This window comes from Sorex fumeus, unplaced genomic scaffold, assembly GCF_029834395.1.
Source record: "Sorex fumeus unplaced genomic scaffold, SorFum_2.1 ptg000001l, whole genome shotgun sequence".
Classification (NCBI taxonomy): domain Eukaryota; kingdom Metazoa; phylum Chordata; class Mammalia; order Eulipotyphla; family Soricidae; genus Sorex; species Sorex fumeus.
This window is the reverse complement of record NW_026606058.1, coordinates 1,947,484-2,091,249: the sequence shown is the minus strand read 5'-3', so window position 1 is coordinate 2,091,249 and position 143,766 is coordinate 1,947,484. Positions and strand designations below refer to the sequence as shown.

Genomic DNA, 143,766 nt, shown 5'->3' with positions numbered 1-143,766 from the left:
CAGCCCCTAGTTTTTTTTTTTAATGTAGGAGTACTGCTATTTACTCAGCCATTGGTTAAGCTGATAGAACTGGGCATGGACTCCACAGGGTTCCAGGTTTTGAGGCAACTAGTGGGATTGTTCAGGACTAGACCAGGGAAAAGAAGGTGAATCTGCTCATTGATAGAAAACTTACCTCTCTAAATTATGAAACATGCCCATAAACTTTCTCTGGTGCCTAATAAGCTCATTAACCAGTCATGATCCAGAGACTCATGAATGAACAAAAGAGATCAGTGAGCTACAGACCTGCTTCTAGCCCTCATCAGGTTGAATTTCAGATCCAGGGCACCCTGGCACCCCGAAGGGGGCAGGTAAGTCCCTCCACCCACCCAAGCAGAGCCCTGGAACTGAACACCTACAGAATCCAATTGCTGCCATTCTCATGGCCAGACTCCATGGGCTTGGATGAGCCTCATCCATGAATGAATCTGTTGGAAAACTCAGGTACGCAGGTTTTGTGACTGAAATCTCCAGGCTCCCATGAAGTCGGGGATGCATGACCTTCCCTCATCCACCTGTTTTTCCAGGGACCTGGCAGTCATGCTCAGGAACTGCATGCTGAATAAACTCATTAGAATAAGCTCATTAACCAGCCATGACCTAGAGATTCATAAATGAATCTTGAAAGAGATCAGTGAGCTGCAAAGATGCTTCCGGACTCCAAACTCATTATCCAGCTGTATTTAACCCCAGTTTTATCACCCCATCAAAATTTTGCACCCTGGAGCATGTGGCTGCAAACGTGGCCACTCAACATCTCCTGTTCTGCGTCACTGATATACCAGGAGTAGCATGCCACATTGGATGGGATGTAGAGCAGAAGGCAACCAATCTTGATTAAGAAAATATTAACACACAAGGCTTAACCTGTAACAACAGGTTAGTAGTCTCTTATACAAAAGCTTAATGGTTTGAGGGTGAGAAACAACAATCTCCACACACATTTTTCTAAGGAAATCTTTTTTGATCATTTTTAGCGAATTAATTCATAACAAGCAATACAAAATAAATCATTTTGGGCCGGCTATTGGGGCAGACTTGGGTGGTGGTTGGGAAAATAGGAAATAAGGGTGGTAGGAAGGTGTTATGGTGGTGGGATTGGTGTTGAAATATTAAATGTAATAAATCACTGTGAATAATTTTATACAACTAAAATAAAATTTAAAATACAAATAAAGTATGAAACAGAGCTGATGGTGAATCAGTATGTCACAGGTCTTGTGCAGGAACCCTCCCTGTCACTGTGGGACGTCTTGGTCAAGAATTCTGGAAGCCACAATAACAACTACCACCACTCTGTTCTCATCCCAGGTGTGTCTGAACCCTATCCAGCTCCTTCTTCCGGCGTCAACAGCCAACAGGTTCAGCGAACCTTATGAAACAAGCAACTGATGCATATTTTGGTCTCCCAAAAGAACCCAGCACTACTTCAGCTGTGCGATACTTTCCCTTCCCACAACATGAATGAAGCACTCTGGAATCAATTCACAGACTGTCAACAGATGAAATGGGAAAGCAGTGCAGAATCCCACATGCTTGGTAAGTAAAGAGGATAGTCCTGAAGACTCAATCAGTAGTAACTATCTATACAAACTCTCTGATAAGGACTTTAGAGAGAAAATGTGAAGATGTTTAAGGGGATCAAAGAAATAATAGAATAAGCAGCCAATAAAACACAAGAGGATAAACACAAGAGCAGAAATGAGACAATTACAAGAAGAAATTAAAGAACTAAAGAATTTGGTAGGTGAAATGAAAAACTCACTGGAAGACCTCAGCAGCAGAGTAATAAAGATAGAATACCAAAAGCATCAAGATTAAAAAGAAAATTATATTAAAAAAAAATCCTTAAGATTTATCACCTACCAAATGACACCCTCCAGGCAAAAGACAATAGTATTATTGGGGGAATATAGTAAAAAAAAAAAAGTCGATGAAATTAATTATTCACCAAGAATACTTTGCCCAGTCAGACTTTCACTCAGATTTTATGTTACAATATAGAACTTTATAAAAAAAAAAAGCTCAGTAGGGGGTATGGTGCCACCAACGGATCAGTCTGTACCTGCGGGGTGAGTGCATCAGCAGCCTGATGGTGCCTTCAGGTTTCCTGACACCCCCAAATTGCCACTGAGTCTTTGGCTGGAACCCAACAAATTGGGACCAAGTTTACCAAGAAGTTAAATGGCCAAAAGTTAGGTATGTGGGAGCCATGCTCACAAACCACCTCCGGTTCAGCTATACAAGCTCATTTATTGGCCTTATCTCAGAGACCTATAGATAAATCTCGAAAGAGATCAAAAGCCACAATTAACCTCGAATCTGCTCATGGCTGGACAGACTGGGGTAAATCGAAGGGGCAGGTTGGCCTGTGCCTGCCCAAGCAGAGCCCCCAGGAGCCACTTGCTTCCACAATCCAAAATCGCTACTATCCCCCGGCCTGACTCCACCGTCCCAGGATGGACCTCACCAAGATATAATCTGCTGAAAATTCAGGTATGCGGGTTTTGTGACTGAAATCTCCAGGTTTTCATGGAGTTGGGATGGCCAACCTCTCCCCACTTCCCAATGTACATGGAAGCACTGATAGTCACTCCCACGAACCAACTCCAGCGCCACCCTGTAAACTCTATTACTGGCCTTGCTTCAGAAACCCATAAATAAATCTTGAAAGGAATCAAAAGCCAGAGGCACAGCAGCGAGTCCCAGAAGACACCACAGAGCCGGAGATCTCTTTGGGCCCCATACTGAGCCAATTTCACTGGGGCACCCCAGATGGAGCAGGTGCAGTGTCCCTGCCTACTCCAGATGGAATCCCAGAAACCAAGAGCTTCCATAAGCAAGGCCCAGGTATGTGGGTTCCAGGACTAAATCTTCATGCCATATGGCAGCAGAGGCACGGGCCTGTACCTCCCTGGCTCCCCACCCGCTCATCAGCCTGGCTGTCAGCCCACAATGTGCCTCCAGGTGCCATCTAAGGGCACTAACAGCCCTGGTCTAGAGACACCCAATTGAATCGCAAAATGGATTAGTGCCCTACAGAAATGTCTCTGGAACCCAACCATTTATGATCTAGGTTTCCAGAAGCGAGCGGCCATGGTACCCGGGATATTAAAAAAGAGCAATGGACAATTATCTAGCACCAAACTAGCATCTGTCCCTGGCAGGCAGGCTTGAATGGGGGTGGGAAAATTCGAGCAAAATATAATGCCCAAAAGTAGAAAAGAGAGTATTGGGGAAATTGCCTGTCATGGAAGCAGGGTGAGAACTGGGATGGTGGGGGGTGGGGGGGAGGATATACTGTGGACACTGTTGGTGGGTGGAGGGATGGGTATTGTGTGGCTGAATTTCAAACATGAAAGCTTTGTAACTGTATCTCACAGTGATTAAAAAAAAAAAACAAGTAATGTGAAGTTCATGCCCAATTCAATCAGCTTAATCAATGGCTGAATAAATAGCAGTACTCGTATATTAAAAAAAAGTTAGTATCCAAGATATTAAAATAAAGCACTGATAGCACTTTATAAGAAAAAACATATTCAATGTCATCAAAAAATGGGAGAATAGAAACTTCCTTAAAGAAGAAACAAAATTGCCCAAAAGGACTATGAAAAAACTATCTATATCACTAATTACCAGAGAAATGCAAATCAAACAACAATGAAATGTTACTTCATAACACAGAGACTGGCTTACATCAATAAGAACGATAGCCAGTGTTGTCATAGATATGGGATCAAAAGGGACACTCAAAAGAAAAGAAAAAAAAAAGAGGGCTGGAGCCATAGCACAGCAGGTAGGGTGTTTGCCTTATCGCGGCCAACCCAGGTTCGATTCCCAGCATCCCATATGGTCCCCTGAGCACCGCCAGGGGTAATTCCTGAGCTCAGAGCCAGGAGTAACCCCTGTGCATCGCCGGCTGTGACCCAAAAAGCAAAAAAAAAAAAAAAATAAAATAAAATAAAAAAAGAGGGACACTCATTTACTGCTCATGGGAAGTGTCAACTGGTCCAGCCTTTGGAAGACAAAATGGATATTCCTCAAAAAAGCAGGAAAAGAATTTTCATCAACCCAGCAAATTCCATTCCTGGGAATTTACCTCAAGGTCTCAAAAACAAAGCAGAAAAGACCCCTGCACGCCTGTGTTAATTGCAGCACTACTCACAATTGCTGAATCTGGAAATAGCACAAGTGCCCCCAAACTGATGCCTGGATAAAGAAAAGATACTATGATATATGTAAACCATCAAATACTCTCAGCGCTCCGCCAGGGCTTATAAGGAAAGATGAAGTCATGAAATTTGCTGATGTATGTATGGATCTGAAGAATATCCTGCTAAGTGATATGAGTCAGAGGGAACTGGAGAGACACAGACTGATCTCACGCATATTTGGGATAAAAAGGAACATAGTAGAGAAATAATGACTACCCAAAGGCAATAAGACACGAAGAGCAGGAGAACCGACCCTTAATAGGAAGCTTGATACTGTGTGTGTGGCAGAGAGGATAAGTCAAGAAAGGGACCACTGTGACGATAATAGGGTAAGTTGTTGCTCTAGACAGGACTGGGTGCTCAGAGGAGGAAAAGTGATATGCCTGACACCCTATCAGTAACTGTAGGGTAAACCACAGTGTCTAAAAGGAAAAAAAGAAAAAGTAAAAGAAAAAAGTTTCTGCCATAGAGGTAGACTGGGGGGTGAGAGGGAAACTGAGGACGTTGGTAGAGGGAGGTAGGTGGACACTGGGATTGGTGTTCCAACACTGAAGCTTGAAAATTAATCATGAATAACTTTGTGACTTTGTAATACTCACTGTTTAAAATAAAAAGAGAAAAAAGAAAAAAGCCTTTCCAAATCTGCAGCAAAGTCTACTCCTTTTTTTTTTTTTTTTTACTTTTTGGGTCACACCCAGCAATGCTCAGGGTTTATTCCTAGCTCTGTACTCAGGAATTACTCCTGGTGGTACTTGGGGGACCATATGGGATGCCAGGGATTGAACCCAGGTCGGCCGCGTGCAAGGCAAACGCCCGACCCGCTGGGCTATCACTCCGGCCCTAGTCTACTCCTTTTTCACCTGAGACTTCTCCCCTGCTCCAAGATCCTTGCTTCCTTTCCATGTGTTCCCCTCATACTCTGTTATTTCCTTTTCTAGTGCACTGTATTTCTTAAGAACCAAAAGCAAACAAAAAACAAAATAAAAACAAAGGGACTAGAGAGAAGAAGAGCGAGTAGAGTGCTTGCTTTGTACTCGCTGACCCAGGTTCAATTCCAAATTTCCCTGAGAATTACCAGGAGCGATACCTGAGTGCAGAACTCAGAGCAACCCCTGAGCATCAGTGGGTGTGGTCCCAACAAACAAAACAAAATAACAACAACAACAAAACCAGTTCTCTCTGATGGCATGAGTTCAGTCTGTAGGAAGAAGTGGGTGAAGAAATAGAATTATGCAGCTTTAGTTTTGGGGTCACACCTGGCAGTGCTTAGGGCCTACTTCTGGCTCTGTGCTTGGGAATCACTCCTGGCAGGTCCTGGGGGACCATATGGGGCGCAGGAGATTTAACCTGGGCAGGCCCAATAATAGCGTATTTACTCTAATTCGCAGCACCGCAGACCAACTGAATGGTTGGCTCTCTGGCTAACTGGACCAACAGAGGTCAAGATCACAACCATCCTGCTGTTCATTGATTGCCTCGAGCAAGCCCCAGTAACGTCTCCTTCGTCCTAGCCCTGAGATTTTTTAAAAAGTGCCATATTAAAAGCTCTTCCAGGGTTAGGAGAATGAGACCCATCATTGTTACTGGTATTTGGCATATTGGGTACACCACGGGGAGCTTGCCAGACTCTGCCGTGTGGGCAGGTTGCTTTCGATAGCCTGCCAGTTTGTCCAAAGTAAGGATGAGATAATAAGATGTCGCTTATTATCTCATTAGCTCAGTGCTTCTGGGAGCTGGGTTTTATAGTCTCTGAGTCTTGGCCATTGATGGGATTACACGGCGCCAGGGGGGCAGTTGGTGGGTGTGACCCCCGCCTACTGGAATTTGGAGGATCTGGGTGGAAGATGCTCAGCCCCGATCCAAGTAGGCTTGGAGACCTCAGCCCTGGGATCCGCGTGCCTTTGTTCCTCTGCCGGTACCTTCATGTGTGTGGAGAGTGGTCTCAGCATGGTGGTGGCTGGTTCTGGAGTTCTTCGGCTGCCGGAGCCCTGGTCAGGGTGGGGAGGGAAACTCAATCCGCTCCCCTCCAAGGGCTCCGGTGAGGACAGCTAGGCGCAAGGGCAGGAGACTCTGAGCTGTTCTCTTCTGGGATCTGGATTTTATAGTCTCTGAGTCTTGGCCGCTGATGGGATTACACGGCGCCAGGGGGCCAGTTGGTGGGTGTGACCCCCGCCTACTGGAATTTGGAGGATCTGGGTGGAGGATGCTCAGCCCCGATCCGAGTAGGCTTGGAGATCTCAGCCCCGGGACCCGCTTGCCTTTGTTCCCCTGCCAGTACCTTCATGTGTGCGGAGAGTGGTCTCAGCATGGTGGTGGCTGGTCCTGGAGGTCTTCGGCTGCCGGAGCCCTGATCGGGTTGGGGAGGGAAACTCAACCCGCCCCCCTCCAAGGGGCCCCAGTGAGGAGAGCCAGGCACGGGGGCAGGAGACTGTGCTGTTCTCTTCTGGGAGCTGGGTTTTATAGTCTCTGGGTCTTGGCCATTGATGGGATTACACCCAACAGAGTGCAAACCAACAGAGGCTCCCCTAAAATTGCCTCAAAGTGAAACTATGTCAGATTCCATGAACTGAGAGTTTTGCTCACAGAAGACCAGGTTTGATCCCCAGAACTCACATTGGTTCCCCTTAACAACCATGGCCCCCTCTCCACACTATATCTTAGACATCCCTTTGCCATGAGTTTCATTTTACAAGAAATGCTCTGTAGCACAACGGGTCAGTCGCTTGCCTTGTGCATGACTGATTGACCTGGGTTGGATTCCCAAACTCCCATATGGTCCCCCAAGTCCACCAGAAGTGATTCCAGAGTGCAGAGCCAGGAGTAAGCCCTAAGAACTGCTAGGTATGGTCCCCAAATTAACAACAAAAATCCCAAACAAAAAAACTCAAAACAAAACCAAGTCCTTTTTTTTTTTTTTTTGCGCCAGTCATTCTCCTAGTATTCTGCAAGCTGGAAGGAAGGTGCAATTAAACACAGGCATGGGGAGGGATGGGGGTTGGGGAGTGATTTACCTGTCGCGGCTGCTGCGGCTCTCCCTCACTCAGGATCATCTCTTGGAAGGAGCCATCACCCCATTCATCTGCTCAGAAAAGGGGAGCAGTACACACTTTCTCTTCCCCTCACGCCCACACAGCTCAGCTCATGAATAGTTCAACTCAGTGAGGATCAAGTTTCAGACGCTCCCACAGTGAGAAGAAAATGATCTCTACAGACTAAATCCGAGCCTAGCTCAGCGGAAGAATATTTACACAATCCTGCCAGCACTGGACAGTCAAGGTTAATACCTGGGGCGGGAGCGACAGGACAGCAGGGAGATCTCTGGCCTTGCACGTGGCTGACCCGGGTTTGATTCCCAGCACCACATATAGTCCCTCTGCACCATTGGGAGTGATCCCTGAGCACAGAGGGATCATAGCCCCAAAACATATCACTGTCATTGTCCTCCTGTTGTTCATGGATTTGCTCGAGCGGGCCCAATAACGTCTCCATTGTGAGACTTTGTTGTTACTGTGTTTGGCATATCAAATATGCCACGGGTAGCTTGCCAGGCTCTGCCGTGTAGGCGAGATACTCTCGGTAGCTTGCCGGGCTCTCCGAGAGGGGAGGAGGAATTGAACTCGGGTCGGCCTTGTTGGCTGCATGCAAGGTAAACGCCCTACCCGCTGTGCTATTGCTCCAGCCCCCAAAAACATAAAAAAAAGAAAAAAGATTGTTACCTCAAATAATACCTTAATTCCATGGATGGTAGCAAATATCTCTTAGTTGCCAGCTTTGGGGATTCTGTAGTACTTCTCTGGATCAAATCTGTGGAAGGGGCGGTAGCCTATAGCACAGCCAGGAAGGCTCTTGCCTTGCACTGGGCAGATCTGATTCCTTGGCATCCCATATGGTACTTCCTTCACCTCCAGGAGTGATCTCTGCAGAACCAAGAGAAAGCCTCCATCCAGTACTGCCCAGGTGTACGCTTGAAACAAATAAAAAAAAATCTTTTGTGGGAATTGTTAGAAATGTAAAACTCACCCTCACCCTGGGTAGCTTGAATGAATCAAAAACTTTTGGTCTTTTGTTTAATTAGCTCCTCTGTATGGGTGTAATGTATGTTCAAGTTTAAGAATTTTGCTTCATAAGCTTTTCATAAGCTTTTCCACTCATGAGCCCTTAGAAATTCCTACAACTCCTGGTGTATCAAATAGGTCACTGTCATCCCATTTTTCATCCATTTGCTCGAGCGGGCCCAGCAACGTCTCCATTGTGATACTTGTTACTGAGTTTTGCATATTGAATACATCACGGGAGCTTGTCAGGCTTTGCTCTGCAGGCAAGATACTCTTGGTAGCTTGCCAGGCTCTCTGAGAGGGGCAGAGGAATCGAACCCGGGTCGGCAGCGTGCAAGGCAAACACCCTACCTGCTGTGCTATCGCTCCAACCCATATCAAGTAGGTATATCAATGAAACATTTACTCAGAATTATCTATACATTTAATTTATTTTATTGGTCTTGGACCACACTCAGAAGTGTTTGGGATTATTACCAGGTCAGAGCTCAGGAGTCACTCCTGGTGATGCTTAGGGAACTATATGTGGTGGTAGGGATCGAACCTGGGTATTCCATGTGCAAACATGCTTTTCAGGGCGCAGAGAGATAGCTTGGCAGGCTTTGCCTGCAGGATGCCCAGCTTCAGGCCCTGGTACCATGTATATCCCTCTGAGCACTGCTAGACGTGGCTCCTGTTTTGGTGTGACCCAAAAGAGAGAAAAAAAAAAAAGAAAACACTGATATTCTAGCCTGTTGCACTATCTCTCTAGTCCCATAGTCATTTTTTAAAAATTTGTTTGTTTGTTTTGGGGTCACACCCAGCAATCCTCTACATTTAAAAATCATTCCTGGCAGTGCTCAGGGATGCTGGAGATTGAATCCAGGTTTGCTGCAAGCAGGCAAACACCCTATTCCTTGTACTATTACTTCAGAGCCCTGTAGAGTTTCTTTAAAACAAAATTTTCACCAGTGTACGTTTCACGTCACCAATGTCCCCAGTTTCCTCTATGACAGGCACCTTTCCTTTCTCTCTCTCTCTCTCTCTCTCTCTCTCTCTCTTTCCCCCTCCCCCCTTATCTTTTTCTTCTTCCTCCTCTCCCCTCCCCTCCCCTCCTCTCATCTTTCTATGGTGTTAAGTCTCTGGACTTGTTACTTTATTTCTTGGAAAACTAGCGTCTACTAATTGATAACTACCATTTCTTGCGACTTTTTTTTTTTTCAATTTTGTGTACACACCTGGTGGTGCTCAGGGCTTACTCCTGGCTCTATGCTCAGGGATCACTCCTGGTGGGCATTGAGGAGCTGTATGTGGTGGTGCTGGGGATTAAACGCGGATTCGTCCCATGCATAAAAGGCAAATGCCTTACCTGCTGTCCTATAACTCTAGCCCCCCTTCGGTTGATTCTTTCTATGAATTTACCACTCATTAGACCTGAGATTTTCTTCCATTCCCTCATCTCCTTTAGATTTTCTTCTCCTTATCTTCCAGTAAATGTATTCCTTCTTTAGCTCTTTCATCTTGAATCTGTTTTTGGCCACCATTGCCCTACTTTTTCTGATTGCGTCTTCTTTTCATAATCTGAAACAGGGATTTTTTTTTCTTATTATTTGAAAGCGGGGGTGGGGGGGAGTGTTTGAGCTCAACTTGTGGTACTCAGAGGCTGTTCATGGCTCTGTGCTCAGGAGTAACTCCTGGCTGTATTGGGGAGCAGGGAAGCCATATTTGGTGCCAGAGGCTCAAACTGGACTCAGAGACATGTTCCCTGCTATACTACCTCTTTTGTGCTCCCTAACAGAAGTTCCTTGAGATGTTCTTTGTGTTCTGTGTCTTCTCTCTTAATTTGGTGTTACCGATCTCTGTAACCAGTTTCTTCCAGTTGATGCCCAACTTCTCTTTTGGACAGGGATTTCAACTGCTGTTCAGCACTTGCTGTGCCATCAACCAATTCAACAACTGAACTTTAGCTGAACTTCAATCTGAATTTGTGTTTAATACCCTTTTCTATTATTGATACTATGTAAGAGCTTTTGACAGTACACTATCCTTTCATTCCATATCAAATACATAGCAGGACTTTTTTTTTTTGCTTTTTTTGGGTCACCCCCAGCAATGCACAGGGGTTACTCCTGGTTCATGCACTCAGGAATTACTCCTGGCCGTGCTTGGGGGACCATATGGGATGCTGGGAATTGAACCCGGGTCGGCCGTGTGCAAGGCAAACGCCCTACCCGCTGTGCTATCACTCCAGCCCCCATAGCAGGACTTTTTAAGCAAAAAATTTCATTTCTCTCTTTAAAAAAATTTATCTAATCACCATGATTTACCAAGTTGTTCATAATACACTTATTTCAGGCATTCGATGTTTCCAAGCCAATCCCACTATCAGTGTGACCTTCCTTCCACGCTTGTCCTGAGTTCCCCACCCTGCCTCCAACCTGTCCCCTTAGCAGGAACAAACAAGTTTATTTAATGTTGCTTGTTACAACAAAATGGCAAACAAAATTATCAAAAATACACCAATAAAAGTCCATTTGTGATAGTGATATCTCACACTGGTGTCATTAAAGTCATTGAGTATTTACTGAGTTGGCTGGTGCTGGTTGAGCCTTCTGTGTTATTGTTTTCACTCATGGAGCTTGGTGGGCTTCTATGCAACTTTGCCTCAAATTTTCTTTGCTTCAACTGGGCTTTCATTACTGTGAAATTTAGAGGTATCTGGGAGCTATAAAACTGGGACCATTTGGTGGTTTGGCAGCTTGATGAGCTTCAGTTGTGGCGTGTGGGTGAAGGGTGCTGGACCTTCTGGCAGGGAAGGGAATCGGCCTGCCCCCATTCCAAGAAGGCCCCAGAGTTTTGGATCTGGAGATTCATCTATCTTGGATAATTCATCATCTTAGCATTCAGGAATTTTCATTTCCTTTGGCCCATGCCAAGTTTTTCTTATTCCTCCCCCCATGTCAGTTTCCTCCATCTAATGTCTTCTATCCTGAAAATAACTTGGATTCCTTAAAATTTCCTTAGAAATTTAGCTGTTAGAATAGGGTTCTCAGGGCTGGAGCGATAGCACAGTGGGTAAGGTGTTTGCCTTGCATGTGACTGACCCAGATTCAATTCCCAGCATTCCATATGGTCCCCTGAGCACTGTCAGGAGTAATTCCTGAGTGCATGAGTGAGGAGTAACACCCTGTGCAGGTGTGACACACACACACACACACACACACACACACACACACACACATAGGGTTCTCAGATAAAATATAATCTCCCTAAAGGTGCTTAAAAGTTCTGGAGCCCCCTCAATGATTCTTGACTACTTGGTGACTATTTGGGGGACCTCCAGGGCCATATCAGGCTGTACTGACTGTACTTGGGGACCATGTGGTGCAGGAATGGAACTAGTATTGGCCGCCTGCAGGGCAAGCATCTTAACACCGTATTATCTCTCCAACCCCCTACAACATTATAAATAACTTGTTTTTGAGCCACACTTAATAGTGCTCAGGGCTTACTCCTGGCTCTGTGCTCAGGGATCACTTCTGGTGAAGAGTTTGGGGGACCATGTGTGGTGCTGGGGATCGAACCTGGGTCAGCCACATGCAAGGCAACTACCCTACCTACAGTACTATTTCCCCAGCCCCTATAAAAAACCTGTCAGTATAACTATGTCATGTGAAATATTTGGTACACACATTAAAATCGTTCATTTGAATTTCATATTGAACTGGTCATGGTGAGGCTGGAGCAATAGCACAGCGGGTAGGGTGTTTGCCTTGCACGCGTCTGACCCGGGTTCAATTCCCAGCATCCCATATGGTCCCCTGAGCACCACCAGGGGTAATTCCTGAGTGCAGAACCAGGAGTAACCCCTGTGCATCGCCAGGTGTGACCCAAAAAGCAAAAAAAAAAAAAAAAAAAAGACACTAGTGGGCACCCCCCACTACCAAAAATAAAAATAAAAAATAAAAATAAATTGGTATGGTGTTTTTATTTGCTAAATCTGGCAACTGGGGACACTTAAAAGATACCACCTTATCTGCAGAGTAGCCCCTTTTCTTTTTGTTTTGTTTTTTTGAGGCATACCTGGCTGTTTCCAGGGCTTATTCCTGGCTTTGCAATCAGGGACCACTCTTGGCAGACCTTGGGGGATCAAACCCAATCTGGCTACATTTAATGTAAGCATCCTACATGCTGCAATGTCAGTTCAGCCCCTAGAGCACTGTAGGATAACACTGTTTTGTCCTTCCTGCATAGCCTCAGGCAGTTTAGATTTATTGGGTTGCTCCCATCACAGTGCTCCCATTCCTCTGTGTTTATTTGTAACTTTTTTCTTTGTGCTCTGTTGACTTGTAAATGTTGTTTTCCTCTTCTCCCTAAGTCCTTTGCATAGTTGATTCAGAGCAATGTCCTTTTTGTATGGACACAAGAAGAGTATATGCTATGCTTTTGTAATGTGACTCTCAGTGATATTTTCCTCCTGGGCATCTGTTCTCTCGACCTAAGCCTCAGCTGCTCTTACTTCCTAGCACCCCCAAAAGCAGGGTCCCGAAGAGGGACTGGATGGAATCAGGGCAAACGGTAAGCTATGTGCTACCTTGGCATGGAGATGGGCCTGGCCAAAATGCCTAATGCTTAACTGTAAGTTAAGAGCTTGGTCATGGACAAATGCTGTCATGATCCAAAAAGTAGTAACTAAATTCGGACCCTGTAGGGTAAGGAAAGATAAATCTGGCCTGAGCTCTGTGGTCTGAATCTGTGGCAAGATGTTCTCAGGAGAGCTGCCCTACAAGCCTCAATGTATCTCTTACTGTGTCCATACAAAAATAACTGGTATTAAGATGTTGATTGAGTTATTGGACTGAGGAAAGGAGAAAAACACCTTGAGGTATTTTGCCCCTGGGCAGTCAGGCAGTGCTTTGGAATACCCCTAGGTAATGTTTCGGCCATTGAGCCTGGCAGTCTGGAAGGGCTTTCTAATGTTGATTTGGCTACCTGATTGGGCCTAGAGTGCAGGGAGTCCAGGAGAGAGGCAGAATCCTGAGAACTGGAATCAAGGAATGACGGGCTAGGAAGGAAGAGTGTGAGTGGGGGAGAGAGGAGAGAGTTGGATGAGAGAGGGAACAAGGCAGCAAGATTGAACTGCGAAGAGACTAGCAAGGGAGACCGAGAGAGAAGGATGTAAAAGAAAGAAGATCAGGAGAAGGTGCGTAGAGAGAGATAGAGAGAGAGAGAGCGCTCAGGCTGTGAGATGGAGGACTGAGAGATGAGCCAGGAGGAGACAGGAATGAGGGGCAGTGTGAGACTAGAATGAGACGAGGCTCAGAAAGACTCCGTGGGGAGAATGGAATAAATGGCATCTGATCAATCCACTGGCTTGGCTCTCTCCATGGCCCTGGTCTCCCTGGCTGGGGGAGTAGCCCGGGCCCACCCGAACCTGGGCGGCTAGGGGAAAAGTCATTGGGGCCTCTTCCTGACCACCCCTCAAAGCACTACTTTTTGTTTTTGGGTCTCACCTGGTGGTGGTCAGGAGATTTTTTTTTTTTTTTTTGCTTTTAGGGTCACACCCGGCGATGCTCAGGGGTTACTCCTGGCTCTGCACTCAGGAATCGCTCCTGGTGGTGCTCAGGGGACCATATGGGATGCTAGGATCCGAACCTGGGTTGGCTGCGTGCAAGGCAAACGCCCTACCCCTGTACTATAGTTCCAGTCCTCTATCATTAAATTTTATTTTATTTTTTTGCTTTTTGGGTCACACCTGGCGATGCACAGGGGTTACTCCTGGCTCATGCACTCAGGAATCACTCCTGGCGGTGCTCAGGGGACCATATGGGATGCTGGGAATCGAACCCGGGTTGGCCGAGTGCAAGGCAAACCCCCTACCCGCTGTGCTATTGCTCCAGCCCCGCTTAGGAGATATTCTTGGCTTTGTTCTTGGGAGTCACCCTTGGCAGTATTCGAGGCACCATGTGGTGTTGGGGATTGAACCTGGTTGTCCCCCATGTGCCAACCTGTTGAGCCATCTCTCACTCCTGTAGCTCTGCATTTCAAGGAATGGAAGCACTGCCTTACAATAGTGATTAAGAAAAACTTTGGTGGGTGTCGATGTGGGGTGTTTGAGCCACACCTAGCAGTGTGTAAGGGTTATTCCTGGCTCTGTGCTCACCATAGTGGTGCTGGAGATTCAAACCTAGGCTGGTGGACTGGGGAGATGGGTACAGTAGGGGTGGCACCTGGCTTGCATGTGACTCGTGTTTGACTGCCAGAACCTCATATGGCCCCCAAATCCTACTAGGAATGTCCTCTGAGTGGAGAGCCAAGGATAGGCTCTGAGCACCGTGTAGTGTGGTCCCAAGCCCGCCCAAATAGAACAAAACCAGTCCGACAAACCTGGGTTGGCAGAATGCAAAACAAGATCCTTAACTCCTGTACTATTTCTCTGACCCCCAGAAAAAATTGCAATAGTTTAAAAGAGTAAAAACAGCAAAGTTTACTATTTCTAAGCTGAAATTGAGTTCAGTAAGCCAACTCATAATCAATTTCTGCATCCAATCCTCCTTCCCTTCTCTTTGCTGCAATGATCTGGCTGCAGCATATACACATAGTGGTGGAGCTTGTGCTCTTGGCAGTGGACCTTGCACAGTGCTCATCAGGGTCACCTTCACTTAGATGTGGGGTCTATTTGCACCTGGCTATGTGCCAGAGCTCGAGCATCTTGTACTACTAGAGGTCCCAGAAAACGCAGCCCCTAGGACTGTGATTGGCGCATATTGGTGGCTCTGGGGACCACACTTACGGCCGAATGCTTACAAAACAGTTTAGACCATCCACAATTTAATTTTTACTTTTATCAAAAGTAGAAAATCTGATTTCATAATGAGTTTATCAATTAAACAGTGTTAGATGGTTATCAGATCATTTAGCTCATTATTATTGGAGAATGATATTGTAATATTATTGAACTTATTATCCAAGAAAGCTCCTAGTTGAAGACAGCTCTCACTAGCTTTGTTAGTTCCGGGTGTGAGGGCGATCTGGCTGCGACATCTGTCACCCACTGATGTGAGTGATCTGGCTGGCTAGGAGGGTGTCCCCTTCCTCCCTTATCGTTCCCACTGATGTGAGTGATCTGGCTGGCTAGGAGGGTGTCCCCTTCCTCCCTTATCGTTCCTTGTGCATTCCCTCCCGAAGCTGCGTGCTCGGTTGAACAGGACGGCCTTTCCAGAATAGAGACGGACTGGTCTTTGGTTGAGGGGACACGACGAGTAGCTGCACTTCCCTGCTAGAGCCTCCAAACAAGCTCTCCATTAGTTAGTTTCCAAGTAGACTATGCCGACATTTAAAAAGTTGGATCTTGGGGCTGGAGCAATAGCACAGCGGGGAGGGTGTTTGCCTTGCACGCAGCCGACCCGGGTTCGATACCCAGCATCCCATAAGGTCCCCTGAGCACCACCAGGGGTAATTCCTGTAAAATCAGGAATAACCCCTGCGCATCGCTTGGTGTGACCCAAAAAGGAAAAAAAAAAAAGAAAGTTGAATCTTGCTGCTTGTGAGACAACAGATATCATATTCAGGTGCATTAGTTGTATTCAGCTATAAAGGCATTTTTCTTCATTCAGTTGCAACATTTAAATGCTGTTTAAGATGTGTTCAAAAAGGGGCTGGAGCGATAGCACAGCGGGTAGGGCGTTTGCCCTGCACACAGCCAACCCAGGTTCTATTCCCAGCATCCCATATAGTCCCCTAAGCACCGCCAGGAGTAACTCCTGAGTGCAGAGCCAGGAGTAACCCCTGTGCATCGCCAGGTGTGACCCAAAAAGCAAATAAATAAATAAATAAATAAAATGTGTTCAATGGTGTCACTCATTTTCCCCCCTCCCCCGTGATGAAAGTAAAATTTTCACACACTTGTCCCAATCATTGACGGTTCTTTTTACCCCCCCCCTTTTTTTAATTTCATTAATGGGAAATGAACTCTGGGCATGCTAAGCAGTTGCATAACAGTCCTTTATTTATTTTTTATTATTTTTTAAAAACAAATCCTGATATCTTTTCTTATCACTGTATCATGGTCCTCTAGTTGTTTATCAATTTGCTCAAGCGGGCACCAGTAATGTCGCCATTCGTCCTAGTACTGAGATTTTAGTAGCCTCTCCTTACTCATCCTTCCCAACGCTGCCATTTTGGAAGCTCTTTCAGGGTCAGGGGAGACCCATTATTGTTACTGTTTTTGGCATATTGAATACGCCACGGGGAGCTTGCCAGGCTTTGCCGTGCAGGCAAGATACTCTCAGTAGCTTGCTGGGCTCTCCGAGAGGGGCGGAGGCTTTTGGGACGACCTCTAATCACTCCAGGATATACTGTATTGCTCTCTTCTGGTAGCTTTGCTTTATAGTCTCTGGATCTTGGCCGTTGATAAGATTTCATGGTGCCAGGGGCAGTTTTTGGGTGTGGCTGCCAAGCAATTGGAAAAACTGGGGGTCTGGGTGGAGGAGGCCCAGCCCTGATCCAAGCAGGCTTGGAGATCTCAGCCACGGCTCCTGCATACGTGGGTTCCTCTGCTGGTTCCCTCCTGCGTGAGGCTCCTCCGAGAGTACGAAGAAAGGTCGTGAGCATGGCTGTGGCTGGGTTCTGGAAGTTTTCGGCTGCCGGGGTTCTGCTTGGGGCACGGAGGAGACTCAACCTGCCTCCCTGGGGGGGGGGGGGGTGGGGGCCCTTGGTGAAGACAGCCTGGCACGGGGCAGGAGATTCTGCCATTTTTCCTTAAGATACAAAAAAAAATTAAAAGACCTTAATTTAGAACTTGAAGTAATATGTCCAGGTTAATAGAATGAAAATATCACTCAGAAAGCAAGCTTCAGAAGCCTGCTTGATATAAAAAATGTCTTATTTGCATAATAAAAAGGATTTTTATTTCAGCCCTTATTTCTATCCTCTCCTTTTTGTTTGTAAGAGTTTATAACTCCAGCCTTTATTGAAAGACCATGTGAAAGAACATTCCTGTGACTAGTCTCTCCAGATACCAGTGTGGAAGAATTAGTCCCCTATCATTTGCCTATTTTTGCTCAAGGATTACACTTACTGGTTGCTGATTGGGTTTCAGTCATACAACGTTCCAACACCCTACCCTTCACCAGTGTATATTTCCCACCACCAATGTCTCCAGTTCCCTCTGGTCCTGCCCCCCTGCCTCTTTGGCAGGCATTTTTCGTTTTTCTTCTCTCTCTCTCTCTCTCTCTCTCTCTCTCCTTTGCACATTATGGTTTGCAATACAATACAGATACGGAAAGGTTAATACGTATATGTCTTTATCTACTTTCAACACTCAGTTCTTGTCCAGAGTGATCAGTTCTAACTATTATTGTCATACTGGTCTTTTCTCTATCCTAACTCTATCCTAACTGCCCTTCCTCACCCCACCCTCCCCCACACACTTGTTGCAATCATTGACAGTTCTTCTGACCCTTTTTTTTTTTAAAAAAAAAAAACGTCACAAATGAGTGCAGTCATTCTTTATCTGTTCCTCTCCTTCTGACTCATTTCACTCAGCATGATCCTCTCAGGTCCATCCATTTATAAGCAAATTTTATGACTTCATTTTACCGCTGTCCCTGTCCCTCTTGGAGAGCCCAGCAAGCTACCGAGAGTATCCCACAGGGCAGAGCCTGGCAAGCTCCCTGTGGCATATTTGATATGCCAAAAACAGTAACAAGTCTCACAATGGAGACGTTACTGGTGCCTGCTCGAGCAAATCCACGAACAATGGGAGGACAGTGCTACAGTGCATTTTTCCTAACAGTCGAGTAGAGATGTACCATAGTTTCTTTATCCAATCGTCTGTTCTTGGGCACTTGGGTTGTTTTCAGGTTCTGACTATTGTGAATAGTGCTATAATTAACATAGAAGGACAGATGATATTTTTGTGCCCCCAGGGTACATTACCAGAAGTGGCACTGCCGGGTCAAATGGGAGCTCAATTTCTAGTTTTTTGAGTAATGTCTATATTGTTTTCCAAAAAACCTTGGCCAGTCTGCATGCCCACCAACAATAAATGATAGTTCCTTTCTCCCTGCATCTGTGCCAGCTCTGGTTGTTCTTGTTCTTTGGTTGTATGCCAGTCTCCGTGGTGTGAGATGATATCTCATTGTGTTTTGATTTGCATCTCTGCAATGATTAATGCTGTAGAGTATTTTTTTAATGTGCCTTTCGGCCATTTGAATTTCTTCTTTTGAGGAATTTTCTGTTCATTACTTCTCCTGGCAAGCTACCGAGAGTATCTCGCCTGCACGGCAGAGCCTGGCAAGCCCCCCGTGACGTATTCGATATGCCAGACACAGTAACAACAAAGTCTCCAATGGAGACGTTACTGGGCCCGCTCGAGCAAATTGATGAACAACGGGAGGGCCTTTACCTTTACTTCTCCCCATTTTTTGATGGGGTTGCATTATTTTTCTTGTAAAGTTTTACCAGTGCCTTATATATCTTTGATATTAACCCCCTTGGTGGTTATTATTAATCCGATGGGTCACAGTCACTGTCCTCCCGTTGTTGATCGATTTGCTGGAGCGGGCCCAGTAACGTCTCCATTTTGAGACTTGTTGTTACTGTATTTGGCAAATTGAATACTTCATGTGTAGCTTGCCAGGCTTTGCCGTGCGGGTGAGATACTCTCGGTAGCTTGCCGGGTTCTCTGAGAAGGGTGGAGGAATCGAACCCGGCTTGGCCGGGCTGTGTGCAAGGCAAACGCCTTACCGCTGTGCTATCGCTCCACCCCAATCTGATGGGTATCGTCCGATGGGTATCTGTTAAATAACGGCTGTCTTTGTATCTTGGTAACTATTTTTTGTTTTTGGCCAGAGTAATAAGTTTATTTCCCCCCTTTTTTAAAATAATTTATTGAATCACCGTGACAGCAGTTACAAAGCTTTCGGGCTTAAGTCTTGGTCATACAATGAAACACCTGTACCTTCACCAGTGCCCATTCTCCACCAACTTGGTAACTATTTCTTTTGAGGTACAGAAGCTTCTTTGTTTAATGTAGTCCCATTTGTTTATCTTTGCTTCCACTTGCCTTGCTTGGCCAATGATGTTTTATCTTTAGAGATATCTTTAGCTTCAACATCATGGAGGGTTTTCCCTACCTGTTCCTCCATGTACCTTATGGATTCAGGTATGATGTTCAGATCTTTAATTCATTTTGATCTGACTTTTATGCATGGCATTAGAGGTCTGAATTTATTTTTTTATATGTAGGTCCCCAACACTACTTGAAGAGACTTTCCCTACTCCAAATTTCTTACTCCTTTGTGAAAAATTAAATAATCACATATTTAAGAGTCTGTGTCAGGATATTCAACTCTATTCCAGTGATCTGTGGGTGACTTTATTCCAATAACATCCTGTTTTAATTGCAACAGCTTTGTAGTACAGTTTGAAGTTGGGGAAGGTGATGCCTCCCATCTTCTTTTTCCCAGGGATTGTTTTAGCTATTAGTGGGGGTTTATTCTTCCATATGAATTTCAGGAGTGTTTGATCTATTTCTTTGAAAAATGCAATGAGTATCCTTATATGGACTGCATTGAATTGGTATGATGCTTTGGGGAGTACTGTCATTTTGACAGTGTTAATCCTCCCAATCCATGAACAGGGGATGTGTTTCCATTTCCTCATGTACTCTTTTATTTTTTGAAATACTGTTTTGTAGTTTCCTTTGTATAGGTCCTTAACCTCTTTAAACTGATTTCAAGGTACTTGATTTTCTGAAGCACAATTGTGAATGGGATTCTTTTTTAAAATATCTTTCTTCCCTTTTATTATTTGTATATAGGAAAGCCATGGATTTTTTTCCTCTGGAAATCTTTGTTTTTATTTCATTTCATTTAAAAAAAATAGTTACATCCATCCTTCCACCAGTGTACATTTCCCATCACCAATGTTCCCAGTTTTCCTTCCCCCTGACCTCCTCCCCCGAGACACCCAGCCTGTCTCTATGGCAGGCACTTTTCTTTCATTCTCTCTCTCTCCCCCGCTCCCCCCTTTGGGCATTATGATTTGCAATACAGATATTGAGAGGTTATTATATTTGTTCCTTTACCTACTATCAACACATAGTTCTTATCCAGAATGATCATTTACAACTATCTTTGTCATAGTGGTCTCTTTTCTATCCCAACTGCTTTCTCCCCTGAATTTGAGTTAACACCATGAACGTTTGCATACTGATTTTGTAACTTGTCACTTTATTATACAAATCTATAATTTCTAGGATTTTTTCTGTAGTCTTTAGGATTTTCAGGTCATTTTCAAATAGTGAATGCTTGACTTCTTTCTGGATGCCCTTGATATCTTTTTCTTGCCTAACTGCTATGGCAAGCAGTTCCAGTATTACGTTGAATAGCAGTGAGAGCATCTTTTTTTTTTTTTAAAGAGGGTTGGAATATGATTTTTTTCTTTTTGGGGTGGGGTTTGGGCCACACTCAGATTTCCTCTGGGCTTACTCCTTATTCAGTGTCCTGGGGTCATTCCTCGTGGGGCTCTTGGGAATAGATGTTGTGCCCAGAATGAAACAGAGTTTAGGCAAGTGCAAGACAAAAACCTTAACCTCTATACCATTTCTCTAGTCTTCTTCCTCTTTTCTGTTAATCCCAAAATTCATCATTTCATAGGGAAAACATTGTTTTGCATATTTTTTTTTAAAAAAGCCATTTTACTTGACAGCAATTTTATTGTGTTTTTACTCAAAAATGACTCAAAAACCTAAATGGCTTCTCAAGTCACTGAGTGACAAAATTTCCTGAGTCAAGGTACAGCCAGAAAGATTGAAATGAATTACTGGCCTATTAAAATATACAAATTTTCCTATTTACATGATTTCTTTTGCTACTTTGATGAACTTGCTATATTCCACATTTATAGTGCAGTGTCAGCATCAAGCTCAGGACTCTTGTATGCAAGGCATAAACTTTTCCTTTTGAGTCACATTCCAGCCCTGAACTGCCACACTTAAAAGCACATAATAATTCATAAAGTATATCTTCACTGCACAAGTTCTAGTTAGCAGCTGTCTTTTTTTTTTTAACTGCAAAATTTTGAGTGGAAGCACTTGTTACTTTTTTCATTACTACTTCTATACTTCAATGTACTTTTATTGATCAGATGATGTCTCTCCTTTCGGTGAACTAGAAACAACACCAAAAAATAGTGACAAGGAAAAAAAATGTAATTCGAAGAAATGTCGACAGCACACAAATGATGTTAGAAACTGACAGAACTAAAATAGGAAGCGTTCCATTAACTAAATGAGAGATGAAGATCCAAGTAATCTTTGAAGTACAAGAAAGAAAACAAGTTCAGTAACATACTGGGGGTCAGAGCTATAGTACAGCTGGTAGGGCGTTTGCTATGCATGAGGCCCACCCGGTTGATCCCTGGCATCAATATGGTCCCTTGAACACCTTCAGGAGTAATTCTTGAATGCAGAGCCAGAAATAACTCCTGAGCATTGCCGAGTGTGACTCAAAGAGCCAAAACACAAAACAAAACAAAAACCCTAAACATATTGGAATTTCTTTTTTTTTTTTTATTAAGAAAATGTCATTCTGGGCCACATTCAGCTCTGCTCAGGTTTTACTCCTGGCTCTGTGATCCGGGATCACTCCTGAAAGGGCACGGCGGACTATATGGGGTGCCAGGGATCAAAACCAAGTTAGACACCAGCAAAGCATGTGCCCTACCCGCTGTGCTATCTATCCAATCCCACACTCTGGAATTTGTTAATGTTCTCGTTCATTTCATTTATTTGGTGTTTGAGTCATGCCCAGCGGTGCTGAGGCTTTGCTCCTGGCACTGCATTCGGGATTTGCTCCTGGTGGTGCTTGGGGGACCACAAAGGGATGTCTGGATCGAACCCGGGGTGGCTGCATGCAAGGCAAGTATCCGATCAGCTGTACTATTGCTCTGCCCCTCAATTCATTTTAAACAACTTGTGGAGATACAGGGGGAAAGGCAATGCTGAAACTGTCAAGGACGGACTCGGTTCCCAGATTCGGACTCACTCCCACGACAGTCCTTCCTAGTCGGGTGAGTTGGCTTTAAGCTTCCTTACCCACAAAATGTTACTAACAAACAACTACCTTACAAAATGTTCCTCACAACAAAATGTTGTTACAAAATGTTACAAAATGTTACTAACAACAACTCTCTCACAGCCCTGTGAGAAAGGAGAAGACAGTTAAGAAAGCAGCTTGAACACTATCTGGCCTCCAGTACGCAGTGCTCCCCACTAGGAACTAAGCTACTCAGTGCTTCCCATTAGGGAACTAAGCTACTCAGTGCTCCACATTAGGGAACTAAGCCACTCCGTGCTCCCCATTGGGAACTAAGCTACTCGGTGATCCCCATTAGGGAACTAAGCTACTCCGAGCTCCCCATTAGGAACTAAGCCACTCCGTGCTCCCCATTAGGAACTAAACCACTCCGTGCTCCCCATTAGGAACTAAGCCACTCCGTGCTCCCCATTAGGAACTAAGCCACTCCGAGCTCCCCATTAGGAACTAAGCCACTCCGAGCTCCCCATTAGGAACTAAGCCACTCCGTGCTCCCCATTAGGAACTAAGCCACTCCGAGCTCCCCATTAGGAACTAAGCTACTCGGTGCTCCCCATTAGGAACTAAGCCACTCCGTGCTCCCCATTAGGAACTAAGCCACTCAGAGCTCCCCATTAGGAATGAAGCCACTCCGTGCTCCCCATTAGGAACTAAGCCACTCAGAGCTCCCCATTAGGAACTAAGCCACTCCGAGCTCCCCATTAGGAACTAAGCCACTCCGTGCTCCCCATTAGGAACTAAGCCACTCCGTGCTCCCCATCGGGAACTAAGCCACTCCGTGCTCCCCATTAGGAACTAAGCCACTCCGAGCTCCCCATTAGGAACTAAGCCACTCCGTGCTCCCCATTAGGAACTAAGCCACTCCGTGCTCCCCATCGGGAACTAAGCCACTCCGTGCTCCCCATTAGGAACTAAGCCACTCCGAGCTCCCCATTAGGAACTAAGCCACTCCGAGCTCCCCATTAGGAACTAAGCCACTCCGTGCTCCCCATTAGGAACTAAGCCACTCCGAGCTCCCCATTAGGAACTAAGCTACTCGGTGCTCCCCATTAGGAACTAAGCCACTCCGTGCTCCACATTAGGAACTAAGCCACTCAGAGCTCCCCATTAGGAATGAAGCCACTCCGTGCTCCCCATTAGGAACTAAGCCACTCAGAGCTCCCCATTAGGAACGAAGCCACTCGGTGCTCCCCATTAGGAACGAAGCCACTCGGTGCTCCCCATTAGGAACTAAGCTACTCGGTGCTCCCCATTAGGAACTAAGCCACTCCGTGCTCCCCATTAGGAACTAAGCCACTCCGTGCTCCCCATTGGGAACTAAGCCACTCCGTGCTCCCCATTAGGAACTAAGCCACTCAGAGCTCCCCATTAGGAACGAAGCCACTCGGTGCTCCCCATTAGGAACTAAGCCACTCGGTGCTCCCCATTAGGAACTAAGCCACTCCGTGCTCCCCATTAGGAACTAAGCCACTCAGAGCTCCCCATTAGGGAACCAAGCCACTCCGTGCTCCCCATTAGGAACTAAGCTACTCCATGCTCCCCATCAGAAACTAAGCCACTCCGTGCTCCCCATTCGGAACGAAGCCACTCCGTGCTCCCCATTAGGAACTAAGCTACTCGGTGCTCCCCATTAGGAACGAAGCCACTCCGTGCTCCCCATTAGGAACTAAGCCACTCCGTGCTCCCCATTAGGAACTAAGCCACTCCGTGCTCCCCATCAGAAACTAAGCCACTCCGTGCTCCCCATCGGGAACTAAGCCACTCCGTGCTCCCCATTAGGGAACCAAGCTACTCAGAGCTCCCCATTCGGAACGAAGCCACTCGGTGCTCCCCATTCGGAAAGAAGCCACTCCGTGCTCCCCATCGGGAACTAAGCCACTCCGTGCTCCCCATCGGGAACTAAGCCACTGGGTGCTCCCCATTAGGAACTAAGCCACTCCGTGCTCCCCATTAGGAACTAAGCCACTCGGTGCTCCCCATTAGGGAACCAAGCCACTCCGTGCTCCCCATTAGGAACTAAGCTACTCCATGCTCCCCATCAGAAACTAAGCCACTCCGTGCTCCCCATTCGGAACGAAGCCACTCGGTGCTCCCCATTGGGAACGAAGCCACTCCGTGCTCCCCATCGGGAACTAAGCCACTCGGTGCTCCCCATTGGGAACGAAGCCACTCCGTGCTCCCCATCGGGAACTAAGCCACTTGGTGCTCCCCATTGGGAACGAAGCCACTCCGTGCTCCCCATCGGGAACTAAGCCACTTGGTGCTCCCCATTGGGAACGAAGCCACTCCGTGCTCCCCATCGGGAACCAAGCCACTCCGCGCTCCCCACCAGGAGCCAAGCTCAACCCCGCCTCCCCCCTTCCCTACCACACACTCGGCACCCGCCTTCCCTCCCGCGAGGGGCACCTTCCCGGGACCCGGGCGCCGCTCTCCTCCCGCCGCCGCGGGCTGGGCCTCGACTCCCTCGCGGGGCGACGGCGGCGCCCTCGGAGCCGGGCCCGGGCTGTCTTCGGGCTCCCGGACCCGCGACGCGGCGAGGGAGCTGCTCCCTCTGGACCAAGTCCCTCGGGGGCGGGAGGACCTCCGCAACGGCCCGCAAGCCGCGACGTGCCGTTCGAGCCTCAGCGCCCGCGAGGACCGTCGCGAGTCGCGCCCCCGGAGCCCCTCGGGGCGAAAGACCCGCTCGGCCTCGGGAGCCAGAGTCGTTTCCCCTCGCGCGTCACTCGGCCGGGGCCCTGCGCCGCGCGGGGGCGGGGCTAGGCCCCGGCGCCTCTAGCCCCGCCTTTGCCCCGCCCGCGTGGGGGCCCTGGAGCCTTCCCATTGGCCGGTTCCCGAGGAGGCGGGCAGTGCGCCTTGCCCCGCCCCGTGGAGGCGGGGCCTTCTGCCCGGCGCCGGACGCGGCGGGGGGGGGGCGGGGGAGGACTGTGGCGCCCGCCATCTTGGATCCCGTGGTAGCGGCGGCGGCGGCGGCGGCGGCGTCGTAGCGCCGCGCCCGGGGAGCGGCGCTCCCCTCCCCCGCCCGGTGGCGGCGGCTCCTCCCGCGGGGGGTGGTGCGACGGCGGGGGCATCCGCGGCCATGGCGGCGTCCGCTGCGAACCCCGGTGAGGAGAGCGGCCGGGCGCCCGGAGGGGGAGGGGCTGGGGGCCGGCAGCGGCCGGGCCCGGGGCTGAGGGGCGGCCGGCGGCGGCGGCGGGGGCGCTCGTGGGCGCCTCGGGGCGGGTGGCGGGGCCGAGCCAGGCTCGCCCGCGGGGGTCCGGGCGGCGCCGGGTCTGGCCGCCGCCGAGCGAGGCACCGGGCGGGGAGCCGGGCCTCGAACTCGGGCCGTGCCCGCCCGCGCCGCCGCCCGCTCTCCTCGCGGCGGAGTCTCGTCGTCGGGGCGTCGCTTTCTCGGGCTGACCCTGCCCGGTCCCTCCCGCGGAAAGTCGAAGCTGGGCCCCGGGATTCCGCCCTTGGAGAAGGTCCTTAAGGAGCCAACGCGGGTTCCTGCAGCAAACGGGAGTCGGGCCTCTCTCTGCCCGCGTCGACGGGGAAATCGGATTGCGTCCCGGCTTCTGGCTGTTTTGCAAGACCCGGGTTTTGCTCTGACCGTCGGATGAGGACCGAAACGGACCCCCCCCCCCTCTCTCTCTCTCTCTCCCCCCGACCGGTTTAAAGAAAAGGATGCATTAGCCCCGTGTCAGGATTTTTAAAGTCCAGATCTTCGAGAAGCAGGTGACAGATGGGTGCTTGCCCCGCTCCTTGCAGGAAGTGCTGAGTAATAGACTCTTGGGAAGATGCGATTAGTATGGAAAAATCTGACATCGTAGCAAAATGACCTGTGAATCAATCAGGGAGCCAATGAGATTCCGATCTAGTAATGTTGAATCTGCTAGCCGATCCGGCGGATTGATTAGTGTTGCTTAATGTTGATCTGCTAGTTAGTGTTCAAGTTGCCCTGGGAGTCTCCTTAAGGGGGCGGGGTTGAGGCCACACCCCCCCACCCCACCCCCGCGGTGCTCAGGGGCTACTCCTGGCTTTTCTTCCGAGTGACCCCTGGCCCGCCAGTGCTCAGGGGAACATATATCCGAATGCAGGGAATAAAATAATTAGATACTGTGTATCTGCAAATATATTTAGCAATTATTAAACGCTTCTTCCTGAACTTCATTTTAATTGATCCTCAGACTTAGTAACACGCAGTGCTTTGTAACGATGTTAATTAGGTTCAGAGACTGTTGGTAGATCTTCAGTGTTTGCAGGGCATCTGGTGCTAATCTAAAGAAGAATTTTTTTTTTTTAAACAAAAGAGGTAATGGTTTGTGCTCAGTTTTCAGATCTGTATTGAAGTAACAGTCCTAAGGTGATGCTTTCTTCCGCCTAACTATTCATATTCTTTTTCACGAATTCTGTTAAGCGGTTGGCAAGGAGAAATGGCTAATCTGAAGTCTTAAGCTGTATCTTTTTCATCTGTGGAATACTAATGACTTTGAGGAACACTTTTTAAATTGCGATTTGTAATGACTGAGATACTGATTGGGAAGAGATCAGATATCTGATTTATAGCTCACTATTCCAGCTACAGGTTAAGAATATATGTAGCTTGAGTCTGGTGTTCTCAGCCGTAGAGACGGCTTTCTGTCTCACTCGGTACAAGTTGTTGTGAGTGGAGAATGCAGTAGAAAGGCAAAAAAGGGGAAGTTTTAGATCTGTTAAGGTTTATGGCTAAAAACATATTTACATGATTTTTACTAATTTAGTTTTTTTTTTTTTTTTTGGCTGTCCTAAAGATTGTACATGAGACCTGACACAGGTGAGACAGTTACCTTACTGCTGAGCCATATACTGGCTCATAAGTTGTAGTTTTAAAAGCTTCAGTTAACAAAAATCGTAGCATTATCTTTATTTACTTTTTTTCAGGAGCGATAGCACAGCGGTAGGGCGTTTGCCTTGCACGCAGCCAACATGGCTGACCCGAGTTCGATTCCTCCGCCCCTCTCGGAGAGCCCGGCAAGCTACCGAGAGTATCTGCCCGCATGGCAGAGCCTGGCAAGCTCCCCGTGACGTATTCGATATGCCAGACTCAGTAACAACAAAGTCTCCAATGGAGACGTTACTGGGCCCGCTCGAGCAAATCGATGATCAACGGGAGGGCCTTTACTTTACTTTTACTTACTTTTTTTCAGATATAGGAAAATGTGTAATTTATTTACCATTGTTTGCATTTTTTAGATAAAGAAAAATGTGGAGTATGCAATGTGAAATTAAGATGCCAACATAGTTTTTAAAAAAATTACACTTATTACGATTGAAAGCTTTATTTTTAAATTGAATTTCAATGTACATTTTTTTAAACTTAAATTCACAAATTTTGTTTGTTTTTGTTTTGGGGCCACAACCAGTGATACTTAGGACTTAACCTTGGCTCTGTGCTCAAGTGTTATTCCTGGCAGTGCTCAGGGGACCATATCTGGTACTGGGGGTAAACCGAGGTCAACTGTTTGCAAGGCAAGTTCCTTATCTACTGTGCTATCTCTCCAGCCCTCTAAATTTGTGATTTTATATTGTAAGTAAGGCCATTTAAGATCCATGAGAACAGTGCCTCTACCTGCCTATCACAGTATCTATCTATCACAGTATCAGATTCCGAATTGCTTAGGTATTGCCTACTAGTGTGAAGGGTTCGAGTTCAGAAATGTTTGTTGGATGAAGTTAAAATACAACATTGGAGGTTCATATTTTCATTCAGGGTTATGTAGAATATCTTTTTGTTTTCGTTTTGGTGCTGTATCTGCGGTGCTCAGATTGTTCCTTGCTCTTCGCTCAGGGATTGCTCCTGGTATGCTCAGGAGACCTTATGCGGTACAAGGGATTGAACCCAGGTTGGACTGAACCCAGGTTGGTCTTTCGCAAGGCACATGCCCTCCCCACTCCAAGAATACCTTTGTTTTCTAAACCATTTTTCAGTTGCGGGACTGGGATTTACAATACTGTTAACTATACCTTTCATGGTTATGTCATTTCGACAGCACCAGAAAACCTGTTTTCCTCCATCAGTGTCCCAAGAGATACTTAGTGTTTCCCTCCCCACTCCCCCACTAAACTCAGTTCTATGAACAAAATCTTTAGTTCTGTTGACTTTGATCATTTGTTGTTCCCTTACTATGTTTTTTTAATCTCATATTTGCCATAGATCTTTCTATTTTTAAAATTAATTAAAAAATAACCTAAAAGTATATTTTAGCAAAAAAGTACATTGAAATTAGCATTTTTTCATAAGACTAGGTAGTATAGCAGGTACGCAGTGGACCTTGGTTCAATCCCCAGCCCGCCATCTGGCCCCAAACACCACCAGACTGCAGAGCTAGGAGTAAGTCCTGAACGTCGATGGGTTCCCCTCCCCGCCCCCCAAAAAAAGAAATTAGTATTTGTCATGATAGATGACAGTATATGTTTCATTGCTTATTTGTACAGCTTAACAATTTTTTTTAAGGGGCCTTAGAAATAGTACAGCAGATAGGGTGTGTACCTTGCACAAAGTCAACCAGGTTCAATCCCTGGCACCTCATATGGTTCCCTGAGCCCTCCAGGAGTGATCCCTGAGCAAAGAGCCAGGGGTAAGGCCTAAGCACCACCAGGTATGGCCCCCAAAACAAAAACAACAATTTTCACAAAAATTTAAACACCATGATTTACAAATGTTTTCATAATAGGCTTCCTCTTCAAGCCCGTGTTCTCCATTGAACATGAATCCTTCTTGCTTTTCGTAATGTTTTTCTGCTTGCCTCTTTCGACTCTGGAGAAGCCCAAGTTCTGTCTCAAACACATACTTTTCTCTTTCTTGCCCTTCATATCCTTCTTAAAAAGTTCCAGTAAAATCTATCTCGCTTCACCAAAAACCAAAAACAAAATTGAAAAACAAAACATTTTTTTTGAAATAGAGCTGTTTCAGGCATACGGTATTCCAACACCAATCCCACTGCCAATATTCCCATTACCTTCATCTGTGTTCCCAGGTGCCCTCCAAATTTATTTCATATTACTTGTTTCAACCAAATTTAAAGGAATGGCAAATGGGATTATTAGAAAATAAGAAAAGTCAATTTTTGACGTTTGTTTACTATGTTGTTGACCTTTCTTAATCTGGTAGAGGACAACCATAAGACATGGCACTATTAGTGAGTGGTGCCTGTGTGAGACATGTGCCAGTGAGACATGGCACTATTAGCCACACTAGTATCACATGTTGGGAAGTTGATCTTATCCTTTATTTATTATTATTCAAAAAATTTTTATTAGTGAAACACCATGAGGTACAGTTGTAGACTAACAAGTTTTTGTGCTTGGGTTTCAGTTATACAGTGATCGAGTACCCATTCCTCCACCAGTGCCCATTCTCCACCACCAGTGATCCCAGTATCCCTCCCCCACCCATCCTACCCCGCCTCTGGCAGGGCATTTCCCCCGTTCTCGCTCTCCTTTTGGGTGCTGTGGTTTGCAAAAGAGGCATTGAGTGGCAATCATGTTCGATCTATAGTCTACTTTCAGCATGCATCTCCCATCCTGGGAGGATCCTCCCAACACCCTTTGTTTGGTGCTCCCTTCTCTATCTGAGCTGCCATTTCCCCTAGCATGTGCAGCTGGCCTCTGAGCCATGGCGTAAACCTCCTGGTACTTATCTCGGCTATTCTTGGGTGTTAGTCTCCTGTTTTGTTACCTTATGTTTCCCAGATGAATTCAGTCTTTTTCTGTCTGTCCCTCTCTTTCCGACTCATTTCGCTTAGCATGATACTTTCCATGTAGTACCACTTGTATGTAAATTTCATGACTTCATCTTTTCTAATAGTTACATAGTACTCCATTGTGTAGATGTACCAAAGTCTCTTTAACCAGTCATCTGTTCTCGGGCACTCAGGTCTTTTCCAGATTCTGGCTGTTGTAAACAGTGCTGCAATGAACAAACAAGTGCAGATGTCACTTCGACTATACATTTTTGCCTCTCTGGGATATATTCCCAGGAGTGGTATTGCTGGGTCAAATGGGAGCTCAATTTCTAATTTTTTGAGAATCGTCCATACTGTTTTCCAAAAGGGCTGAACCCGTCGGTTCCCACCAGCAGTGAAGGAGGGTCCCTTTCTCACCACATCCTTGCCAACACCGGTTGCTTTTGTTCTTTTGGATGTGGGCCAGTCTCTCTGGTGTGAGATGATATCTCATTGTTGTTTTGATCTGCATCTCCCTGATGATTGGGGCTGGAGCGATAGCACAGCAGGTAGGGCGTTTGCCTTATAAGCAGCCAACATGGCCGACCCGAGTTCGATTCCTCCGCCCCTCTCGGAGAGTATTCGATATGCCAGACACAGTAACAACAAAGTCTCCAATGGAGACATTACTGGGCCCGCTCGAGCAAATCGATGATCAACGGGAGGGCCTTTACCTTACCTTTACCTCCCTGATGATTAATGATGTGGAACATTTTCTCATGTGCCTTTTAGCCATTTGGATTTCTTCTTTGAGAAAGTTTCTGTTCATTTCGTTGCCCCATTTTTTGATGGGGTTGGATGTTTTCTTCCTGTGGAGTTCAACCAGTACTTTGTATATCCTTGTTATCAACCCCTTGTCGGATGTGTATTGGGCGAATATCCTTTCCCATTCTGTAGACTGTCTTTGTATTTTGGTCACTGTTTCTTTGGAGGTGCAGAAGCTTCTTAGTTTAAGGTAGTCCCATTTATCTGTTTTCACTTGCTTGGCCAGTGGCGCGACATCTTTGAAGATACTGTTAGCTTCAATGTCATGGAGGGTTTTGCCAACCTTGTCTTAAGTGTACCTTATGGATTCCGGTCTTATGTTGAGGTCTTTAATCCATTTTAGTCTTACTTTTGTACATGGTGTTAGGCAGAGATCTGAGCCCATTTTTTTGCATGTAGCTGTCCAGTTTTGCCAGCAGAATTTGTTAAAGAGGCTTTCCTTGCTCCACTTCACATTTCTTGGTTCCCTTGTCAAAGATTACATGATCATATGTTTGGGGGAAGATGTCACTATATTCAACCCTGTTCCATTGGTCTGCCCCTCTGCCTTTGTTCCAGTACCATGCTGTTTTAATTATTACTGCTTTGTAGTAGAGCTAGAAGTTAGGGATGTTGATTCCTCCCATTTTCTTTTTCCCAAGAATTGCTTTAACTATTCGTGGGGGCTTATTGTTCCATATGAATTTCAGGAGTGTTTGCTCCCTTTCTTTGAAGAATGTCATGGGTATCATTATAGGGATCACATTGAATTTGAACAATGCTTTGGGATGTACTGCCATTTTGACAATGTTAATTCTCCCTTTGATCCTATCGTTTAAAGGAGCTCTTTAAATGCATCTTGCAAAACTGATTTTAAGACTATGAGTTCCCAAAGTTGTTGCCTGTCATGAAGTTTTGGATAGCACAGCGGTAGGGTTTGCCTTGCATGCAGCTGCCCCAGCCAACCCAGGTCTGATTCCTTCACCCCTCTTGGAGAGCCCAGCAAGCTCCTGAGAGTATCCCGCCCTCATAGCAGAGCCTGGCAAGCTCCCCGTGGCGTATTTGATATGCCAAAAACAGTAACAACAAGTTCTCAATGGAGATGTTACTGGTGTCGTTACTCAGCAAATCCAAATCCGTGAGCAATGGGAGACAGTGTTACAGTGCCACTATGTCCTTCCAAACTAGCCCTCCAGCACTGTAATTCCTTCTTTCTTCCTTTTTATTAGTGAAACACCATGAGGTACAGTTATAGACTTACAAATTTTTGTGCTTGGGTTTCAGTTATACAATGATCAAGTTTTTTTAACGAGTGTTCTTGTATGCTCAGGTTGTTTCCAGATTCTGGCTATTGTGAAAAGTGCTGCAATGAACATACAGATGGAGAAATCATTTCTACTGTGCTTTTTTGCACCCCTGGGATATATTCCCAGAAGTGGTATTGCTAGGTCATATGGAAGCTCTATTTCTAGTTTTTTAAGGAATGCCCATATTGTTTTTCAGAAAGGCTGGACCAGTTGGCATTCCCACCAACAATGAAAGAGAATCTCTTTCTCCCCACATCTACGCCAGCATTGGTTGTTCTTGTTCTTTTTGATGTGTGCCAGTCTCTGTGGTGTGAGATGATATCTCATGATTGTTTTGATTTGCATTTCCCTGATGATTAGTGATGTAGAGTATTTTTTCATGTGCCTTTTGGCCATTTGTATTTCTTTTTTTGAGGAATTTCTGTTCACTTCTTTCCCCATTTTTTGATGGGGTTAGAGGTTTTTTTCTTGTACAATTCTACTAGTGTCTTGTATATCCTGGACATTAACCCCTCATCTGATGGGTCTTGGGTAAATAATTTTCCCCATTCCATGGACTCTGTCTTTTTTTTTAAAAATTTTTTATTAGTGAAACACCTTGAGGTACAGTTGTAGACTTACAAATTTTTGTGCTTGGATTTCAGTTATACAAAGATCAAGTACCCATCCCTCCACCAGTGCCCATTCTCCACCACCACTAATCCCAGTATCCCTCCCACTCCCCATCCCCTAAACCCCACCTGCCTCTGTGGCAGCGCATTCCCTTTTGTTCTCTCTCTCTCCTTTTGGACTCTTGTCTTTTGGTCACTGTTTCTTTTAAGGTGCAGAAGCTTCTTAATTTAATGTAGTCCCATTTGTTTATGTTTGTTTCCACTTGCTTGGTCAGTGGTGTTTAATCCTTAAAGATACCTTTAGCTCAGTGTCATGGAGGGTTCTGCCTACGTTTTCCTCTGTGCACCTTATGGATTCAAGTCTGATACTGAGGTCTTTAATCCAGTTTGACCTAATCCAGTTTTTTGCCTGGCATTAGAAAGAGGTCTGAGTTCATTTTTTTTGCAGGTAGCTGTCCAGTTTTCCCAGCACCACTTGTTGAAGAGGCTTTTCTTGTTCCACTTCACATTTCTTGCTCCTTTATCAAAGATTAAGTGATCATATTATTTGAGGGTCTGTGACAGAATATTCAACTCTTATTGGTCTGCCCGTCTGTTTCTATTCCAATATCAGGCTATTTTAATTTCTACTGCTTTGTAGTACAGTTTGAAGTTGGGGAAGGTGATGCCACCCGTCTTCTTTTTCCCAAGAATTGCTTTAGCTATTAGTGGGGGGTTTATTTTTCCATATGAATTTCAGGAGTGTTTTGTCTATTTCTTTGAAGAATGTCATGGGTATCCTTATAGGGACCGCATTAAATCTATATAATGCTTTGGGGAGTATTGCCATTTTTACAAGTTCGTTCTCCTGATACATTAGCAGGGGATGTGTCTCCATTTTCCTCTTTTTATTTCTTGAAGTATGGTATTGTAATTTTCTTTGTATATGTCTTTTACCTCTTTAGTTAAGCTGATTCCGAGGTACTTGATTAGTACTATTGTGAACACAGGATTGTTTTTTTAAATATCTTTTCTTCTTTTTTCTATCATAGCACAGCGGTAGGGCGTCTGCCTTGCACGCAGCCAGCATGGCCGACCTGAGTTCGATTCCTCCGCCCCTCTCGGAGAGCCTGGCAAGCTACCGAGAGTATTCGATATGCCAGACACAGTAACAACAAAGTCTCCAATGGAGACGTTACTGGGCCCGCTCGAGCAAATCGACGATCAACGGGAGGGCCTTTACCTTTACCTTTACCTTTCTTCTTTTTTCATTATTTGTATATAGGAAAGTCGTGGACTTTTGGGTGTTGATTTTGTAACCTGCCACTTTACTATACAAACCTATTGTTTCTAGGAGCTTATTTGTAGAGTCTTTAGGATTTTCTAAGTATAGTATCATGTCTTCCTCAAATAGTGATAGCTTGACCTTTTCCTTTCCTGTCTGGATGCCCTTGATATCCTTTACTTATTCTTTCTTTTTTTTTTCTTTTTGAGTCACACCCAGCGATGCTCAGGGGTTACTCCTGGTTCTGCACTCAGGAATTACTCCTGACAGTGCTTGGGGGACCATATGGGATCCCGGGGATTGAACCCAGGTTGGCCCTGTGCAAGGTAGATTCCCTACCCACCGTACTATCGATCCAGCCCCAATATCCTTTTCTTGCCTAACTGCTATGGCAGGTGATTCCAGTACTGTATTGAATAGAAGTGGTGAGAGTGAGCACCCTTGTCTTGTGCCTGTTCTTAGAGGGAAGGCTTTAGTCTCTCCCCTTAACAATAATGCTTGCCATGGGCTTGTGGTAGATGTCTTTGACTATATTGAGGAAAGTTCCTTCAATTCCCATTTTGCTGAGAGTTTTTGTCATAAACAGGTGCTGGATCTTTTCAAATGCTTTCTCTGTGGCAGACTATATTTCACCTTTTGCTGTTTTCTAGCAGTTTTCTCCTCATCTTGGAGCTTCTTGCTCTTTTGCTCACTGCTGTTATTCTGTTCAGAGTTTATATTGATTTTTTTCCCTATCACTTACTGTGCTCTCCATTTCTGTCTTTTATCAGTGTAGTAGTAGTCTTTTCATTTGGCCTTACACTTCCTTGTGCTTTGTTGAGTACCTGTGCCATTGTTTCTTTGAGCTCATTGATCATCCTCATTATGATCATCCTCATCATTCCTCATCATGGTGTCATAAAGACATTGAGCATTTACTCGATGCTCAATGCACTTGTCTGGCATGCAGTTGGTGGAGTTTATGTCTTCGGTGATAGTGTTTACACTCTTTGATCTGGGTGGGCTTCCATGTGTTTTCCCTATTGATATTTTAGTGTTCTTGTTGTGCTGGGGGTTAGTTTTTGTAGTTACCACCCCGGAAGATTAAATTAAGGGATTAAGCTGCTCTGTCTTCTCTGCCTGTCCTCACCCAGTGACAGGAAGCATAACTGAGCAGTGTGTAATTTGTTGAGTAGATCTGTCACATGGCTGCACAATTTAGGAGCAGTGGTATGGACCCATTACTGTGGTACAGGTGTGAGGGCTACTGAACCCTAACCGGAAGGCAAAGTCTCTGCCTACTGTCCCCGAGTGGGCCCAGTCTTGGAGCAGCAAGCAGAAGGCCAAGTGCTCTCTCGCTCTCTCTCTCTCCCCCCCATCTTTCTCTCCCTCTCTTCCTCTCTCCCTCTCTCCCCTCCCCCCTCCTCCTCCTTCCCCTTCCCTCCCTCCCTCTCCTCCACTTCGTTTCTCCCCCTCTCCCTCTTTTCTTCTCTCCCCCTCTCCCTCTCTTCCTCTTCCTCTGCTCTGCCCCCCCCCCCAATATTTTTTGTTTGGTTTTGGGGCCATACCTGATGGTACTCAGCTTCCTCCTGGCTTGTGCTCAGGGATCATGGGGCTTGGGAGTTAATAAAGCATGCTGAGATTGAACCTGGGTCAGCTGTGGATCGTCCTCATCCTAGACAGGTCTCTGCCTGCTGTACTATTGTTACTCTGACCCTGTCTCCCACTCTCTTTTTATCATAGAGATGGTAACACACATATAAGTGAACAGAGCTGATCTCCTGGAGTTCCACAACATTAGAAATCAGTGATAATTTAAAAAAAATTTTTAAACAGGAATATTAATTTTGTTTGCTTGTTTTTGGACCACACCCAGCAGTGCTTAGAGTTTACTCCTGGCTCTGTGCTCAAGGATTACTCCTGGAGGGGCTCTGGCAGCCATATTGGGTGCTGGTGATTGAATACAAGGTTGGCTGCATGCCAGACAAGTGCCTTGCCCTCTGTAACACCATACTGGTACATAAATTTAAAAAACATGAATAATTATGTGCTAGTATATTTTAAGATTTACATAAAATAGATAAATCCTACCGATGTAAAATTCAGAGAGAGAGAGAGCTAAGAAAAATTTCTAAGAAAGAAGAGTGAAGAGAGCTAAGAACTTTTTTTTAAAATTTAATTTTATTTTTAGAAAGTTGGTCATAGTAATTCATTTAAAATTCTAACGCCAGCCCCACCACCATTGCACCTTCCCACCACTGTATTTCGAATGTTTGCGCCCCAAATCCCAGACTGTGCCCCTCGAAGCAGAACCAGAATAATTAATTTTGTATTGCTTGTTATGAATAATCCACTAAAAATGCTCCAATAGAGTTTCTTTAGAGGAAAATCTGTGGAGATTGTTGTATTTCATCCTGGAGCGATTAAGCTCTTGTTTAAGATATTTCTAACATGTTCATTACCCCCATCAAATGCTGTGTGCTGCTCTTGGTATATCAGTGGTGTAGATAGAGTGTGAGACGTCACTCCAGGAATTCTACAATTTAGAATGATTATACAGCAGATTCTCGTGGGTGGGTTTGTCTGAGCCTGGGGAGAGCATGGTGGTAATTGAGTTCTGGAAGTTTGGCTGCTGCCAGGGCTCTGTTGGGGCAGGGAGGGAAACTCACCGGCCCCCCTCCGAGTTGTCCCAGCGAAGACAGCCTGGTGTGGGGTCTGGAGGCATCTCTGCTGCTAAGAAAAATTTAAGGGGAAAATCCGAATAGATTTATAGAAGTATAGAACTGTTTTATTCTAAGAAAGGAAATATTAGCTTTATTTTAGAAAATATTATAGAGACTGCTTGTCCGTATTGACAAGAATTGTAAGACAATCTCTGTGAATGTAAACAGAAAGAAAACCACCTGATCGATCTCTAACATTCAATGTAAATACTAATTGTTATTGTGCCGGTATAGGAGCCTGCCTGCCCACCCACCCTGCCTTGTTACAAAGTTACTTATGATTGAGTTCCAGGGCTACATTGTTCCAACACCGGTCCCTCACCAGTGCCCAGTACCCTCCACCAATGTCCCCACCCGCCCTCTCTTCCCTCAGGCTGCCTCTCCGGCTGGCGCTTTGACCCTCCCACACTGTCCTAGTGTTCCTTCAGTAACATCCTCCCTGCCTCTGCCCTAGTGACGAGCATCCTACTGAAGACCGGTTCTGCTCTTCATTTCTGTTGTCATTGGGCATTTGGTATTCCCTGAAGTTTCTTTGTATCTCACACATGAGAGGTTGTTCTGAGTCTGTTCTTTTCTCTCTGATTTTTTTTTTTTTTGGTAAATTTATTTATTGAATCACCATGAGGGCAGTTACGAAGCTTTCGGATTTAAGTCTCGGTCATACAATGATGAAACACCTGTCCCTTCACCAGTGCCCACCCTCCACCACCAAAAACCTCAGTGTACCCCCCATTCCACACCCTCCCCCTACCTGTGGGGCAGACGATCTCCACAGTACTCTCTCTCTACTTTGATTATATTCAGTATTTTGACATCGCTGGAGCAATAGCACAGTGCGTAGAGCGTTTGCCTTGCACGTAGCCAACATGGCCGACCTGAGTTCAGTCCCTCTGCCCCTCTCGGAGAGCCTGGCAAGCTACCGAGAGGATCTCGCCGGCACGGCAGAGCCTGGCAAGCTTTGAATTTTCTTGTCTCCAATATTTTGGTTTTTTGGGCCACACCCTGCAATGCTCTAAGGCTTATTCCTGGCACTGTACTCGGGGATCACTCCTGGCTGCTTGGGGGGCATATGGGTTGCCAGCGATCAGACCTCACGCAAAACAAGTAAACTCCGACCCTCCAGCTATTTTTAGACTTCAACTGACCTTAGCCTTATTTTTCTCACATAATTGTTCTCAGCCTTATTGTTCCAGTATCTGTAACACATTAACTCCTTCAGCAAAACATTTTTAAGCTTCCACTCATTGTATGTTGACTTGAAAGAAAAATCTGATCAAAGATGGAAAGGGGAATGATATTACATGTAAAGGTCAGGGTAGAATAGTGATTCTTGTAAAATCTCATAGGTGTTTGCTTAAGGGAGCGACAGAATGTCTGAATGTGACTTTGCAGTATCCCCACAGCGTTATCTTTTTCACAAGAGGCAGTTCACAAGATTCTTACCATGTAGGTCAGTTTTATACCACATTTTACGGTAGCTGTTCTCCTCCCCTCTCCCCCAGCACGCACGCACACACACACACACACACACACACACACACACACACACTTTGTAACACGTATAAACCAGTATTTCCTCCAAGTGTGATGCCCTTTCTAACTTTCCTGTATTTTTCATAACTCAGTTTTTCTCCCTTCTCCCTCCCTCCCTCCTTCCCTCCCCCAAAATATATATACATATATTTTGTGTATATATACATACATATATATACATATATACATATATATACATATATATATCACTGGAGCGATAGCACAGCGGTAGGGCGTTTGCCTTGCACGCAGCCAACATGGCCGACCCGAGTTCGATTCCTCCGCCCCTCTCGGAGAGCCTGGCAAGCTACCGAGAGTATCTTGCTCACACGGCAGAGCCTGGCAAGCCTGGCAAGCTCTTCGTGATGTATTCGATATGCCAGACACAGTAACAACAAAGTCTCCAATGGAGACGTTACTGGGCCCGCTCGAGCAAATCGATGATCAACGGGAGGGCCTTTACTTTTTTTTTTACTTTATGTATATATATCAGCAGTGCTCGGGAGCTCTTCCCAGCTCTGTGCTTGGTGGGTTTGTTCCCTGTGGTATTAAGGGGCCCTGTGGGCTGGGGATTGAATCCGTGCCTCCTGCACGCACATCATGTTCTCCTGAGCTATCTCTTCAGCCCTAGTTATCTGTTTCTCTGATACCTCAGGCTAAGTAAATGAAAGTCTTAGATTTCATTGTGTATTTCTGGTTGGTTATCACTTGCTTTTTTCTTAAAACGATTGAGAGTTTTATACATATTTTGACATATGAAGATATAAAAACAAAACAAACATCTATATATTTAAAATATGTAGCATTCGAAGAAATAATGTTGTAAGATTATAATCATATTTACTTATTTTATGTTTAAAGATTTCATTTTATATTATTTGTAACAAAAATAACTATTATGGAAACAATGCAAGTGCCCAGCTGTGGATGAATGGAGCAGAAAATTGTGGTATTCTGGGGCTGGAGAGATAATACAGTGGGTAAGGTGCTTATTTTGTATGTAGCTGATCTAGGTTTGATCCCTGGCATCCCATATGGTCCCTGGATCTCCTCTAGTAGTGATCCCTGAGCTCAGAGTCAGGAGTAAGCCCTGAACACAGCCAGGTGTGGGCCAAAACACAAAACAAAAAGTTGTGATATATATGTATATGTGTATATGTATTTATGTGTGTGTGTGTACACACACACATACATCTATTTTCCACAACATGGATGGACCTTGAGTATGTAATGCTGAGGAGAAATCAGTCAGAAGGAAAGGAATACAGAATGAACTCTCTCAAGGCTGGAGAGATAGTACAGTGGATAGGGTGCTTGCTTTGCCTGCATGCTGACCTGGGTTTGATCTCCTATTCCATATGGGCCCCCGAGCACACCAATTACCTGAGCATTTCCTGGTGTGCGTCTCCCTCCCTCCCCGCCCCCTCAAAAAAAAAAAGAAGAATCTCACCAGTGGGCCTTAAAAGATACACAAATACACAAGATACTAACAAAAGACCAAAGGCAATACAATGGAACAACTGAACCATACAGCTGAGTTGGTGGGGGAGGTTGAAAGAGAAGGTCATTGGGTTCCTTGGAAGAGGTTGGTTGGTGCAGCCATTGACGATGGATGTGTTCTTGGAATTATATGAATGGGAAACCATCATTAACTGTTGTAAGTCACAGAATCTCAAACAATTGAAGAATATAGTCCTTCTCGACCCCCTGCTTTCAGTTCCCTTTCTCCAGTGTCACCCATTTATATATTTTAAACACATACTTACTTTGTTTAAATAAGATGACTAGAAATAAAAGATGTTTTCATATTTAAAGGGGCAGATCAGTGATAAAAACACCCACATCAAGGCACATGAAACTTAGCACATCAAGAGAGTAAAATACAATGTATGCAGAGAAATTAAAAAAGCCAATTCTTTTTAGAATCATTGCGGTTTTACTTCTAAGTAGTCTCCTTTGTTTTTTTGAGCCACACCTGGGTTATTGGCTCTGTGCTGAAGGATCACTCCCAGTAAGCTTCGAGGACCATTTGGATGCCAGTGATGAACCTGGGCTGGTTGGGTACAAGGTCAGCATTCTCCCTGCAGTATTATGGCTCCAGCACCTGGAGAAATACCTTTAAAATTGAGGGAAAATAATTTCCAATGTGGAATTCCATTCAGAGGCAAACTATCAATTAGTGGTGTATATAGAGAAGGGTGTTTTTGTACATTCCAGGTCTCCTTTACAGCTTTTCTCAAGAATTTACTGGAGGATGTGCTTTGCCAGAAGGCAGTGTAAATCAGTAAAGAGGGAACTAAGTACAGGGAAGGCAAAATCTTGCCTTTGCTAATGTTAATGTGATGTACATTACTACCGTTGTTGCTACATGTAAGTTTGCTACGTGTCACTGTTACATATTAATATAGTTAATTTGCATATAAAATATGGTTGTTTCCATTTTGGCTTTTTTGTTACAAATTATATAAAACGAAATCTTTAAATATAAAAATGGGTAAATATGATTATAATCTTATGGCATAGTTCATATTTATATTTTAAATATATATAGCTATAATGTTTTATCTTTGCTTTTCTCTTGTAGAAAAGTTGAAGCATTCATTCATGTTCATCTCCCTATTCATTGTGGAATCCTTACTTTTCAGCTTCGCCTGATGTTCCCTTTTAGTGTAGATCTGGTTTATGTTCTCCAGAGAGTAAATTAGTCTTAATTGTCATTTTCTGGTGCTGGGAATCAGTCCAGATCTCCTATATACATACTTTCAGGGCACCTGAGCTTTAGGGCTACGCCACATCCCCAACTGAGTTAGTCTTTGACAGGGTTGATAGGAAGTTTCCCTGACAGAATGGGAAAGAGAATCTGGGTATCCACTTACCACTTCAACCAACGTTGGACCAGATCACCTGACACTTGAGGGGGTCCTAGTATGTAAATCATGTTGATTTTCTGCTTTGTTTTCAGTTTAGGTTTTTTTTTTTAATTCTTGTCTTTGTGGATTAGGCAGGGTTCCCAGTTTACAGTAATTTATTGCTCTTTTCATCCTCCTGGGTGTTTCTTCTTCATTGGGGGGCAGGGCACAACTGGTGGCATTCAAGGATTATCATCAGCTCAGTGTTCTGGGGACCATGCCACAATGGCGATTGAACACGGGCCTTTGGCCTGTACTTTTTTTTAATTACCTATTTTATATATATTTTTAAATTAAATTTTATTGAATCACCGTGAGGTAGTTATCAATGTTCATGTTTGGGTTACAATCACACAGTGATCAAACACCCATCCCTCCACCAGTGCACATTCCCCACCATCAATGACAGGTACTTTTGAACTACCTTCCTCCAAGTTTTTCCATTCATGTGGTTTAATTCTTGGCATAAAAATTCTTTTTCTCTTTTTAATAGTCTTTTTTTTGGAAAGCAAGAATTTAAAAATAAATCACTTGATGCCTTGACATCCCGTTACTCATTGATTTTCTTGAGCGGGCGCCAGTAAAGTCTCCATTTGTCCCTGTCGTGTGCTAGTGTAGCCCAATGGCGTCTGCTTGTTCCAGGAAAAAAGAGCCTCAAACTGATCATTCAGGGTCTTGACGAAGAAGTCTGACCATCTCGTAGGTCGGTGGCCATGCTATCTTTTGACGTCCCTTGGAATCCAGTCAGTAACAGCTCTAGTCCAGCTGTCATCTCCAAATCTTGTTACGTGTCCAGCCCATCTGATTTTCAACACCTTGGCAAATGAGACAGTGTCCCTCATTCATGGAGGTCAGAACTCTGGATTATCTGTGTCACTTGAGTAAAGTGTGATACTCCAAGCATAGTTCTTTTAATTCCTCTTTGGGAGACCTGAATAGTGTTCTCATCCTGTTTTCGTAGGGCCCAGATCTCTGAGGCATATGTTAATGCAGGAAGAACAGTGGAATCGAAGAGATGTGCCCAGAGCTGGAGGTTCTTCATCCTCTTAGCTGTTTCTTCAACGCTCTTGAAGGCATTCCACGTTCCTCTCTTCCTCCTGTGTAACTCAGGTGCCAGGTCATTCATCATGTTGACATCTCGATTTATGTACACATAACTTTTGCATTCAGAGATGTTTGTTCCGTTGAGAGTGAATGGAACATCAGGAACGAGTATGTTTCTCATAAACATTGTCTTTGTGAGATTCAACTGTAGTCCAACCGTACCACACTCACGGTCGAAGTCGGCCAGCATTTGTGCCGCTTGGCTAATGTTTGGTGTTATTAGAACGATGTCATCAGTGAAGTGGAGGTGGTGTAGTTGCTGACCGTCTTCACTCCCATTCCTTCCCATTCCAGTCGTCGCATGACGTTCTCGAGGGTGACACTGAAGAGTTTCAGTGAAATGGTATCACCCTGCCGAACCCCTCTCTTGACAGTGTTGATCACTCCCTTGTAGAATGGTGAGATCCTGGTAGTGAATCCGTAATACAGCTCATGGAGGATTCTGATGTATTGAGTTGAATGCCCTGTTTGGCTAGGGCTTCAATGACCACTTCTGTCTCAGCAGAATCAAAGGCCTTCTTGAAATCAATGAACGTTAAACAGAGCGGCATCTTGAACTCCCGAGAAACTTCAGTGAGCTTGGTTATCATGTGGATATGGTCAGTCATGCTGAATCATGTTTGGAACCTGGCTTGCTCGCATAGTTATCCTTCATCTAGTGTTCTGCCAATCATATTCAGGATGACTCGAGTGAACAGCTTGTAGACGACGAACAACAGGCAGATCGGGCGATAGTTTCCAGTGTCATGGATGTCTCCCTTCTTGTACACTAGAACAGTCCTGCTGGTTTTCCATTGGGACGGAACCTTGCATTCAGACTGGTAGTGTGTGAAGAGCCGAGCCAGCGTATTGATGAGTACTGACGGCAGGTTCTTCAGGTGTTCGAGTCTGACCTTGTCAGGGCCGGGTGCTGTTTGTTTCTGTACCGACGAAATGGTGTGTCGAATTTCTGAAAGGAGAATGTTGGGAACAACATATCCATCCTGTGGAATTTGGTATGTGAATAGGTGGACGTGGCTATCTAAGAGATCCGAGTAGAAGTCATGGATAATCTTCTCCATTGCCTTTCTGGAGGATGTGATAGATCCATCAGGATGTTGGAGGGCAGTCATCTTGGTCTTGTAGTTGGCGAAGGACAGGCTGGTGTTGCGAATGCTTTTCCCGGCTTCTGCTGCGTTGGCCAGCACTGCTGCTCTTCTCTCTTTGAGGTCTTCCTTTATTGCTTCTCTGCACTGTTTTGCAAGCTCGGACGTTCGCTTGTGGTTGCCTGAGGCTTGTGCCAATCCCTGTTGGTGAATGAGCTCGAGAGTTTTCAAAGACGAGTCTTTTTGTGGCTATCTCTCGGCGTTCCTTGCACAATCATGGAGGTGCTGAACCGGTCGATCGTATTCTTTGTCAGTGTTGTCAAGGACGGCATCTTCCCTTATTGCCGCAGTAGTGCCAAAGAGCTCCCAGTTGGTGGTCGTTCTGGGAGTTCTTTCTTTTTTTTTTATGGATTTTTTAAAAATTTCATTTATTTTTAAAATTTTTATTAGTGAGACATCATGAGGTACAGTTGTAGACTTACAAATTTTTGTGCTTGGGTTTCAATTATACAATGATCAAATACCCATCCCTTCACCAGTGCCCATTTCCCACCACCACGGATCCCCGTATCCCTCCCACCCCTCTTCCCCCCCATCTTAAACATTGCAGCCCTTTCTCCCCTCTCTGTGAGGTAGAATTTTGCACGAAGGAGACAGTGGTCTGATCCCTTTGGAATTTTGGTCAACAGCGATATTGGTCAGGCAAAACCGTTGATTGAATATGATGTGGTTAATTTTGTTGTGGAACCGTCCACTACCTCCACTATCCAGCCGCTGCCATGCTCCAGGCCGCTTTCCGGATGCTCGGGCCAAGAATCACGCACGAGTGAAGCCCCACAGGACCAGGTAAGTGGAACTTTGTGATCTTGGACTCCAGGCTCAACTAGACCCAGAAACAGAGATCCTCTGCCTGCTCCCACAAATTTCTGATGACCCAGGGATCAAACCCAGAAGCTTCAGACTGCCCTCCCCTGCCTGCTTCCACCAATCTCCCGTGACCCAGGATCACAGCCAGAAGCCCCACCCTGCTGGTACCAGATAAATACCTCATCAGCAGACCTCCATTAGCTCCACTGCCTAGCCACTGCCAGGCTTCTTTTGGAAGAAGAAAGTGTGCCGCACATCATAAGACACTTAATACCCATCTTCCAGTATTACCACATCATATTTGATGGGGTTCAAATATGGTTTGAACCGTGGGAACACCTGCACGAGCGATTGGAGGCTGCCCTAAAAACCTCTATTCCTCTTGGAGAGCCTGGCGAGCTACCGAGAATATCCCGCCTGCATGGGAGAGCCTGGCAAGTTATCTGTGGCGTACTCGATATGCCAACAACAGTAAATACAATAAGTCTCATTTCCCGAACCCTGAAAGAGCCACCAATAGTGCAGCGTTGAGGAGGAGGAAGGAGAGGCTGATAAAATCTCAGGGCCGAACTAGGCTGCCAAAACGAAGGAGGACTAAAATGACTGTCTACTTTCAATGCATGTATGTTGGCATCGGATGCATCCATCGAGGATCTGATGGTTCAAGCACGAAAGATCAAGTACGGCATCATTGGACTGACCGAGACAAGAAGGCATCAACCACATCATGCCATTTTTGACACTAGAGAAGAACTGTTCCTTGGAACATGCGACAAAAGAGGCATCGGTGGTGTTGGTGTCCTTGTCAACACGAACTTGGCCATGAGCATTGATTCATTCGAATGCCTAACACCTGGAATCGGAGGATTACACTTCTATAGATGTGACTCACTGCTGGCAGTTTCTGTCTTGGTTGTTTATGCACCAACATCCAGTTATGATGAAGAAATTGAGAAGTTCTACATGGAGCTGGAGAAGTTCAATAAGGAAGACCACACCTTCCCCTTATCTTTGCACTGTTTCTGGCCTACTCATCTCATTTTTGATGAGTCTAATTCAGTGTTTCCCCAAATTGGGTGATACCACGGCCAGGGTCCCATCCCTCCTCCACTCCCATTGCTGGAAAGTATCCTTGTGTGAATTGTGGACATTTTCTCCATGTTTTGCTTAAGGTCAGGGATGGAATGATACCTTGCACGCAGCCAGCCTGACCGAGCCGGGTTCGATTCCCCTGCCTCTCGGAGAACCTGGCAAGCTACCGAGAGTATCTCACCCGCACGGCAAAGCCTGGCAAGCTACCAGTGACCTATTCAATATTCCAAACACAGTAACAAGAAGTCTCAAAATGGAGACATTACTGGGCCCTCTCGAGCAAATCGATGAACAACGGGAAGGCAGTGCAGTGTTTTTGCTTAAGGTAGCGCTCTCTCTCTCTCTCTCTCTCTCTCTCTCTCTCTCTCTCTCTCTCTGGTTTCTGTGTAGGGGTGTTGAGTAATTTTGTTTTCAGGAAAGGGAGTGATTGGTCAGTTAAGTTTGGTAGATTCTGTTCTATTTTCTTCTCCCTGTTTCTATTCAAACTTTAAATCTGCAAGATTAATCATTTATTTATTTATTTATTTATTTTTGATTCACACCCGGTGATGCACAAAGGTTACTCCTGGCTCATGCACTCAGGAATTACTCCTGGCAGTGCTTGGGGGACCATATGGGATGCTGGGAATAGAACCCGGGTCGGCTGCATACAAGGCAAACGCCCTACCCGTTGTGCTATCACTCCAGCCCCCAAGATTAATCTTTTAATGTACGTTTGCTTCTCTTCACTCTGACTTAAAAGTTATTTTATTTTTAGTTTTATCTTGATTCCAATGGAGATTTTCATCTTTTTTTTTTTTTTTGAGAATTTTATCTTGGCATTCCAGGCCTTCCTTCTCATAATTTAGCACCTGATGTCTTTTTCTCCTGAAGTCTGTGCCCTCCTCATAGTTCTCCTTTGATATTTTCATGTCTTTTTCAGATTGGCCCCTTTTATTGATGTGGAATGACTTTTTCCTTCTCTTTTTTCTGACGCTTTGTTTGATCTAACTTTTTGAAACTTCCTGACTGGCCATTTAGCTGCCTGCCTTGTTTCCTTTAGTTCTTCCTTCCTCTTGAGTACTTTCTCAGTAACTCAGAACTATGCCAGATTTTAATCCACCCAAGCTTAAAATCATCTTTTTTCTTGAAATTTTTCTACTCTTAGCGTCTACATGTACTTACTACTAGAAGTATAAACTTTATTTGCTTATTTTTGGTTTGTGGGCCATACCCAGCAGTGTTGGGGGAACTTTTGGTGAGTCTCATTAGACCTTGTCACACCAGGGAGTGAACCCTGGGCTCCCACATGGACTCCAGCACACACACATATACACATATGTATATATACAGGTTCAACCTGTAACAACATTTTAGTAATCTCTTATACAAGGGCTTAATGGCTCCAAGGTGAGATACACAAATTTTCAAACTCTCCTCTAAGGAAAGCTTTTTGAAACATTTTTAGCGGATTATTTAAAATAAGCAATACAAAATAAACTATTTAGGATCTGCCTTTAGGACAGGTTTGGGTGGAGGTGGGAAAATTAAAATAATGGGGATGGGAAGGTGTAACAGTGGTGGAACTGGTGTTGGAATATTGAATGTAATAAATTACTGTGAGTGACTTTTAAAAAATACAATTTTTTTAAAATAAAAAAACTCTGGGCTCAGTGCTCAGGGGCCACTTCTGAGTATTCATGAAACAATGCCATGCTGGGGATCAAATCCAAGCCTCCAGCATGCAAAAATCTGCATTCAACCCATTGAGAGATCTTTCTGGCCTCTTTAAGTAGCCGTTTTGTAAAAATGTATCACATATCAAATACTGTTTTTATTACTTTTTCATACAAGTTAATGAATACAAACAGAAAAAAGCAAATTTAAAAAATCTCTAAAAATAATCAGATAATACAGAAGCAGTCAAAAGTAATTATCCTCGGAGCTGGAGCGATAGCACAGTGGGTAGGGCATTTTCCTTGCATACGGCCGACCGGATTCGATTTCCAACGTCCCATATGGTTCCCTGACCACTGGCCAGGAGTAATTCCTGAGTGCAGAGCCAGGAGTACTCCTGTGCATTGCCGGGTGTGACCCAAAAAACAAAAATAAATAAAACTAATTATCCTCGAAATATACAGCCCAAACCTACTTCTCCCCATGTATAATTGCCTACTTAGTTTTGTTTTGGAACGAGGGTTGGGCTGCACCTGACAGTGTCCAGGGGACCATTGTAGCACTAGGGATTTGAACCAAGGCTGCAACTGACACCAATGCATTCAAGAAGACAAGTGCCTTTCCCTCCTGTACTCTTCTCTGGCCCTACTGCTTTCATATGAAACCTCTCAACCCCTTTCTTTATACACTAGGCATCTGATTAATTCCCATATTAAAAGGGAAATGGTTCATGCTACAATTCTTCTGAATCTTTTACCTTTGCAACCTTAGAACATGTGCTATGTCAATAAATGCTAGCACAATTGTCATTGTTGTTTGTCAAATGTCACTATCATGGCACAATATGTCATTCAAACAACCACTATAATAAAGCAGCCACCAGGAAAAATGAAGTCATAAAATTTGTTTATACATGGATGGACATAGAGAGTATCATGTGAGTGAAATGAGTCAGAGGGAGAAGAGAGACATAGAATGATTGCATTTATTTGCAGGATATTAAAAAAAAAACAGTATGAGACTAGTACTCAAAGAAATGAAGACCAGGATGACTGGTCCATGGTTGGAAGCTGGCCACAAGGTCGGGGGCTTGGGAGGGGGGACTGGAGAGGGAGTTAGGTCAAAGAAGGGATCACCATGACAATGATAGTTGGAAATATCACTCTGGACAAGGACTGGGACAAGACAAGAAGATAAAGTGATTTCAGTATCTGTATTGCAAACCATAATGAGAGAGAGAGAGAGAGAGAGAGAGAGAGAGAGAGAGAGAGAGAGAGAGAGAAATAAGACAAGTATCTGCTACACGAGTCCCAAAGGACACCACAGCACCGGAGATCTTTCCGGGCTCCATTCTGGGCCAATTTCACCGGGGTTCCCTAGATGGAGCAGGTGTGTTCTCCCCACTTACTCCAGATACTTCCTGCGACCAAGAGCTTCCACAAGCAACCTCCTCCCTGCAACTCCCCCTCTTGGTATGCGGGTCCGAGGAGTAAATCTCCAGGCCGCATGTAGTCAGAGAACCCGGGATGCCCCTCCCTGGGTCCCTACCTGCCCAGGAGACTGGCTGTCATACCCACAGTTTGCCTCCAGGTGCCATCTTAGCACAACAGCCCTGGCCCAAGACTCCCAACTGAATCTCAAAATGGATTAGTGCCATACACAGATGTCTCTGGAACCCAACCATTTATAATCTAGAAATTTACATTTATAATCACGGCCATGTGAGCTCTCATGATATTCAAAATGAGCCACGGAAAATAAATTATCTAGCGTCTGCTCCTGACAGGTAGGCTTGAATGGTGGTGGGAAATTTCGAGCAAAACATAAAGCCCAAAATTAGAGAGTATTGGGGAAATTGTGCCTTAGAGGCAGGGTGAGGACTGGGATGTGGGTGGTGGGAAATGTGCACTGGTGGAGGGATGGGTGTTCCATCACTGATGGCTGAATCTCAAACATGAAAGCTTTGTAACTCCATCACACGGTGATACAATTGAAAACAAAGTAATGTGGAGTTCACGCCCAATTCAATCAGCTTAACACGCATAATTTAGAGGTAGCTTGTAGTATTGATAAACAAAAAACACTGTTGTTCATTGGTTTGCTCGATGGGCCCAGTAACGTCTCCATTTTGAGACTTGTTGTTACTGTGTTTGGCATGTTAAATACGTCACGGGTAGCTTGCCAGGCTTTGCCATGCAGGCGAGATACTCTTAGTAGCTTGCCTGGCTCTTGGAGAGGGGCGGAGGAATCGAACTCGGCTTGGCCGGGCTGGCTGCGCGCAAGGCAAATGCCCTACCACTGTGCTATCGCTTCAGCCCGGGATTGATAAAACATTTAAAATATTTTAGGGGGCCGGAGTGATAGCACAGCAGGTAGGGCGTTTGCCTTGCACGTGGCCCGACCAGGGTTTGATTCCCAGTATCCCATATGGTCCCCCAAGCACGTCCAGGAGTAATTTCCAGAGTGCATGAGCCAGGAGTGACGCCTGTGCATCGCTGGGTGTGACCCAAAAAGCAAAATAATAATAATAAAAAAAAACAGTGTGGAGGAATCATCAATACATAAGCCATAAAAAAAATAAAATATTTTAAAGTTAGGGGTATTTACGACTTGTTAACTTTTTTGTTTGTTTTCTTGGGCTATACTGAGCAGTGCTCAGGGGGACCTTATGGAGTGCTGGGGATGGAACCTGGGTTGGCGGAATGGAAGCGCTATCCACGGTGCTATTGCTCCGGCCTCCATTATTATCTCGCTTTGAATGCTTTCTTTGGCATGCCTTCATTTTCCCGATTTAATATTTTTAATATTTGGTGTTACATTATTTCTTCTACTTCAGGAAAGGAAGTTACATTTAGAAGTAGCTTTTCACTTTGGTGGTGGTGAAGGTGCAGTAAGAAGGTGAACATCAAAATCATAAATGTTAATAACACTAATCATATTACCTAAACAAGAAGAAAAATTTTTTTAAAGACGCTTTTCCTCTCTCTCTCTCTCTCTCTCTATATATATATATATCTTTTTGGGTCATACCCAGCGATGCTCAGGGGTTACTCCTGGCTCTGCAGCCAGGAATTACTCCTGGTGGTGCTTGGGGAACCATGTGGGATGCCGGGGATTGAACCTGGGTCGGCCGCTTGTACGCCTTACCTGCTGTACTATCGCTCCAGCCCTAAACCTGTGAGAATATATAGGTTAAAACGTTTTATTTTTATTTTTCTGTAATTTCTGCCAAGTTGTGACTTTTGTCAATTTGTAATTCTGTCAAGTTGTATGGTTCCTTCTGGAGATCATGAGAGAGAAGTCTTTTCCTTTTCCTGGTTATAGACACACCTTTACAATCTCTATTTCTCTCCCTGTTCTTATATGTTGTTTGGATTTAGAAGCTACCCTTTCTCTCAGTCGTAACTAATTGTATAATTTTATCTTCCAGTCTATTTTCAAGTAATGGTCAGATTCTGGGTTTCTATGTGAATATGCTTTTTCTTTTGTCCAGTGCTGGGGATCGAATCCACAGAGCCTTTCACGTGGATGTGCATTTAACTCTTTTCAACCAGGTTTCTTTGGGGGTTTGTTTGCAGGTTTATTTCAGGAAATCACACCTGAGTCAACTTGATAAAACCCTTCTGATGACATTAACAAGTGAAGAGGAAAATGACTGCATCGGTAAACCTGAAGGTGTTTGTTTCTAATTTTAGTCATTTCTGATTTTAAACAAAACAGGGCGTAATAGTAGAAGGGTAAGGCTCTTGCCTTGCCAATTGTAGCCAATCTGTAGTCAATCCCCAGCATCCTGAGTACTGCTAGGAGGATCCCTGAGCACAGAGCCAGAGAAAGCCCCAAGCACGCTGGACGTGGCCCCCAAAACAAAACCAGATCCCGGTAAAACAGAACATGCAGTTAAATTAGAATAGAACTCCAATTTCTGAATTATTTCCATTGAACCCTTCTTAGAATGTCATTCAGTATAAGAAATAGCAGTATTTGGGGTGGGAGGGATAGTACAGTGTGGGGAGCACTTGTCTTGCACACAGCAAACTTGGGTCCCATCCCCAGCAGCCTATGTGGTCCCCCGAGCACTGCCGGGAGTGATCCCTGAGTACAGAACCAGGAGTAACTCCTGAGCATTGCTGGATGTGGCCCCCAAACCAAAAAAGAAAAAAATATATATATGTAAGCAACATGAGTATTACAGGGAATCAAATTATATTTTAAAACAACAAAATAGACTCGGCAGTGAATCCCGGAAGACAGCAGCTCGCTCTGGACCCCTTGCTGAGACGATTTCATGGGGCACCTCAGATGGAGCGGGTGTCCGCACTCCGCCCACAAACTTCCGAAGAAAAACTCGGTGGACGGAAGACTCCAGGCCCCATGGCTTCGAGGATGGGCCGTCCCTTCCCCTCTCCCGGCCCGCCTGCCCCTTCTGGGTCCTGGCTGTCACTCCGATGAACTGCCTGTGGCGCCGTCTTAGCGCACTAACGCCCCGATCCAGACACTCACAAATGAATCTCAGAGTGGATTAGCTCTCTAGAGATGTCTTGGGACCCCAATCATTTACAGTTTTAGAATTCCATGAGCGCGTGACCTCTCATGATATTCATAATAAGCAATAGAAAAGAAATGATTTAGAATCTGCCTGTGGCAGGCAGGCTTGAGTGGTGGTAGGAAAATTTGAAATAATGGTGGTGGGAAGGTGTAACCCACAGCTTAAGAACTTGAAATATGCAGTAAGAGAAAAAAAATCAAAATAAATGTTATCAGTACTAAATAAGGGAAGGCAAAAAAAAAGCAGTTTTGGCAGAGAATATGATTGTATTATAAGATGTAACCAAATGTTTTTAGACAAAACAATTTAGTAAAGTTATTTGAATACAATATGAATATACTAATAGCTTCATTTTTTTCTAGCAATAGCTAGTTAGAAATTGCACTGGAGAAGAAATTTTATTCACATGTATTAAGAACTATAAATGCATAAAATATTTTATCCATCTAATCAGTCATAAAATATAGAAGAAAGATGTGGGATGGGGACGTAACTCAGTAGTTGAATGTACGGGTTACATATATGAGACTTTGGGTTCAACTTACAGCATCTTCCATGCTCTGCTGTGCCCGCCCCCCTTGAAAAAATGAAGAATTTGGGGCTGGAGTGATAGCACAGCGGGTAGGGCGTTTGCCTTGAACCTGGCCAACCCAGGTTCGACTCCCAGCATCCCATATGGCCCTCTGAGCACCGCTAGGAGTAATTCTGGAGTGCAGAGCCAGGAGTAACCCCTGTGCATCACCAGGTGTGATCCAAAGAAAGTCCCCCGCTCCCCCCCAAAAATAAAGAATTTTTCCATCTCTATGTAAAGGGCTAGGGATGTAGCTCAGGGGTCCAGCCAGCACATACTTTGTACGTGTGAGGTCTTGGGTTTAATCCTGGACACTGCAAAATAACCAAATAGTACAAACCTGTTGAAGAAACTGCAGCATTTTAATTGAAGAATGTTAGAAAAGATCTGTTTTGCTTTTTGTGGGCACGCTTGTGGCTGTGCTCTTGACTTACTGCTGGCTCTGTGCTCAAAGATCATCTCTGGCAGGCTTGGGGACCAATTTGGGTGCCAGGGATTGAGCTAGGTTAGCTGAGTACCAGACAAGCACCTTAATTGTTGTATTATCTCTCTGGCCCCAAGATCTGAATTGGTGTTAAACATACTATATTCCTGGGGCCTTGCACGTGGCCAACCCAGCTTCAATTCCCAGCATCCCATATGGTCCCCTGAGCATCGCCAGGGGTGATTCCTGAGTGCAGAGCCAGGAGTAACCCCGGGCATCGCCATGTGTTACCCAAAAAGCAAAACAACAACAGCAGCAACAAAATACTATATTCCTAGATGAGGAAATGCAATATCATAATGCTTCTGTAATTTAAAAATTAATAGGGATGGGAGAGAGAGCTCAGTGGGCTGAATGCATGCTTTGCACTCAGATTTGCACCCTGTAACACATTACCAGGTACCCCTAGCACTTCTGGGAGTGACCTCTCAGTACCAAGCTGGGGGTAGCCCTATAGCACCACCAGTATGATTCTGAAATAAAAACGGTAACAATAAAGTCAGTCTATAGGGTCTGGGAAAAGCTGTGCATTTCTTGCAAGCCTGAGGCTGGTGAGGCTGGGAACTCAATGTCCTGGGCAGTAACTCACATACCCAAGTGTGGTTCAGCAAGCCACAACAAGTTGTGTGATCTCTACACATTGTGACCAAGTATATGTAAGCACTACATCTAAGCTTCTACTACAATACCGCACCAGGCACTGAGTGTGACGACAGTTACCACACAGAAGGGAAAGGAAGGAAAATAAAAGTTCATTTTCCATTTTTCTAAGGCTCCAAATGTGGTGTGTTGGATTTTTAGTTTTTATTTTTTTAAAGAAAGCCCTAACTTTTATTAGAGTGACCATACCAAAGTACATTTTCCGTAGCAGTGTCAATGATGTAATTTTTCTGTGTTCTTCATAGCATTTGGAGTGTATTTATTTTTTCTTTGTTTCTTTATGGTGCCAGCAATTACTCAGGGCCCCACACATGCAAGACATGTGCTATAACAAAGACATCTGGAATTCTTGGCAGCATTTGGTATTTTTACTTTAGCCATTTCCAGTGTTGTGTAGTGCATCTTCTTGTGGTTTTAATTTGCTTTTATTTTTTTCAAGGCTGATGATGTTGAATATTTTTCATATGCTTTTATTTATCATTATATATATTATTTGGTGAAATGTGTCTTAAAATCTTTTATCCATCTAATCAGCCTGTTAACACTTCTATTTTCTTTAAATTTTTTTATCAATTTTATTTGAATTTTATTTGAATCACCTTGAGCTACAGTTACAAAACTTTCACGTTTGAGTTTCAGTCATACAATGATCAAACACCCGTCCCCTCCACCAGTGTACATTTTCCACCACCAATGTCCCCAGTATCCTTCCCATCACTCCTCTGCCTCTGTGGCAATTTCCCTTTTACTCTCTCTGCTTGTGGGTATTGTGGTTTGCAATACAGATAACTGAGAGGCCATCATGGTTGGTCCTGTATCTACTTTCAGCACACATCCCCCATCCCGAGCTACCCTCCAATATCATTGACTTAAGCGATCCTTTCTCTATCCCAGCTGCCTTCTTCCCCAGCTCACAAGGCAGTTCAACAAGGGGCGGAAAGGTTACTTTTTTTTTTTCTTGCCACACCTATTGGTGCTCAGGGATTTACTCCTGGTGGCATTAAGGGGATCATTTGTGGCACAGGAATCCAGTCAGGCTCAGCTGCATGCAAGGTGGCCTTAACTCCTGTACTATCACGTGCTTTTTATAAGGTTAAGGTTTTTTTTTTTTTTCTGGTTTGGTTGGTTTGGTTTTTGGGCCATACCCTGCAACACTCAAGCCCTACTCATAGCTCTGCACTCAGAACTACTCCTGGCATTGTTCGGGGAACCACATGGGGTGCTGGGAATCGAACCCAGGTTGTTTGCATGTAAGGCATGTGCCCTTCCACAATACTATGGCTCTGGCCTCAATAAGCATTGAATTTTGAGAGTTTTAAAAATGTTCTGAATATGAGGGCTGAAGGGATAGTATAATGGGAAGAGAGCTGGCCTTGCACACAGCCTACCTGGGTTCAGTCCCCAGCATTCCATAGGGTTCCTCCAAGCACCATCAGGAGTAATTTCTGGGTGCAGAGCCAGAAGTAACCCCTGGCCATCACCAGGTGCACATCCCACCCTCCAAAAATTCTAAGTGTGAGTCATTTGTTGTCTGTGGCAGTATTCTTTCTCATGGCCTTGTCTTTTAATCCTTTGATAGGGTTTTCCACAGAAAGTTTTTCTTTTGTTATTTGTTGTGGTGATGGGGCTCATAGTGCCTCCCATTGCTGGAGGTATCACTGCAGGGGAATAATCCAGGACCTGTGCTCTGTACAACCTGAGCCACAGGCCTGGCCATATTTTAATTTTATTCAAGTTCAGTTCCTGGATCATTTTGTTTCTTCCATGTTCTAAGTCTAAGAATTCTTTGCCTTCCCCATATCCTATAAATTCTCAGTTTTTTTCCTAAAAGTTACATGGTTTGTGGACAAGACAGATGTTCCAGTGGTAAAATACTTGTCTTGCATACAGTCCTTGTTTGAATCCCCGGCCCTGAATATGGTTCCCCCAGCAGCACTGCCAGAAACCACCCCTGAACACTGAGTCAGAGACCAAACCAAGTCAGCTACTTGCAAGGTTAGCATCCTGCCTGCTGTACTAGAGTTGTTCTGCCGCACCCTGATCAATCTTATATTGTTCCTCTTGAAGTTATCCCATAGTTTTTTGTGTTTTGTTGATTTTTTCCCCCAGGCGTCTTTTTTTTTTTTAATTTTCTGTTGTTTCCTAGAGGTTTCCTCCATCTTGTCTTGGAGCTCCTCTATCTTTTCTCAGCTGTGATTATAATATGGCTTAAATTTTCTTTTGAGTTTCTTTTGAATTTATTTTTAAGACACCATGATTTACAAAGCTGTTCAGACTAGAATTGTTTAAGGCATACAATGTTGCAACACCAATCCCACCATCAGTGTCCCCAGGCTCACTGCCATCCCACAGCCTCTGCCCCCTTGGCAGGTTTATAACAAATTCATTTTATATTGCTTGCTTCAACAAAACTTAGAGAAGTGGCAAATGAAATTATCAGAAGATAAAGCAACAAAAATGAATTTTTAATGGTTGCTTTATGATTTTAACCTGTGCAAATAAGGAAATTCAAGTCATATAATACAATATAATATATGCCTATTTTCATTGACATACTAAAGTTTCAACTTTGGCATCTAAAATATCACTGTATCACAGTCATCCTGTTGGTCATCGATTGCTTTGAGCAGGCCCCAGTAACGTCTCCTTCGTCCTAGCCCTGAGATTTTAAAAGTACCACATTCGAGGCTCTTTCAGGGTCAGGAGAATGAGACCGATCATTGTTACTGGTTTTTGGCATATTGAATACACCACGGGGAGTTTGCCGGACTCTGCCGTGTGCACAGGATATTTTTGGTGGCCTGCCAGGTTCTCCAGAGTAAGACCCAGATAATGAGATGTCGCACGGCCGCGGCCACGGGCTTCCAGGAGCAGGGTTTTATAGTCTCTGGATCTTGGCCGTTGATGGGATTACACGGCACTGGGGGCAGTTGGTGGGTGTAACACCTACATACTGGAAGGTGGGGGGATCTGAAACATATTGCATTAAATTTTATTTTGTACTTGAATCTTATTGTGGTAATCGAAATACCTTCTTTGTTATAAATGAGGTTTCTTTACTTTTTTTTTGCCCCCTTGGCAGGCATATAACAAATTTATTTCATATTGGGCTGGAGCTATAGCACAGTGGGTAGGGCATTTGCCTTGTATTCAGTTGACCTGGGTTCGATTTCTCCGCCCCTCTTGGAGAGCCCAACAAGCTACCGAGAGTATCTCGCCCGCATGGCAAATATGCCAAAAACAGAAACAAGTCTCACAGTTGTGAGACATTACTGGTGTCCACTCAAGCAAATTGATGAACAACAGGAGGACAGTGCTACAGTGCTTGGTCAAAAAAACTTAAAAGAATGGCAAATGGAATTATTATAAAATAAATCAATAAGTCAATTTGTGATGATTAATTGCTATGTGTTTTTAACTTTCCTTAATCGAGTAAAAGACAACCATATGCACTATTAGTGAGTGCCACACTCAATTCCATGTGGTGGAAAGTTTCTCTTGTCCTTTAAAGGAGCTTTTTATTTTTTTTTAATTATTATTATTATTATTATTTTTGCTTTTTGGGTCACACCCGGCGATGCACAGCGTTTACTCCTGGCTCTGCACTCAGGAATTACTCCTGGTGGTGCTCAGAGGACCATATGGGATGCTGGGAGTTGAACCCGGGTCGGCTGCGTGCAAGACAAATGCCCTACCTGCTGTGCTATCTCTCCAGCCCCTAAAAGAGCTTTTTAAATGCTTCTTGTGAAACTGGTTCAAGGCTATGAATTTTCTGTGCTATTCCCTATGCATGAAGCTCTGTATAGTTTCTTCAAATCTGAATAATCTAGTTGGATAGAGCATTCTTGGTGAGTTTTTGTGCTATATCTTTCCTTATTCTTCTGTCTTGTAGAGTCTTATTTGATAGATCCGCTTTGAATTTTATGGGCTTTCCTTTGTGTATAAGTTCCATTTCTGGTCTTGTGCTTTCAATATTCTGTCTTTAGATTTTTGTTTAAGTTTAATGTGTCTGGATGTTTTCCTAACTGGGTGTATTTTCACTGGGACCCTTTGTATTTCTTGGATCCTGGTACCTGTAATCCTAAACTCTGGGAAGTTCTTTTTATTTCTTTAATTATTGTTTCTTCACATTTGCCTTCCTGTTCCTCGGGGACCCGGGTGATTGGTCCTCTTGAACTCATCCCATAGTTCTCTAATACGCTCTTTCACTAGTTTCCAGACTATTTTCCACTTTCTGCTATTTCTTACAGGTTTCCTCCTCGGAGCTTCAAATCTGAAATCTTGGAGCTCCTTAATCTTTTGCTCAGCTTCTGTTACTCTGGTGTTCAGAGCTTCTGTTGCGTTTATGTCACCTACCATGTTTCTGTGATTCCTGACTGCAGAAGCTCTTTTCGTTTTGACTCGTACTTTTTTGTGCTTTGCTTATGGTTGTCACCTGTGCCATTATTTCTTTGAGCTCATTAGACATCCTCGTCATAGTGTCACTTAAGGACCCTGTCTGAGGTTCACTGGAGTTGTGAATGTCTTTGGTAATAATTGTTTTCACTCTGAGCTTGGTGGGTTTCTGTGTGCTTCCCCATGGGTTTTCTAGTGTTCTTGTGCGAGGGCTGAGTTTTTGTAGCTAACCCCGTAGGAAAATGGTGAGGGAGTTGCTGGAGGTTGCTCTCTGTCTTCTCTGCCTGTCCTCTCAGAATGACAGGAAGAATAACTGGGCATGTATGTTTTGTTGAGCAGGCTCTTTCTCCGGATGGAGATAAGGTTCCGTTTTGGGAGAGGCCCAGTGATAACATCCAGAGGCAAACCTCACCTGAGCAGCAGGCAGAAGGGTAGGAAGGAGCCCTCAACATTATGCAGGTCAGGTGTGGAGGCTGCTGGAACCCACTGTGGGGGTGGGGCTGTTTCTATTGTTTTTAATATTACTTAGCATATGCTTCATTTCTGTCATTTCCAGTCGTAGTTCTTATTTTCACTCTCATTCTTTCTGGTGCTTTCCTGACTACCTATGCCATTCTTTCCTTGAGCTCATTAAACATCCTCACTATGGTGTTCCTAAAGTCATTGTCAATTTATGGAACTGGTTGAGCCTTTTATTTTGTTCATTTATTTTTATTATTTTTTTAAAATTTTATAAGTTAGTGTACAATATTGGATTACATTTAGTATTCAAACACCAATCCCACCACCGTTACACCTTCCCACCACCAAATTTGGGATGTTTCCATCCCAAGCCCCAAGCCCTGTCCCAAAACGCAACCAAAAGAATATATTTTGTATTGTCTGTTACGAAGAACTGCTGAACATGCTTACCAAAAAGTGTTCGTATAAGAAACAGAGTGAAGATTGCTCTGTTTTGGCAGGAGCCATTAAGACATTCTATAGGATATCACTAACATGTTGTTAAAGTTTGTGTGATGTGAGCGTTGGTATACATATCTGAAAATATGTATAGATGCATATATATATATATTGATTTATATGATTTGTTGCCTACTGTCTGAACCCCATCAAATATGGTGTGGTAATTATGGAGAATGGGTAGGGAGTGTCTTATGATATGTCAAGGAATATGTTCACTCATATATGAGGCTTGGCCCTCATATATGAGTGAACATATGAGCATGCGGGGAGTGGCCTTGGAGCATGGCGGCAGTTGGGTTGTGGAGGTCGACTGCTGGAGCTGGTTCCCTTGGGGCAGGGAGGGCTCTCACCCGCCCCCCTCTGGGGTGCCCTGAGTGAAAACAGCCTGGTACGGAGACCGGTGGCATGGCTATGGGGGCCTCATTTTATGCTCTCTTCTGGGAGATGCAGCCATGTGATCTGGAGGGCGGCCAATGACGAGATTGTCTGGCGCTGGCAGGAGGTGGCTTATGGCAGTGACGCCCGGGTCGCCGGGGACTGGGGGAAACGGGTGGTCGAGTCTTCTGTTATGTTTTTGTTCACTGAACTTGGTGGGCTTCTGAGTGCCTTCCCCGCTGGCTTTGCTGTGCTCCCGCAGTGTTACGGTGCGTCTTTGTAGCTAGCCTCCCTGGGAGTCTCTTGAGGGATTAGGCTGTGGGGCAGGAGAGCTGCTCCTTTCCTTCCCTGCCTGTCTTCACCTAGCTATGGGAAGTATAACTGAGCAGAATGAAACTTGATGAGTATTGCACGTGACAGGGACGAATGGAAATGTTACTGGCGACCGCTCGAGCAAATTGATGAGCAACGGGATAACAAGCGATACAAGTGAAGCGGCTCATGCGGTTCAGGAGACTTGGTGCTGGACCTTTCAGTATAACAGCGGCCTGGTGTGGAGGCTGCCGTGATCTGCCAAGCCAGAAACAGGAGAATCTCTCCATTCCGGAAAGGGTCTGGAGATGCCAGCTAGGAGATTCGCTGAAAATGGTGAAGCCCCTGGGCCACCACCTTAGCCACAAGCTGGGTTCTGGAGATGTGCTGGGCCCACTAATTCCTAAGGACCATACTTTTAAAATGTCTGTTTCATTTTTGTCTTACAGAATTGACACCAGACGTTCCATCCCTGGGTCCAGCCATTGTCTCTGGGAACCCTGGGGCTGGGATTCAAGGTGGAGGAGCCGTTGTCCAGAGAGCTATTAAACGTCGACCAGGGTGAATATGATTAATGTGTGTCATGAATGTCTTCTATAAATCAATCTGATTGAATGAGTTGCTCAACCCTCTTTGCACTTTCTAACCTTTCCCTTCATTCAACTGGTTATACAATTATACTGCTCTTTTGTAACTTTCTTTAGGTATTGAAATTTTTTTCCTTATATAGAATTGATATTTATTTCTTATATAAAACTGATTTTTTTCCTTATATAGAATTGTCCTGGGTTCTGGGACAGGAGAATGCGAAGGATCGGAGTCGAGGGTCTCCCACTAGCAGACTACCAAGGAGTCAGGGGGAGAAGCAGACTCTGCGCGGACTCCGGGGCCAGGCTGTTTTCACTGTGGGCACCCTTGAGTGGGGCGGGTGAGAGCCCTCCATGCCCCAAGGGATCCAGCCCTGGCAGCCGACCTCCACTACCCAACCACTGCCATACTCCAGGCTGCTTTCCGGACTGCGTGGCCTCTTTGTAGCCAAACAACACATCATAAGACACTTCTTACCCATTTTCCATAATTACCACACCATATTTGACAGTAGGCAACAAAGTCATAGAAGCAAAATTAATAGATATATGGGCTGGAGCGATAGCACAGTGGTGGGGTGTTTGCCTTGCGCGTGACCGGCGTGGCCAAGCCAGGTTCAATTCCTCCGCCCCTCTCGGAGAGCCCGTCAAGCTACCCGCACAGCAAAGCCTGGTAAGCTCTCCGTGATGTATTCAATATGCCACACACAGTAACAAGAAGTCTCACAAAGGAGATGTTGCCGCTTGAGCAAATTGATGAACACCAGGATGACAGTGATACAGTGATACAGAGATACAGAATTGATATTTTTTGTTTGTTTTTTAATAATTTAAACTTACCTTTTGGGGGATGTGGTGGAGTTTGGGTTATACTCTGTTTCTCAGGACCTATTCCTGGTGGTGCTCTGGTACTGGGAATTAACCAGGGTCAGTCTCACTTAAGACATGTGTCCACTAAAGTGTCTCTCCAGCCTTTTCACAGAGCCATAGAATAATTTTATTTAACATTCAACACGTAATGGTCAACTAATGTCAGACAAGCTCTCTATTTCCAGTCTTTTGTTTCCCAGTCAGCACAGTTCTACAATCTAAATTTATCTTAGAACGTCACCTTTTTAAGTTTGGAATCAGCTAGTCATTTAGAATTTGAAAATTGATTTTTGATCTATGTGTTTAAAGAGTGATATACAACTTTTTTTTGAGCTTTTTGGTGGTGGTGGGTGGTGCTGGTGGGGCTTCCCAGCTGTGTCCCGGAGCCCAGGGGCTAATCCCAGTATACCTGGTGCTGGGTTATGGAACCTGACAGGTGTGTGGCCTCCCTTTGCATTGCTGCCCTGGACTGGCAGGCGGTGTAGGCTACCAGGACCACCGCAGGGGTGCTTGCATTGGTGACAGGGATTGAATTTGGGGCCTTGTGCATGCAAGGCTTGCACTGTACCCCTTTGAGCTATCTCCCTGGCCTTCTAAGCAATTTTTAAACCAAAAAAATCTCTGTGAGGTAAGGGACTGTGACTGCTTAAAATTTCACTGTTGCTCTAAGTGTTGTGTTTGTGTTCTTTTTTTTTCCCCCTGCTTTTTGGGTCACATCTGGTGATGCACCAGGGTTACTCCTGGTTCTGCACTCAGGAATTACTCTTGGCGGTGCTCAGGGGACCATATGGGATGCTGGGAATTGGCCCCAGGTCGATGTGCAAGGCAAGCGCCCTACCTGCTGTGCTGTCGCTCCAGCTCCTGTGTCTGCGTTCTTAAGTCTTTTTTGTAGACTCCTTAAATTTTTAGTGTGATGAGACATTGTGCTGATTGTTTGTAGGATACAAAGATAAAATAAGGCACAGTCTTTTGAGTTATGATCTGACAGTGACAATCATTGCACACATAAATAGAACAACAGGATACTAATTTATGAAGAGAAACATATATAGAGCTCATGTGTTAACAGTGTATGAAAATGCCACAAATTGAATGGTAAAGATAGTGAACGGGTTTCAGAAAGGGAATTAATTTATGTTTTTTTTTGTTGCTTGGTTTTTTGGACCACAGCCAGCTGTGCTCAGGGCTTACTCCTGGTTTTGAACTCAGGGATCATTCTTTGCAGATCTGGGAACCATATGAGGTGCTGGGGATCTAACCCAGGTTGGCCCAAGTGGTTTATCTCCTATCAAATCTGTTCAGCCTCCGGAAATTGTTTTAGATAGGACTGGAAGAATAGGTACCCATTTTGGCATTGAATCTTCCTTCTTTCTCTTCCTTTCTTCTTTCTGTTCCTGAGCTGGGGCTGGAGAAATAGCATATGAATTAAAGCATATGCCTGCATGCATATGATCCCTTGAGCATCTCTCATGCAATTCTGGAGCGCCTGCCCCCGCCCCCCTTGAGCACTGGGTGTGTCCCTGGAGGCTCCCCCAAGCCCCCTCTGCCTGCTTGGCCTGCGTAACTCCCAACACTTTAGGGCCTGAACAGAACCGCATGCTCGGGCCCTTGCATTTACTGCCATTCTGATTGGCTGAGAATTGTTGGGAGAGTCCGTCAGGCCTCACTTAGGAGGCATTATTTAGCTAATATTCCATCTAGCCTTTGAGTTTCTTCCCACCAATCATAATGCAGGAGCGATCCCTATTAAAGCGGGGATGTACTAACATATAAAAAAGACTCGTTCTCTCTTGGATTAGGGATATTGCCCAGTGGTAGAGTGTGTGCTGTGCATACATAATGTCGGGGTTCCATTCCCAGCACACCTACAGAAAGGTACTTGCTGTGTTTCTAAGATATTTAAAAATTCAGACTTGTCCTTTGAGTCATAGAGTAAATAATAAGTAACTTAACAAGGGTTCTGAAGGTAGTTAAGTGGAAGATTAAGGATGGGGTTTCCCAAAGTGGGGAAGTACCATCCCTCCACTCACACTTGGGATGCTGGGACCATCCAGGGGTCAGGGTAGCAGTAGATGCAATTGAAGAAAGATTGCAGAAACAGACTTTCTGTGTATTTGCTTAAAGAAGGTAGATTTTCGGATTGGGAGAGACACTTTGATTAATTTTTTCTGAAAAGGAGAATTAGGGCAAATACGTTTGAGAACTTCTGATCTAGGATAATGTATCTTGGAAATTTAACTTTAGAGTCTACTGTCTCAAATGATAATGTTACAGTTTATACATCAGAGCAAATAACTAGAAGCATTATAAATGTTAAAGTTAGGACTTGGGTTGGACAGATAGAATTGGGGTTAAGGCGTTTGCCTTGTGCGTAGTCATCCCAGTTTGATTCACGATTCCATATATGGTCCCTCAAGGATCCAGGAATGATCCTTGAGCATTACCACGTGTAGCCCCAAAACATAAAAAAAATTAGGGCTTGGTCATATAAATTATAGCACATTAAAAATAGAAGACTGCTATTAAGTAACAAATATATTTACACAGAAAAATGTTCATAATATATTAAGATAAGTTAAAGTATATATTGTATACCATACTATCGAAATTAAAAATATACATAGCAAAAAATTGTGCTTACCAGATTTCTCTGGGTGGTAGGATTATGATTTTTTTCTTTTGTTTTTGATTACTTTCAGAATTTATAAAGAGGTATGTATTGTTGATAATCAGAAAGATTATTAAAAGAAGTAATAAAATTTCTTTTATAGAGAACACATGGAAAGATAGAAAGTTAGAATAATAGTTCTGTTATTCAAAGTTAAAGTCCATTAGTTTTTTAGTACAATTTACTTTTTATTTTATATGTAGAGTTTCAGTAGCTGTAATTAAAATTCTACAAAACATGACTTTATAACCTAATTGTATATGAAAATTTTTACATTTTTGTATATTCTATATGGGCATACTTTTTAATAGCTGGGTAAAGAATGTACTTAATTCCTTTTTGATTCATACAAATTTTTTGTTTTGTTTTATATTTTGTTGTTGTTTTCTTTTGAGGTCACACTCAATCTGCACTCTGGAATTATTTCTGGCAGTGCTTGGGGGGACCACATGCTGTGCCTGGGATTGAACCTAGGTCACTTGTGTGCAAGGCAATTGCCTTATCTGCTGTGCTATTTCTCCAGCTTCAGTAAACATTTTTGGCGGGAACGAGGGGGCATCGTACTCAGTGACTCACAGGGCTTACTCTGGTAAGTAAGGTGGTAGCAGGGAATTAAACCAGGGTCAGCTGTGTTCAAGGCAAGCACCCTTCGGCTGTACTATTCTCCAACCCCTTCATTCCATTTTGGGACATTTAGATTTTTTTGCTTGGTTGTTTTTTGGGCCACACCTGGCAGTGCTCCTGGCTCTGCACTCAGGGGTCACTCCTGGTGGGCTTGGGGGATCATATCGTGCACTATGGATCAAACTCAGGTTGACTGCATGCAAAGCATGCACTTTACCTGCTGTATTATCTCTCTGGGACCTTACATCACTCCCCTCTTTAATGTCCTTTCTTTTTTGTTTGATTTTGAGCCACACCCAGTGGTGCTCAGGGGTAACTCCTGGCTCTGTACTCATTCGTAAATTACTCCGGAAGGTGCTCAGGAGACCATATGGGGTGCTGTGGATTGAACCCGAGTCAGCCATCGGCAAGGCAAATGCCCTTCTTGCTGCATTTCCACTCTGGCCCCTTTAATGTAATTTTTGAAAGAATTTTTTAGAAAACTGATAACAACTAGCATAATTAAGAATAGTTCAAAAGAATGAGAAACATGAATTCTTCATACTATTTCTTCTTTGACTTTTGTGATGAATTTTTTGCTCCTTGTGTTATTTTGTTCTATAACATAAAAGGTATAATAGCTATCCAGTTTGACACAATAGGCTGAGGTGTAATTCAGTTGGCTTATGAGCTGAGATTCTTTTTTTTTTTTAAATTGGATCATTGTGAGATACAGTTACAAACTTTCATGATTACGTTTCAGTCATACAGTGATCGAGAACCCATCCCTCCACCAGCGCACCTTTTCCACCACCATTGTTCTTAGTGTCCCTCCTGCCACCCTCACCCTATTCCCCCACCCCTGCAACCCTCATCCCCTGCTCTGTGGCAAGTACATTCCTTCTTACTCTCTAATTTTGGGTATTTTGATTTATAATACAGTTCGATATGCCAGACACAGTAACAACAAAGTCTCCAATGGAGACGTTACTGGGCCCGCTCGAGCAAATCGACGATCAACGGGAGGGCCTTTACCTTTACCTTTTTACCTTATACTAAGAGGCCATCGTGTAAGCTGAGAGTCTTAATTTCTTAGTGTTGTGCTGGCTCGAGCTTCGAATGAACAGAGAGACAGCTCAAGATAGGATAGTGAGTTTATTAGAAGCTTAGCGCTGAGGACCCCAAGTCAGAAGAGAAAGAGCCCTTTTTGTTGAGAGGGTCTCCCTCTTATCCTCTAAAGGTGGTCTACAACCTAAGTACATTCTTATCAGTGAAACAGAGGATACAGAGGTAACAAGTAAAAGAAAATCAATGCGTCGTTCCCACATGGTATGACCTTCAGGTGCTCAAAAGGAAAATAGTGTCAGTCTCTTTCCCATTTTTGGTGCGGCCTTCAGGTGCCATCTCTCATGTGCTCCCATAAATCTGTCGGGCCCCATGTGCACCCATCAGTCTGGTGAGCTGGTGGGCTCTTAACTTCATTAATTGGGGTCATAAAAGGAATGCTTCTCCCTCCCTTCTCTTGTTTAATTTAGGGAAGCATGATAAGTTATGTGATAAGTCATAACTAAATTTTCAGTTTCCCAGTCCCCATCACATTTTCTTAATTTTTATTACAGTTTCGTAATTCTCATTACATACAGCTTATTTGTCATCACTTAGACTTACAGGATCTCTTGTTGGCTTTCTCCAGGTTGGATTTTGATGATGATGGAGAAGGGAACAGTAAATTTTTGAGGTAAGACTTAAAAAAATTTCTCTAGATCTTTGATATTAAAAATTAGCTCATCATCTTTATGTTTCTGTTTCTGACTTGTAATATTTTCGTCCTTAAGCCTAAGGAGATGCTTCATTTTTCAAACTAAAAATTATAGCATAGTGGGTAGGGCATTTGCCTTGTGCTTGGCCTGCCTGGCCAACCCAAGTTTGATTCCTCCATCCCTCTCAGAGAGCCTGGCAAGCTACCGAGAGTATCTCACCCTCACGACAAAGCCTGGCAAGCTCCCTGTGACATATTCGATATGACAAACACAGTAATGAGTCTCACACTGGAGATGTTACTGGTGTCCGCTCGAGCACATCAGTGAACAGCGAGCGGAGGACAGTGTTACTTTACTTCACCTTAATATTTTCGAGCACTGTTAATATGCAGGAAGAAGCTCAAGGGAGGAGTGGGCATATTTTAGACTGTTTTAAGGTGGCAGGTGTGCTGGCTGTGCTACTGAACTGAGCTGATGTGCCTAGGTGTCTCTGTGATCATTTATCCCAAGGAGGCCAGACCATGTTTCTTTTCATGCAAACCATGTTTCTTTTCTATGTAAGTCAAAACTGTACATAGAAAATCCGCTTAAAAATATCAAGTAAATATAAGATACTGGGGAGAGATACTTGTACACTCAAGTACATTGTCTTACTTTCCACCAAAAGGTGGAAGCATCCCAGCTATTTCTCCTTTGACAGATGATTAGGTAAGGGAGATAGGAGGAGGAGGGAGATCTTGTCACGTGCTGCAACATTGAGAACCTTGAGAACTTTACACTAAATGAAATATGCCAGTTACAAAAAGATAAAATAATATACCCTTCTTTTTTACATGAGGTGTTTGAAGTAGTTAGGATTTGAGAGATCAGAAATAGAGATGGTTGCCAAGAGCTGGCGTTATGAAGGAGGTGAAAGTGGAGAAAATGGGAAGATGATGATTAGGGAGACTGGAGTTTGTTTGTGACATGAGAAAACTGTAGATAGAAGGGACCAGAGAGAGAGTCCAGTGGGAAAGGCACTTGCCTTGCATGCAGCTGACCCTGGTTTGATCTCTGGCAACCCATATGGTCCCCTGAACCACTCCAGGAGTGATCCCTGAGTGCAGGGCCGGGAATAAGCTCCGAGCACAGCCGAGTGTGGAAAACCGAACCAAGTCAAAACTGTAGATACAAACATCAGGGAAGGGGAGAGGGAGAAAACCAATGCTGTAAGTATCTGTCATGCGATGTTGTGAGTATAGTCAACGTTTTTTAACTCTATACTTCAAAATGGTTAAGATAGTAGATTCTTTATTTTCGTTTTGTTTTTGACCACTATTAGAATAAATAATATCAAACTATTGTTAACCTCGGAGTGGTGCTTACAGGGGCAGTCACCTCTGAGTCACTTCGTGAGAGCATCATTTCACTCTAATTTTATTTTGTTTTATTTTGGGTGCTGGTTCACCATCCTGTAGGGTTCCTTTGTAAAACATTCGGGACCGTGTCCTCCACCAGTGTCTGCTTCCCTCTGCAGAGTCCCCCTCCTCACTCCCCCTGTGGTGCACTTCCTACTAGAGGCCAGTTTTCAGTTTCTTGAGCTACTGGGCATTTGTTACTCCCTTACTACGTTTTTTTATGTAATGTATATGAGAAAGATTATACTTCTTGGTCGTTTGCCTTCTTGAGTAACTTCTCTCAGCTTGATACTCTTCAGATCCATGTAGCAGCAACTCGCGTGATTTCATCTTTCCCTATAGCCAAGAGGTATTCCATTGTATATATGGACCCAGTTGTCCGTTTTTTGAGACTTGGGTTGTTTCCAGATTTTGCCTATTTTGAACACTGCTGCAAATAAAATAAGAGTACCGATGTCTTTTTTTTTTTTTTTTTGCCACATTCAGCAGTGCTTAGGTCTTACTCCTGTTTAGTTATTGATTGATTTTTTTTTTTTGGTGGGGTCACGCCTAGTGTTGCTCAGGCGTTACTCCTGGCCCCCAGATGTCTTTTCTTAAAGCGGGGAGGGGCACACCCACCCTGCTCTGAACTTACTCCTTGCTCTGTAATCAGGGATCACTCCTTGTGGTGCTTGGGTGACCATATAGGGTGCACTTGAATTGGCCTTGTGTAAGACAAGCTCCCAGTTTGCTATACTAATGACCCTCATTTACTACTACTTTTTTTTTTTAAATTTTTATTAGTAAAACACCATGAGGTACAGTTGTAGACTTACAAATTTTTGTGCTTGGGTTTCAGTTATACAATGAATTACTACTACTTTTTTGAGGAGTGTTCGTGTTTTTCCAAAAGATCTGGACTGGTCAGCGTTTTTTGAGTGTCTGATAAGTTGATAAATGAGATGTTAGTAATCTGATAATAGTTGTGGGGACTTTGGGGTGTGTGTGTGTGTGTGTGTGTGTATGTGTGTGTGTGTGTGTTGGAGAGAGGACATCTCCTGAGCAGTGCTCAGGAGACATGGGGACCCCTCCAGCCAGTTCTCAGCCAACCAGATCATCAAGTGCAGAGGCTTGAGGCTGCAATGCTGCTCAGGCTCTGTGGTGCTGGGGATCACTTGGCGTCCAGGGTTGTACCTGGGACCCTCGGCAACCTTCTGTTGTCAACCTTTACTGTCTCTCCTGCCCATACTTATGGGGTTGAAAAATTCTGTGGAATACTGTTCTTTCTGTTACTTTATAATGCTTTCGCACTGGCTTTCCCCCCCTTCTGATGGTGGTGGGTTGCCTCTTGGTGCTGAGGAGCTACTCCCAGGAGTGCTCAGGTGATCCCTCAGGCAAACCCAGGGCTCTCATGGCACGATGGTCTCTCTAGCCTGTTGTCCATCTCCCTGCTCTCATTGGCCTTTTTTTTTTCCTGTTGAGTATTTTTGCCCCTTTCTAGTTTCCATTTCAGAGTGAAATAGGTTTAGTAAGTATGTTTCACACCACTTCCTTTTCTCTTTTAGGTGTGATGATGACCAGATGTCTAATGATAAAGAGCGGTTTGCCAGGTAAGGTGGTTCTGTGTTGCGGGACCAGGCAGTTCAAGCATTCTGAGTTTTAATTTTATCCCAGTGAGAGTTAATTTTTCTGTTCATTCTCTTCCCTATTCCAAAAGCTAGGGGAAAAGTATGCTGTTATTTATAGGCAATATGACTTCAGTTATTGTTATAAGATATCAAACTAATTATATGTTTTACACAGAAATTTTTTTATATATGATAATAGTTCACTGTATTTGCTGGGTGTCTATAGAGATAGAACTGATAGGGAATTTTGGATGCAGGTATGATTAATGGGGGCCTATGTAATCTTTATGTATAATGGCTTTCTGTTAAAATTTGTAACAAGGGGAACGGGAGAAATAGTAAAGTGGTTAAGGAACTTGCCTTACACATTGCTGACCTGGGTCCAAATCCTGGCATCACTTAGGGTCCCCTTTTAATTTTAGGAACTCTGATTCTCAATATTATTAATGATAGGATTTCATGTATAGCATAGTGCAGCACGTCTTCCTCCTCCAGAGTGCCCACTTCCCTCCACCTTTTTTTGGGTGGGGGGGATTCATGGGGTGGGAGACACACTCGACGATGCACAGGGCTTATTCCCTGGCTGTGCATTCTGGAATTACTCCTGGTGGCCTCTAGGGATCATATGAGGTGCCGGGGATCAAGCCCTGGTTGTCCACATGGAAGGCAAGTGCCATGCTTGCAGTATTATTGCTCTGAACCCTAAGCTTAATTTTTTTTTCTTTTTGGGTCACACCTGGTGATGCACAGGGGTCACTGCAGGCTCATGCACTCAGGAACTACTCCTGGCATTGCTCGGGGGACCATATGGGATGCTGGGAATCGAACATGGGTCAGCTGCGTGCACGGCAAATGCCCTACCTGCTGTGCTATCGCTCCAGCCCCCGAGCTTAAAATTTTCAACACTTAAATTTTTAAGATTAAAATGAGATGTTATTCATAGATGTTGGGGAATCATTTTCTTAAGCTAATAGAATTACAGTCTCTTTACTGAAATTTTAAAAATATATGACATAAATTATTTTAGTCTTCATTTGTGCATCTTATTTATATATTATTGATTTCATTCATAAATATTGACGAAGAGATAGTACAGGTTAAGTTGCATGTTGCCAACCCTGGGCTGACCCCTGGAGGATCCTAGTTTGACTCTTGGCACCATACAGCATGATCTGAACAACAATGTATGTGATTCTCCCAGTCACCTCCACCCAAAAAACAAACCCACAAACAACCCAGAAATATTAGGAGATTATGGATCTGTAGTAGTAGTATTTGGGATTTTAGTACCTTAACTTTCTTTTAATAACAGATCTTTAAGATACAAAGTGTAAGATACAAGATCTGTTAAAATGATTCACCTCACATATTCACCTTGGAAATTCAGTGTAGGGTTTTGAGAAGCTGTGAATATATGAATGTTCCCAGTTGTTTGGAAAAATGAACATTTGTAATTTTTAAGAAATTTTGTAACCCGGCAAGCAAAATTCTAAGCTTCTTAATATCATTCAGTTCTTTGTCCTCATTAGTACATGTAGATTTTTATGTGGTTCATTATTGCTCTGTTATTTGTCTCTTTTTATCCTGATGGTGGTTTTATAAAATGTGTCATTTGGGGGGCCAGAGAGATAGTACAGCGGTCAAGGCACTTGCCTTGCATGCGTCAACCCGGTTCAACCCCTGGCACCACCTACTGCCCTCAGAGCACTGCCAGAAGTGATTCCCTAAGCACAGAGCCAGGAGTAAATGTACCCCGAGCACTGCCAGATATGGTCCAAACACCCCTCCACTTCCATTGTCATTTTGATAGTTTCTCAGCCCATTAGTGTCATGCTTTGATATATGGAGATTTAAAAATCTGTTCCTATGTTTCAGTGGAATCGGGTAGTGATTGACTGAACTTGAAGTAGCTTTAGTTGTCCTGGCTCTTTACATAGTACCTCAGGTTTCCAGAGAAATGTCATGGCAGTCTATGTGGGCTTATTTCTTGTGTGTTTTTTGTTTGTTTTTAAATTACAGTTCAGCCAACCCGGTTACAGTACTATAAACATTTATGCTCCCGGTTTTTAAAGTTAGTGCACCTCCATTCACCATCAGCATGGTGCCAAAGCTCCTTCTCCACTGCCCTCTCTCACTTCTTCCTCTGGGGAGAGAGAGTGGGAACTGGGAACCCAGTAGTCTTTTGCCTCTGGCAGGGAAATGAGAAAGTGACCGAATAGAAATGAGCTACTTTAGTATCAAAGCAGTTATGGGACCTGTGGAAGAAGCCTAACTGTTGATGGTATTTATGTAGTTTCTCTAGTATAATCTGGCTTATTATTTTGTCTTAAGATGAGCGCATGCATGCCTCTCTTTGTGATTGTATTTGCCGTCATTTGTTTGAGAGTCTCATGACTTACTCTTAAATTTTTTTTGAATTTACAAATGCATATGTAAATATAGTTTTTATATTGAAAATATGTCAGAATGTTATTACTTGTTTTTTGGTTTCTTGTTCAAATTATATCGTCTTGGTCTCTCTGTCGATTTGATTGTCAGGATGGTGCTCAGATCATGTTAACTTCTTTCATGTTACCTTTGTGAGTCACTTTACCTTTTTTCCTAACAGATGACTTTGTAGTGTTACAGGCAGGATTCCTGTTCCTACGTTCATTTTTCCTTCTCTTCTTTGCATCTATTTTCTTCTGTTTCTTTTTCTCTCCCCCGCGCCTCTTTCCATTCTTCCCTGCCTTCCCTCCTTCCATCTTCCTTCTTTATATTTTAATTTTAGCTTAGTTCATGAATTCTGTTTTTAGGTCGGATGATGAGCAGAGCTCAGCGGATAAAGAGAGACTCGCCAGGTAGGAGAACGTGCCTGTAGCATGGTGAAGCGGATGCGGCTGCTTGTTCTGTTCTTTCTTCCCATCGCCTGATTCTCCTCCCCCTTCATGTTTTTGCTTATTGGTGGCAATAGAGAGCAGTAGTGCTTACAAGTTTATATATAATGGATATATTGGCCCCCCTGCCCAGAAAGTAGAGAGGTTGAGGGAATATTAGGAATTAAAAAAATTGCTATTACTTTAAAATTTGTCTCTGTTCCTCTTTTTAAGAGCATGGTTTCAGAGTGAAACCTTCTCGGGTCAGCTCACCTGTGCCAGTTGGTGCCTTAGCAGGAAGAGATGCTTTTCTTCTTTACTGTTTCTTTTTCATTCTGTTGCCAGAGATTTAACCTAAGATGCATACATCCCAGGCACTTGGTTAACCACCGGGCCCTACCCTGGCCCAGAAGCACTCTCTTGCCAGAAACCATGTCTCTTTGCAGTCATCCTGGCCTCCCCTTGCAGCCCAGGGCACATCTGTAAGGTCTGCTCTTGTTCCTAGGCTGCATTGCTCCAGCACACGAGCACTTGGTGATTGGGTCTTGCATTTGTTTATTTATTTATTTGTTTGTTTAGTCTGTTCTGTGGCCACACTCAGCAATACTCAGAGATTACTCCTGGCTCTGCATTCAGAAATCACTTCACTCCTGGTGGGGCGGGCCCGGGGAACCATATGGGATGCTGGAGATCAAACCTGGGTTGGCTGTGTGCAAGGCAAGTGCCCTCCCTGCTACATTAATCCCTTAAACAGTCTTGTGCTGTTTTATTCTGTTTGTTTTTGTTTTTGTTTTTTTGGACCACACCCGGCAGTGCTCAGGGTTAACTCCTGGCTCTGCACTCAGGACTCCTTCCAGGTGGTGCTCCGGGGACCATATGGGATACTGAGGATTGAACCTGTGTTGGCGGGTCATGTAGGGCAGGCATCTTACCCATTGTCCTGTCTCTCGTGTCCTGGTATTGTTTGTTTTTTCTTTCTTTTTTGTCTTTTGGGTCACTCCTGGCGATGCTTAGGGGTTACTCCTGGCTCTGCACTCAGGAATACTCCTGACGGTGCTCGGGGCATCCTACGGAATTCTGGGAATTGAACCCGGATTGGCCACGTGCAAGGCAAATGCCCTACCTGTTGTCCTATTGCTCCAGCCCGTGGTCTTTCTTTTTTTCCCCCTTTCTGGATCATACTTGGCGGTGCACAGGGGTAACTCCTGGCTCTGCACTCAGGAATTACTACTGGTGATGCTTAGGAGACCATATGGAATGCTGGGAATTGAACCCGGATCGGCCACGTGCAAGGCAAATGTCCTACCTGCTGTGCTGTCATTCCAGCCCCTGGGTCCTGTTTTTTAAAAGTGGTTTTAGTACAGTTTTAACCTTTCCCAGCCTTGTCTATATCATGTGGCGCCCTCTCCTACCACTGGTTCTTCTAGTCTCATGCTCTGACAACCTCCCACCCCCATCCCAGCCGCCATTTGCAGTTTTAAACTGTGACCCCCTGTGGAATATCCTGGGGGCCTAGGTGGGCCCTGGTTAAGAAACACAGTTTTAGCATCCTTAATGAAAACTTGTCTCCTAGACGTAGTGTCAGGAGACTGACCCTAAGAAGCTGACTGAGCAGCAGGGATCTTACAGCAGAGTAGGCCATGCGGTGATGACCTTGTGTCGTTTGGACAGAAGGCTCGAGCAGGCCTTCCAACACTGGCCACTGACTGCACAGCCATGCACTGCTGGGAGCACTGGAAATTTAGGTGCAGTTAAATTTGAATTAATTCTTGGTCTTCCATGTTCACAAACTTTGACTTTTGACAATCTTGGTGACCTCACTTTGAGTTAAGTTACCCTACAGGGGGTCACAGCCCACAGTTTAAGAAGCTTGGCTTTAAAGCAATAGTTTTCAACTTTTCACGCTTGCAGACTGGTGAAACTAGGAAAAACAGTCAGGCACAAAACCCATTATTTGTAAAAAGCGTATTTATCTGTCAGCATCTCTACTAGCGTTGCTACATCACCCGTGTGTACTGTGTGCTAAGCGATAATATATTTTCATGGGCTGGCAGGAACTTTCTGCAGACTGCGTTGACCTGCTCCTGAGTTCTCCTGTAATGTAGGAATACTAAACACGAACTGTCAGGCACCAGTTTTTTTTTTTTCCTTTTGGTCTCTGTGACTTGGAACGATCATGGGATCGTTGATACGACCATTGCTTTTGTAAAAAAAGTTTTTTATTTTAGTTTTTATTAAATCGCCATGAGATTCACAGTTACAAAGTTGTTCCTGATTGGGTTTCAGTCATTGTAGCCCACATTGCTTTTGCAGTCCAGCCTGTCTTTTCTCTCATCATCTTTTCAGGGGGGTCCCCAGCTTTCCTGCTGTCTGTCTCATCTCATGCCTTGTACTCTTTCACGCTTCACAAAGCTTGGAGAAGTCGCTTACCAACTACTTTTTATTTACTTAAAGAAAATTATTATTTAAGTAAATAAATGCACTCAGCTGTGCTCAGGGCTTGCTCGTTCCTGGGTCACTCCTGGAGGGACTCTGAGAATCATATGTAGCGGTGGAAATTAAACCTGGCTCCGCTGTGTAAAGGCAGACACCTTACCTGCAGTACTATTTCTGTGGCCCATATTTTTATTGTTGTTGTTGACAAATCCTTTATTATTGAGAGAGTGCCTCAAATCAGTTGATGTAGGGTTTAGTGCAGAAATCGAAAACGGTTAAACCTTGAAAGTGTGTGACTAAAAACAGTTTTAAACGCTTGGAACACACAATCTGATGGCATTCGTTGTCCACAAACAATATGCCATACACACATACGTACGAACAGAAACAGTGCCTACGGGTAAAAGGTAAACACGCAGACCCTCCAGGCAGAGGGGGATCTGTGGCGCCCCTGGATGTCTCTCTACGTCCGCCCGAGAGGGCAGGGTTGAGGCCCCCCGAGCCATGCCTGTGAGCCACGTAGAGGCAGCTCACGACCCCAGGGGAGACCCGAGCAAGGCTGGCAGGAGAGACGGGGCGCCTGTGTCCTGAGGGGTGGTTGAGTGCAGGGAGGGCGGTCAGGGTGGGGGCAGACAAAGCAGGCACCCCAAAACCACGCTGGGGCTCACGTGTGGGCACCAAGCTGAAACCCAGGAGACGAGACGGTGAGCGAGGAAGACCTCATCCGAGGAGAGCCAGACCCCGCATTTCGGGTGGCCACAGGGCAGATGACCCGCCCCGAGCTGGGCCCTACGTGCTCTGTGGAGGTCTGTCGTGAGGGGCCCCCACCCCATTAGCAAGAATCGTACTTAACACAGCAAAACAAGCCAGCACAACACACAGGCCCACAGCCAGTGCTGCCGGGCAGGTGGCGGCTTCTAGACTGTGCGCAGCCAGACGGAAGGAGGAAAGCAACGCGACAGAGACACAAAGGCCCCAGGGAGGGGAGCGCCCGCCAAGGACCCACTGTGACACTGAACGGCAGACGCGCCACCGTTAGATTCTTCCTTCTCGAGGTAGAAGTCCCAGGGTGCGGCACAAGCAACGCTCCTATTCCCACCCCGCTGCAGAGGTGCCCAAGAAAGGCCGAGAAAGGGGCCTGAGAAAGGGGCTGGACAAGCAGCCCCTCAGCCCGATTCACAGGGCGCCTCAGGCAGGCTACATGCCGACTAGAAACAGGGAAATGTGACAGGGCACATAAAAATGACCCCCCCACCCCGGCCCAAACTAACATGGTACTTGGCTAGAGAACAAACGCAAATAACGGGTGGTGCCCGCACTTGGTTTGCCAATGCTGAAGCCATTTTCTACAGAACCGTAAGAGAAGAGCGTGGAGCAGCGGGGAGGGCTGTCAGCTCGGCTTCATGGGCGCGGGGGTGTTGGCCGATGCCTGCTCAGGTGGACCAGGGAGCCCTGCGGGTGTCGGGGGCTGCTGCTGCCGGACGCCCACCACCTCTAGCCCCTGCTGCCGTGCCGCGTCTTGCTGAGGTGCTTCTGCACCAGAGCGTTCTTCCGCTGCAGCTCGTTCCTCAGCTCTGACGCGTCCTCTTGGATGACCTGCTCCGGTTTCTGCACAGAGAGCTGCGACCTCTCCTGCAGGAAGACACACTCTGTCTGCCTGGCGATAGCCAAGAACTTCTGCATACACCGATCCACACCTGTTCGAATTTCTTCCTGATCGGTGCCGCTCACATAGTCCTGGCTCAAAGGGAAGCAAGGCAGGCCTTGAATGTAGACTCCAGCTCACCCACCAGCGGACTGTTGGAGGTACAAGGGGTGCCTCTGGCGTCCTGAAGGAGGGAAGCCCGCCCAGGGAGTCAGGCTGCTGCCCAGTGGAGCCACCGTGTTTGAAAGGGCGGCCTGTGACACATATTGAGGGCATTATTTTTGCTGAGGGGAAGGTGGGGAAGGGAACTGTGTTTGAGCACACCTGTCTGTGCTCAGGGCTTACTCCTGGCTCTGTAATCAGGAATCACTCATGGCATTTCTTGGACTTACTAACTTATTTTTTGGGGGGTGGCGGTGGAGGGGGTGTCACATTTGGCGGTGTTCTGGGCTTATTCGTACCTCCGTACTCAGGGATCGCTCCTGGTAGGACTTGGGGAACCATATATGGTGCTGAGAATTAGGCATGGGTCAGTTTTGTACAAGGCAGGTAGGTGCCCCACCTGCTGTGCTATTGCTCTTGCCCCACTATTTTGTTTTATTACCAGGCTCTGTTCAGGGCTTGCTCCTGGCTCTGAACTCAGGGATTACTCCTGGCAGGGCTTGGGGGACCAGGGATAGAACCCAGGTAGACCATGGTCAAGGCAAGTGCCTTACCTGCTATTCTGTCTCGCCAGCCTCCCACTAACTTCTCAGAAAAAAGATTTGGTTTTATTCTTTTTATTCTGACGGAAAACTTTTGTTCAAATAGGATCCTTAAGTGATACGCAAAGAAAATTAAAACTGAAGTAGAAACAGAAATGTAACATGTTGTTTAGTCACTCCTCGAAGCAGCCCAGTGCGGATCCGTTGGACTTTTCAAAAATCCAAAAGCTACTAGAGTATTACTGCTATTTTGATTTTGGTGGGGAGCCTCCCAGGTGGCGCCAAGGAGGCCTGGGAACCTATTGGTGATTTTTGGCCAGCCTTGGCTAACTGTGCTGGTGGTTCAGTGCGAGGGTCTGAGAAGGCAATGCTGCTCGGGTCCTGTGGTCCAGGCATACCCAGACCCTGCTTGGTGCCTCTAGGGTCACACTCTGGTATTCTTGGTGGCATTTAGTGCTGTACCTTGCAGTGCTTGGGGGACATGTGCCAAGAATAAAACCTAGATTGACTGAAGGCTGGACATGCAGACCTCCTGCCCCCTAGATTATTATTTTTTAAAAACTGATACTACTCAATCTTGACTTTTGAGGGTGTCATTATTGAAGGGATGTGACTCACTTTGTTCCAAACTGCGTGCCCATAAGGGATCTTTGGTCAAGGATACTCTGTGCCTCACTTTACTGACACACCCACACAGAAAAGGTATGACTGTGCAAGGAGGAGACAAATGAGACTCTTACGCCTTCCATTTCGGCCTTCCCGTGTTTAGAATCCAAAAGAAGCGAAGACCTGACAATATAGTATGCAAGGAAATTTATGCTTCCAATTCTTGTATCAACTATTGGGCAATTTGTGTTAGAATTAAACATTGCTCATTTTATATTTTTTACCTTTTAAAAAGTTGAATTAGTAAAGAAGGAATCAGCCAGATTGTTTCTTAGTAATTTTAGTGAACAGAGTTGGTTTTTGACCTTTGCTGGAGATCATAAAACATGTGGTTGTCAGGATCACTGCACCAGGTGACTTAAGCTCAAGGCTTCATGCTTGCCTTCAGTACTTTTTAAGCGACTAAACCATCTTCTGGGCCCTTTTTGGCCAGGGGTCTCCGTACAAGCAGAGCCTTCAGGGTTGCTTGGTGCATGTTGGTAGGCTGGTGGCATCAGGCTTTGAACTTCTAGCATGGAGCTGTTCAGGTAAGTGCTTTTGCACTAAGCCACCTTCCCGCCTTCTGAAAGGGTGTGTGTGCGTGCGTGCGTGCGTGCGTGTGTGTGTGTGTGTGTGTGTGTGTGTGTTCTCGTGTGCATCTGTGTGTGTATTGGGCAATACCTGGCAGTACTGAGGGCCTAGTACCTGGCTTTGATTCCCCAAATTAACATATTACAAGACTCATTTCACAACATTTCTGATATGTAAAAAATCATAGCGAAAAATATATAAATATGTGCCTCTCGGAGAGCCCGACGAGCTACCGAGAATGTCCTGCCTGCACGGGCAAAGCCTGGCAAACTCCCCATGGCGTATTCGATATACCAAATACAGTAATGACAACAGGTCTCATTTCCCTGACCCTAAAAGAGCCTTCAATTGCTGGGAAAAGATGAGTAAGAAGAGGTTGCTAAAATCTCAGGACTGGGAGGAATAGAGACGTTACTGGTGCCCACTCGAGTAATTCGACGATCAACGGGATGATAGTGATACAGTGATTTCACAATACATTTTTGGTTGTTGTTGTTCTAAGGAAGTGATAATGTGCATAGGAAGTAGTTTCTAGGAAATACAGGGAGTATCTGGAATTGGCTTGTTCTCATTCTGCCTTTTGAATTTCTACTTTGTGCTTGCTCTGCATGAGAAGCTTGGTAACCTACTCTAATTTCCGAGACTTGTGTCCTTAAGCCTTCATATGACGGTTCTTCCAGCACCTCCATTGGCATCCATGTTCCTCTTCCTGTTCCCAAACAGCCAGATGTGACCACCTGGATGGGGCTTTTCCTCTTTTTCCATGCAGGGAAAATCATAGTGAGATTGAACGCCGGCGACGGAATAAGATGACAGCCTACATCACAGAACTGTCAGACATGGTGCCCACCTGCAGTGCCCTGGCTCGCAAACCAGACAAGCTGACCATCTTACGCATGGCAGTTTCCCACATGAAGTCCTTGCGAGGAACTGGCAACACATCCACCGATGGCACCTATAAGCCATCTTTCCTCACTGATCAGGTCTCTGGCGTGCACAGCTCTGAGGCAGTCTGGAATTTATTGAACATTCTTACTATTGGGGGTAGAGAACCATGATCCCGAGTACGCATTATATTGAAGACCCTGGAACTGAGTCTAGATTTCAACTTCCACAGAAATTCTCAGGCGGTGGGAAAATAAATTTTGATCTTTGGCCATAACATTTACCAGAATTAGAACAGAAACAGAAAAGACTTGTGGAGCTAATTTATAGTTAAAGGTATTTATACGTGTTTTAGGAACGTGTGTGTGTGTGTGTGTATTTATGCATATATATGCTTACATGTACCTTAGCACGTCCCAGGAATAGTTGTACATGGTCAGGAAGAGTGGAATCACTGGAGAGATGATTGTAGCCATGAAAATAGCCCCATTTGTTGACTTTAGGGTTCCAGAAGAGGAAAGGAGATTTTCTTCCCCAGGACAGGACCCCTGCGAAGGACCTCACACTCTCATAGTCCCATGAACTCAGCATCGAGTTGGAATCTTGCTAGGAAGAGACACTCGGGATACTTCATATATCATAGGGAGCACACATAACTTCCTAACTCTAGTCGCCTATCCTGTCAGTAACACACGATACTAGTTGTGGGGGCTGGAGTAACAGCACAGCGAGTAGGGCGTCTACCTTGCACGCGGCCGAGCCGGGTTTGATTCCCAGCATTCCATACAATCCCCGGAGCACTGCCAGGAGTAACCCTCGTGCATTGCCGGGTGTGACCCAAAAAGCAAAACAACAACAACAACAAAAACCCTAGTTGTGATAATAAGAATTAAATTACAGCTGGAATGGTGGCAGGGCAAAAGACACCAAAAGCCTTCCTGGAGCCAGCATGTGAAAATTTACACAATTAGTTTGAAACAAAAAATCTGGTTGATACAGCTTTGACTGGGGGAAAAGAGCAACACCCAGCTGGTTCCCCCAGAGAGCTCACAGGCAGTCGGGGTGGTGCGAAGGTGAATTGAAAAGACCCACCTCCAGACTGCAAAAACCACACGGAAAGCTTGTAAGTAAGTGGAGAAGCCCTGACGACTCACCCAGTAATAAGGAGCAGGATAAGCTCTCTGATGAGGACTTGTAGAGAGGAAATGTTGAGGGCATTTGATGAGTTCAAAGAAACATTGGAACAGACTATCAATAAAACACACAGGGCTATGAGAGCAGACATCAGAAGAGGAGACAAGAAATAAAAATCCATTTCTTGAAATACCTTCCAATTCTAGAGGTAAAAGAAGACTGACTAGCAGTTGTTGGATGTGGAATATTATTTGATGTATGATAAGAAAAATAGTGAGAGCAAAACTTATTTTCAACCTTTTAAGAAGTCAGCCTAAGTAGGAATGTGTATAAAGGGAAGGTATCTAAATAAAAGCTGTTGGGGGGCCGGAGCGATAGTACAGCGGGTAGGGCGTTTGCCTTGCACGTGGCCACCCCGAGTTCGATTCCCAGCATCCTGTATGGTCTCCCCAGCACTGCCAGGAGTAATTCCTGAGTGCAGAGCCAGGAGTAACCCCTGAGCATTGTTGGGTCTGACCCAAAAAGCAAAAAGGAAAAAAAGAAAAGCGAATGGGAAAATGCATAGAGAGAAATACTTTTTACAGTAAAACTTCAGGGCTGGGGAAATTTCACAAATCCCTGACTACCTACCCCACTGGGCTTTCCTGCTCTGTTCCCTTCCCCCTTTTAAGAAAGTTAGGCAAATGTAGGGGGGTAGGTGGGTTTCATTTCATAGTAGGGAGGAATGGATATTTATCAGAAAGAACAGAATATGAGTGGAAAAAAAGAACTTAGGGCTAAAACCTCGCAAATGATGACACCGAAAGAGGGAACCTGACGTGTAAAAAGGATGTTGAGAAAGTGAGCGGAAAGAGAGTGGTCACGGGAATTTGGGGAGGAGCAGCTCTATCAGATTCTACAGAGGGCCTCAGTCAAGCTATGTAGATCTTTTTTTAATGTGGCTTTTTGGATCACACCCAGCAATGCTCGGGGGTTATTCCAGGCTCTGCTGTCAGGAATCACACCTGCAAGTGCTGGGGGACCATACGGGATGTCAGGGATCGAACCTAGGTCGGGCATGTGCAAGGCAAATGCCCTACCCACCGTGCTATCTCGCTGGCCCCAAGTTATGTAGATCTAAGAGAGGTAGCTTGAGCTGTCAGTTTGAAACTTAATTTCTACATTATAGTAGTTTTGAGTGAAGACTGCAGTGGAGTTGAGAAATTCTGTAAGAGAATAGAACCAATTAATATAATACTGCTCTTAATATAAGCTTGGCAAGGAAAAACGTAAGAATTAGGTTGAGGAAGATTAATCCATATTTGAGAAAATCTGACATGTTGCTAGTGAAAGAAAGTGAAAATAGGGGCCTGAGAGATAGTATAAGGGTAAGGCACTTGTCGCGTTTGTGGCTGTAACCCTGGTTCAAATCCTGGCGCTGTATTTTGGTCCCCCGAGCACTGGCTGGTATGGCCCCTGAGTACTGGTGCGTATTCAGCACCCTCACAGTTCTGCCCCCATCCTCCTCCCTCCGCAAAAAGAAGAGAGAAAATACTTAAGAATGAGTTCTAAAAAGAAACTAGATGGATTGGTCAAGAACTTTGTCGTTAGTGGTCTGGCCTTTTTTTTTTTTTTTTTTACCCTTTTTGGGTCGCACCTCGCAATGCCCCAGAGTTCCTCCTGGCTCTGCACTCAGGAATTGCCCCTGGCGGTGCTCTGGGGACCATACGGGATGCTGGGAATCCAACCCAGGTTGGCCATGTGCAAGGTAGATGCCCTGCCTGCTGTGCTATTGTTCCAGCCCGTTAGTGGTCTTTTCAGCTTTGTCTTGAGATAAAGAGGAGGAGGAGAGATAAAGAAGAGACAGGAAAAGTTTATGACAGAATGATCTTGTCATTGAAGGCCACTTTGTTCAGTACGGAGAGCCACGGATCAGGCAGGAACCAGCAGCTCCCTAAGGACCTATATTCATGGCCTCCAGCACCATCTGCCTTTTCGTGAATAATACAGTTGATTTCGGAGAGTTCAGCATTAAACTTCTGTTTCCTTTCCTTGGACAGGAACTGAAACATTTGATCCTGGAGGCAGCAGATGGCTTTTTGTTTATTGTTTCATGTGAGACAGGGAGGGTTGTTTATGTCTCTGATTCCGTCACCCCTGTCTTGAACCAGCCACAGTCTGAGTGGTTTGGCAGCACACTCTATGATCAGGTGCACCCGGATGACGTGGACAAACTTCGTGAACAGCTTTCCACTTCGGAAAATGCCCTGACAGGTATGGATTTTATGGTAAGAGATAAATAAGAATAGCCTGCTTTGGTTTTATCCTTTTCCCTGAAGTAAACAAAAAGTATTTTAGCTCTTTATTTATTTACTTATTTTTATGTAGGAGTACTGCTATTTAGTCAGCCACTGATTAGGCTGATTGAATTTTGCATGAACTCCACCTTACTTTTCTTTTTTCCCCATTTTTTTTTATAATTTTATTTATTGAGCACCGTGAGAGTAGTTACAAAGCTTTCAGGTTATAAGTCTCGGTCATACAATGAAACACCCGTCCCTTCACCAGTGCCCATTCTCCACCACCAAAACCCCCAGTATACGCCCATCCCACACCCTCCCCTTACCTGTGGGGCAGATGATTTCCAAATCACTCTCTCTCTACTTTGATCACATTCAACATTTCGACACCACACGAACCATTATTATTTGGGATTTTACCCCAACACTCAGATCCGCCAAAAAGGCAACAGTAGACAATTTGTTTTCTATTGCTGGTCATGAATAACATATGATGTCACGCAGTTGCAGTTGTGGCAGCGCAGTTTTGAAATTCTGAAATTTTAACAATTAAATCTGGAGAGATTTCCTGCCAAAACCTGCTAGGTTCCAAGGTCTGTTCCCGAGTCTCTGGGATCATGGCCATTAAGCAGCTTGATCAGGAGCCAGAGAGGTCGTTCATCGGCAGTGACTCGCAGTCTTGTTGGGGTGGGGAGGAAAGGGCCGGCTCCACCCCATCCCATGAGTTCCCGCGTGTCTTGTCACTGTGGGCCCAAATCTCACTGTCCAGTGGCCTCTGAAAGATGGTGGCCACCAGGCCGCCAAGGGGGAGCAGGCGGAGGGATAGCGCCCTTTCTCCCCTGGGGTGGCCCGGTGACAGTAACCTACTGCGTAGCCCACATGCATTTCCGCCAAAAGCCGTTGGGTTTTGAGATTTGTTTCTCAGTCTCTGGGATCATGGCCATTAAGCAGCTTGATCAGGAGCCAGAGAGGCCGTTTGTGGGCGGCAACTCAGGGTCTCCTTGGGGCGGGGAGGAAAGGGCTGCTTCCACCCCTGTTCCGTGAGGCCCTGTATGTCTCATCACTGCGGGCCCAAACCTCACTGTCCAGTGGCCTCTGGAAGATGGTGGCCACCGGGCCGCCAAGGGGGAGCAGGCAGAGGGACAGCACCCTTTCCCCCCTGGGGTGGCCCGGTGACAGTAACCTACTGCGTGGTCCAGATGCATTTCTGCCAAAAGCCGTTGGGTTTTGAGATTTGTTTCGGAGTCCCTGGGCTCATGGCCGTTAAGCAGCTTGATCAGGAGCCAGAGAGGCCATTCGTGGGTGATGACTTGGGGTCTCGTTGGGGTGGGGAGGACAAGCCCAGCTCCACCCCCATCCCATGAGGCCCCATGTGTCTGTCACTGTGGGCCCAAACCTGACTGTCCAGTGACCTCTGGAGGATGACGGCCACCGGGCCACCAGGGGGAACAGGCCAAGGCACAAAACCTATTCCCACCTGGGGTGGCCCAGCACCGGTAGCCTACTGCAGGGACCAGATGCATTTCTGCCAAAAGCTGTTGGGTTTCGAGATTTGTTTCTGAGTCTCCGGGATTATGGCCAGTTCGATCAGGAACCAGAGAGGCCATGGCTCCAACTGGATAGCTGAGCCGGAGGTGGTTTGTGGGTGTGTCTCCCACATACCTAACTTTTGGTCGTTTACTTTCTTGGTAAACTTTGCCCCAAGTTTTTGGGGTCTGGCCAAAGGCACAGTAGCAATTTTGGGGTATCTGGAAGTCTGAAGGTGCCATGAGGCTGCTGATACACTTGCCTCACAGGTACAGATTGACCTGCTGGTGGCACGATACCTCCTTAGTTCTTTAAATTGGAGTTTTTCCTTAGAAGTATTTTATTGGCCAGGTCAGCCGTAGGGCACTCACCTGGTGTATTTGAGGCCTGGGTTTTCATCTTAAGCATTGGGAAGAAGAAGGAAAAAAAGTTTCATTAGTGACAGTGTTTGTATAGAAGTTTGCTTTTATCTTCATATAAATATAAGTAAAATACTTACATTAAAAGTACGGGAGAGGGAGAAGGAAAGGGTGAGGGAGGGGGAGAGGGAGAGGAAGATAGCCTGCCATGGAGGCAGACTGGGGGCTGGGGGGTGACGGGAAGGAGCCCGGGGACCCTGTGCTGGGAAATGTGCAGTGGTGGGGGGACAGGTGTTGGAAAACGTATGACCGAAATCCAATCACAAATAGCTTTGTAAGGGTCTCTCACAGCGATTCAACAACAAAAAGTTAAATTTAAAAAAATTTACAATAAAAGTACTCTTAAGTCCTTTTGCCAGAGTTTGGCTAATGGAAACAAGTTTTATCTGCTGCCAAGTAACTCTGAGAAAAATGTGTATGTGGAAGCAGATCAAAACTGGTAGTTAAGGGCTGTGGAGACAATGGGGACCTGGCCCGTGCTTTGCTGTGGGAGCCCTGCTTGAAGCAGCCCAGGTGTGGCCTCCTTCCAAAAAGAACATTTTTAATAAAAACTTGCTTCCTAGAGTGAAATGCAAGAAAGTCCATTATGATCTTTCATTGTTTATATTTAGTTCTCTACCCATTATGTTTTGTTTTGTTTCCTGTTTTTGGTCCATAAGCCCAGGATTACTCTGGACTCAGTGCCAGGAAATGGTGGTCCAGCATGCAGAGTGTGCATGCCAGCCTCTTGGACATCTCATTGCACTACCCTCTCTCACGTATTTCGTTTGGGTTTGGGGCCACATCCAGCAGTGCTTGGTGCAGGGTTGCTCCTCGGGACTCCTAGAGATCAGACTTGTGCTTCCATCATGTGAAATGTGCTCCAGCACACGGAGGCCTCTCCCTCCTGCATTTTAGTGGATTTCATTTTCTAGTTTGGTTCACATTTTCTTGTTAATTTCCTAGTTTATTTCTAGTCATTTTCTAAAGTGGAAAAAAGTCCTTTGACTTGAGACAGTTGTGTGTTTCTTCGCCCTCTCCCTTTTCTTATTTTTTTTTTGGGGGGGCCATACCCAGCACTGCTCATTGCTCAGGCCGCTGTACTCAGGATCACTCCTTGTGAACCGTATGGGGTACTGGGGATTGAACCTGGGTCGGTCGAGTGCAAGGCAAGTGCCCTGGCATGCTGTACTGTCTCCAGCCCCCAGATATGTGGTTTCTACAACAGAGAAGTTTTTGTTTTGTTAGAATCATGACAGTGTGTGTAAAAATAATGCTGATTCTACTTTCTGCACCTATGTTTTCTTGTGCAAGGCAGTTTACAATGCTGCCTTTGAACTTAGTAAAATTGATGGCAAGTTATGTATTTTAGGTTTAAAAAAATTGCAGCATGTATAGGATACTCATTTCCTCCAGTATCTTCCCCCATTCCCTCCCCACAAGATTGATCCAGACTGCTCTTCACCCCCTTCAGGGCGTATCCTTGATCTGAAGACCGGAACAGTGAAAAAGGAAGGTCAGCAGTCTTCCATGAGGATGTGCATGGGCTCACGGAGGTCCTTCATTTGCCGAATGAGGTGAGTGTCAGGTTGGGGATAGTGATTTGATGTAGAAAGTATTAAGAGTTGAGGGTTACTCTCTTTTTTTATTTTTGGGGCCACACTGGCAGTGCTCAGGGCTTACTCTTATCTCAGGGATCACTCCTGGCAGTGCTCAGGGAACTATATGGGATGCTGGGGATCGAACCCTAGTTGGCTTCGTGCAAGACAAATGTCCTACCCACTCTACTAGCGCTTCAGCCCTGAGGCTTCTGACTTCTGGTCAGAGGAATTAAACTTGAATCTGAACTTCATTTGGGTTAAACTTAACTCTCAAGACCCATGTGGGTTATAATTCAGAAAACTGTTTGATAAGAGAAATAATATTAACTAAAATCCTTCTATGCCACAGGATTCGAATAGGTACTCTATGTCTGATAACATTTCCTAGAACTTCATAGTTTAAAAGCATACTTAAAGAAATTAGCTTATCAGAAGGCTGGAACAGTAGTTCAGTGGATAGTATCCTGTATTGCCTTCACCCTCTCTGCACCACCAGGAGTAAATTCCTGATGCAGAGCTAGGAGTAACCCCTGAGTTTTTGGGTGTGGTCCCAAAACATATAAATATCAGGAATTAATTGATAATGTCTGATAGAAGATTTTGCTATAAATCATAGCATTTTGACTCCAAGATTTATTTTTTTCCCATTACATCATGAGACAACTTCCATGTACTTAGACTATTTCTACATTTTGGGGGGGTAGAAATTTATTGTACTTTTTAAAAATTTTAGTGTATGAATTATATGCTATACAGTTTAGGATTCTAAAATATCTTACACGGATAGAAAGAACATCTCTTAAAGTCATAAAGCCATAAACACATATAATGAAAATAGCTTTGCAGTTAGAAGATGCTAATTAGAAATAATGAATAGGATATTGAAAATTTCCTGGGGAAATTACAAAATTGTGTGTTATGTTGGTTTAGTGATAACTTCTACATCCAGGCTGCTGGATTTGCTAACTGACTATATTACTATATTCTGAGATAATGAACAGATAAAATAGACTACATTAATTTTAAAAATACATTAAAAAGTTAAATTGTATTTCAAATAAGAAATTCAAGAGTTACATTAATTACCAAAGTTACTTTGAGATTTAGAAGAATAAATCTATGTAAAAATATTGAGGAAGTGCATAATATTAAATATCATACAAATTTTATGTTAAAAAAAAGAATGGGAAAATAGGAGGTGTCCATATTCTAGGAGGGAATGTCCTAGTACGCGAATAGAGCTAATGCGGAGACATTGGTAGGAGCAAGATAAATAATGAAATGTAGCAGATGAGTTGAGGAGCAAGAAAACATGACTCTTGGCCTCTAGCTTTACTGGAATACTGCCACTCCCGGCTGTTGTCTTTGGCTGCTTCAGTGCCTAATAGCATTGTTGACCAGTTGCACCAAACGTGTGGTCTAGGAAGCTGAAAATGTTTACTACCTGGAGGGGCTACGAAGTGAGCCCCAAGGGCTGGTGTGAATGTATGCTGGAGGCTGAACGAGCACCCCTGAACACAGCGGTAGTGATCCCCAGCACTGAGCCCAGGGTTGCCCTTGGGTGGCTTGACGTTCTTGGGTGTAGCCCAAAACAACAATAAAAAATTTATCTCTGGTTCTTCATAGGAAAGGAATACAGGAATCTGTGCACTTGAAGGGCATGTTGAACTTCTTAATTTCTGTTTGTAGACCGTGTCTAGAAATACCGAAGATGACTTCATTATTCTTCCTGTTTATGGTCTGTGTCTATATGTAGTCAGAGCCTGTCAGTGGCCTTTATGGAGGCAAAGTTTGTTGTTTAATTGCTTTTAATCTTTATTGATTCATTGAAACAGGTGTGGCAATAGCTCTGTGGACCCCATCTCCGTGAACAGACTGAGCTTTGTGAGGAACAGATGCAGGTAAGATTCCCTAGCACTAGGAAAAAACCCCACAGTGGCCAGGTACCGTGCACAGGAGCCCTGTCCGCTCTGCCTTAGATGCTTCCTGCAGCAGCCTCACCCACATTCTGTGACCTCCCAGTTCCTTTTTTCTTTCTCTGCTGCTCATCCCACTTCAAGAAGTTTTCCTCCCACTTAACCTATCTTATCCCTGCTGATATATCAGTTGCTTTACTTGGGTAAGTGTCAAAATCATGGTGATCTCTTGTGGGTGGGGAAAGCTGAAGACCTAGTAAATGTGTTTCTAAACATCCCAGTACCCGAGTTTAATCAGGTGGCATTGTCCTTGTCCTCTAGCAGGTTAGGGTTTTCTCCTCACACCTGTTCTTCTTGTAGGAATGGGCTTGGCTCTGTGAAGGAGGGGGAGCCTCATTTTGTGGTGGTCCACTGCACAGGCTACATCAAGGCCTGGCCGCCAGCAGGTAAGAAAGTTGAAGAACCATTGATTTCTTCTTTGGTGCCTTTATTCTCCGGGTCTTTAGAGGTTTAAAAAGTTAGCAAAGATTTATTTGCTATCGGGTATATTTAGGTGTGTTTAGTATGAATAGTAAGAAATGGGTAGAAATAGACAGAAATATACAGCTTGTATATAGCATGTGGGGACATGGAGTATTCAAACTTGAAACGGACTCCACAGTGATTATGTCACAAAAGAGCTTATAAGTTGTAAAATCATAGTAAATAATACTTACTAAATACCTAACCCCAAGTATTTGTGTGCATTGAAATAGGCGACATCAAATTCTGCTCTAGTTCACCTCAGATTTCACTCATCTGGGAAGTGCATCTAAGGTAGGAGTAAGTTTGAGAAGAATCAATCAGGAAGTGTCTTGATCGTAGGAATTTCTTTTCTTTTTTCTTCTTCTTTTTTTTTTGGTAAAAGATTTTATAGTTCTGAGGAAGGGGAGGAGAGTGGTGAGTGGTGAGAAAAAGGAAGAGTAATGCACTGAAGAGAGAACACGAGTCTGAAAGAACATTCTCCAGAGCGTGGAAAGAACCTTGAATGGCTTTTGGGACCAGTGGGTTTTTTTTTTTCCTTTTTGGGTCACACCCGGTGATGCAAAGGGGTCACTCCTGGCTCTGCACTCAGGAATTACCCCTGGCAGTGCTCAGGGGACCATATGGGATGCTGGGTATCGAACCCAGGTCGGTCGCATACAAGGCAAATGCCCTACCCACTCCAGCCCCTAGAACCAGTATTTATATGAATGTTTTTCAGGTTGCCTTGGCCTGGAATTCGCTATTCTCCAGGGATACTCTCTGCAAAGGGTTTAAATCAAAGAGTGAGTAGGTTAGCTTTATATCAAAGGAATGTGAAAGATGTGGTTGGAGTACAAGGATCCCCCCCCCTTTTTTTTTCTTTTTTGGCATTTTAGGTCACACCCGATGATGCTCAGGAGTTATTTCTGCTCTCAGGAATCATTCCTGAAGGTGCTCAGGGGACCCTAGGGGATGCTGGGGATTGAACCCAGGTCGGGAGCCTATAAGGCAACGCCCTACCCACAGTGGTGCTCTAACCTCTACACCCTTTTAAATTGGCTTACTAGGCTGGGAGGGGTGGAGAAAAAACAAATACAGAGGCTTGTCAGAATTTCCAACTTTTATTTATCTGCTGGATATGTATGATTGGGGAATTAGGGATTATAGGGAGATACAGAGTGAGAGAACAGAAGACAAGTAGTGCCTTTTGATAAGAGATTAGATTTTGGATTAGAAAAACCTTGGGTTTTCTGACACTGTTATTTAGTAATTGTATGTATGGTCTCGAGGGTGTAGGGAAGGGGGTTGGGAAGCAGGTACTCAGGGGGTAACTCAGGAATTGCAGGGCCCCCTGTTGGTTCAGACGTCCATGACTAGGGATCTATTTATCTATATCACCGGCATGTGGGATGGCCTCTTTCCAGACACTGAGTCTTCAGGCTCATCTGCGTTGAACTTGGTAAGGCCATTCCCCCTGAGATGCAGCTCTTCTTGCAGCTGGGGGACTTGAAACTTGGCCCAATAGAGAGCTTCATCACCCACGTACCCATTCATTTGCAGTTTGATGCAGATGGACGTGATGACTTAGCTAAAGTGGATACTGGTCACTGTGCCCTGAGACCTCCAGAGGCACCCCACATCCTGTTTGGAGCCTAAGATTAGGGATAGCATGAGAACAGATAAGAGTGTCCTCTGCAAAGGGCTGTTTCCAAAGTCTCCTTGGAGCAGCTTGTGCAAGAAATGACTGTAAAGACATACCAGGGCACTGCTGTGTGTAACTGTCACAAACTGGGCCCCAGAACTAGAGGCTTAAATTAAGGGAAGTTGTGTAACAAAAAATCTTTTCTTATGTGTAGTTTGGAAATAGTATATTACATATGTAGTGAAAATCAGATTTGTTGTAAGAAAAGTACTGGAAACTGGTAGTAAATGTGATTAATAAAGATTTTTAATGTCATTTGACCTTTTTAGTTTGTTGCACTGTTTAGGCCATATATTTGAGTTATAGATTGTCTTTTACACTTATGTGTAGCTACTAATGAATTTCTGGGTAAAAAGATAAACAAAACTAGAGAAAATCTAGCTTTCCTTTGCATTGAAACACTAATTTCTCTCAATTGAAAAACATAAATATTGGTGTATATTTAACTTAGTTTTTGGCTTATTAAAAAGTAATAGTTTGGGTGCCGGGGGGCTTAGTGGGCTCGAGCACTTACATGCTGAGGCCTGGGGCTGATGCTGGAGCTGCATGTGTCCCTGAGCACCAACAAGTATGGTCCAATGGCCCAAAAAAAAAAAGTTTTTAATTTGAAAACTTAAAAGTAACAGATTGGGCAAGACATCTGTTCTCTGCCTGTGATTTGGTCGCAGAATGAATTACTGCCTTCATGTGTGTTTGATTTGGCCGGCACTGTTTCGTGTGTTTTGTGCGTTTGGTTTTGGTTTTTGGGCCTCAGCCAGTGATGCTCAGGGACTATTCCTGACTCTGCTTGGTGGACCACATATGGCGATCAAACCAGGGTTAGCCGCGAGCACAGCAAGTCCTTTAACCCTTGTGCTGTCTTTCTAGCCCTGGCCAGGGTTGTTGTAGAATGCTTTGGGTGAAATCTACACTCTGCAGTCTATTAACATGGATAAAAATATGTGAATGGGTCTGCACAGAATTCCTAAAACTCTGCTTGGCTGGGCTGGGCTGGGCTGGAGCAAGATCTCAACAAGACTGAGTGCGGAGCACACTTTGTTCAGGAAACCTGGGTCCAGTCCCCGCCCACTGAGCTGCCTGAGCACTGCTTGGTTGTGGCAACAGTAGTGGCATATAAAATTCAATGTTGTTGTTTCCTTTTTATTCCTGTCACGCATCATTTGATTCCTAGCCTCTTCCTCCCTACATGCGTATTAAATCTTTACCTCTCTGACTCTTAAAGGCATTTGAGTTTGTTAAACTTTTATCTTCACCCACCCTCCTCAAGGTGTCTCCCTTCCAGATGATGACCCAGAGGCTGGCCAAGGTAGCAAGTTTTGCCTCGTGGCCATTGGTAGATTGCAGGCAAGTACAATTTTTCAGATATGATCCCTTTCAGTTAAAATAAATCTATAGGACTCTTCGGTGGTACTTTTCTTTCACTCTGAACATAAATGAAGCTATGTCTAAAACTATATTTGGGGGAGAGTGGCAGTCACTGTTGATGTTGCTTCTCTGATTTGAAAGAGATCTGTGATGAGGGAAGGGAGCTCTTTTTTTTTCCTTGTTTAATGGATGCTTTAATAAATGCAATCCCAAATATGCTAAATATACTTTGATGTGGTTTTTTTTTTAATTATTATTAGTGAAACACCATGAGGTACAGTTGTAGATTTACAATTTTTTGTGCTTGGGTTTCGATTATACAATGATCAGAAACCCATCCCTCCACCAGTGCCCATTTTCCACCACCATGGATAATATTCCTCCCACCCCCATCCCCCCATCCCCCCCTGCCTCTGTGGCAGGGCAATCCCCTGTGTTCTCTCTCTCCTTTTGGGTGTTGTGGTCTGCAAAAGAGGCTTTGAGTGGCAAACATGTTCAGTCCATAGTCTACTTTCGACATGCATCTCCCCTCCTGGGAGGATCCTCCAAACATCCTTTATTTGGTGCTCCCTTCTCTATCTGAACTGCCCTTTCCTCTAGGATACCCGGCTGGCCTCTAAGCTATGGAGTAATCCTCCTGGTGCTGATCTCAGCTATTCTTGGGTATTAATCTCATATTTTGTTACTTTATATTCGGAAGGGAGCTCTTTTCCCTGCATCATTCATAGTTTTGGTTCTACAATGCAGAATTTTCTCTGCCCAGTTAATTTCTTTTGCTCTGAGAAAATAGAGATCATTTTATTTTGTTTTTTTGGTAATGAACAATAGAAAAGTATAATTAATTTGATTTTTTATGAGAATGGACATTTCTTAGGGCCAGTGAGGATCGGAGCACTGACTTGCATCCAGCAGGCCCCGTGTCTGATGCCTCTCATTAGGGGTAGCATTCCACCCTCCCACCCTGCGCACCAACACCCTCCCCCAAAGAAAAACCAGAAATGTTTCTTAGAACTACAGTTTTCCAATTTGAATAAGGAACATCACTTAAACAGAGGAAGTAGGTGGGTTATGGATTGAGTGATTTCTTTAGCTTTTTCTTCAGAAAGTTTCTAGAGTTCTGTGTGGCAGTATAGCTCGACCTCATGTCCTTTCTGATTGTGACTGTTGTTTTTTCCTTTCTGGAGAAGAAGTGAACACTTAAAAGTCTCTAAAAAAGTTGCTTTCAAAAAAAAGTTTGCTTTTAGTGGATCTAATTTTTATCTCTTTACTTGCAGGTAACTAGTTCTCCCAACTGTACAGACATGAATAATGTTTGCCAACCAACAGAGTTTATCTCTCGACATAACATTGAGGGGATTTTCACTTTTGTGGATCACCGCTGTGTGGCTACTGTCGGCTACCAGCCGCAGGTGAGGAGCTGGGCCTCTGGCGGTGCCGGCAGTCAGATCTCGCTCCCTTGCATTTGTCGCGATGGTTCGATTATGTAAAAGCCCGGCTCTTTATCAAGGTTATCATCCCATCTTGGAAAATATGGTAGAATATTCGGGTAGAATAGTGTAGAACTGGTTGGACTCAGGGTGAATATGTGTTTTATTTATATGAATATGGATGATGATGATATAAAAATTCTCATCAAAATGACTAATCAAAAAGTGCTGAGGAGAATGTGACAGAAACTGGAACTGTCATACATTATTGACAGATGTGTAAAATGATTGCGCCACTATGGGGAAAATGGTTTGGCAGTTTTCTAAAAAGCTAAATATATTTCTCAATCTAGCATTCTGCTTATAGCTGTTTATCTAAGAAAAACCATGTTCCACAAAAAATTCTGTATAGATGTTTATAGCTATATTTGCTCTATTTATATAGCCAAAAAGTAGAAACAATCTAAATGTCTGTTAACTGTTAAATTGATACAGAAGCTGTTATGTATATCCATGTTAAAACCATAAGGGGGCCAGAAAGAGAGTACAGAGGTAGGGAGTTTACCTTGTGTGTGGCCAGCTGCAGCTCGAGCCTTACACCCCGTATGGTCTCCTGAGCCCCACCAGAAGTGTTCCCTGAGTGCAGAGCCAGGAGTGAGCCCCTGCCTCTGCTGGGGTGGGACACCCCTAACCCCCTCAAAAAAGGTAAAAAAATAATGTATTGCATATGTAAGAAGCCAGGTCCAAATGACTGTATACTTTATGATTCCATTTATATATTTACCTCTAGAAAAGGCAAAACTGAAGAAGCAAGAGAGCGGATCAGTGGTTGACTAGGGGTTGGGGGCAGGGATTGACAGCAAAATGGGTGCAAGGGAATTTTAAAGGACAATAGACATGGTTTAAAATTTGATTCAGTAATGATTGCACATGTATTATAGGTCATCATATTGTATGTTTAAATTGAGTGAATTATGTAAATTATACCTCTGATCTATAAAAAGTGCAGTCAAGATAAATGTACAGTGTTTTGTTAAGAAAAAGTCTGTAGATCCTGGGATGGGGAATGTTCTTAGCCCATGAAATCCTGTGATCTGGGCCTGGTACAGGATAGGAGAAACATGTGCTTCTCATTGGCTGCCCACAACCCCGGAACCCATAATTGATGTTATAAGTCTCCAGATAGCCCTGGCCGAAAGAGGTTTCCCGTTCTTGCTCTAGAGGTATAATACAATTTACTTTTGGTTGTTCCCCTCCGTGCCCATATTCAGTTATAGTTCTGGGATAAATAAAATCCAAATACTCCGCTGATGGCCCAGGAGAGTTAGATAATCATAAGTGTTGACATTCTTTTTCTCTCTAGGAACTCTTAGGAAAAAACATTGTAGAATTTTGTCACCCTGAAGACCAGCAGCTTCTAAGAGACAGCTTCCAACAGGTAACTTTCTTTCTTGGTTTGTGTCTGAAGTATATTTTTACCTGGCATAATGCCATAAAAATTGACCACTGATTAATGTGATTAATGTGTCATTAATGTGTCATTGTGGCAGTCATTACAATTTTATGTTCTTTAGCACTTAATTCTGTGGCACTTAGTTTTTAAAAATATTTTTATTTTTGGTATTTTGTCCACACTGGTAGTGCTCAGGACTTATTTCTGGCTCAGCTTTCAGGGCTTACTCAGTACTCAGGGAAATACATATGGACCTGGATCGGATGCATGTAAGACACATGCCCTACTCGCTGTACCATCATGCCAGCCTCTGTAGCACTGAATTTTTCAGGTGCAGAAAAAAAAATGGTACTGGAAGTTATGAGTAATGTTCAAAATATTTCTCTCTCCTCCCCCTTCCCCTTCCTCCTTCTCTTTTCCTGCTTTTTCTAATGTCAAAGATAATTTTGTTTGGCTTAGTCCATTCACTGTTTGAGTCCTCTGATACGTAAGTAGCTGTATCTGAGGGCCTGGGGAGATAAAGGACTAGGGCACATACCTGGCGTGCACGAGGCTCTAGTTTGATCTTGAATCACACGGCCTTCAAGCACTGTCAGCCGTAGCCCTGGAGACTCCTGATATCAATAGGCTCCCCTCCCCCCAAAAAAATACTGAAAAGTGCAACAATTAGGATAGACAGAATAAATAGTAATATAGAAAGATAGAGTAGAATCATAAGAAAGGCCATTAAAATGGAGTTCTTTTTTTGGTTTTTGTTTCGGACCACGTCCAGCAGTGCTCAGGACTTTATCCCTAGCTCTGCACTCAGGAATTACTGCCAGTGCGGCTTGGGGGACCTTATGGATTGCTGGGGATCAAACCTGGGTTTGATCAAACCTGCGTTTGCCTTGACAGCATTCAAGGCAAGCATGCTACCTACTGTACTAGAGCTCTGGCCCCTCTGAATGGAATTCTCTTCCACCTTCCTTTTCTTGGGGTGGGGGTGGGGGACTGGGGCACCAGAGCTCCTGTGTGTGCAGGCATGTATCTTCTGCTAAGCTTCATTCCCTAGCCACTTCACAGAGTTCTACCCCCACTTTTTTTTTTGTTTGTTGACCACATCTTTTTGTTCTTGTTGGTTTTCATCCTTATTTGGAGACTACTTGGAACCAGGGATCGGTTCTGGGGCTCAGAGCATGCATATGAACCCTTAGCCATTTTCTTGGCTCCTTTAACAGAGTTCTCTTACAGATAATTGAGACTTACCTTCTAATTGTTAGGTGATTCTTTATTGCGATTTTCCTGTGTCATCACAGACTTAGCTTTAAGCTGTAGTTCATTTTTTTCTTTAATCCTCTTATACAAGTGAGTATAAATAACAGTGCTTGAATATTGGAATGATTATTAAAAAAAAGATTTGAATTGCATAGTATTTCTTTCACAAGAAATCAGTGAAAAGTTTTTCTTCTTAAGTCTTAGCATTACCAGTTTATCCACTCATCTATCGCTCACAGGGTGATCATCGTGCATGTGTGAATGTATGCTCAGAAAAAGTATTCTGACTTCTTAAAGCATTGAAACTGCTCAGAAGATATTATGTCCTGTATTTGAAATCTGCTACTCTGATGCTATGGTCAACAGTGTTTTATTTGAATACTTCTGCACAGTTTATACCTAAATAAATTGTATGGCTCATATATATACTTCATAACTACAAAGGTTCTTTTTATGTGGTGCCAGGCAGAGGTGAGACCCAGGTCTCATCCCTCCAAGGCATGCACGTTGCCCCTGAGCCAGATACAAAGATGGTGTTTTGACATCAGTTTGTTGCTAAGAGTTTTGGGTTTAATTTGGTTTGGTTTGGAATTTCGAGATCACACCCGGTTGATTTCAAGGCTTATTCCTGGTTCTCTGCTCCTGGAAGGGTTTTGCAGACCATATGGAAATCCAGGTAGACCCAGGTTCAGATTGTGCTCAAGGTGCCTTCTTTATCCACTGTGCCCATGTTGCTAAGATTTCCAAGTATACGAGTATGGTTGCATCTTAATGTATGATCTCACTTCTTAATTTTAGTTGTTGATTTCTAGGTTTTGATTTTTTTTTCTTTTTGGGTCACACCCGGCAATGCACAGGGGTTACTCCTGGCTCATGCACTCAGGAGTTACTCCTGGCGGTGCTTGGGAGACCATATGGGAGGCTTGGGAATCGAACCCGGGTCGGCCGCGTGCAAGGCAAACGCCCTACCCGTTGTGCTGTCGCTCCAGCCCCCATGTTTTGGTATCTTTTAAGAATAAATGGATTTATATTTTAAATTTTTATTTTCCTTTTCTGTCCATAAATTTAATTATTTTCAATAAAGGTTATTTTTCCTTTAATTCCTTCCCACTGCTGTAGTGGTGTTTCATACATATAATGCTTTCCTGTTTGTATTTCAAAGATACAGTTTATTATTGTTTATTGCTAAAGGGGGCTGTGGGTACTGAACCCAGGTCTTCACACATATAAGGTAAGTGCTGTGCCACTGAGCTATTTCCCCAGTCCCTTATTCTTGCTAAGTGGCATCTCATTTTCTGCTATAATTATATCAGATTGTAATGTCAGCATTAGTTATCACCTTCCTGCTGGCTTAAAGATACTTAAATGTTGGGGTCACTCTACAATGGGTAGAATGTTTGCCTTGCATGTGGCTTACCTGGGTTAGAACCCTGGGTCCTTTCATGGTTCCCTGAGCTGACCAGGTGTGATTCTAAAGTGCAGAGCCAAGAGTAAGCCCTGAGCACCTCCAGATGCGGCCCAGAAAACAATTAAAAAACCCAAAACCCCATGATGTTATCAGGTGAGGGGTGTGGCTCAGTGACAGAGAAAATGCCTTTCATGTGTGTCCTTGGGTTTGAGCTCTGGCACCACAAAAACACTAAAAAAATTAATGTTGTTGTTTCTCCTATAAGACAGTTTTTTTTTTTTTTAATTGAAACACCGTGAGAGCAGTTACAGAGTTTTCGGTTTAAGTCTCAGTCATACGATGATGAAACACCCGACCCTTCACCAGTGCACATTTTCCACCACCAAAAACCCCAGTATCTCTCCCATCCCACACCCTACCCCTACCTGTGGGGCAGATGATTTCCACGTTACTCTCTCTCTACTTTGATCACATTCAATAGTTTGACACCAGACCCACCATTATTATTTGGGATTTTACCCCAACACTCAGATCTGCCGAAAAGGCAACCGTAGACAATTTGTTTTCTATTGCTGATTATAAATAACATATGATGAAGTTTTAATAATTAAATCTGGAGGGATTTCTGCCAAAAGCCGCTGGGTTCCGAGCTTTGTTTCTGAGTCTCTGGGATCATGGCCGATAAGTAGCTCTATCGGCAGCCAGTGGGCTCTGTGGGCGGCAATCTCTAAGACAATGTAAGTTTAGGTATTTTGAGACCCTGGGCTTCTATCTCATTGGAATAGATGTACACAGCAATAAGCAGGTTTTCAAATCCAGTACTTGGTTTAACGAATAAATGTAATAATACTTACTTTATATAGTATACTGTAGGCACAGGTGAGTATTTAAGTTAAGACTACTTTTGTTTCCATGCAGATATTTACGTCTGATTTCCTTTGGGTAATGTTAAATATATGTTGTATTTTTTGTTTGTATGTGTGTATGTGTTGTGCTGGGTATCAAATCCAAGTTTCATGGATTCAGAGCATGTTCGTTGCTTCTGAGCCTCACCCATGGCCCTCTGCTGATGTTCTTAAAGATAAAGCACGTAGGATCAGAGGGATGTCGCTCAGTGAGTGGCGTGCGTGTTTGCACATGGAGGGCCTGGGTTTTATCCCTGGCAGCACCTGGTCCCCAGACCACTTCTGGGAGAGTAGCCCCGAGCACCAGCACTGTGATCAAGCTGGTCTCCTCCCCAACCAAAAATATGCACATAATCTATGTGAGCTACGTAATAACTGTAAATATTAGCTGCTAATATTTTTAGTCAGTTTGCAGTGCTGGGATTCAAAACCAGGACCTTGTACTTGCAAGGAACGCTCTCTACCACTGAGCCACATCCTGGACACTAACTTTTAATTACTAGGGAGGGAGAATCAAAGTTTGTTTTCAGTTTTATTAGATTAGAAACTAAAATAATCTAAACTTACTTTCTTTCACAAGGCCAAATAGGGGCCAGAGCAGTTTGTAGGGCTGTACTTGCATTCTGTACTGCCTTGCATGCAGCCAACCCTGGTTCCATCCCCAGCCACCCATATGGTCTCCCAAACACCACCAGAAATCATTCCTGAGTGCAGAGCCAGGAGTATCCCCTGAACATCGCTGGGGTATGACTCAAAAAGCCATAAATAAATAAATAAATAAATCTAAAACACAAAATCAACAAGACTGAAGCCAACCTAGAATTTTTTGTGAATGCTGTGAAAACAAATTTGTAGGTTTGGGGGTAGTTAGGACTGAGGAGCAACATGCAAACTTCATGAAATAGAATTTAAGTATAATTTGTATTGTGAAGATGACCAGCATACATTGGAGGGATTTTTCAAGGGAAATAATCATTACTCCTATTTGACTAGAGTGGTATGATAGCTTGGAGCTCTGGGAAGAACCATGTGATAAATATACCTCCTCCTTATCTACTCACTTAGTTTTCACTCATTTTGTTAGTAGGACTAACAAAACTTAGAGCAAGTTATTGCTCTAAGGACATAGCACAAGGATTTTAGGATTGTTGAAATGCAGTTTTTTTTTTTCTAAAGGAAATATTTTCTGGGTTTCACTAATAGTATGGAAACTTTTTCAGGTGGTGAAGTTGAAAGGCCAAGTGCTGTCTGTCATGTTCCGATTTCGTTCCAAGAATCGAGAATGGCTCTGGATGAGAACCAGCTCCTTTACTTTCCAGAACCCTTATTCAGATGAAATTGAGTACATCATCTGTACCAACACCAATGTGAAGTATGTATCATAAAGGCCTTTCCAGTGTTGGGATTTCCTATGGACCAAGTCAGCTTAGCCTGATCAGTCTACCTTCTTGTCTACTTCTGTAGTAGTAAATACTGTTCTGAGATGTGAAGGTTTGTATTTCAATTTTAGGTTTTACTCTTTTCTAGAAAGAATTCTGTTTTATAAGCCAAGTTATTGCTCTAGTCTGGCAGAATTTTTCTTTAGAGTAGGTGTCTGTATTTTTTTTCTGTAAAAAGCCAGATAGTAAAGATAGTGCGGCATATGGACTCTGTTGCAGCTATAGGCCACTGGGGAGATATTGAAAGTTTCCTTCCAGACCTCCACAATATTGCAGTAAAGCGAATCGCACAAATTTCATTGGTCTTCCTATAAATATAAAAGTTCCATATTTACTGTAGCCTATTCAATGTGTAGTAGCATATGGATAAGCTAAGGTATGCTAAACAAGGAGCATACTTTAGAAATACAATATTGGTGACTGGAGTGATAGCACAGCAGGTAGGGTGTTTGCCTTGCTCGTCAACGACTGGGGTTCGATCTCTGGCATCCCATTTGGTCCCCTGAGCACTGCCAGGAGTGATTCCTGAGTGCAGAACCAGAAGTAACCCCTGAGCATCGCTGGGTGTGACCCAAAAAAGCACTGCACTGTAGCACTGTCCTCCTGTTGTTCATCAATTTGCTCGAGTGGGCACCAGTAACGTCTCTATTGTGAGACTTGTTGTTACTGTGTTTGGCATATCGAATACGTCTCTGTAGCTTGCCAGGCTTTGCCATGCGGGCTGAATACTCTAGGTAGTTTGCAGGGCTCTCCGAGAGGGGCGGAGGAATCGAACCCGGGTTGGCCGTGTGCCCAAAAAGCGAAAAAAAGAAAAGACATTATTGCTTTAAAAAAAACGCATCTGAGTCTTCAGCTTAGCTAGTCCTTTTTCTCGTGGAAATCTTACATGATCTTGATGGTTGGCTGCTCACAGTAGTGGTTGTACCTAAGGTATGGGTGACAGTGACTTATTTATTATTATTTAGTAAAATAATTTGCCATGATCACTGGTCCTTCCTTCTCTGACATTTTCTATGTAGCAGACAATAGTATTTGATAACCTTTTACCTACAGTAGAATGTTTTTGAAAATTGAAGTTAGTCCTCTCAACCACTGCCCCTACTTTGTCAACTACATTTACATAACGAAAGAATTTTTGGTTGTCATTTATACCACATTCTGAGCAACTTGACCAGTAGTAGTTACCATCTGAACGACCACTTTCTTTGCCCACCCATGGGTGCTTCTTCTCGTTGGTTTGAATTTTATCATGAGATTCCTCAGTTCGTTCACATTTCAGGTGTCTCTTCTGATTGTTTATTGTTTTCATCGCATGTGCTGTTACTTCCTTTTCACTAAAGGAAGACCTCTCAAAGTTACCCATGATTCTTGGAATTACCCTCTTCCAAACTCCTGTTAAAATTGCCATTTCAGGGTGCTGGAGAGATAATACAGAGGTTAAGACACTTGCCACGCATGCAGCTAACCGTGATTTGAATCCCTGACACTGCATTTGATACCCCCAGCACCTGCAGGGTCACTCAGAGCATAGAGCCCTGAGTACCGTAGGATGCGACTCAAAAATAAGTATAAATAAAAGTGTCATTTCAGTATCATCCTGTTAATCATAACTGGGTTTTTTTTGGTACTTAGAATGGTAAATAGTTTTGTTTTGTTTTGGGGTCACGCTCAGCATTGTCCAAGCCTTACTCCTGACACTTGGATCGGGGCACAGGGGATCATATTGGACCCAGGTCATTTGTGTGCAAGACAAGTGCCCTACCCCTGTCTCTGGCCCTAGGATAGAATCTTTTCCCAGAAGATTCTCTGTTTACTTTGCCCAGATCCATCAGAATAATCACGTATTTGGCAGTGAAAGTCTTAAGAAATGTATTTTTAAATAATACGACTTAAGAGTTGTAATTCTTGGTCTGGAGCCATAGTGCAGTGAGTAGGTCATTTGCCTTGCATGCAGCTCACCTGGGTTAGATCTCCAGCATACCATGTGGTTCTCAAACCTACCAGGAGTGATCCCTGAGCAGAGAGTCAGGAAAAAGCCCTGAGCATCACCAGATGTGGCCCCCAAAATCAAAAATTGTAATTCTTGAATTGTGGGTGACAGGATGCATCCATTGTTAGTAGACATGAAAATAGCACTAACCTTCCTTGTATGACTTCATTAGAATTCTCGGGTGACTGGATATATTTCAAAGAACAGTAATAGGAGTTGGAGCAGTAGGATAGTGGGTAGGATACTTGCCTTGCACATGGCCAACATGGGTCTTATACCTGGCACCCCATCTGGTTCCCCAGCCCTGCCAGGAGTGAACCCTGAGCACAGAACCAGGAGTAAGCCCTGAGCATTGCTGGATGTGGCCCCAAAACCAACCAACCAAAGAGCAATAATACTTTGGAAGGAATGGCTTTCTAATTATTAGGCCTCAACAGTGACTTTGAAGTAGTCAGTAAGCCATGTTGGAAATGCGTGCTATCATCCAGACTTTGTGGTTCCAGTAGTACAGCACAGGCAAAGTAAATTTTACATCATTTTTAAGGGTCCTAAAATTTTCAGATAGTAAATGATCATTGGCTTCAATTTAAAATTCAGCTCCATTAACCTTTCGAGGAGGTGCCAAGCATTAGCCAAGCGGCAGGAATGCTGGCCGATTTTACCGTGAGTGTGGAAAGGTTGGACTGCAGCTGGATCTCAGTGAAGACAATGTTCATGAGAAACGAACTAGTTCCCGACATTCCATTCACTCTCAACGGAACGAACATCTCCAAATGCAGCAGTTATGTGTATCCGGGTCGAGAACTCAGCATGATGAATAACTTGGCGCCAGAACTGTGCAGAAGAGAGCAGTGTGGAATGCCTTCAGGAGCATTGAAGAAGTTGTTAAGAGGGTGAAGAACTAACCTCCGGCTCCAGGCACATCTTCTCGACTCCACCGTTCTTCCTGCACTAACATACGCCTCAGAGACCTGGGCCCTACGAAAACAGGATGAGAACGCCATTTGGGTCTCCCAAAGAGGAATCGAAATTGCTATGCTTGGGGTATCACGCTTCACTCAAGAGAGAGAAGGAATCCGGAGTTCCGACCTCCATCGATGATCAAGGATCAGGGACGCTGCCTTGTTTGCCAAGGCGTTGAAAATTAGATGGGCCGGACACGTAATGTGACTTGGAGACAACCGCTGGTCTAGAGCCGTTAGCGACTGGATTCCACGGGACGTCAAAAGAACACGTGGCCGCCCACCTACGAGATGGTCAGGCTTCTGCGTCAAGATCCTGAATGAATGGTTTGATGCTCTTCGTATTCCTGGAGCACGCTGGGTTACCCTAGCACACAACAGGGACGAATGGAGTGTGACAGGGATGAATGAGCGGACTGGTGCCCACTCGAGCAAATCGAAGAGCAACGGATGCCAAGTGATACACGTGAACCTTTACAGAGTTAGTCTTCTGTTTGAAATTAGGCGTTTACTTCAGTTTAGTTACGAAAGTCCTTGAGAGCATCTTCTGCAATATAAAACTTTGTCATCTCCATTAAGAATCTGCTACAGTTTAAAAACTAGTTTCTTAAACTGTGGGTTGTCCTGTTCTAGCCTGTTTGAGACCCCAAGTTCTATCTCCGGTGCAGCATGCTACCCCCTCACCCAACCCAGGGCTGCTGTGTGGGTCCTGGTGGCCCCTGAGCAGCACTGCAGGGGCATTGCAGCTCTGACTAAACACTAACCCATCAGCCAAACTTCAGGTTGAGCATTGCAGGGAATATCCTGAACATCCCAGCACCTCTAGGAGTTACCCCTCTGAAAAATATATTTGTGCATTTATTTTGTTAAGATATAGGATTCTGTTCCTGTGTTTATGTATGCACGTATGCCTTCCTGGTAAAGGTAAAGGTAAAGGCCCTCCCGTTGATCATCGATTTGCTCGAGCGGGCCCAGTAACGTCTCCATTGGAGACTTTGTTGTTACTGTGTTTGGCATATCGAATACTCTCGGTAGCTTGCCGGGCTCTCCGAGGGGGGCGGAGGAATCAAACTCGGGTCGGCCATGTTGGCCGCTTGTAAGGCGAACGCCCTACCGCTGTGCTATCGCTCCGCCTTCCTGATGCAATTTTAAAACCCACATTATCCCCAACATAAACAGATTTTTAAAATTCTCAATTTTCATGCTCTAGGATTATTTATCCTGTACTTGAAGGTTTGGTGATGTTATAAAAGTATAAAAGTTCATGCTTTTTTTTGTTGTTGTTGTTTGTTTGTTTTGGGTCACACCTGGCAGTGCTCAGGTGTTGCTCCTGGCTCTGTACTCAGGAATTACTTCTGGCAGTTCTGGGGGTTCATAATGAGATGCTGGGAATCTATCCCAGGTCAGCAGCGTGCAAGGCCGCCCTACCCACTGTACTATTGCTCCGGCTCCCAAAATATTAATTTTTAAAATTGAACCATTGATATACAGTTACAAAGTTGTTCATTATCGAGTTTCAGAAATACAACACTCTGACACAACACCTGTCCCTTCACCTGTCCCCAGTTTCCCCCTTGCATCTCCCTGCCTCTCTGGCAGACACATGGTCCTAAAACTACAGAAGTGTCCTGGCCACCTGGTACGTAGAGCATGTACTCTAGCCCTTTGAGGATCTCCTGCAGGGTTTTTGTTAATGTCATAGGCTGTGCAGCTACTCAGTGTCATTTCAGTACACTCTCCTCTTCTGATAAATACCGTATTCACTAGCAATTATTTTTTTCTTTATGGGTCACACCTGGTGATGCACAGGGGTTCCTCCTGGCTTTGCACTCAGGAATTACTCCTGGCGGTGCTCGGGAGGACCATATGGAATTGCTGGGAATCGAACCCGGGTTGGCGGCATGCAGTGCAAATGCCCTGCCCGCTGTGCTATCGCTCCAGCCCCTCATTAGCAATTATTTGCCCACGTGCTAAGTCCCATACAACAGCTGCTCTCTGCCTCAAAATTTGTTTTGTTTTTGTCTTTTAAACCACACCCAGCAGAACTGAGGGCTCTCTCCTGGCGCTATGCTCAGGAATTACTCCTCGCGTTGCTTGGGGACTAGATGTAGTGCCAGGAATCAACCTTGGGTGTCCACAAGGAAGGCAAGAACCCTCCCTGCTGTCCTATGGCTCTGGCCTGACTATAAATTTGACCATTCTGGATACTATGTGATTTCTTTGTGACTGGCCTCTTTCACTTAGTCTGTGTTAAGGTTCACATATATTATAGCACGTATCTACACTTAATTTCTTTTTGTTGTCAAACAATGTTTCTTTGTATGGGTGTATCACATCACATTTTATTTCCCAGTTAGTTGATGTCAGGTTATTTCTCTATTTTGTGTGTGTTAGAGGGCCAGAGAGTGAGGGCAGTGGGCTTGAGTCCATGCTTTGCATGCAGGAGCCTTGCACATAAGATCCCAAGCGTTGCTAGAAATGACTCCTTAGAACAGAGCTGGGAATAGCCCCGAGTATTAGTATTGTTAGGTGTGCCTCCCCCCCACCCCCCAAGAAACCAAAAAAAATAAGACTGCTATGGGAATGGAAAGATAGCGGTGCACTGAAGGACTCCTCCGGAAATGCAGGTTGTGACTCTAGGGAGCTCCAGTGCTGCTGGGTCTAGACAGCACCACATTCTTCAGTCCTCGCTTTCAGTCGTGCCACCCCGACAGCCTGGTGGGGTATTGCTAGGGGTCCCCGTGGACCCCCCCGAGCACTGCTTGGGAGGCTCCTAAACCTGATAAAATGAAGAATATTGATGTGAACAATCGTCCTCCTAGATTTTGTGCACATATTTTTAATTCTCTTGGATGTATTACTAGGAGCGTTCACTGCATCTTGTCATAACTCAATGCTAAATCTTCTGTTTAGCTGCTCATTTTTATTTTTTACTGTTCCATGAGCAGTGTGTGGATGGTTTTACTTTCTCCTCATTCTTTGCTCTCTTTTTTCATTATACTATCCTGGTGGGTGTCAATTTAATCTGTGGAGAAGTGACTTATCCATTTAATCTGTGCCGAAGTGACTTACTTCCATTTGATCCTACTTCTTTTACGCTTAATCTGTATAGAATTGACTTTCAACCTGGCTTTTGAAGATCTGATCATAAATAATTAGAAGTGTAAATAATACCGTGTGTCAACATTGCATCTGTACTTTCCAGTAAAATTTTCAGTGCAGCCAAATAAATGAAGTTAGAAATTTAAGAAGTTGTTTGTCAAAATTATGGATTTCCCTGTATGGACAGTTTTTTCTACTATCATAAATTTAAATTCTTAATATTTCATTTTAAGATGGGGGGGTCGTATTTAGTCACATCTGGCGATGCTCAGGGTTTGCTCCTGGCTCTGTGCCCAGGAATCACTCCTGGTAGGACTCAGGGAACCCTCTGAGGTGCTGAGGATTGCATCCTGGTTATCCTTTGCAGAGCAATCTCCTATCTGCTTTATGATTGTTCTGGCCCTTTAAATAATTCTTCATGGGCAGCTTGGAAAGTAACATAAATTATAGACGGAAGAGAAAAGATATACAGGCAGTTCAGATTTTTATTTATTTTTTTTTTAAGTAACAGTATGGAAATGCACATTCATATACCGTATCCACAATAAGACATTGACTACCTGACAGTAGTTAGAGCCCAAACAGAACAAGCACTTGTGCCATCCTACGTAGCTTCTGTTTGTATTATGTTACCTTTGTGAATCACGGCTAAATTGAAGCTGTAGGTTACCTGTAGAAAGGACTTCAGAGAGGAATTTATAATGATTTCCTGCCTACAGGTGAATCTATAGAACTTTATGTACCAAAGGAGTCAAGTACTATTTTTTTTTCTGTTCTGTCTGCTCTTGTTTTCTCAGGAACTCTAGTCATGAAACCCGGCCAACACTGACGAGCACAATTCAGAGGCCACAGCTCGGTCCCACAGCTAGTCTGCCCTTGGAGCTGGGCACAGGCCCGCTGGCCCCCAGGTGAGGAACAGCAGGACCTACACTCACCGAGCACCTGTTTGTGTGTTTGGGGGGGGGGGGGTGGGCATCTCTAGCTCCTTTCTTTCCTGTCTCTTTTTGAAGAACTCCATTCTTCCTTCTCTATCAAGCCCCAGATTCTGTTAAAAGTCTTTCCTTCTTCTTCTTTCCTCACTGGCCTTAAACATACAGGCAGCAGCAGCAGCAGACAGAATTGGATGTGGTGCCAGGAAGAGATGGACTGGCCAGCTATAGCCATTCCCAGGTTAGTGTGTCTTCTTTGGAGGAAATGGTGGGACCACTTTAGAGCAGTGCCTTCCAGACTCTGTCACCCTGCAGACCACCACTCATTTCCGGTGCATGTGGGTCTCTTTGACTCTCAGGGCTGTTGAAATCTCATGTTAGTATTGAGTGGTCATTTTTCTCACTGTGTTCCACAGGTTTCTGTCCAGCCTGTCAGCACCACAGTGCCAGAGCATAGTAAGCCCCTTGAGAAGGCAGATGGTCTGTTTGCTCAAGATAGAGATCCAAGATTTTCAGAAATCTACTCCAGTATTAATGCAGGTGCGTTTCTCTCTCGGTCTCCTTTAGATTTCTTATTTAGATCATGTACTGGTCGGCCTGCTGCCACCCACTCTGTGGTCTCCCGACAGATCCCGCTAAATCGTAGTAACGCTTGAGTGTGTAGGAACTTACGGAATTAATGATCACTACAGCCCCTTGACTGGCCCTCCCCCCACTCCTTTTGGTCCACAGATCAGAGTAAAGGCATCTCCTCCAGCACTGTCCCTGCCACCCAACAGCTATTCTCCCAGGGCAGCACATTCCCTCCTACCCCCCGGCCGGCAGAGAATTTCAGGTGAGCCCCTATGTGTGTGCTGCTTTGCAGGGAAACTGAGGGATTCAGTTGCTGAATCCAAATCTCATTCTCTCCTAGCTTTTCTGGCTATCTTGGACAAAGCAGTGGACTCCTAGGGCCCGGGATGAGGCCCTCTGCTTTCCTTCCTCCCTTCCTCCTATTTCTTTGCACCTGCCTTTTCTACTGCTCTGGTCTAGGTGCCACCTGTGTGTCCTGATCGGTGTGTGACTGTCAGTATTTCTGTCTCTTCCAGACTCTGTTACCAAGTTTTTCTTAACCCCAGGGAAGTCAGAGGAATGTAGGGACATTTCCAGTGTCCTGTGATCAAACTTGCCCTTAATCCTTGACTCACTTGTTTACTTCTAGAAACAGTGCTCTGGCCCCGCCTGTAACCATCGTGCAGCCTTCAGCCTCTGCGGGGCAGATGTTGGCCCACATTTCCCGCCACTCAAACCCCACGCAGGGAGCAGTGCCAGCTTGGACCTCCAGCACCCGCCCAGGCTTCTCGGCCCAGGTGAAGCTTCTCTTCTGTCTGTCCTCTATATAGTTTTTGGTTTGTTGTTTGGGATTTATCTCCCTCATACTTAAAATATTGCGTTTCCCTCTTTCCTCTTTGTCACCTTCTCAAATACTACTTCCTACTTCCCATTTTAGTAGAAGCAAGATAACTAAAAAACACAGTAATTAAAAAAAATCTCAGTGTCTGCCACTGTCACCGTTCAGTTTAAATCTCAGTTGCTCATACAGAATTTTTTGAACATGTTTGAGTTCCGGATATATTTTGGGAGTTCTGGTGTTTCCACTTTGCTGAAGGATACAAAATAATAGGAACAAGGGAGAAAATTGACAACTTATTTATAAACTGTGGTATCTATTTTTTGCTTGAGCGGGCCCAGTAACGTCTCCATTGGAGACTTTGTTGTTACTGTGTCTGGCATATCGAATACTCTCCGAGAGGGGCGGAGGAATCGAACTCGGGTCGGCCATCTGTGTAAGTAAATATGAGATATGTCAAGGGGCAGAGCAGATCATGTAGGGATTCAGGTGCTTGCATTTCTTGTGTTCACCTTGATCCGATCCCCAACACCGCCTGGCCCCCTGAGGGTCGCCAGGTGCCTCCTTGGAGGCCCTCCAGCACTGTTGGGGTTAGAGTTCCACAGTTCCGCAGGACCCAGCAGCACCACATCCTAGGGCGCTTGAATGAAATAGCAGGTCTGTTTAGCTGAGAACTACTGTAAGGGGCACGGTGAATGCCACTTGTAGACACCTCCTTTCCCCCAATAAATATGGTAACCACATAGCTGTGTCTTTCAAATAGTAACATGTGCTTATTTGCCTAAGGAATGTTTTAAATAACACAGCAATTCAATATCAGAACTAAAATCTATCATTGCTTCATTGTACTGTGATAGCAGTTCTATTAAAAATTGCTTAGGAAATAAAAGTTGTGGACGTTATTCAAAAATATTAGCGTGGGTCTTGTGGTAGAATTGTTAATGATCCTTTGCCTTCCTTCACTTTTCAAATGTTCCAAAGTGCATATGCATTGACAGAAATGTTTAGTTACCTAAAAGAGACATCATTAGGAAAAATTAATGTTGTACAGAGTAATGATGGAAGATGTTTTATTTTCTGTAGTCTATACTGCTAATGCCTTAGTTTTTAATTGAACTTTAAAGCTTACAAGTATTTTAAAATATTTTTTAATTTCCACAACCTAAATCTAGACTTTTGTCAGTTCCATGGCGTTTGGCTTCTTGCACTTTGACACAGTTGCTTTGAGAGAGTGCCCAGGGACACTGGCTTAATTGGAAGATGTCTACAGTGGGAAATACAGGATGAGCTTGAGTTAGAAGCATCTGGTGGTTTGAAGGAGGGTCGAGTCCTGCAGAAATCATCTGTGCAGTAGCATTGCTCCATCTGTGTTTCCGTATCTCTGACAGCAGACTGCAGCCAAGACTCGGACTTCCCAGTTTGGGGCGGGCGGCTTTCAGACCCCGGCGTCCTTCAGCTCCATGTCCCTTCCGGGTGCTCCTGCTACGTCCCCTGGTGCTGCTGCCTACCCCAGTCTCGCCAGCCGTGGAGCCAACTTTGGTGGGTTGAGCCTCAGAAGAAGAGGAACAGTGACCCTGCAGAGAGAAGGATCTGGTAGTTAACATGGTCTGCTCGTGACCTGCAGCACAGCGAGTAGGGCGTTTGCCTTGCACGCAGCCGACCTGGGTTCGGTTCCTCCGCCCCTCTCGAGAGCCTGGCAAGCTCCCCGTGACGTATTCGATATGCCAAACACAGTAACAACAAGTCTCGCAATGGAGACGTTACTGGGCCCGCTCGAGCAAATCGATGAACAATGGGAGGACAGTGCTGCAGTGTTGCTCGTGTCCTGATGCTCTGACCTCCGTACAGTGACAGTCCATTTGGAATTTAAACCCACCCACGTGAAAGCTACTCGCAGCACATCTCACAAAAACTTCTAGGCAGTATAAATGAAATACACATATTTAGTTCAAATAGAAAAAGATTCTTGGAAAAGGATTCAGAAAAGAAAAATTAGTTTTTTCCACCTTTGGTTTCTGGGCCATCCCTGGACGTGCTCAGAGCTTACTCCTTGCTCTGTGTTCAAGGATCACTCCTGGCAGGGCGCAGAGGACCGTATGCTGTACTGGGAACCAAACCAAGGTTGGAGGCTACAGGGAAAGCGCCCCATCTGCTATATTGTCCCTCTAGCCCAGAAAGACTAATTGGAGACTGGATATTGAAACAGGAGAGGCATCGATTGGCAGAAGGAAGGGCAGACAACAGCTAGTATAGTTCATGTCTCGCGTGTACTTCGGTGCTGGTTTCTTGTCTACAGTGGAGCCACTTGGTTGATGTTTTTTTGCTACATTTATAGCTCCTGAAACTGGCCAGACTTCAGGACAGTTCCAGACACGGACAGCAGAGGGTGTGGGTGTCTGGCCACAGTGGCAGGGCCAGCAGCCTCATCATCGCTCAAGTTCTAGTGAGCAGCATGTCCAGCAGGCATCTGCACAACAGCCTGGCCAGCCTGAGGTCTTCCAGGTGAGAGGGCCGGAAAGACTTTGAGAATTAAAACCTGGGGGCGAAGGGGCCAGGGGACAGAGAGAGAAAGGACCAACGGGGGGACACACACACACACAGATTAAGATGTGGGTGAAGATAGAAAATATAGGGATAAATGCTATTATCGGAAAGATTGTTAACTTAACATGGCCTTAGTGTTCTTTTCACCAGACCTGAGTTAATGATACGAAGTCAAAAGTGGCAGAGTAATTTTAGCCATTCAAGAAGAACCCTCTTCCCATTTCATAATAATGGCATAATTATACTGATTATGACCGTAGACGTTTGTTTATTTAAGTCCCGAAGAACTGCAAGAATGCATAGAGTCCATCTTAGGCAGGACGGAGTAGGATTAGACACAGTTTAAAAGACGGTAAAACAAACCAAAGAGAAGCTTCATATGTATCTAAGGGTTATATAAAATGTGACAATCAGAATTTCTTCTCTTTGGAAATACTGAGATCTAGAAATGTGGAACTAAGGGAAAACATAGAAAGGACTAGGGAAAAAACCTGTCGCCTGAAGGAGTCAGAATTGTGGGTGGGAAGGAAGGCCGAGGACGTTTCTGGGGGGCTGGGGGAGGGACCTTGGTCATGCAGAGGCTCAGGTGTGCGACCCATGTTTCTCCTTCTTCTCTTTGAAGGAGATGCTGTCCATGCTGGGAGACCAGAGCAGCAGCTACAACAGCGAAGAGTTTCCTGACCTGACTATGTTTCCTTCCTTTTCCGAATAGAACTGTCGGGGTGAGGACCAAGGGGTGGGGGAGAAAAATCACCGTTTATTTTTGAAAATCAAATCTTTCTGTAAGCAGAATAAAAGTTGCTCTCCCTTCCCTCCCTCACCCCCGGTATGTACGCGATCCCTGCTGCCTCTCGGAGACCTCTCTCAGATGCTAAACCGCGTGGATCCTCAAGGCTTTGTGAACCCTGGGGAAAACGAGGCTGGGCGGTGCCAAGAATGCCTTTCCGTCTGCCAGACCGGAATGTGTGCTGGAGTGGTTTCTGTTGGGGTCCGGCGAAGCACCTAAGGGCCACTCTGTACCTTGGATACTGAGGGGGCGGAGAGTCGAAAGAAATTCCGAATAAGATGGAGAGAAGAGCGTTGTCGTCCTGTTCGAGGTCCATGCGACAGGGGACATACGTGGGCTCTCGGAGGGAGCACAGCCACTTCTGCTGCGTGTGAGCAGCGCCCTGAGAAAGAGAGAGAGAATGAGTGAGCGAGCGTATCGATGACTGTGAATGTCTGTTTTTCTGTTCATTTCCTCCTTCCTATTTGGGAATTATGCAAATTTGTCCCAGATTTTGTCTTTGTCTTTCTCTGTGTTTTTTGAAGAGTCCTAAGGAGTTAAATCTTCCAGATATTTTTCCACTTAGCATTGCAGCCAAAAGATTATTTAAATAAGTATCTTTGCTGCACTCTGGGTTATGCCTAGCCAATATGCAACTGTAATAAATTGCTAGTATTCTGCTGATCTGGTTGATCTCTCACTGAACACATTCGGTGATGAAGCTGGGTCCCTCCTGCTTCCGGTGCTGCTGCTCTTCTCTCACGTGGAAGATCTGCAAACACGATAAACACTTTAAGAAACCCCAGACCTGGCCAGAGGGATAATGCTGCAGTTTCTGTCAGTCACCTAGTGTGTGTGCTATAGCAGTTATTTCTGCATGGAAACTCGACTTCCTTTTTTTTGAGGGGAGGAGCTATTTTTTTAGTTTTTTGGTCACACCCAGCAATGCTCAGGGGCTCCTCTTGGCTCTGCACTCAGGAATTACTTCTGGCAGTGCTGGGGGACCATATGGGATGCCGGGGATTGAACTCGGGTCGGCTGCGTGCAAAGCAAAGGCGCTACCCAGCATACTATTGCACCTGCCCCCGGAAACTCAATTTCTTGGGTTAGCATTCCCAGTGGAAGTCCTCACTGCTGGAGTCTACACCAAATATCAAGCCTAAGATCTTGCAGAGCAGTGTATTTCAGTGTGTTCTGAAAGGATCCAGCCTGACACAGACAGACACAGGTCTCTTCAGAGCCTACAATTCTTTTCTGGGGTTGGATTTCCCATTCTAGTGCCAATGTTTATTGTGTGACACATGCGGCCTGGACTCCCATCCTGATAGGGTCAAGGAGCAAATTGTAACAGCCATAGAAATGCAGTTCCTGCTCTCCTTCTTCCCCCAGGTAACAGTCACATGTTACCATCCTTCTTCCCCCTTCTCCCTTCCCTGCATTTGTTTCTGTCAGTATCTTAAGTGCAAGTCTCAGCAGTAAATGTAGCCATAGAGGACTGAGGAACGGAGAAAATGCCAGTACTGAGTCTTGTTCTCTTCGTCTTCAATCTAGTGTCAGGTAATGGAGTGGAAAGATACAGTTTATGTTTGACTTCTGTGTGCACACATGCCGTGTACAAATATATTTATATCACAATTTTAAGAAACCAAAAAGTTGAGTTTCCAGTGGAATTTTTTTAATAATCGTTTTTAAATGTGATCAGGACTATAATATTGTACAGTTATTACAGGACTTTGGTGGGTAGGTGGAGAAGATGCGCTGGGGATTTGTTTCTGCTTTTCCTTCAGGGTTTTATTTTTGATTGTTTTGTTCTTGTTGGCCGTTTCTGTACTGCTAGCATCGTGCTGAGCCTTACAGTGGCAAAAAAATGACATGTAACAAAGATTTTAAAACAAAATATTTTCCTTTTGTATACTTTCTTGTGTTGTGTGATTTTAATTGCGCCATTCTATTCCTTTACAATTGATAAGCTACACACTACAGCTACTTGTATCTACTGCTTGAGCTCCAGGTGTACAAAGCACCAAGTAGAATTGTCTGTAATATCAGGAGTCTGGAAGACAGGCTTCTGTCACTCAGCATACTTTCCTGGCAGTGTCCTCCTGATTCTGACTCATTCGTGACATCTGACCTTGGGGTGGGGTGGGGTTCAGGGCCTTGAGGGAAGGGAAATTTGGATTCTTTTCACTAAAAGGAATTAGGAGTGGGATATTTTAACTTTTCATAGCTTGTACTGTGTGATTTAGTACACATCACTATCGCTATCATCCCATTGTTCCATCGATTTCCTTTAGTACACATAGTACATATTAAATTTCAGAGTCATTGGGATGGGTGTGTGGACTAGTGGGCATATTTTGCATGCTAGAGTACTGGGCCGGCCGGTGACCTGACTTGGGGGGCTGGAGCGATAGCACAGCGGGTAGGGCATTTGCCTTGCACGTGGCCAACTTGGGTTCGATTCCCAGCATCCCAAATGGTCCCCTGAGCACCGCCAGGAATAATTCCTGAGTGCATGAGCCAGGAATAACCCCTGTGCATCGCAGGGCGTGACCCAAAAAGCCAAAAAAAAAAAAAAAGAACTGACTTAGAATGGTTTCCCAAGCACCAAGCTACAAGTAGCCTCTGAACACCACCAGATGTCACCAAAAACAAAAGCAGCAGAAAAAGCATCCCATAGTAGAAGGCTGTGTAGAGTGTGAGCACAAACCGGCCAGATGCTGAATCGGCTGCGTGTGTATTTTCTGTTTTCCAAGTATCCTCTTTTTTTCTTTTTGGGTCACACCCGGCGATGCACAGGGGTTACTCCTGGTTCATACATTCAGCAATTACTCCTGGCGGTGCTCAGGGGACCATACGGGATGCTGGGAATCGAACCTGGGTTGGCCGCGTGCAAGGCAAATGCCCTACCCTCTGTGCTATTGCTCCAGCCCTGCAAGTATCTTCTTTGACTCTTCCTCTCCATCTATTATGGAAGAAAGTGGGAGTCTGGAAATGTGATTTAGGACCCAAATGAGACTCTTATGATCTGTCACATGCTTGGATGTCGGGAACATTTGGAGAAGTACGTGTGACTGATCCTGAATCAGGACATTGAGTCGTTGAGACATAATGGTCATCAGGCATGCTCATAGTCTGGGAGCAGTGAGAGTCTCGGGAGCCCATCTGTGCTAGAGCGTCGATTAAAGTATCGTCATAAGTAGCCAAGAGTTCTCTTTTGGTTACTTTTAGAACTGATCTCTGCTGGGCATGTCCTTCTCAGCAAAACCGTATTTGGCAAGAAAAACTATTCCCTTGCCTCAGAAATCGAGTTTTTAGCCAGCAAGCTTATAAAATCTAAGTAACTTGGAGTCATTTACTACCTGCCTTCTCTGTTTTTGTATTCATTCATCTGTTGAATAAACCAAAAATGATTTGAGTTGGAGAGAGTGGCACAAAGTGGGAAAAGAGGTGATTTCCCCAAATAATATAATAAAGAAGGGAGGGGTCTAGAGGGGCCAGGGTGGGGAGAGCCCATACTTTGTACTTGGCCTATCCATCTTATATCCCTGGCATCCCATATCCCACCCTGAGCTCTTCCAGGAGTGATCCCTGAGTGGACCATAGCACAGCCAGGTGGGGCTTCAAAACAAAACTGTGGTTGGGGAGACCCCAGCTGTGCCCTAGTTATACTCCAAAGGTAAGTCGCACTGAGAGTAACGTGTTGACTTTGTTGTTTGTCCTCAAAGCATTCGTGTGAAACTAAATTCCTAGCAACACTCTGCAGTGTCCACACACACGCACATTGCCTCCTTCCCTCTTCCCCACCCCCCTTCTCTCAGCATTTCTATCCCCGCCTCCCTTCCCTGTCCAAAATTTCCAGCCAACTGCTGGAGCTGACTTCCGCAATCCTGATAGAATAAATCTAGCACCCTGCTCATCCTGTCCGCAGTATCCACACTTGTCTGCCGAAACGAGCCCTGAGGACAGCTTGCAATCAGGTAATATTTTCTGCTTCTTAGATTCGGCTTTGCTTTCCTGCGGTTCTCCAGTTTCAGACTCGTTGGAATGTAGTGGTTTGGGGGAGTCAGAGAGCCCCGTGCAGGCTGTGGCTGAGGGTAGCCATGCCCTTCTCGGTCATTTCCTGCTCTGGCAGCTTCTGCCTGGGAGGTTTGAGGATTCTTTTTTGTCTTGTCTGTGTCGACGATCGTTAATGAAAGCAGAGGATATGGAAAAGGATTTTCCTCTGTCTACTCCATAGAGCGTTTCTGGTGTTGCCGAAACGCGCCCAAAGAGTTTATCAGAAGGGAGGTGAAATAGCGGAGGGCACTCAGAGACATTTCAGGGGCCCTCTTGATACTAGATTTCCTCTTAGACATTCTGCCAGTTTTCAAAGATTACACAACAAAAGAACAATAAATTTAAAATTCGAGGCTTGTTCCAGACCAACTTCTTAAAATGGAGGCCACGTAATCTATCTACAGGCGAGAAAGAAGGCTTGAGTCAAGTTCTGGAAAGTTGAGTTTAATGAGAATAGAACTCGGCTTTTTTTTTTTTCCCTCTCATACATTCTAATTGGTTCATCTGAGGATTTTCTGCAAGACAGAGATTTTTCCTTTTTTTATTGTCAGAAAAAAAATCTTCCTGGTCCACAGCAGCTGGCTAAGATTAGGAGTTTCCTGCCTTCTAGGGAGCATGAAAAACAAGTGAATTAAAACCAAAGAGTCAGGAGGCAGCTCATTGAGGATAGGAAACCCTGCCAACTTTTCCCTTCTCTGCTCCTAGCAAGAACTGACAAAGTAGGAGAATTCAGGCAAGGAAAAAAGAAATTAGCACTATGCAAAACAGCTGGAAGTCTTTTTTGTGGGTATTTTTCACCATTTATTTCACTCTACGTTGGGACATTGGAGACAGGTACTGAGACTCGTGGCGCGGGGTGGGAGAGAGACTCATCTGGACTTAATTGTGTTATCATGGAAATGCAAAGAAATGTCCTCAACTTCCCCCAGAATTCATGCGTGTTGTGTTCCTTTTACTGGTGAAAAGGAATGTATTAGGTTGCAAAAATTTATTACCTACTCGAAGGAGTCTTTGGCTCCCAAATGCTAAAAATTGCCATTTGAGAATGCGGTTCTTGTTACTTCCTCATCTCAGGCTATGAACCCCTTGACAAAAAAAAGAAAAGCCAGTCCCTGATTGTACCCTCCTCTAGGATGTGGACGCTCAAGGCCCTAGTACTGCTGCTGGTGCTAAGCGTGGCTCTGTCCTCGGAGGAGAGACTGGACACACAGTGGGAGCTGTGGAAGAAGACCCACAGGAAGCAGTATAACAGCAAGGTGTTGGGAGCAGACTGGGAGGGTCGAGCCTGACCCCGCACCTTCCCCCCAAGCCTGTCGCAGAGTGACCCACTTGTCCCTCTCCCTTCCTCCTTGGTTTTCCTTTATACTCTCCAGCCCTCATCAAGTCCTATCCTTTTCCTTACATAGTTGTTATATTTCTTTCTGGTTAATGAATGCTTTTTAGCCACGAGACATTTTTCTGTGCATTACTCCAGAATGTTGCACAGTGCTCTTTGTATTCATTTACATATTTACTCATTTTTTAAATTTTGGGGCCATACCAGGTGGTGCTCAGGGCTTAATCCTGGCACTGTGCTCAGGGACCACTCCTGGCAGGGCTGGGGGACCACATGGGGTGCCAGGGATTGAACCTGGGTTGTCCATGTACAAAGCAAATGCCCTACCCGCTGTACTAATACTCTGGTCCATTTCTCTATTTCTTTTTGCTTTTCATAATCCTAGGATCAGCCCCCAACCTAAACTCCAGTCTCATCTTTTCTCCGAAAAACCACAGAATTTCCTAAGCGATGCCGCGTGGCGGACATAGTTTATGTTCATACTGGCTGTGCTCTTCTTCAGGTGGATGAAATCGCTCGACGTTTGATTTGGGAAAGAAACCTGAAGCATATTTCCAACCATAACCTGGAGGCATCTCTTGGTATCCACACCTACGAACTGGCGATGAACCACTTGGGGGATATGGTGAGCTGAGCCCAGGCTGATCCCCCACGGGCTGCTCGTAGTTGCCTCTCCATGTCTTGCTTCTTCTTTCTTCATCAGACCAGTGAAGAGGTGGTTCAGAAGATGACTGGACTCAGAGTCCCTTACTCGCGTTCCCGCAGTAATGACACCCTCTATGTCCCCGACTGGGAAGGCAGAACCCCTGACTCCGTTGACTACCGGAAGAAGGGCTATGTCACTCCCGTCAAGAACCAGGTACTCACTGGGATCTGGGAGCTGCACAGCCTCTTCCTGCTTCTGCTTCTGCTTCCTTGTTCTTCAGGCTAAAGGCAACAGGAAGAGGCCCAAGGAGTTAAGGTAGCCACTTGTAAGAATATTAACTCATGACCTGTTTTGGTACATTCTCGTTTTTGTTTTCCTATAAGACAATATAATCTCAGGGCTAGGATGAAGGAGACGTTACTGGGGCCTGCTCGAGGCAGTCGACTAATAACAGGATGATCTGTGATAACCAGTGTTGTTAACGTTCTTGTTACATTCTCTTAGCATGTCACTACCATATCCAAATATTTATGTAAAATCGCCTTTCTAAAAAGGATTTTATCATCTTACGTTCTGTTTCTAAAAAGTTTTTATGGATGAAAGTATTTAGACCACACCTGACAGAGCTTGTTTATCCTAGCTCCTTGCTCAGGAATCATTCCTGGCAGTGTTGAGGGACCATATGTGAACAAACCCAGATTATATCTTAACTTTCGTACCGTCTTTTCAGCCCAAATCTACCTTCTTGCCATCATGAGAATTCCAAGTTTTCAAACAACTTAACAATACTGATTGCATCAACAATGAACAGTCAAGAGCTGGAATGATAGTACAATGGGTAGGATCTTGCCTTGCACATGGCCAACCTGGGTTTGATACCCAGCATCCCATATTGTCCTCTGAGCACCACCAGTAGTAATTCCTGGATGCAGAGCCAGGAATAAGCCCTGACTGAGCATTGCTGGGTGTGGCCCTAACCCCCCCACTCCACAAAAAAATTTTAAAAAGACATATAATGGACATCCATTCATTGTAACACCTTTACCCCCCGCCTAGAACCTGACAAATACAGTACTAAGCACTAGGTACTAGAGATTCACTTTGTCAAGACAAAACCTGTATCTGCAAGAAATCCTCGATCCTAGAACATACATAGAGCAAGAGCCCCGGGCTAGTTCTGGGAAGAATGCTGCCTTGCAAAGGTGAGACCAGTGAGGCAGGAACTTGATCTCACCTCTGTCCCAGATGCTCACATCCCATCCCAGAGCTTCTGCTCTTGGGTGTCTCTGCACCCCACAGTCAAGTGTGTGTGAGCACTGCAACTAGGATGACAAGTCCTAGGGAAGCAGGGAGAGTAAGGGTGGACGCAGCAGTCAGGCAGGCCCCGCTGGCCAGCACTGCACCCAGCTGTGTATAGCTGGAGGCAGGATAGGGGAAGGAGGGGTAGTGGAGGGGGAGAAATAGGCCAGGGAAGAAATACCTGCATTCGTAGGGAATAAACAATAATAATAGCTCGGGATTTCAGGGATTATGATGTGCCAGCATTTTACATTTTCTCAGTGTTTTTGGACTGCTGATCTGCAATACTGGGCTAAGGGTTACAAAAAGGTTAAAAGGGGCCGGAGAGATGGCACAGTGGGTAGGGCACTTGCCTCACAGGTGACTGACCCTGGTTCCATACCTGTCACCCCACCAGAAGTGATTCCTGAGTGCCAGGAGAAAGCCGTGAGCACAGGTTGGTGTGACTCAAAAACAAACCAAAAAACTGAAATATCAAAAAAGTCTAAAACCTCTGCTCTGGAGCCAGTGTTTGCCTTGCATGAGGCTCAACCAGGTTCGACCCTGGCATTCCATGTGATCCCCTGAGCACTGCCAGGAGTAATTCCTGATTGCAGAGCCAGGAGTAACCCCTGAACATTACTGGGTGGGGCCTAAAAACCAAAACCAAAAAAAAAAAACCCTCGACTCGACGCCACCAAGAGTGATACCTAAGCACCACTGGTGTGACCTTCTCCAAAGGAAAAAAAAGAAAAGAAGTAACTAAATAAAAATAAAACCCTCAGCTTTGGGGGACAGAGAGATAGTACAGTAGGCAGGGCACTAGACTTGAATGCAGCTGATCCAGGGTTGACCCTGAGCACCTCCAGGAGCTGGGAGTAAGCCGTGAGCTACCACGCATGATCCAAAACACAAACCAACCCAAAAAGCTACTTCTTTTTGCTCTATTTGAATGAACTTTGAAAACCTCCATTACCCCACAGATGTTCTTACCTACACTCTGCATCAGCAAACAGGCACGGAAAGGCCTGATGCTCACGCCTGCCAGTGGGTTGCAAAGCCAATAGAGCAGGTCCTGCAGTAATGTCATTTATTTTAATATCAGCCAGTTTGTTACAAAGTTGAAGAGAAAAGAAGGACGTGTTCTCTGACTATGAAGGAAACAGCTTTATCCAAGGACCTGCTTTCCTGATGTAACTCCTTAAAATTCCACTTTTCGGGGCTGGAGTTAGTACGGTGGGGAGGGCACTTGTCTTGCACACAGCTGACCTGGGTCTGACCCCCAGCATTCCATATGATCCCTGAGCCCCTCCTGGAGTAATTCTTGAGTGCAGAGCCAGGAGTAACCCCTGAGCACTGCTGGGTGTGGGACCCTCGGGGAAAAAAAATTTAGATAAAATAAAAGGGGGCCGAGATCTCCAAGCCTACTTGGATTGGAGTCGAGCATCCTCCACCCAGATTCTCCAAATTCCAGTAGGCGGGGGTCACACCCACCACCTGGCCCCCTGGCGCCGTGTAATCCCATCAACGGCCAAGACTCAGAGACTATAAAATCCAGCTCCTGGAACCATGCGGCCGCATTTGCGGCCGCACGACATCTTATCAGGACATCTTTTTATGACGTCTTATTATCTCATTCCTACTTTGGACAGACTTGCAGGCTATCGAATGTAGCCTGCCCACACGGCAGAGTCTGGCAAACTCCCCGTGGCGTACCCAATATGCCAAATACCAGTAACAATGATGGGTCTCATTCTCCTAAAGAACCTTGAATATAATCTCAGGGCTAGAACGAAGGAGACGTTACTGGGGCCTGCTCGAGGCAATCGACGAATAACAGGATGATGAATGAAAAAAAAATAAAAATGCACTTGTCAGGAACCTAATGAGGATTTAAGTGAGGACATACTGTTCTCTGTTTTACTGCAGCTAACGGATTATATTAACAAGGGTTGTTAATAGTACAATAGCCACAGGACAGTACCATGACTAGCAGATGCAAGAAATGGAAAAGTGAGACACATGCTGGCATGTCATAAGCACTTGGAATCCAGCTAGAGGGGAGAGGTAAGACAGACCCTCAGACGAGATTGGCAGTAACAGACGATTTCTCTGTTATGTCTCGCAGGGTCAGTGTGGATCCTGTTGGGCTTTTAGCTCTGTGGGTGCCCTTGAGGGCCAACTCAAGAAGAAAACAGGCAAACTCTTAAACCTGAGCCCCCAGAACCTGGTGGATTGTGTCTCTGAGAACGATGGCTGCGGTGGGGGCTACATGACCAACGCTTTCCAGTACGTCCAGGAGAACCGGGGCATTGACTCTGAGGATGCCTACCCCTACGTGGGACAGGTGAGCTTCCACCCCCACCCCCCTGCCCCACGCCTCCTGCCCCCTTCCAGGAGAGACACCGTTCCAGAAATCTTGCTTCTGGTGCCCTAAGATGCTTTTGATTTCATTTACCACCGAAGGCCACGGAGAGTCCCACAGTCTGGAAGAATCTGAAGATTTTAAGCCTCTGAGCTGTTACTTTTCTTTGTGCGAGAGAAGTAGCTGAGGATAGGATCCCTGTGATGGGTCTCTGACCTGGTGTCTAGAACCTTCCACACAACCCCACTCCTGTTACAGAGCCCTAGATTCACCCTGATAACTCTCATGAATCACCTGCTTTTATTTTGTATTATCTTGGGGTGAATCTTTTGAGAATATTTGGGAAATTCTCTTAAGTCATTATGCTACCATGTATAAAATGAGAGAAAAAACAAGCTGCTTTCTATTAAGTTGTAATTCTGGAGATCAGTGAATTTCCTTGCCCCTCTGAGATTCTTTGGTAATCGGGGATTCTTTGAGGTTGATAGGTGATAGAGTATGAGGCCTTTAGGAGCAGGAAGAGCAAGTATGAGGAGTAACAATAAGGGCTACTCTGTGCTAAGTGTACTTTCTCACTTAATCCTCATCCTGCAGTTAAATTGGTCCTGACTCTATAGGTAAGGAAATTGATATTTAAAGAAATAAGACAGACCACCCCCCATTATGTAGTAGAGTCAAGATTTATCTATCAGATCTCTGTATCTATCTTCTACAAAGATTCCCAGACATGCCTCTGATCCATATGTTCTCCAATTCTTTGGAGAATATATCTTAAAGCAGAATTGTACATGTATGTTCAACCTGGCTAGAATTTGCAGAAAAGTCTGGGGATGGTAATTTAGTGGTAGAGCAAATGCATTGTATGTGTGAGGTCATGACTTCACTCCCCACCCCGCCCCCCCAAAAAAAGAAAAGAGTTTGGAAAATCTCTTCCCTGCAGTGTGTAATAAACCCCACTCTTTCGTGTCTTTGTTGGTGTGTTTACCTGGCCCTCTGTACTTCTTCTTCAGCCAATTGTTCATGTCTTTTTCCCTAGTTTTAAATGAGCTGATTTTCAAGAATTTGGGGCAATGCCTCTCTGCTTACTAGATGAATGCTTTGGGGTTGTGAATTGTTTGAGAAGTTTAATCAGCTCTCTTTAAAAAAAGACATTTGAATGTTAATACTATATCTATTATAGATTGATATCTATCTTTTTACTCCTTTGGTGATGTCTTTCAATTCAGAAATGTTCCTAAGGTAGGAAAAGACATTTTTTTCTTTGCAGTTTTGAAAAATGCAATAGCATACAGTTCTATTCATTTGTGCTTAGTTATCGGTCATCAGAAATGTTGCCTGCTGCAAACAGATTTCCACAAGCCTGGGTCACTGGGTCACTCAGCAGCCCGCTGTCAACTTGCCTCAACATATCCTGTCCACACCCAAACAGTGCTGGATTCTGTTCGTTGCATCTTACTGTTACCCTGTGTTATGGATTTTTTTTTTTTGGTATAGGTATGCAAAGCAAAGAAATCAAAACTCATACCTAGAAAAATCCTTTCTCTGTATAGTTCTCAGAAACCGCTGGTTCTAAGTCCGAGTGTGAACTCGTGCTGTTGTAAGAGAGAAACCCCTGAGGGTTTCGGGAGCACCTGCTGTCGGGAGCACCTTCCTCCCTGACTCATGGTCTGGCCCTCCGAGTCCCATTTCCACCTTGTCTCTTCCAGGACGAAAGTTGTATGTACAACCCAACAGGCAAGGCGGCTAAATGCAGAGGGTACCGAGAGATCCCTGAAGGGAATGAGAAAGCCCTGAAGAGGGCAGTGGCCCGAGTCGGACCCATTTCGGTGGCCATTGATGCGAGCCTGACCTCATTCCAGTTCTACAGCAAAGGTGAGGGGCTGTTTCCATCTGGTACTGCCGAGGGCCCCGAGCACGCGCAGTGCTTAGCTTCTGTTCTTGAGTCAGCCCGAGACGCTAACAGCTCCTGCAGCTTAGACACGGATCTCTCTCGCAAACCGTCCTAGCAGGAACAGGATTCCACAGGGGTCTCCTAGACTGGGGGACCTACAGGGCTATCCTGCAGGGGTCTCCTATAGGGAACCCATAGGGCAACCCTGAGGTTGCAAAAAGCTTTCCTGTGGGGCTTTCTCTTGTAGGCGTGTACTACGATGAAAACTGCAATAGTGACAACCTGAATCATGCGGTGCTGGCGGTCGGGTACGGAATCCAGAAGGGGATCAAGCACTGGATAATTAAGAACAGGTACCAGTGGGGACGTGACTCTTGCCCTTTGGTCGGGGTGGGGGGGCAGTATATGAGGGGTTGTCACACCCAGAGATGCTCAGGAATTACTCCTGATGGTTCTTGGGGGACCATATGAAATGCTGGGAATCGAACCCAGGTCAGCCTTGGGAAATGCAAGGGAAATGTCTATCTCTGTACTATGGATCCAGCCCAATGACTTTTCCTTAATCACCCTCTCAAAGTCATCTCTGACTTCTTAATATTCCTTTCTCTCTCTTTCTGTCTTTCTCTTTCTTACTCTCTTCTCCTTTCTCTCTCTCCCTCTGTCTCTCTGTCTCTGTCTCTGTCTCTCTCTCTCTCTCTCTCTCTCTTTCTTCCCATCCCCCCTCAAGATAGAGTAGTCACAGGCCTTTCAGTTCTGCCTTCCTGGCCAGAGGCTACAGCCTCTGGCTGACATGTAATGGCCTGTACTCAAGACTCTGAGCTCCATTCTTGGACTTCCACAGGCTAGTCGAATGCACAGTGTACAAGAATCTGTCCTTAGGGATCTCCAACCGCTAAGACAGACAGACTTAACCAATCCGGGCCAGCAGCACCTTTGAGTTATGGCCCTTCTTTCTCTAATAGTGTCTGGAAGCAGTGGAGCACATTCAGAGATCAGACTCACCTGATAACAGCTTTTTGCCCTCCGACACTATATATCTATGAATGTGCCAAAGACTGAAATCTACTAGAGGAAACACTTGAGAAAGTGGATGTGGATTCCAAGAGCTAACTCAAAGAGCTACTGCACTTGTTTTTTTTTTTAGCTTTTTGGATCACACCCAGAGATGCTCAGGGCTCTGCACTCAGGAATTACTCCTGGCGGTGCTTGGGGGACCATATGGGATGCCGGGGATTGAATCCGGGTTGGCCGCGTGCAAGGCAAACGCCCTACCTGCTGTGCTATCGCTCTGGCCCCACTACTGCGCTTGTTTGTATGCTAGGGGCATAGTTTCTGTCCCTAGTACCACTAGCCCCCCAAGCTCTTCTGGGACCAGCCCCCTAAACAACAGCAAATGTGGCCCGAAAGATAAGAGAAAGAGAAAGGGAAAGTAGATACGAGCAAAAAGTGTTTCTTTTGGACCACTGAAAACAAGTAATTTTGAGATACTTTGATATCCCTCCCTTTTTGGGGCGTGGGATGGGGGAGCACATCTGGCAGTGCGCAGGGCTTCCCTCTGCATTCAGGAACCACTCCTAGCAGGGCTGTGTGTGGGGTGCTGAGGATTGAACCTGGGTCCGAGCTGTGCAAGCGACAGCCCTGCCTGCTGTCTTGTCTTGCCAGCCCTGACCCCGTGACTTCTCTTTAGCTCTGTGACTTGGACCCTCTGTAGTCTTGTGACTTTATGGGGAAAGAGTCACGAGAATTGCATTTATTGGAAACACCAGTCTTTCAGCAGCTGTAATTAAGCTTCCTTTTCTCAGTGGCCTCTGAGGAACTGGAGCCCTAGGTCCTGGGGAAATCACAAGTCAGTGTGATGACGTGGCTAAATTGCCACTGAGTCACCAAGCCAACAGGGACAGTACCCCACTGTCCAGCTGCGGCCGAGCCCAGGCACTTTCCAGAGTGCTCCTTCCCCCCATCTTCTGTCTTCTTTTCTCCCTTTCTCAACTCCTGGCCCCAGAGTCTCGCCAGTCCTTTTTTTGTTTGTTTGTTTTGGGGCCACACCCCGTGATGCTCACAGGTTACTCCTGGCTCTGTATTCGGGGGTCACTCTTGGCAGTATCGGGGTACCATATGGGATGCCAGGGATTTTTTTTTTTTTTTTGCTTTTTGGGTCACACCCGGCGATGCACAGGGGTTCCTCCTGGCTCTGCACTCAGGAGTTACTCCTGGCGGAGCTCAGGGGACCATATGGGATGCTGGAAATCGAACCCGGGTCGGCCACATGCAAGGCAAACGCCCTACCCGCTGTGCTATCTCTCCAGCCCCGGGATGCCAGGGATTGAACCCAGGTCAGCGCATGCAAGGCAAGCGCCCTTCCCACCGTACTTTCCTCTGGTCCCCATCCTTTCTTGATGAGGTGCCAGAGGCAGAGACAGTGTGCAAGGGAGCGGGACAGAGGAGCACTGGCAGAGGCAGCAGCATCGAGGACCTCTGGGAAGGGACAAGTAGGGGGCAAGAATAGATCTTAATTAAACACAATGTCTTGGCTAGTTGTAGAATTTGCTGGTTGAAAGAAAAGACCAGGGAACTCACAGAACGCTTTAGGAAGATCCGTAGGCAGCCTCTGCCCTGTCTTTCCCAGCCCTTCTCGTCTTCTTTCCACTTGCTTCCTGAGCGGATCCTCGTCCCCCATAGCCTCGTCCACATCTGCCATGAGGTGCCCCCCACCCCCCGTCCGTACCACCGGCCTTAGTCTCACTTGCCTCCTGTGCCCTTTGTAGTTGTCACAGTTTGTGTGGGGCTGCACAGCAGTGCTCAGGGCTTCCTCTCAGTTCTGCTCCAAGGTCGCTCCTGTGATGCTTGGGGGCCCGTGTGAATGCGGGGTACTAAATCCTTGGCCTTCCCCACACGCGCTCCAGCCCATTGAACTCACTCTCCAGCCCTCTTCTCAAGATTTACCCTTCCTAGAACAAATCGAATGACACCTGTCTCCTACTCAGAAGCCAGGGGCTCTCCCACTGTGCGGGCGCAACAGTCTGAATCTGCAGCCTGGCTCCGAAGACCGTCCAGTTTGCTCCGACTTGCTCTTGCTCACATGTAGCTCCCATCACCCTATCCGTTGTGTGATGCTCATACATGCCCCCCACACTTTTCTGTCTTGATTCTTCGTGTCACGCCTCCCTGCTGGGGGCAGCCCGCTTTCTCAGCCCGGGATTCTATCAAGGCTTAGGACAGGGGCCACTCCGAGGGTGTTCAGCCAAACAGGCTTGATGGTTCAGTGATTGAGTCTCACATTGCTAAGCCCGCCCCCCACTTTCCCAGCCACCCCAGTAACACTCAGGAATCACCCAGACAACAGCTGGCAGTGCTGGGGGTGCTATGTGGTGTGGGGATCAAACTCCAGGACTCATACCTGCAGGCTGCACTCCGGAGAGCTCCTTTAATCTCTCACCCAGGTCCGTCAGCCTCTTGAGATCTACTCAGTGACGAGCAATTTCTCCTCTCTCTGAGACTTTTCTCTCCAGTGTGTGCGTATGTTGTTGTTGTTTTCTTCTCTTTAAGCTCTTTGGAGGGGAACTCTGTCTTATTTCCGAATACCCATTAATGAATAAATGAGAGGACTAAATCCTTTTCTCGATTGATCCTACAGCTGGGGAGAAAACTGGGGCAACAAAGGCTACATCCTCATGGCTCGGAATAAGAACAACACCTGTGGCATTGCCAGCCTGGCCAGCTTCCCCAAGATGTGACCGCAGCCAGCAGAGCCCATCGCACCCGCCCTCCTTGCCCCTGGTGCTGGTTGTGGGAGTATTTTGAGAGGGAACCATTGTGCCTCTGTCGAAGGCTCTGCAGTGCTTGAGATCATTCTGCTTCCCAGTGTGTGAATATTCCCCAGAATATTCCTACTGTTTCCCCTCCCCCACAGGGCCTTCCCGGGTGCCTAGGCAGGCTCTTCCCTTAAGCTGGGCATGCTGAGGCCACCGCTCCCGACTGTGCTGTCGTGGCATGGATGTGCTGCTGTGTGTCGCGTGGGGCTGTCTTCCATCCTGGACCAGCTTCCGTGGTTCACGTGTTGTGTTGGTTCACACCAACACAAGCTGACCTCTCAGTCTTCTGCAGCTTCCGTGGAGAAATGTTGGTGTTTCTACCCCAGATCCTAAGTTTATTCCTTAATCTTTGATGAAGAAATGTTTTCTTTTCCTTTCTTGGCATTTTAAAGTAAATCAAGTATTTACCTGTTGCCTATAATTTAATAAGTGACTAGTAAGCATTTATTTTTGTGCCAGATATTATACTCTGTTCTGGAGACAAAAGGAGATGAATAAAACATTCCCTGTTCTTGATGTGCTCGTAATGTTTTTGGAGAGACAGTGACACAAACAACTCATCCTAACTCATTATTCCTTCAACCAGTACTCAGTGCTTGCTTCCTCTTCAGGGATTAAGTGGCTGGAACGCTTAACGCTTTCATTCCAACTGCAGTGGTGCTGGATTAAGTGATGGAGGAATTTGGGTCTTGGAAAGAGATTTAAGGCCCTTTCTTTTGTGTGTGTGTGTGTGTGTGTGTGTGTGTGTGTGTGTGTGTGTTTAATTTTTTAAAAAAATTTTATTTGTTGAATCACCATGAGAACAGTCACAAAGCCTTTCAGTTTAAGTCTCGGTCGGTCATACAATGATCAAACACCCATTCCTTCACCAGTGCACGTTTTCTACCACCAAGAGAACCCCAATATACTCCCCCTCCCACCCTTTCCCCTGCCTGTGTGGCAGATTTCTACTTTACTCTCTCTTTACATTGATCACATTCAATATTACAACAAAAGACCCACCATTATTTGGAATTTTCCCCAACATTCAGACCTGCCAGAAAGATTTCATTCATTCATTCATCATCCTGTTAATCGTCAATTGCCTCGAGCAGGCCCCAGTAACGTCTCTTTCATCCTAGCCCTGAGATTATATTCAAGGCTTTTTAGGAGAATGAGACCCATCATTGTTACTGGTATTTGGCATATTTGGTGCGCCACGGGGAGTTTGCCAGACTCTGCCCTGTGGGCAGGCTATATTCGATAGCCTGCCAGTTTGTCCAGAGTAGGAATGAGATAATGAGATATCATAAAAAGATATCATTAGATAATTTGTTTTCTGTTGCTGATTATGAAGAGCATATGATGTTGCCCGGCCTCTATTGAAGCCACGTGATTTTGGATTTCTGATTTTTTTTTAAATATTTTTTTTAATTTTTATCAGTGAAACACCATGTGGTACTACTTCAGGAAATAAAAGAGGATTTCTGATACTTTAGTCATAACTCTAGAGGGATTACTGCCAAAAGTCGCTGGATTCTGAGATTGGTTTGTGTGCCTCTGAGATCATGGCCGTTCAGGAGCTGGAGGAAGCGTTCGTGGGCGGCAGCTCGGGGCTTTGTCAGGGCAGGGAGCAGGGCCAGTTCCCCCCCTCTCCCATCCCATGAGGCCCCGCGTGGCTTGTCACTGCAGTCTCATACCTGACTGTCCATTAGGCGCTAAAAGATGGCGGCCACCATGCCACCACTGCCAGTGGGGAAAGGCAGAGGGTCAAACATCCTTCCCCTCCTGGGGCGGCATAGCGCCGTAGTTTAATGCACAGTCCAGATGCATTTTGGTTGGGCATTATATCTTGCTCAAATTTTCCCACCACCCTTCAAGCCTGCCTTCCAGGGACAGACACTGGATCATTCACTGTCCATCGCTCACTTTGCATATCAGGAAAAGTTGAGCGGCCGCATAAGCCTAAAGAATTCTTCTGCATAAGGAAGAATAGTCCTGGCACCCACATACTGGAGCCATGCGTGTAGAAGCCCATGGTTACCAGGATTCCATCTGGAGAAGGCGGGAACATTGCACCTACCCCATCTGGGACCTCCCTGTGATATCGGCTAGGTATGGGGCCTGGAAAATTCTCCAGGTGTTGTGGTGCCCACCAGCCAGGTTTCTTCACTGCTCTGTGCAAAATGGCGCCAGGGGCCTAAGGTCCTTTCTGAGGTTCTGCCATTGAAGTGTTTTGCTGGAATCAGAAGAGGAAATTGAAACTTGTGCTTATTTCTAGACAGTTAATTCTGGAAGAACTGAGCATCTAAGTCTCGTGACTAACAGCTGGCTTTCCCCCTCCCCCCAGCCCTGCTCTGTTCCTCTCCCCTGGGGAGTCAGAGGCTTTATGGGCCAAGATATCCACAGAGCCACAAATCAGACCTACACCTGTCAGAGTTTTGGCTTCTTTTGACTTTCGGCCCACTCTGCCATGTTCATGACTCACTGCTGACTCCGCACTCAGGGATCTCTCATGGCGGGGCAGAGGGGATCGAACCCTGGTCAGCTGTGCACAGCAGGACGAGCATGTCCCCAGTGTATTATCACTCCCATCCCCTGGTAGGATTTTCTTTCCTCTTTAAAAATTTTATTATTTCTAACTTTATGTTGTGAAACGCTGTAAACTTCCACAAAAAGAAAGAAGAGCAGCATGGAGCCACATGTGGTCATCAACCAGCTTTTCCTTTTCCAGCATGGTTTCAAGCCAGAATTCTTTGTCAGGACCCAGGGCTTTGAACCGGGGCAATAGACCTGAGGAAGAAATGAAGTCGCCATTAAACTTCAAGCCACTCAGGCAGTCCTGAGCAGCTTTTGTTTTGTTTTGTTTTGTTTTTCACATGGGGGGCCACCCCCGCTGGTGCTGGGGCTACCTGCGGGCTGCTCTCGGGGACTGGGCCTGCGTGTGGCTCTGCCTGCTGGGCCTTGGCCGCAGTGTGGGCTGTGCTCAGCTCAGAAGGGCTTAAATCCATGAGGCTCCACCAGATGCTGCTTGGTGGGCCAGGAAGTGCCGACCTCACACACTGAGACATGTGTCCTACCACCTGATCTGTCACCCTGGTGTTTGGGCAATGTATTCGACCAAAATTTTTTAGAAAGGGAGATTGAGTCATGATGAAAAACTTTTTATCCAGTCACGTAACTTTGAATTAAACATTGCTCAGTCACTGTTTTGTTGTTATTCCTCTTTTCCCTACTTGCTAGCAAGTTCTGTTCCTTTTTTTCCAATGTGTCAAATGAATGTGACCACTTCTCCTCCTCTACCATGACCCCCTAGTTTAAGACCCCGTTGTGTCCCCTAGAATTTTTAATTCACCTACTCTCTTGCCTTTGCTGAGCCCACACTGGGCTAGTTCTGCAAATTGCAGCCTGTTACACCTGCATTTTAGTTAATAATTAAGGCAATACTCTGGGAATTCAGCAGTGAAAAAATCCCATGATCTCATGAAACTTATATTTTTGTGAATTTAAAATTTGATATACAGTTCAAAAGTGGCCTACAGACATGACTTGGTCCCTGTTTACTGTTTGAGATATTTTTTTCTAAAGAAAATGTAAACTGGGTAATTATAATAGAAAATTAATTTTTTGCTGTGTTCTCTTTATCTCTTCTTGGTGTATTTCTTGGACAGATGAGTCATAATTGGGTTATTTTTACAGTAAAAATTATTAAACTCCCTCAAACAGGGTTGAATTAACAGAGAGAATAATAGCAGACTCGGTATCATCCTGAAATTCATCCTCCTTTTTCCTCAGGGTAAATCGCTGACAGAAGCAGACCTAGTAATTGTCAGTGTGTCTGTAGCCCGGCTGTGACTGGCACTGAGAGAAGGCTCCAGAAGAGGGAAGGCATTCTGTTTTCATTTCCCTTTTCCACGGCACCAGTTTCGCCATCTGTGATCAGAAGAGACACAGCTTTCTAGTAGTGTGATGTTACAAATCTGTGTTGGTATGTGTTGATTGGGGAAGAGGGGGCTCCCTCTTGGAGCTCAGGGTCCTGTGGTATAGTTTGAGGGCCCAAGGATGGGGACCTTCCCAGTATCAGAGACCACCAGGGCCATCTGGAAGTGTTTGAGGTGTTTGAGGGACCTCCAGGACCTCACCTGGGTACCATGTGATTCCAGGAATTGAACCTGGGTCAGATGCGGCCTCAGCTTTGTGCTTCCAGGCTCATGCCTTGGGATTTTGTTCTTTTATTCTTATTTGCAGTCTTACTGGCTAAATAAATTTGCAATAGCAAGTATGTCTCATTTTGGAAGGATCTACTGTATAAAAGTCCAACTTGGGGCTGGAGAATAGCACAGCGGGTAAGGCGTTTGCTTTGCACGTGGCCAACCCGGGTTCGATTCCCAGCATCCCATATGGTCCCCTGAGCACCGCCAGGAGTAACTCCTGAGTGCAGAGCCAGGAGGAACCCCTGTGCATCGCCGGGTGTGACCCAAAAAAGCAAAAATAAATAAATAAAAAATAAATGTTTTTTAAAAAAAAGTCCAACTTACAGCTTTGGAATGTTTCAGTGTATTCCTTCATCTTACAAAATCACATTAAATGAACATGAAGGTGGAGTAATGACTTGCTTCCCTGAAGTATCTCTACACTTTTAGTACCAGAGAGTGCTAAAGTAGCCAGAAATTTAAAGTAAATATCTTAGGAGCCTTTGCCAGATGGGTGGTGAGTCAGAAGTAAAAAGAAAACAATAGAAGATGGTAGTGAGGAAAATTAACCCCACAAATATTTATAATTGTCTCTACACCACTCTGTAAACAGAGGGTACCAGAGAGCAGTCCAAGGAGAGTGAGACAGGATCTCTGTAAAGTTAGTTGGTAAGCTGGAAGGATCATACTGTGAGACAAATAGGGTTCAAACTGGAGGGTACATTTTGTGTTAGAGGTACACTGAGGAAGATGTGGGGGGTGAACTCAGAAAGGCTCTCCATGGAAAGACAGTTCCTGGATGGCTCTTGCGAGACAGGGAGGAGGAAGTTGTGGAGAGAGCCATTCAGAACAGCGTGACTGACCCTGCGGTGTGGGAAGAGCTGGCTGAGAGGGTGAGAGTTCAAGAAACAGTGTTCCGGATCGAGGAAAGTGCCTTTTCATTTTCATTTCATCATCCTGTTAATCGTCGATTGCCTCGAGCAGGCCCCAGTAACGTCTCTTTCATCCTAGCCCTGAGATTATATTCACGGCTCTTTAGGAGAATGAGACCCATCATTGTTACTGGTATTTGGCATATTTGGTAGGCCACGGGGAGTTTGCCAGACTCTGCCCTGTGGGCAGGCTACATTCGATAGCCTGCAAGTTTGTCCAAAGTAGGAATGAGATAATAAGATGTCTCATTGGAGAAAGGCATCTCATGGAGAAAGGCATCAGAAAATAAAGTATTTGTGGAAAATAGCATAATAAAATATTTTTGAGAGTACAGTTTTCAGGGGAGCAGGTCTGTAGCTCAGTGGTAGAGAATTTGCTTTACATGTGTGAGGACTGGGTTCCATTCTCAGAACCACCAAAACAAAAAAGGGTAGAGTTTTCTTGTAATATTCAGAATCAAATCAAAGACTGGAATAATTGAATTCATGCCAGCACAGTTATAAAGAGTACTTGCTCTATCATTGCATCTTATGCTGTGGACTCACAGATGAGTAGGATATTCATCACTGTCACTGTCACTGTCCTCTCGTTGTTCATTGATTTGCTCAAGCGGGCCCAGTGACGTTTCCATTGTGACACTTGTTACTGTGTTTGGCATATTGAGTACGTCCCGGGTAGCTTGCCAGGCCTTGCCGTGCAGGCGAGATACTATCGGTAGCTTGCCGGGGTCTTCGATAGGGGCGGAGGAGTTGAACTCAGGTCAGCCATGTCGGCTGCATGCAGGGCAAACACCCTACCCACTGTGCTATCGATCCAACCCTGGATATTCATAATTCTTGAATATACAAAACTAACAGGGAAATATGTACAGTAAAGTCTTAAATCATTATAGTAGGACAAAATTTTAAAAGTACTGTTTTGGAATCTGAGTCGGTCACAAGAAAACCTCAGAGTACCATCACTCACACACACACACACATACACACGCGCGCACGCAAGAGAGAGAGAGAGAGAGAAAAAAAGAGATCAGCTTAGAGTGATAGTGGGGCACATGCATTGCATGCAGCTGGCCTGGGTTCAATCGCCAACACTCCATATGGTCCCCTGAGCCCATCAGGAGTGATTCCTGAGCACTGCTGGTGAGACCCCAAAACCAAAAAAAAAATGTTTTTTCCTAGAAAAGGTTGCATCTGTGATGGACCAAGGTTTTCAGGAGCAGAGATGAGAACAGGAAATGCCCCTTTCTGGTTCAAAGAGACAGCAAATGGTACAAAAAAAAACTTGGGCAAGTTCCAATGGCCAGTCACAGGTCAGTCTCTGGTTCTGACTCCATGTCCTGTATGTAAAAATCTGACTGTACTGGCTCCTGTACTGTAAAGATTAATGGGGGCTGGAGCAATAGCACAGTGGGTTGGGCGTTTGCCTTGCACGCAGCCGACCCGGGTTTGATTCCCAACATCCCATATGGTCCCCCGAGCACTGCTAAGAGTAGTTCCTGAGTGCAGAGCCAGGAGTAACCCCTGCGCATCGCCGGGTATGACCCAAAAAGAAAAAAAAAAAAGATTAACGATGCACCATGTGGCACGCTCACTGGCTTCCACCAGTTATTACACTGCTGAGTGCTAAAATGGGTAAACAAAATGGGTAGACAGTGCAGAGGACTTTTACAGGGTGCGAACTTGGTAATAACCTATTCGCCTGTCCCCTGTACAGAGCACCTGGCGCCACTCTGAGCCCTACTATAAAGTGGGCTTCGTGTCATAGTGGCAGTCCAGGCAGGGCCGTGAGTTACAGCTGGAGGTCAGGTGTCAGTTCACTCAGTTGCTGTGATGAACACCTTAATCTGGAGGGTTCATAACAAACCGACTTCTCACTGTTCTAACAGCTGGGAAGACCGAGATTAAAAAATGCAGCAGATTCGGTGTGCAGTGAGGCCCCTTTCTGGTTCAGAGAGGACAGTCTGCATTGCTCTGCCCTCCACAGTGCTGTCAGGCCAGAGGGATTCTCTGGGACCTCTGTTATAAGGCAGTAACCTACTTTTATTCCTGAATTTGGGGTGTGGGCGCCAAGTTTTGGCCTGTAGTAATGGTCAAAATATAGCAGTAAATAAAAGGTGGTACGTTTCTTTAAAGGGCCAGAGCAATAGCATAGCGGGTAGGGCGTTTGCCTTGCACGCGGCCAACCTGAGTTCGATTCCTCCACCCCTCTCAGAGAGCCTAGCAAGCTACCTAGAGTATCCCGCCCGCACAGCAAAGCCTGGCAAGCTACCAGTGACGTATCTGATATGCCAAAAGCAGTAACAACAAGTCTCACAATGGAGATGTTACTGGTGCCCGCTCGAGCAAATCGATGAACAACGGGAGGACAGTGCTACAGGACAGTGCTATCTTTCTTTAAAAAGTAGGTATTTGGAGGCTGGAGCGACAGCACAGCAGGTAGGACTTTGCCTTGCATGCAGCCAACCCAGATTCGATTCCCAGCATCCCATATGGTCCCCCGAGCACTGCCAAGAGTAATTCCTGAGTGCAGAGCCAGGAGTAACCCTTGTGCATCCCCGGTGTGACCCAAAAAGAAAAAAAAATGTAAGTATTTGAGGAGCTGGAGTGATAGCTCAGTGGGTAGGGCGTTTGCCTTGCACGCGGCTGACCCGAGTTTGAGTCCCAGCATCCCATATGGTTCCCTGAGCACCGCCAGGAGTAATTCCTGAGTGCAGAGCCAGGAGCAACCCCTGAGCATTGTTGGGTGTGACCCAAAAGCAAAAAAGAAAAAAAAATAGGTATTTGAGGCTAGAGCGACAGCACATCTGCTGGGGTATCTGCCTTGCACACTCCAGTCCAGGTTCAATGCTCCACATCCCATATGGATCCCCTGAGCACTGCTGGTGTTGCCCAAAAAACAAATACAATTTTTGGGGGGTCACACCCAGCAATGCACAGGGGTTACTCCTGGCTCGGCACTTAGGAATTACTCCTGGCAGTGCTCAGGGGACCATATGGGATGCTGGGAATCGAACCCGGGTCAGCTGTGTGCAAGGCAAACACCCTACCCGCTGTGCTATCACTCCAGCCCCACAAATACAATTTTTAAAGAAGAGTCTTAGATTCACCGTGGAACAGCAGGGAAGTACAGTGCTTTCCTGTATCTTGGCCTACCCCCACGCATGTGCTCATCAGCAAAAGGCCTGCCCACCAGGAAGGTGCCAGCTTGTAACTAATGAACCCGCAACGCATCATCAGCACCAGAAGTCAGAGTTCACTTTAGGACTTCCACCTTCTATTGTATGTTCTGTGAGAACATGCATTCATCATTAGGATAGCAAGTGTAATTATAATACATATCACGGTCACGGTCCTCATGGTCCTCCCGCTGTTCATCAATTTGCTTGAGCGGGCCCAGTAATGTCTCCTTCGTGAGACTTGTTGTTACTGTTTGGCATATCGAATACGTCACGGGTAGCTTGCCAGGCTCTGCCGTGCAGGCGAGATACTCTCGGTAGCTTGCCGGGCTCTCCGAGAGGGGCAGAGGAATCGAACTCGGGACGGTCACATTGGCTGCGTGCAAGGCAAACGCCCTACCGCTGTGCTATCGCTCCAGCTTTGGAGGTAAATGTAAATGAATACCTTCGCTGGTCTGGGAAAGCTTTAAGATGTGTCAGGCTGTCCTCTACTGTGACTTCATCATTTTGCATTCCCACCAGCAAAGGTTGAGGCACTGTGATCCTCACACTCGTCAGTCTCTATAATTCTGAGGCCAGTAGCTTGCTCTGTGCCCTCATATCTCTTACATATCCAAAAGAGTTGGTTTCTTTCTTATTCAGTTTTTCACTTTTTATTTTTTGATAGAATAATGACCACTTTCTAATGTCCAACATGCTGAATAGGAAATTAGAAAGCTCAGGTAATTTCTTTTTAGTATAGAATCTCGAATACATCAGAAACGTTTCCCTTCCCTTCCCTTCCCTTCCCTTCCCTTCCCTTCCCTTCCCTTCCCTTCCCTTCCCTTCCCTTCCCTTCCCTTCCCTTCCCTCCCTTTTCCTTTTTTTACTTTTCTCTCTCTCTTTTTTTGGCGGGGAGGGGTGTTGGCAAGGAGGCCTCTCTACTGTGGTCAGCAGGCCCTGACTTGGCTGGTCGTTGACTGCTTGGAGGTGAGGATGTGATGCTGTTCAAGTCCAACAGTGTCAGGGATGACCTGGGCCACCCCAGCAAAGCTTGGGCCCTCCAGAGCTGTGCCTGGTGATGCTCGAGAGGCCAAGTGTGCAGGATGAAACCTGGGTCGGGTGCGTGCAGGCGCCCTAAAGACTCTTGTACTGACATTGGTGGGCCAGATGGAGTCTTTGAGGATTTTTTGAGGCAGGAATTATTTTGACCGCATCTCTGTTTCAGGAGTGATGAGTTTAGACTAATCTCTTAAAACGTGACTAGTCCCATTTGAAATGTACTTTAAGTATATGTGCTATAAATATATCTACAACTGGATTCTGAAGACTGTCACTTAATCACTTATCACTTAACTTCCCGTTAGTCGTCGATTTGCTCAAGCGGGCTCCAGTAACGTCTCCATTTGTCCCTGTCGTGTGCTAGTGTAGCCCAATGGCATCTGTTTGCGCTGGGAACATGAAGCGCCTCAAACCAATCGTTCATGATCTTCACGAAGAAGTCTGACCATCTGGTAGGTGGGCGGCCACGCGGTCTTTTGACATCCTGTGGAATCCAGTCAGTAACAGCTCTAGTCCAGCGGTCGTCTTTAAATCTCATTACGTGACCAGCCCATCTGATTTTTGACACCTTGGCAAATGAGACAGCGTCCCTGATTCTTGATCATCGAAGGATGTCGGAACTCTGGATTCTTTCTCTCATTTGAGTGAAACGTGATATTCCAAGCATAGCTCTTTCAATTCTTCTTTGGGAGACCTGAATAGCGTTCTCATCTTGTTTGCGTAGGGCCCAGGTCTCTGAGGCATATGTTAATGCAGGAAAAACAGTGGACTCAAAGAGATGTGCCCGGAGCCAGAGGTTCTTCGTCCTCTTAGCTATTTCTTCGACGTTCTTGAAGGCGTTCCAAGCCGCTCTCTTCCTCCTGCGCAGCTCGGGTCCCAGGTCATTTGTCATGTTGACCTCTCGACCTAGGTACACATAGCTGTTGCATTCGGAGATGGTCGTTCCGTTGAGAGCGAATGGGGCATCAGGAACGAGGCTGTTTCTCATAAACATTGTCTTCGTAAGATTCAGCTGTAGTCCTACCTTTCCACACTTACAGTCAAAGTCAGCCAGCATTTGTGCCACTTGGCTGATGTTTGGTGTTATTAAAACAATGTCATCAGCAAAGCGGAGGTGGTGTAGTTGCCGACCATCTATCTTCACTCCCATTCCTTCCCATTCCAGTCGTCGCATGATGTTCTCGAGGGTGGCACTGAAGAGTTTCGGTGAAATGGTATCACCCTGCTGAACCCCTCTCTTGACATCAACGATCACTTCTTTGTAGAATGGTGAGATCCTGGTAGTGAATCCGCAATACAGCTCACGGAGGATCCTGATGTATTGGGCTTGAATGCCCTGATTGGCTAGGGCTTCAATGACCGCTTCCGTCTCAACAGAATCAAAGGCCTTCTTTAAATCAATGAACGTTAGACAGAGCAACATCTTGAACTCCCGAGAAACCACAATGAGCTTGGTTATCGTGTGGATATGGTCGATGGTGCTGAATCCTTTGCAGAACCCGGCTTGCTCACATGGTTGTCCTTCATCTAGTGTTCTGCCAATCCTATTTAGGATGACTCGAGTGAACAACTTGTAGATGACAGACAATAGGCAGATCGGGCGATAGTTGCCAATGCATGGATGTCTCCCTTCTTGAACAGTAGTACGGTCCTGCTGGTTTTCCATTGGGACGGAACCTTGCATTCAGGCAGGTAGCGAGTGAAGAGCCGAGCCAGTGTATTGATGAGTACTGACGGCAGGTTCTTCAGGTGTTCAGGTCTGACCTTGTCTGGGCCGGGTGCTGTTTGTTTCTTTACCGACGAAATGGCGTGTCGGATTTCGGAAGGGAGAACGTTGGGAACGACATATCCATCCTGTGGAATTTGGTATGTCGGCAAGTGGACATGGCTATCGAAGAGATTTGAGTAGAAGTCATGGATAATCTTCTCCATTGCCGTTCTGGAGGATGTGATGGATCCATCAGGACGTCGGAGGGCAGTCATCTTGGTCTTGTAGTTGGCGAAGCACAGGCGGGTGTTACGAATACTTTTCCCGGCTTCTGCCGCATCTACCAGTACTTCTGCTCTTCTCTCTTTGAGGTCTTCCTTGATCGCATCTCTGCACTGCTTTGCGAGCTCGGACGTTAGCCCGTTAGCTTGCGGTTGCCTGAGGCATGCGCCAAACCACGCTGGCGAATTAGCTCAAGAGTTTTCGAAGATAGGCGATTTTTTGTGGCTATCTCTCTCTTGGCATTCCTCGCACATTCATGGAGGTGCTGAACCAGTCGATCGTATTCCTCACCAATGTTGTCAACAATGGCATCTTCCCATGTTGCCGCAATAGTGCCAAAGAGTTCCCAGTTGGTGGTCGTTCTGGGAGTTCTCTTTTTGAACTTTGCAGCCCTTTCTCCCCGCTCTGTGAAGTAGAATTTTGCACGAAGGAGACGGTGGTCCGATCCCGTTTGAAATTTTGGGACAACAGCAACATCGGTCAGGCAAAACCGTCGATTGAATATGATGTGGTCTATTTCGTTGTGGAATCGTCCACCAGGAGACTCCCATGTCCAACGTTTAGATTCTGCCTTCTGGAACTGTGAGTTACCATGGATGGTCTTGGTCGACATGATGAACTCAGACAGTCTCTCACCCTGTTCGTTCCATTCTAGGCCATGGGTCCCGATGTGAAGTTCTTCAGCTGATCTTCTTAGTCCTATCTTGGCATTAAAATCACCCACGATGATCTTGTAGAAGGTGTGGTCTTCTTTATAGAACTTCTCCAGCTCCATGTAGAACTTCTCGATTTCTCTTTCATCATAATGAGATGTTGGTGCGTAGACAACGAAGATAGAAACTGCAGGCAGTGAGCCACATCTATTCAAATGTAAACGTCCGATTCGGGTTGTTAGGCATTCGCATGAATCAATGCTCTTGGCCAAGTTTGTGTTGACAAGGACACCGACACCTCTGACACCTCTTTTATCGCATGTTCCGAGGAACAATTCTTCTCCAGTGTCAAAAACGGCATGGTGAGATTTGTGCCTTCTTGTCTCAGTCAGACCAATGATGTCGTACTTGATCATTCGCGCTTGTACCATCAGGTCCTCGATGGATGCATCTGATGCTAGCGTACGTGCATTGAAAGTACAGACGATCATGTTTGTCTTCCTTCGTTGTGGCAGCCTAGGTCGGCCTTGAGATTTTGTCGGCCTCTCCTTTCTCATCCTTCTCAGTGCTGCCATGTTGGTGAAGCCTTCAGGGTCAGATGAATGAGACCAGTTGTAGTTACTGGTTTTGGCATATCGAATACACAATGGATAGCTTGCCAGGCTCTTCCGTGTGGGCTGAATACTCTCGGTAGCTTGCCAGTCTTTCCGAGAGGGATAGAGGCTTTTGGGGCGACCTCTAATCACCCTTGTAGGTGTTACCATATTTGAACCCTATCAAATATGGTACGACAATTCCGGAAGATGGGTATTTAGTGTCTTATGATGTGTTGCGCGGCCGCGCCAGTCCGGAAAGCGTCCTGGAGTGTGGCGATGGCTGGGTAGTGGAGGTAGTGTCGATAGTGGAAGTCTGCCAGTGGGGTATTTATCTGGGTAGGGTGGGTCTTCTGTGCGCAATCCGATCCCTGGGTGGTTGATGGAAGCAGACAGGGCAGGGTAGGGTGGGGCTCCTGGTTAGAATCCCTTTGTCACCTGTGGTTGGTGGGAGCGAGCAGAGAAATTCTGTCCCTGGGTCCGCCGAGCTGGAGTCCAAGGTCTCAGAGAGTTCCACTTACCTTGTTCTGTGGGTCTTCAGTCGTGTGTGAGTCTCGGCCGGAGTTGCCACGCGGGTCCAGAAAGCATCCTGGAGTGTGGCGACGGCTGGGTAGTAGAAGTAGTGTCCTGAAGACTGTACAAGTAGAAAAAAAATTCCAATAATTTCATGAGTAGGATCAGCGTTCTAGTACAGCGGGGAAGGTGCATGTGGTCAACCTGGGTTCAATCCCTGGCATCCCATATGGTCCTTTGAGTCTGCCGGAGTGATCCCTAAGTATCGCTGGTGTGGCCCCCAAACCAAAAAGTAATAATAATAATATTCAAAAGTTTATCGGGGCTGGAGCAATAGCACAGCGGGTAGGGTGTTTGCCTTGCACGCAGTCAACCCGGGTTCGATTCCCAGCATCCCATATGGTCCCCCGAGCAGTCTTCCCATTAAAGACTAACACCAAAACTGGAAAAATATGAAATATGAAATATGAAGCCTTGGATACCTAACAAAATAGGCAGGCTGTACAGGGACAGCAAAATCTCTAGCAGCAGAAGCAAAGGTCCACTAAGCTCAATAGAAACTTCCATCTGGATCTTTTTTTTTTTAAAGGGCGGGAGCTGGAGTGATAGCACAGCAGGTAGGGCGTTTGTCTTGCTCACAGCCGACCCGGGTTCAATTCCCAGCATCCCCAATATGGTCCCCCGAGCACCACCAAGAGTAATTACTGAGTGCAGAGCCACGAGTAACCCCTGAGCATCACCGGGTATGTCCTAAAAGGTAAAGGTAAAGGTAAAGGCCCTCCCGTTGATCGTCGATTTGCTCGAGCGGGCCCAGTAACGTCTCCATTGGAGACTTTGTTGTTACTGTGTGTGGCATATCGAATACTCTCGGTAGCTTGCCGGGCTCTCCGAGAGGAGCGGAGGAATCGAACTCGGGTTGGCCATGTTGGCCGCTTGTAAGGCGAAAGCCCTACCCGCTGTGCTATCGCTCCAGCCCTAAAAAGCAAAAAAAAAAAAAAAAAAAAAAAAAAAAAGTACTAAAGACCCATGATTTGCAGAATTGATTGTTGAATTTCTGTCATACAGTGTTCCAACAACAATCCTACCAACAGTGTCGACCTCACTCACCAGTGTCCCCCGGTTCCCACTGGATCTGGGGTAGCCCCTGAGCACTGCCAGAGGTGGCCCAAACAAAAAAAGAAAGAAAAAGAAACAAAGCACATCACCTTTTTGCAGATTGAAAAGTGCCCTTATGTCTGGGACCTGAAACACACTTAAGAGAAGAGGCTATTACTGGGCTTGCACTTGAACTTGACAAGTAAAGTGAAACAACTTATCTGGAACCTTAGCACCATCTTTGGTGTTTCTGCATCTTCTGCTTTTTATGTTTTTGCGATTGGTTACAAGCACTTTGCACAGCACCAGAAGGGCTGTACTGATTACCAAAGTCTGACAGGATGTAAGAAGGAGAAATGTTTCATGAAAGTTGATTGCACATGCCGAGCCTCTGGTCAGGCGCACAGTGCAGACCCACACTTTCACCACTTCCTTCCACGGCCTTCCTCAGGGCCCACTAAATTCTGGCTTCCTTCTCTCAAGTACGAGAGTTGTCGCCCACCACCAAGCACATGGGACAGCTGTGGTAGTTGTTGCAATGTCCTTGACAGCAGAACTGAAAGAAAGCATCAGGGCTGTGGAGAGATTGTTTAAAGCAGGGAGGATACTTACCTTGCTTGAATATGGCCCAGACAGGTGCCATCCCCTCACTGCATATGATCCCGTGAACAGCACTAGGAGTGATTCCTGAGCACAGAGCCAAGAGCAGGTGAGACCCCCCCAAAACAGTAACAGCATTAAATAAGATGGCAGCTTGGCAGTTTACACCAGCCATGCTGGAGCTGGTTCTCAGAATGTCGCAAGTAATCCCTTCATCCACCAAACAGGTGAGTGCTTCTCTGGGCCAGGTTCAATTCTAGGTACTTGAGATACATCTGAGACAACAAAAAAAAATCTGATATATGTCCTGACAGTGGTTTTACTAGTCACTAGTTAAATAATTAAAATATGGACAATGGAGTTGTTCACAAGCTAAATATATCCCATTTCTAAAGTCTTCCTATACTTTTTATAATGTTAAAATACACCTTCATTTTTGAAATAATGACCATATTTACTGACTTATTTTCCTTTCTTGTTTGCTTTGGGGCAGTGCTCAGGGGTTACACCTGGCTCAGCATTCAGGAATTTCTCCTGGCGGTGCTCAGGGGATCATATGAGATCAATATGGGATGCCAGGAATGAATGCAAGGCAAATGCCTTACCCACACTACTATCTCTCTGGCCTTATATACTAACTTTTAAGTGTCCTAATCTGTTAAAAAAAAAAAAAAGACAACCCTAATTTGACCCCTTGTATATTTTTGGTTTGGGTTGGAGCATGGCTGTCAGTGCTGGCCAGGCACTGGGCAGATGGCCTTATCCCTGTATTTCTCTCCAGTTCCGGCCCTTTAATATTTCCTTCAAATTTTCTGACTCTGAAATCTGAAACTCAGAGTTGTGCCAGCCACAGTTTCTTCTAACGCAAGACTTGGACAAAATAAGAATTGAACAGAAAGGAGTTCTAAAGTAGCATATTCAGGGCTAGAGCGATTGTACAGTGAATGAGATACTTGCCTTACATGCAACCAACCCTGGCATTCAATTCCCTGAACCCTGCCAGGAGTAAGCCCTGAGCACCTCTGGGTCCCCCACCACCACCACCATGCACAAACAAACCCAAACAAATTAGCAAAATGTGAAAATTCAAGGAGACAGCTCAACAGGCTGGAGTGCTTGCTTTTCCTTTTAAAAAATATGTGTATATATATATATATATATATATATATTGAATATATATATATATATATATATTGAATTGCCATGAGGTGCAATTACAAAGCTTTCATGTTTGAGCTTCAGCCATACAATGATTGAACACCCATCCCTACACCAGTGCACATTTTCCACCACCGATGTCCCAAGTATCACCACCACTCCCCCCGCCCCATACACGCATACACATCGCCGTCCTCACCCTGCCTCTATGGCAGACAATTTCCCCAATACTCTCTCTCTACTTTGGGGCATAATAATTTGCTCGAATTTTCCCACCACCATTCAAGCCTGCCTGCTGGGGCAGACACTAGATAATTTATTTTCCATTGGTCACTTTGAATCGCTCCAGCCCCTGGAGCGATAGCACAGCGGTAGGGCGTTTGCCTTACAAGCGGCCAACATGGCCGACCCGAGTTCGATTCCTCCGCCCCTCTCGGAGAGCCCGGCAAGCTACCGAGAGTATTGGATATGCCAGACACAGTAACAACAAAGTCTCCAATGGAGACGTTACTGGGCCCGCTCGAGCAAATCGACGATCAACGGGAGGGCCTTTATCTTTTATCTTTATCACTTTGAATATCATGAGAGGTCACACGGCTGCAAAAGCATCCGCATGTTTCTGGAATTCTAAGATTGTAAATGGTTGAGGTCCGAAGACATCTCTGTAGGGCGCTAATCCACTTTGGGATTCAGCTGGGAGTCTGGACCAGGGTCGTTGGTGTCCTGAGAGGGCACCCGGAGGGAGGCAGATTGTGGGAGTGACAGCCAGGAAGATGAACGAGCGGGCGGGGACCCAGGGAGGGACAGTCCGACTCCTCTGTCACTGCCATGCAGCCTGGAGTCTTAGTCCTGGAACCCGCATATCTGGACCGGGCTTCTGGAAGCTTGTGGTCGCCGGGATTCCGTCTGGAGAGGGCGGGGAGAGTGCACCTCCTCCATCTGGGGTGCCCTGGTGAATTGGCTTGGTACAGACCCGGGGAGATCTCTGCGCGGTAGTGTTTTCCAGGACTCACTGCTGTCTGCTTGCTTTCCTTGCTAGAAATTTGGGTTTAGACACTGAGCATCTCTGGGCATGCCCCCCCCCCCAGGCTAAATAAATAAAAACAAAGCAGCTTAAGAGCCTTGTGAGTCCATTACTTTAGCACTGTCTCGTGCAGGCAAATATTGAATGAGAGGAGGAGGAGCAGAAGGCGGAGGGGGAGCGGGAGGAGGAGGCAGAAGGAGCAGTCTGTTTGCTGGTTTTGCTTCTTTCCCCTCGATGGCTCCGACGTGGAATCAGCTGGCTTGGGTGTGCATCCCAGTAGTGGCCCTGCAAGCCAGCAGCTAGTCCGGATGCTGGGTGTGGGTGGGTCTTGATCTCAGACTCCACTGTGCCGTGAGAGGTCTCTCTGTTGACAGGAGCAGGTCGCATTCCTGATGCCCAGGCTGGAGGGGATGCCCATCCGGGACTTCAGCATTTGAGCACAGTCAAGAGGGGCGTACACAGTGTCAGCACACAGACCAAGATGAAGGTGCCCTCAGGCCGGGGGACCCGTGACATGAGCCCCACGGTGGGCACCATGGAAGGGCCTGGGACCCAGAGGGCATCGGGAGGCCTTGTTGGATGCCCACAGCTGGGCAGGATCAGCTATGTGATCAGCACAGCCTGTTGCTATATTTAGGTGCCCAGCCAGGTCCAGCTATTTTATTTTTGCAATAGTCCAGTTTTGTGTGATGTCTGCTCCAAACCACGGGCTGCTTGTTTGTTAATGCTATTGCAACAACAAGAGGTGACTCTCTAACCTGCACTTTGGCTCCACTCCACCTTTATCTCAGCCGGGGTCGACAAGGTCTAGACATAGCCTTTCGCTCTGTCAGGGCCATCACAGAATCTGTCTGCACCTATGTGTATATGTAC

The 143,766-nt window shown here is 45.3% G+C and overlaps 2 protein-coding genes and 1 pseudogene across 8 annotated transcripts; 2 read left to right on the top strand and 1 right to left on the bottom strand.

Moving 5' to 3' along the window:
• Positions 1-25,380: 25,380 nt before the first annotated feature.
• On the top strand, positions 25,381-110,846 carry ARNT (aryl hydrocarbon receptor nuclear translocator). Of its 7 annotated transcripts, none has more exons than XM_056131464.1 (22): positions 25,381-25,493; positions 59,761-59,872; positions 65,733-65,777; positions 68,741-68,785; positions 71,599-71,643; positions 78,449-78,662; positions 81,738-81,951; positions 85,377-85,479; positions 87,339-87,404; positions 87,780-87,865; positions 90,908-90,969; positions 92,265-92,399; positions 93,781-93,855; positions 98,658-98,809; positions 105,728-105,838; positions 106,028-106,100; positions 106,276-106,399; positions 106,592-106,694; positions 107,061-107,208; positions 108,638-108,788; positions 109,585-109,751; positions 110,416-110,846. In XM_056131464.1, exons 1-22 carry the CDS (start codon positions 25,469-25,471, stop codon positions 110,503-110,505), a joined length of 2,346 nt encoding a protein of 781 aa, XP_055987439.1. In that variant the 5' UTR covers positions 25,381-25,468; the 3' UTR covers positions 110,506-110,846. The 7 variants fall into 7 exon arrangements, with proteins under 7 accessions (XP_055987439.1, XP_055985615.1, XP_055986807.1 ...); XM_056129640.1 differs by having other exon boundaries at positions 90,893-90,969; positions 108,641-108,842; XM_056130832.1 differs by having other exon boundaries at positions 90,893-90,969.
• Positions 75,485-75,944, bottom strand: LOC130021830 (mediator of RNA polymerase II transcription subunit 28-like; annotated as a pseudogene).
• Positions 110,847-114,407: 3,561 nt separating the features above from the next.
• On the top strand, positions 114,408-126,462 carry CTSK (cathepsin K). Its single transcript, XM_056110927.1, has 8 exons — positions 114,408-114,539; positions 115,751-115,874; positions 116,457-116,579; positions 116,658-116,813; positions 120,007-120,225; positions 121,950-122,115; positions 122,382-122,487; positions 125,769-126,462. Exons 2-8 carry the CDS (start codon positions 115,752-115,754, stop codon positions 125,866-125,868), a joined length of 993 nt encoding a protein of 330 aa, XP_055966902.1. The 5' UTR covers positions 114,408-114,539; position 115,751; the 3' UTR covers positions 125,869-126,462.
• Positions 126,463-143,766: the final 17,304 nt, after the last annotated feature.

Bases quoted from the DNA above. Each gene is read 5' to 3' on its own strand.
- CTSK (XM_056110927.1), top strand. From the start codon at position 115,752: ATGTGGACGCTCAAGGCCCTAGTACTGCTGCTGGTGCTAAGCGTGGCT. The intron at 116,580-116,657 runs GTGAGCTGAGCC...TTTCTTCATCAG, and splicing joins TGAACCACTTGGGGGATATG to ACCAGTGAAGAGGTGGTTCA. The intron at 122,116-122,381 runs GTGAGGGGCTGT...TTTCTCTTGTAG, and splicing joins ATTCCAGTTCTACAGCAAAG to GCGTGTACTACGATGAAAAC.
- ARNT (XM_056128894.1), top strand. From the start codon at position 25,469: ATGGCGGCGTCCGCTGCGAACCCCG. The intron at 65,778-68,740 runs GTAAGACTTAAA...TTTCTCTTTTAG, and splicing joins GGGAACAGTAAATTTTTGAG to GTGTGATGATGACCAGATGT. The intron at 108,843-109,584 runs GTAGTTAACATG...CTACATTTATAG, and splicing joins CCTGCAGAGAGAAGGATCTG to CTCCTGAAACTGGCCAGACT.